At 44.8% G+C, this 121,896-nt stretch overlaps 6 protein-coding genes across 15 annotated transcripts; 2 read left to right on the top strand and 4 right to left on the bottom strand.

The window, feature by feature from the left end:
- The first annotated feature begins 14,540 nt into the window (after positions 1 to 14,540).
- On the top strand, positions 14,541 to 21,815 carry RAMAC (RNA guanine-7 methyltransferase activating subunit). Of its 3 annotated transcripts, none has more exons than XM_036277823.1 (3): positions 14,541 to 14,613; positions 19,097 to 19,275; positions 20,653 to 21,815. In XM_036277823.1, exons 2-3 carry the CDS (start codon positions 19,106 to 19,108, stop codon positions 20,837 to 20,839), a joined length of 357 nt encoding a protein of 118 aa, XP_036133716.1. In that variant the 5' UTR covers positions 14,541 to 14,613; positions 19,097 to 19,105; the 3' UTR covers positions 20,840 to 21,815. The 3 variants fall into 3 exon arrangements, with proteins under 3 accessions (XP_036133716.1, XP_036133714.1, XP_036133715.1); XM_036277821.1 differs by having other exon boundaries at positions 19,075 to 19,275; XM_036277822.1 differs by lacking the exon at positions 14,541 to 14,613 and adding an exon at positions 14,634 to 14,671 and having other exon boundaries at positions 19,075 to 19,275.
- On the bottom strand, positions 18,893 to 34,089 carry CUNH15orf40 (chromosome unknown C15orf40 homolog). Of its 3 annotated transcripts, XR_004961465.1 has the most exons (7): positions 33,958 to 34,089; positions 32,796 to 32,922; positions 30,642 to 30,769; positions 28,742 to 28,839; positions 23,070 to 23,240; positions 19,193 to 19,244; positions 18,893 to 18,964 (listed from the first exon to the last, which is right to left on the bottom strand). XR_004961465.1 is itself a non-coding variant. In XM_036277820.1 (5 exons), the coding sequence occupies exons 1-4, from the start codon at positions 34,069 to 34,071 to the stop codon at positions 28,744 to 28,746; spliced, it is 465 nt and encodes a 154-aa protein (XP_036133713.1). In that variant the 5' UTR covers positions 34,072 to 34,089; the 3' UTR covers positions 27,690 to 27,782; positions 28,742 to 28,743. The 3 variants fall into 3 exon arrangements, 1 of the variants encoding a protein (XP_036133713.1); XR_004961466.1 differs by lacking the exons at positions 18,893 to 18,964; positions 19,193 to 19,244 and adding an exon at positions 22,750 to 22,931; XM_036277820.1 differs by lacking the exons at positions 18,893 to 18,964; positions 19,193 to 19,244; positions 23,070 to 23,240 and adding an exon at positions 27,690 to 27,782.
- Positions 25,917 to 27,776, bottom strand: TIGD1 (tigger transposable element derived 1). Its single transcript, XM_036277817.1, has one exon. It carries the CDS (start codon positions 27,724 to 27,726, stop codon positions 25,948 to 25,950), a length of 1,779 nt encoding a protein of 592 aa, XP_036133710.1. The 5' UTR covers positions 27,727 to 27,776; the 3' UTR covers positions 25,917 to 25,947.
- A 3,417-nt stretch (positions 34,090 to 37,506) lies between the features above and the next one.
- On the bottom strand, positions 37,507 to 60,581 carry BTBD1 (BTB domain containing 1). Its single transcript, XM_036277972.1, has 8 exons — positions 60,078 to 60,581; positions 51,782 to 51,938; positions 48,041 to 48,146; positions 46,784 to 46,981; positions 45,707 to 45,899; positions 40,297 to 40,384; positions 39,476 to 39,622; positions 37,507 to 38,844 (listed from the first exon to the last, which is right to left on the bottom strand). The coding sequence occupies exons 1-8, from the start codon at positions 60,473 to 60,475 to the stop codon at positions 38,689 to 38,691; spliced, it is 1,443 nt and encodes a 480-aa protein (XP_036133865.1). The 5' UTR covers positions 60,476 to 60,581; the 3' UTR covers positions 37,507 to 38,688.
- An 8,581-nt stretch (positions 60,582 to 69,162) lies between these two features.
- Positions 69,163 to 92,578, top strand: TM6SF1 (transmembrane 6 superfamily member 1). 5 transcript variants are annotated; one of them, XM_036277900.1, is made up of 10 exons: positions 69,163 to 69,271; positions 74,186 to 74,289; positions 76,156 to 76,253; positions 78,193 to 78,296; positions 80,219 to 80,301; positions 81,036 to 81,157; positions 83,280 to 83,384; positions 85,157 to 85,249; positions 85,422 to 85,541; positions 92,153 to 92,578. In XM_036277900.1, the coding sequence occupies exons 1-10, from the start codon at positions 69,180 to 69,182 to the stop codon at positions 92,342 to 92,344; spliced, it is 1,113 nt and encodes a 370-aa protein (XP_036133793.1). In that variant the 5' UTR covers positions 69,163 to 69,179; the 3' UTR covers positions 92,345 to 92,578. The 5 variants fall into 5 exon arrangements, with proteins under 5 accessions (XP_036133793.1, XP_036133794.1, XP_036133796.1 ...); XM_036277901.1 differs by lacking the exon at positions 85,422 to 85,541; XM_036277903.1 differs by lacking the exons at positions 69,163 to 69,271; positions 74,186 to 74,289; positions 78,193 to 78,296 and having other exon boundaries at positions 76,155 to 76,253.
- Positions 92,579 to 92,850: 272 nt separating this feature from the next.
- HDGFL3 (HDGF like 3) lies at positions 92,851 to 120,148 on the bottom strand. Of its 2 annotated transcripts, XR_004961472.1 has the most exons (7): positions 119,941 to 120,063; positions 104,678 to 104,754; positions 102,697 to 102,835; positions 102,198 to 102,356; positions 96,955 to 97,101; positions 94,764 to 94,892; positions 92,851 to 93,464 (listed from the first exon to the last, which is right to left on the bottom strand). XR_004961472.1 is itself a non-coding variant. In XM_036277905.1 (6 exons), the coding sequence occupies exons 1-6, from the start codon at positions 120,022 to 120,024 to the stop codon at positions 94,887 to 94,889; spliced, it is 612 nt and encodes a 203-aa protein (XP_036133798.1). In that variant the 5' UTR covers positions 120,025 to 120,148; the 3' UTR covers positions 93,810 to 94,886. The 2 variants fall into 2 exon arrangements, 1 of the variants encoding a protein (XP_036133798.1); XM_036277905.1 differs by lacking the exon at positions 92,851 to 93,464 and having other exon boundaries at positions 93,810 to 94,892; positions 119,941 to 120,148.
- Positions 120,149 to 121,896: the final 1,748 nt, after the last annotated feature.

The raw sequence follows: 121,896 nt of genomic DNA, 5'->3' as shown, positions 1-121,896 counted from the left end.
AGGTATACAGGACCCTGAGGCCAGGTTCAGGATTTGGGATTTATCCAAAGGCACTGACAGGTTGGAGAATACTATGATCTGGCTTACACTTGTTTAAAGATCACTGTTGCTCCTAGAAAGAAAAGGAGATAAGGAGACAAGAGTAAAAGTATTCCGACCAGTTAAAAGGAGTCTAGCTGAAGCCCAGAACAAAGATGTGGGTAGGGATGGAGGGAAGTGGATTACAGATTAGAGATATATACTAGAGGCAGACACAGCAGGTCTTGGTGATGAATTGGATGTGGATTATGATATAAAATTACATCTTGACAGAAAGAAAATGTATTATGGCCCTGGTCAGTGTGGCTCCGTGGTTAGAGTCAGCCTGAGTACCGGAGGGTCATGGGTTCTATTCCCGGTGAAGAGCACATACCTGGGTTGCAGGTTAAACCCCCAGCCCCAGTCCAGGCATGTGTGGGAGGCAACCAATCTATGTGTTTCTATCATATCAATTCATTCTCTCTCTCTCTCTCTCTCTCTCTCTCCCCCTCCCCCCCTCCCTCCGTCCTTTCCACTCTCTCTAAAAATCAGTGGAAAAAACTATCCTAGGTGAAAATCAACAACAACAACAACAAAGACAAAGGATGAGTTGAGAAGGTGGTCAGGTCACGTGCGGCACTGAGGCTTCCATCTGGAGGTGCTGAGCAGATGGCGATGCCTCTTAGGGAGACGTGGAATCCCGAGGAGGAGCAGCAGATCAGAGAGAAGAGATGATAAGTGCAAGTTCTGGACACGCTGAAATGCAGGACTCTGAGGAGCAAACAAGAGGAGAGGTCCAGGAGGCAGCTGCAGATGGCAGGTGCAGAGCTTAGGAAGCAGACGTGAGGCCATCGGCAGGACAGTATCTGAACCCAGGAAGAGCATGTGGAAGGAGCAGAGGTCAGGCTGAGCAAGGTGCAGATGGGCTCCCCAGGGGAGGAAAGGCAGAGCCTGTGAGAATGAAAGTGGTTGCTAGCACCCAGAGGGCCATCCTGTTCTAGACGTGGATCATGCCCCTTTCGCTTATTTAGCTGAATCCTATATCTTCTTTTTAAAGAGGAAATAACTCTTCACCAGAGAACTAAGAGCACAACAAAGACAAACAAAAAGCAAATCACACCAAAGAGAAACAAGTGGGTTTTCAATTCATTTCGCTGTGGCAAATATTTACTGAACGCCTACTACGTGCCAGACTAGCCCCAGATGGCTCGGCTGGCATGGTGAGCTTATCAGACACACAGCCGCACTCCTACTCTCTTCCCAGCCCCATCTGGGAGGCCAGGGTGGCTCTGGTTCTCAGCATCTTTGCCTCCAATAAAGCTCAGCTCATCCACCAGTTGTTCTAAGTGAGGTCTGCCTGCTAAGCGGGGTCCTCATGGCAGGTAACCTGCCTGACATCGGCGGCCCAGCAGGAGTTCGGCTGTCTACTCCAGAGCCCTTGCCTGCTGCTCCAAGGCCCACCTCCAGCTCTCTCCCAGCTCCTGCCCAGGGAGGGCAGAGATGCATGATCTGGCAGTCGGCCCACCTTCTCTCGCCATTTCCAGCCATCTCCAACAGCTCGCTCCTCGGGGGTCTCTAGGACTTTCCTTCCGTAACTTCAGAGTTGTAACATCAGAACAGTAAGTAGAAAATCACTTTGAATCAAGACAATGCCTGTCTCCTCACTCAAAGCAAAAGGCCTCACCATCACCACCCACCCAGGGAGACTTCCCCGTCACCATTTTCTTTGCGATTCCTCCTGCTCACTCCCCCTGCAAACCCTTCCACACCCAGGCTGGCTGGTAGTGTAAGGGCTGTGTCTTCAGCAGACTCTCCTTAGAAACTTGCTTTCTATTACACACGATCTATCGTTCTCTTGGCACATGCCATCTCTTCCATTTGTGTAATTCTCCAAACGACCAATTCTTTACCTCCAGCACAAAACCTGTATGGGTGTTTGGTTTACTTTACTCAAGTATCCCTTTAAATTCATGTGCTTCTTTACATTTGCTGGTGTATCACTTTGTAAGTGTCTTCCTCAGTTAGTTTTTGGGTGCACTGTCTCCTGAACAAGCTGGGTTCTTTCCTAATTGTGGAAACATATACATAACACAGAAATTACCATTTTAATCATTTTTAAGTGTACAGTTCAGTACATTCACACTGTTGTGCAGCCATCACCACCATCCATCTCTAGAACTTTCTTGTTATCCTAAATCTGAATAAGTTACTCAATGCCCAGAAATTAGGGCCATGTTTGATTTACTTTTCATTCCTTATTCTGCACATGGTATGTGCTTGATAAATACCCTTGACTAATTAGAGCAGAAGTTTAACATAAAAGACACTGAACCAGCACTAACAGCCTATCAAACTGTCTCTTCTAAAATAACTTCTTATTACAAGAGGGGAAGGCTGACCTACACAAATAAAACAGGCATACACTTGTCCTAGCTGGGGCCCCACATCTGGCTATGACCTGGCCTTGGCTAGGGGCTAGGAGTCCAGCACCCTGAAGAAGATGGGAATGAGAAGGATGAAGCCCTTGTTGTCCCTTCTGAGCTAACTCGAGACTCTTACAGAGCCCAAGTTGGGCCAAAAAAAACAAACAGACAGGAAACAAAAGCACTTGGAGGAATGGACTGAGCCCATTACTGCTGTGTAACAGCCTGTGAACAACTAGAACATGTTTCCCCAAACATGCCTCATCATACAGATCACACAGGGCATTTATCACACAGACTGATTCAGTCCTTCTGGGGTGAGCGTGGGAATCTGCACGTGCAGTAAGAGCCTAGAGTGATTCTTGCCTACGAAAGGCAAATTTGGGAAAACATGAACTAGAATGTTCCATTAGCAAGGTGGAGCCAACTCAGCTACCTAGGGCTGTGCAGGTAAAGGCTCCCAGCCAGACTTACTTCAGACTCCCAGGAGCTAGTCAGACCATTGAGCTGCTTTCTCAAACACAAGATTCTAGAGGGCCTGCTGCCTCTGCACGCTTGGCCCTTCCTCCTCCAACATCTTCCGCGCAGGGCTATATACAGCCTCTTACTTCTACCTCTATTGCTGAAGGCCTTGGATGATCCCAAGTTCTGGCAGCCCTGCCCCCTGGCTTGGTTCCCCACAGCTGAGGGATGACAATGAGATGTAGTCCTAATTTAGAACCAACGAGCCAGGTATTCACTGGCCAGGTATTAATTAAGGAATGGCTATGGATAGCTGGTGACAGCATATTCTATCTTTAGATCCAGCTGGGCTATTGTATGGAAATAAGTTAGGAAACATATCTACCAAATCTGAGGTCAGTGTTTACAGAGGGAGACACTGGATGCCAACTCTGCCCTGGGAGCTGAAATTTCACCTTGGGGCCCTTCTGATACAAGCCAGCCTCGTGGAGCCTGGGAGGATCTTTCATGTTCAGGTACCTCCAGTGGGCCCTCACCCCTTCATTGAGCACAAGTGTAACACGGCTGCCGCCTCCCCACAACCACCCCAGGGTACAATGGGTCAGAGAGGGCTATGGCTAGACATTCATGTCCTCCTTTTAATAAAGCCACTAAGTTCTTGTTTTAATTAAAATGCCATTTCTGACACAGCTCCAGAAAGTATTTCCATAGGCTGTCAACAGGTGTTACATAGCAGGGAAAGGTTCCATACCCCATAGATTGGGAAATACTGGGCTAAACAAAATTAAATAGGTCTTAATATTTTTTTAAAGAAGCTCTGACATATCAGTGTAGACTTAAGAAACTCCAGTAAGTGAATTCGATTTACTCTATTTTTTTTTTTTTTATCCTCACCTGAGGATATTTTTCCATTTTTTGTACAGATAGAGTGGGAGGGAGAGAGAGAGAGAAACATCGACGTGAAGGGACACATCGCGTGGCTGCCACCCGCACGACCACCAGGGCTGGGGACAAACTGCAACCGAAGTATGTGCTCTTAGCGGGAACCGAACCCGGGTCTCTCTGGACCGCAGGCCGACGCTCTAACCGCTGAGCCAAACTGGCCAGGGCTCTATTTTGTAAATTAAATGAATTTATTAGCAATGAAACCTTAAGTAGTTTTCCAGAGGACACATTTTGGGAAATGCTGAAATAAGGATACTATTACCCAGAGCCAACTTGACATATAAGAAATAAGTAGCTGCTACTTTGCTTGGTCTCAGGTGAATATCACCTTCATACTGTTCTCTGTAACCACAAAAATCACTTCTTAGGGTTAAACAGTAGAACGCAGCAGTGAGCAGGCTGTCTGGATTCTTACCTGGGCTCCCCTACTTATTAACCTTAGGTATGTTATCTAACTTCCCTGTGCCTCAAGTTCCCCGTGGTAAAATGGGCAATACTGGTACCTCTTCTCAAAGGCTACAGTGAGGATTAGATAAAGGTACACATTGAGCCTTTATGTATTGTTAAGCAATACAGCCACTGTCCTCCAGCCCACTTCTGGGCTTGGTTTCCCACCAGATAAACTAGTGGTCACTTTAGAGGGTACAGCACACCACAACGTTCTAAATTATCTCCCCATTCACGTTTGCATTTGAGGAACCAAAGCCACAACAGAGTTCATTTTAGGAGACAAGGAAACATCTAAGTGCACACACTAAATGAGACTGGTACCACAGCTGGAACCAGACACGGATATTTGAAAATTATCTCTATCAAATTGAAACTATATTACTGACTAATCTTAGGGAGGGTGCAGGGATAGAAAGGGAAGAATAGTAGCTGACAGCTAAGACGTCAGCGTCCCAACAATTGCTGGATAATAACAATAAAAATAAAAACCTTGCCAATCAAATAGAGGAACATTCATTTCAATTGAATAGAACCTCTGTGCCCTGGGTAACTACAGAAGACGCCTGCCAAACATGTGCAACAAGTGCTTGTTGAATTGAACTGAACGGAGAACAAGATGAAAAGGGACCTGGGATGTCTATGGGGGATGGAAGAGGATTCCCATCCAGATTATACTGAGGTCTAAACCCAGTCAGGGCCCAATGCCATAACTGAGGGGCAAAGGGTCCAGCACAATGGTGGTAGTGGAAACCAGATACAATTCACGTGAAGAGCACAAAGTATACAAAAAGGTCAAGGGTACAGTGTTGGACACACTGACCTCACTGAGAACAGTGTCATGGCAGCTGAGAGTCTTGATCGAGGTCTCCTGAACCTCAGACCAGAAACACTGTGCCTGGGGTAGGGGAAGGACAGAGCTGTCAACAGGACTTGGGGACCTTTAGAAGTGTCTAGAGAGGACCCAAGAGAAGGGGAGGCTTGTTTAGGGCCTGAAAAGAGGTCCCTATTATCAAGGACCTTATCACCAGGGATCTGACAAATGGACAGAACTTTTCCCTTCCCTAGCAACATAATTTCTCCTGAAAATGGACCTCAAAATGCACCTCACACTACCATCAGGGCTAAATTGGACTCTAGTGACTCATAAGTCTTTTTATGTCTTTAGTTCCGATCCTTGCTTCCCATACAATTCGGTAAATGACAGCACTGTTGTTCTTTCTACTGAAGAATCTATTTCAGGGACGGGCAATGGACAGTCATAGTTGTGTGTGCTATTATTACCTGTGGCACAGTGTTATCCTTCGTAGCATTCATTTCAAATATAAAGGAAGTGAAAACACAAAACAAAGTAGAGTGATATCTTGCTAGGTAAGTTCTCTGAGATAAATTTTCTTTATAAAGAAAGTTAGCTGTGTAGGGGGAAAAAACTCAAACAAATGGCCACTTTATAAATCTTGCCAGGCAGTGTTTACACAGATCCTGTGGGTTAAAAACAGTATTTGACTATGCTAATCTGTGGGGTAAAATATCTCCAGCTCCTGTTTGACCAAAGATCTTATTCCTGGCAAAATTTTAATTTAGCCAATATTTATCAGGCACCAACTGTGCTCAAGGGATGCAGAGGTGGAAAGAATGTCTGCATTCTAATTTCTCACCACAGAGGGCAATCTTGACTAGCCTGTCACATGGCTCCCATTTCTCACAACTCCAGTGCAATTACCTTGTTCTGTAGGTTCTCTGGTGTCCCTTTTACAGGAAGAAGAAAGTTGAGTTCAGATCTCATTTCTCCTGCTTCCTTGGGGAAGTTCCCTGGTCACCTCTAAGCTTTGTTTGTAAAAGAGACATAATATCTACCTAGTTTGGTTATTATGATGATAAGAGATAATATAAATAAATATGAAGCACTGCTCAGTGCCTGGCATGTAGTAAGTGCTCAATAAATAGTAGTGGTAGTAGTGTTCACATTATGACATGCTTTTTTCACAAGACTACTGCAAAATGTTGGCATTAGAATGTGTCCCTATTTGAATCAGCCAAACTAGAGTGTTTTACTTTGGTCTGAAACCTAGTGAGAAAGAAGAGGGTGAACTAACATTTGTTAATCCTTATAATCATAATCTAGGAGGTAGAAAGTAATAATTATAATCTCATTTGAAAAGTGAGAAAAGTCACTCAGGTTAGTCTGCATCTAAAGCCAATGCCCTGCCCTGGCCAGTTTGGCTCAGTGGTTAGAGCGTTGGCCTGCGGTCCGGAGAGACCCGGGTTCGGTTCCCGCTAAGGGCATGTACCTCGGTTGCAGTTTGTCCCCGGCCCTGGTGGTCGTGCGGGTGGCAGCCACTTGATGTGTCCCTTTCACATCGATGTTTCTCTCTCTCTCTCTCTTCCTCTCTCTCCCTCCCACTCTATCTGTACAAAAAATGGAAAAATGTCCTCAGGTGAGGATAAAAATAAATAAATAAATAAAGCCAATGCCCTTCCCTCCTAAAAATGCTGAAGATCTGAGGAGCAAAGCTCTCCACCTGTGGAAGGAAGCAGACTCTTACCTGTCACAGAGGAAAACAGAGTCAACCCTCCCCAGTGTTAAACTGGATATGCTTTAGTCCAAATAGACATGTGTTTCCCAAAGTGAGCTGGTACCACAACTCATTCCAAATGTGACAGAGATAATATTACCCAGGGGTCCCTGAGGCACTTGGGAGAGAAGAGGAGTAAAGAGCCCTGGGAGACGCCCTGGCCAGTATGGCTCAGCGGTTGGAGCGTCGGCCTGTGGACCCGAGAGTCCCCGGTTCGGTTCCCGCTAGAGGCACATACCTAAACGAAACGAAATGAAAAGAGCCTAGGAGTTAGCCTAAGGGAAATGGAGCAGCCCTGGAGTCTTGTTCTGAAGAGTATTCATCAGAAAAATGGCCAGTCTCCACTCTCCACACCCAAAACCCAGATTTCTCACAGGGTCTTACTTCCGGCAATCCGTAGTGTGTGTGTGAGCACCATCGCACGCCTGTTGAAGGTTCACCACCTTCAGTAAATTTCTCCTGGTTAACGTCACTTTGCTCCGGTTTTTCTCCTCACTCTGAAGTCTCTCTATAGTTAGGTTGGAATGACCTATTCCTGTACTCCACTAGGTTACCATGTACCATTTTACATAATGCATATGCTACATCATAACTACCTTCTGCTTGACAGTTCAAGTAGATCTTAAAATCTGTGTTCCATATTTTTTTTTACTTCTCTCCACTCCCCCAACATTAAGCCTAGAAATATACTGGATATTGATGAATGTGAAAAAATAAGTAAGGTCACAAATCCTAATAGTCTTTAAATTAGGGTTTTCTCTAGAATTCTACGTGAACAGAAATAAAATACAAAATAAATGATTAAACTTTGTGTTTAGTTGACAAAAATGAGCAAATTAAAGTGAAATGCTAATGGGGAAAACAGTAATCTTTGTTGCAGAGAGAAACTGTGTTTTCAGCTCATTTCTAGCCAGCCTAGTCAGAGGGAGGTTGTCAAACACCTTTCTGAAGAGCTCTCGGGGCACCTGTTACAGGAGGGAACATATGGAAGCCACCACTGGGTGCAAAGGAGGTGCCTGCCTGATAACTTGGATCCACTCACTGCCAATGTTCCCGATCCTTTCAGAGGATTCCCCTTCATCTGATTCATTTTCTTAAATGTTTACCTTTCTATTTGCCAACTGTTTGAATTGGTGTTTCAACTGTTCTAATCATCTACTGTGAGAAAGAAAACTTCTAGATTATGTCATGTTTTCTGGAACCGCAAATCAAACAGTTTTGAAAATGGAGAACTCAGGAATCAGCAAGTCTAAGTCCTTCGTCCATATGTTCACAAACACTTCTTCAGTGCCTTGGTGTGTCAGCCCTGCACCAGCTGCTAGAGAGGCAGGGACAGCACAAGTGATCCCTGGACTCCCCAGCACTTACTTTCCAGCAAAGATGAACATGAAAACAGATAGATTCAATAAAACGGTGCCATGATAAAGGAATGTCTGGGAAAACACAGATGCTATGCACAGGAGGGGAGCTGAGTATATGTGATTGAGTGTTTACTGAGTGGAAAAAGATTAGTCAAATATAAAACTGGAGAGAAAGGTAGGGCCAGATCAATAAACATTTACTGAACACCAATTACGTATCATGTTGCCAGACACTAAGCTAATTGCCAAAGATGCAAAAGACACAGCCTTACCCTCAAGGATTTTATAATTTAGATGGATATAAACAAATTACAATACATTGTGATGAATATGTAACTATCCATATTAAAGATATACAGGAAGCCCTGGCCAGTTTGGCTCAGCGGTTAAGAGCGTTGTTCCGCGTTCCAGAAAGACCCAGGTTTGGTTCCCGCTAAGGGCACGTACCTCGGTTGCAGTTTGTCCCTGGTCCCAGTTGGGGTTGTGTGGGAGGCAGCTACTCGATGTGTCCCTTTCACGTCGATGTTTTTCTCTCTCTCCTCTCTCTTCCTCTCTCTCCCTCCCACTCTATCTGAACAAAAATGGAAAAATGTCCTCGGGTGAGGATAAAAAAAAAAGATATACAGGAAAATAATCAGTTCTAATTAGAAGTAGGGACAAAGAGGGAGGTGTATTATGGAAGGCCACCTGAAGATGACACAATAGGCTAAGATTTACCAAGTGGACCAGAGGGGGGAAGACCCTGCAAATAGAAGGAACAGCATGTATACAGCACAACATGGACTGTTCCAGGAACTTGAAACACTGTGATATGGCTGTGCATTTAGTTAGGGAGAATGTCAGGAGATGAGGCTGAACAGATAGGACAGAACTAAATCTTCACAGGCCGTAATTCTATACTCAGGAGTTCAGAGTGTATCCTAAAAGCAATTAGGAAGCACAGAAAGGTGGATAAATCAAGGGACAGATGTAATCAAGTTTGTGTTTTAGAAAGAACCTACCCCGAGCTGGCTGATAGATACACAAGAACTGTTTATATTATCAATTCTTTTCTGTATATTTTATAACAATTAAAGAACACTCTACTAGCATGACGGAGAAGGGTCTGGAGGGGAGTAAAGCAGGGTACAGGGACCAAATAAAACCTATCACCAGGGTCTACATGAGAAGAGATAAGAATCAGAACTAAGAGTGGTGGAAGGAAAAGAGAAGAGTGGACTCAGAAGAAATGGTCTACAGGATGTGGGGAGGGACTAGGTGTGTGGGATGAGAGAGAGAAGGAGGAGGCAAGGATTACTGCCAGGTTTCTGGTGTGGGTAATGAGGAAAAAGCATTCTTCAAAAATGTAGATAGAGATGGATGAACAGGTTCAGAAAGGAAGATGAACTCACATCCCATTTACACATGTGCTGGAGATGCCTGCCAGACATCTGGATAGAAATTTCTAATCGGCAGGAGTATTTCTGAGTCTAACACTCAGGTATCATGGATGGCCGGAGTCATCAGCACAGAGCTGGGAGCCATAAGAGACTGAGCCTGCATAGGTAACACAAGGAGAGTGTAGATGGGGCCATGGGGACATTAAAGTTTAGGTACAAGCAGAGGAATGAGGAGTTGGCCAAAGCGATAGAGACAGAGAAGAAATAGTGATCCGGGGCAGAGGGGAATCATGAAAAATGCGGAAACAAAGTGAGAAGGTTTAAGGGAGGAAGGAGATAAGTGTCACATGCTGCAGAGATATTAAATTAACTGAAGATTTTACACAAACAGTCATTGAATTTGATCCTAGTTCAATTCTGTCCTAGTGAATTTTGCCAGAGTGGTTTCAGTGGCGTGTCTAGGGGCAAAAACAAGGCTGCAGTGAACAAGGGGGAGGGGACACTATGATACTGGAGGTATAGAGTGCTCTTTGTAAGAGACTCCCCATGTGTAGAAAGGAGATCTGAGATGCTTAGAGGAGGACACGGGATTGAGGGCAGGGTATCGGTTTTGTTTTGAGACTGGAGAAACTTGAGCAAGCTTACATGGTGGGGGTGGGGGTGGGAGGAGCCAGTAAAGAGGGAGAGTTGAAAACAGAGAAGGAATAACTGCAGGAGCAATGCCCAGAAGAGCCTTAAGTGCACAGACCAACGACACACCAGCAGCAAGACTGAAAGACAAAAGGTGAAAGGGGGCAGGAAGAGGTCAAACTGTAGGTATGGAATTGGGAAACCAAGGAAATTGATGCTGAAGCCTTAATTTTATCTGTGAAACAGGAAACTAAGTGAAAAAATGAAGGCTCAGAGAGGTGATGACTTGCATAACTCTTGGTTTGCAAATTGGCTCCTGTACAGTGAAGGCAAAGAAAGATGAAGAAAGAGGCAGAACACAACATATTGGTGGTGGTTTTAAATAAACAAGGTAACTGACATGCGAGGCTTGTCTTGGGCAACTGCAAGATAAGTAGAGCTCTACACCACCCACCAGATTCTTAAAAGTTTATAAAGAGGCCTTTCTAGGTTTAGGCTAGATGGTCTCAACAACACCTTACTCTCTCACAGCTGGAAAGTTACCTGGAGGAGAGATGATGGCAGTATGGGGTAAGGAGTAGTTGAAAGTAAATTTTAGACAAGTCTCTTGGCCTCTCTGCACATTTCCAAGGTCCCTTCTAAGTGTAACACATGTTTGATGAAGAGATGGGTATGACCAAGTAGATTTATTGATTTTTCAGAGAGAGGGGAGGAAAGAGACACAAACATCGATGTGAGAAACATTGATTGGCTGCCTCCTGCATGCCCCTTACCGGGGATAGAGCCTACAACCTGGGCACCTGCCCTGACCAGAAATTGAACCAGGACCTCTCAGTCCACGGGACAACATTCAATCCACTGAGCCACACGGGCCGGGCATAGTCACTGTTTTTATTGTCAATCTCCCCCACTAGAATGGCAGGGCTTTTATCCACATTCATTGATGTTTTCAGGGCCAAGAACAGTGCCTGGAATCTAATAGGTATTCAAAAAATATTTGTTAAATCAATGAATAATACTTGAAGATTATAGTTCCAGTTCTGCCACTGATCAATTCTGTGACTGTGAAGAAGTAATTTCATCTCTTGGGGTAATAGTCTCTTTTTTTCAAATAGATCATCTTTTTCAATGCTTCAATATTGTAACTTCATGTACATAATGAACAAGGCAAAATATGATAAGTGGTAAACTAGAGTGGAATGAATGACTGTCCCATTTCCTGTTTTCCCAGCATCTTTCAAATACTCTTCTTTTGGATAGAGAATTTACTACCTTATGAGTCCTGCCTTTCCAAGGAGGAAAGCAGCTTACTCAGCTAGCCTTCCTTTTAGCTAGGGATCTGCTATATTACTTGGGTTCTACTATGAGACATACTTTCAAGGGGATTTTTCAAAGGTGAACAATGTGAGGAGACAGGTACCTTGTGGAGTTCACTTCCTGGTGGGCAGGCTGCACGGGCAGAGCTCCTGCCTTCCGGGGATCCAAATCCACCGTGCAGTAGTAAAGCCTGGGCTATGCAGCAGCAGCAAAGTTGCTTAACATGGCGAAAGATTTGTGGAGTAGGAAACGAAAAGGAGAAAACAGTGTTTCACTGAGGAAAAAGCAAGGCTTTTTGAAGTATCACAGACTTGATCAAAATCCTGCTGCCACTTACCAGCTGTGCCCTTGAATAAATTATATGCCCTCTTGAGCCTCAGTTTAACCATCTTTAAAATGGTCATTGTCCAAGGTCACTCTATGCCTCTGAAAGCAGTGCTCTCTCCATGCCAGGATTCCCCAGGGACTTCTGTTGGTATATTTTGCCTCCAGATCACTGGGTCAAAGTGGGGCTTAAAATTATAAGTAAAATTAGGTAAATTTATGAAGTGGCTAGAAGATAAAAACACTGAGATGTAAACACTAATAACAGAGATAAAGTAAAGTCAACTAACAACAGGCAATTTTTTCCATATGTATCAACAGGCCCAAGGACATTACTGTGTAACAGAATATCATAATTGATGATAACAATGACCTATAGTTGCCAAACAAAGATTAAATTATGGCCCATATACTCTGGTTATGACATAAAAGTAAGTACTAATAGATTCTACGTATATTTCCACTGAAAGTGGTTCCAATGAAAATGTGTTTGTTTAGCTCTGGCCGGTTTGGTTCAGCAGTTGGAGCGTCGGCCTGTGGTCCTGAGAGACCCGGGTTCGGTTCCCGCTAAGGGCATGTACCTCGGTTGCAGTTTGTCCCCAGCCCTGGTCGGTCGTGTGGGTGGCAGCCACTCGATGTGTTCCTTTCACATCAATGTTTCTCTCTCTCTCTCTGTTCCTCTCTCTCCCTCCCGCTCTACCTGAACAAAAAATGGAAAAATGTCCTCGGGTGAGGATAAAAAAAAAAGGAAAAGAAAATGTGTTTGTTTAAAGGCTAAATGTCAGTTATTTGGAAAATTCCTTTTCATGGAACAGATTATTTCCTAAATATGTCAGAAAATGAGATATAATAACTGATAAAATATGAAAGAACATTATAGACAAAAATAGTTTCATTTGAAAATTGGCTGGAATACCTAGAATTTTTCACAGAAACTCGCAGAAGCCTACGAGTTCCCAAATGCCATTTATAAATGTAAAGAAAAGATATATACACTTCTCTGTGTAAGTCCTGATTATCTAGAAATAATGCCATCATTAAGTCACAAGGAAACCAGCAAGCTGGCCAGCGATAACTCTCCTTTTTCCAAATATACTGTCTCCTGATACTAGGTGGGGAAGCATTTTCCTGAGTTTTTCAATTGTTACCCACATATTTATCCAATCTTCTCTTCAACTTTATATTTCCCATTCCTGACTCCTAAATTTGGGTATTTCCTGAGGCGTAGGCCTTGGCCTTCTGCTTTTCTCTATAAATACTTCTCCTGTGGAAAGATCCTATACACTGATGATTTCAACCGCTGTTTTTCAGGGATGAATCACGCATTTACATATTTAGGCATCGCCGCTCTTGGGCTCCAGGTCTGTATTTCTAACAACCTCCCAAACATTTTCTTTTGGATAGTTCACTATCCATCTCAGACGCTACAAATCGTTTGGAGCTCTGAACTCATTTTTTGCTTTAAAACCAACTCACCCTACGGCTACCCCTTTTCAGTCCCAATTTCCCAGGTTTAAGGGATTGGAGTCTTCCCTGACTCCTCCCAATCCTTTCCTCCCGGGTCTGCTGTTACTAAGGACGGTACTATTCGGTTATTGTAACTAACCGGGGTCTTTCTGCTCTCTCCTCTACCACTCAACACCAAGACTCTCCTGTCTGCCCATCCACGGTGTCCTGCACACTTTTGTAGGTTAATGTTTGTAACACGTGGCTTGAAACATTTGGAGTTCCAGCCTTCATTCCGGAAACATTTGCCGAGCGCTTCCTTCCCACGAAGCACAATGGGACACAGGGCAGGAGATGCAGAGATGACATCGGATAAAGGTCTTCTTATAGTCGAACAGGGGAAAGCCTGGTGCATAAATCCTGTTATCGCTCTCAGTTAGCGCGTGGTAAGAACCGGATGAACACACGCAGTCTCAGTGTCACGGGTAAGGGGACGATGAAAGCCGAAGGGCGGAAGATAAAACTGGAGTTTTTGAATCCAAGCTAATAAATGTGTCCTTTGCTGTACGGGGAACAGGGAGCCGGTGGGGATCTCGGATGGGAGCCGGGCTCGAGGACGATTGAACCGTCAGATACTGACACCCACGTGCCCCCGCGGAAGCCGGCGTGCGGTCTGGAAAGCGGTCTGGGAGGGAAGTGGCCCCGTTCTGTGCGGGACGCTCGGCGTGCGGACGCCTGCAGAACGTTCGAGAAGAAGTGGCCGAGGCCCCTGGAGGGCGCCGGGGACTGACGAGTGAGGCTGCAGGAGGGACGGGGTGTGCCGGAGACGGGCGAAGAAACTCACTCCCCGGCCCGCCCCGGCAGGCGGTCAGGGGCCCCGCCGCGGGAGGACCCGCTCCGGCCTCGCGTCCCCCCCAGGTCAGGGGCCGCGGCGCGGGCAGCCCTCCCTCCCGTCTCTGCGTCTCCCCAGAGCCTCCGTGCCTGCCCGTCACCGGCTCCCGGCAAGGGGGCCCAGCACGCGGCGACATCTCTTCCCGCTCAGGAGCTGCAGGCGGGGAGCACGCGGAGGCCGTCACCCCAATTAGTCGCGCTCCGACGTCTGCACCGCCGGCGCTTCCGCGGGGAAGACGCCTCACGCCCCAGCTATCGCGAGACTCGACGGACCCGCCTCTGGAAGCCCGCCGGAAGCGGAAGTCGGCGGGTTGTCGGCTTCTGACAGCGGTGGCTCCGTCACCTGGGAGAAGCGAGGCGCCGTGGGGCTGAACCGACGAGCCGTGGGCCAGAGGTGGGTTTCCTGCGTGCTCCGCCGGCTCGGCCCGAGCGGAGTAGCCGGCGCGGGGCGGGTGAGTTGCCCGTTATGGCGCCAGGGAGGAGGGAATCGCCGAGCCGAGCGGGGGCGAGGGGTCCTCGGTCTGCGGCTCCAGGTCCGGGCGCCTTCGCGAGATCGGAAGCCCCGGACCCTTCATGGCCTCCAGTGGCCTTCGCGCCTGGACAGCTAAGGTGCTTCCGGAGGGAGCGAATCTGCCACAGCCTTGGGGGCGGGCCGGGACCGCGCTGGCTGCAGCCCCTACCGTCCTGTTCCCTGGGCTCACCTGCGGGGCAGCGGGACCCGCGCTGGCCAGTTCTCCGGGTTCACCTGCGGGGCAGCGGGACCCCGCGCTGGCCAGTTCTCCGGGTTCACCTGCGGGGCAGCGGGACCCCGCGCTGGCCAGTTCTCCGGGTTCACCTGCGGGGCAGCGGGACCCGCGCTGGCCAGTTCTCCGGGTTCACCTGCGGGGCAGCGGGACCCCGCGCTGGCCAGTTCTCCGGGTTCACCTGCGGGGCAGCGGGACCCCGCGCTGGCCAGTTCTCCGGGTTCACCTGCGGGGCAGCGGAACCCCGCGCTGGCCAGTTCTCCGGGTTCACCTGCTCTCTGGGCTCACCTGCGGGGCAGCGGGACCCCGCGCTGGCCAGTTCTCCGGGTTCACCTGCGGGGCAGCTGCGGCACCCGGACCCCGCGCTGGCCAGTTTCTCCGGGTTCACCTGCGGGGCAGCGGAACCCCGGCGCTGGCCAGTTCTCCGGGTTCACCTGCGGGGCAGCGGGACCCCGCGCTGGCCAGTTCTCCGGGTTCACCTGCGGGGCAGCGGGACCCCGCGCTGGCCAGTTCTCCGGGTTCACCTGCTCTCTGGGTTCACCTGCGGGTCAGCGGAACCCGCGCTGGCCAGTTCTCCGGGTTCACCTGCGGGTCAGTGGAACCCCGCGCTGGCTAGTTCTCTGGGTTCACCTGCGGGGCAGCGGAACCCGCGCTGGCCAGTTCTCCGGGTTCACCTGCGGGGCAGCGGGACCCCGCTCTGGCCAGTTCTCCGGGTTCACACTGCTCTCTGGCTAATCCTGCGGGGCAGCGGGACCCCGCGCTGGCTAGTTCTCTGGGTTCACCTGCGGGGCAGCGGAACCCCGCGCTGGCCAGTTCTCTGGGTTCACCTGCGGGGCAGCGGAACCCCGCGCTGGCCAGTTCTCCGGGTTCACCTGCGGGGCAGCGGGACCCCGCGCTGGCTAGTTCTCTGGGTTCACCTGCGGGGCAGCGGGACCCCGCGCTGGCCAGTTCTCCGGGTTCACCTGCGGGGCAGCGGAACCCGCGCTGGCCAGTTCTCCGGGTTCACCTGCGGGGCAGCGGGACCCCGCGCTGGCCAGTTCTCCGGGTTCACCTGCTCTCTGGGCTCACCTGCGGGTCAGTGGAACCCCGCGCTGGCTAGTTCTCTGGGTTCACCTGCGGGGCAGCGGAACCCCGCGCTGGCCAGTTCTCCGGGTTCACCTGCTCTCTGGGCTCACCTGCGGGGCAGCGGGACCCCGCGCTGGCCAGTTCTCCGGGTTCACCTGCGGGGCAGCGGGACCCTGCGCTGGCCAGTTCTCCGGGTTCACCTGCTCTCTGGGCTCACCTGCGGGTCAGTGGAACCCCGCGCTGGCTAGTTCTCCGGGTTCACCTGCGGGTCAGTGGAACCCCGCGCTGGCTAGTTCTCCGGGTTCACCTGCGGGTCAGTGGAACCCCCCGCTGGCTAGTTCTCCGGGTTCACCTGCGGGTCAGTGGAACCCCGCGCTGGCCAGTTCTCTGGGTTCACCTGCGGGGCAGCGGAACCCCGCGCTGGCCAGTTCTCCGGGTTCACCTGCGGGTCAGTGGAACCCCCCGCTGGCTAGTTCTCCGGGTTCACCTGCGGGTCAGTGGAACCCCGCGCTGGCCAGTTCTCTCCAAGGCAGTCGCGGCAGCCAGAGTTCTGTGAGGCTTTACTCGTGGTAATAATGTCCCGGTACAGATCTGAAAGGCTGTGCCCTTTTATTTCACCGGACAGGCGCACACCCTGTGAAGCTGTTCTTCATGCTGGAACCAGCTCATCGGTTCCGAAGGCAGAGGACCAGTCTTTCCGTCGTCCAGCCCTTCGCTGGCACTTCTGCGCACTCTCGAGCTAACGAGGGGGCTGTGCAGCACTTTTCACCCAACCCCCGCACTAACTTCAGCCCTGACGACCCCTACCCACCACCTGCCCCTTTTGAGGGAATCAAGTTTTGCTTTTGTTTTTTTCGTACCACACATCTAAACCTAAACATTAAACAGCACAGCCTCAAATCCCTGGGATAAGCACAGCTTGGATAAATTAAAATTCTATTTATTTTTTTAATCTTAATTAAATTTACAGGGGTAACATTGGTTAACACCATTCTGTTTAAATTTCATTCTCATGAGTAATGATAAATGTATTTACTTGTGGGAGGGTGTTGTGAGAGAACATAAAAATAGAATAGCACATTTGTCTTGCCTTATGATTTTTATTGCCCATCTGGTTAAGTATGGGCCCTCTTTCTTGATTTCTGTGATCCCTATAGAAACCCAGGCACGAATTTTAATTAGCATAATTAATTTTATTGTTAATCCTCACCCGAGGACACTTTTTCTATTGATTTTTAGATAGAGTGGAAGGGAGGGAGGGAGGGAGGGAGAGAAAGAGAGGACATCGATCGATTGCCCCGAACAACCCCGCCTGACCAGGGACAGGGATGGAACCTGCAACACAGGTACATGAGCTTGACCCTGGAATTGAACTGGCGACCCCATGGTCCCAAGGCCAGCTCTCTAATTGCTAAGCCAAACTGGCCAGGGCAGCAGAATTTATTTTAAATCGTACCTTGGATTTGAGAACTTGACAGCAGTTTGCCAATCCCAGACACATGAAAAGTGTGGTATTTAGTAAAGCACACTGCTGTATCCTGAAAGGTAAAACATGTAGTTTTACCTTTGTTTCTTGCATCCAAACAATCTCAGTTTAATTTTGTTGGGATGAAGGTGGTAGTATAAATATTTGCATATTTTGAACGATTTGGAGTAAAAACAAACTAATGAAGCAGCTATCTTCCAATATCACATCTCTTTATCAAAGACTTTTTACTATAAGTTAAAATACAGGAAGAAAAATAATTTGGGAGATGTCAGATAAGAGGGAGATTTGGTTTTAAAGTTTTTGCATGATGTCACAGGTACCCCAAATCAGAAAATAGGTTTTTCTGACTTGCAAAACTATTTCTCTGCAAAACCAGTCCTAGTCTTCAGTTACCCCTTAACTATGGCCCCTTTTCCCATTCTCAGCCAAGCTCCTGAAAGCTTAAGTCTATAATCAGTGTAGATTTTTACTTCTTTACCTTCCAGTTACTTCTCAGTTGTAATCCTGCTTCAATTCCTACTACTATAGAATAATCACCTCCTAATAGCTAAATCCAGTTAATTTTCTCTTCTTGGTTCTTTCTGTCACTGTACCATTCAACACTGATGACCATTCCCTTTTTAGTTTCTTGCCTTCTATCATAATCTCTTCTGGTTCTTATCTGTGTTGTGTCTTATCAGTGTGTGTTTTCCTATCCGGTCTTTATCTTCTACTGTCTATGTTCTCCAGGATTCTGCTCCTTGGTACTCTCCTTATTCCTCCTCCGAGGAATCTCACTCATTCTCATAGCATTAACCACTAACAAATTTGCTGATGTCTCTCATGTTCATCTTCAACCCAGTTCTCAGTCCCAAATAATTAACTTTGAACTGTCTCTCCCAGTGGATGTATGTGCTTTAGCTAACTTCAAACTCAGTATATATCCTCACCCACCCTTCTTTCTGTAGTTCCTATGGCACCATAGCCTGTCCAATCATTTGGCCAGCAGCCTGGGAGTATTCTATCTCCCCTCTCCTCCCAACATCGTCAGTAATTCCTCCTGAAATCCCTTTAAAACTATTCTCACAGTCACTGCCTCAGATTAAGCCCTCAGCATGTTACCTGCATTACTACAGTAATCTGCCTTTAGTCTAATCTTACTTGTCTATCTCTACCCTGTTAGAAAAGTGATCCTTCTAAATAGTAAATTTGCTCTGGAGATTTCCCTGTTTAAACCACCTGTGATTTCTCATTGCATACCAGAAAAAGTGCAAAACTGTCTGGAATAGTTTTTCCCAATTTGACCCATCTACTTTTCCAATTTCATTTCTCCATATTCACTTCTAAATATAAATCTCCAATTATATTTATACCTTACCTGTTTCTTCTACTAGACTAAGAGCTCTCTGGAGGCAGGGTCCATGATATATTTTTATCTTTGTACGCCATGATTCTAGTTAGCACAATACCTGTATTATAGTAATCAAGAAATACTCTATTGAATGTCTAGAATACCCTAAAATTGTTTACTTCTTTGTTTTTCACTGGTAAAATACTGTTACTTTTTTCATTCTAATAGAAACATATTAAAAACTGTACAGAATTTCAGAATGACTGATACTTCTGAAGCGGTTCCAAATTATGAAGAGATGTTTGCCAATAGATTCACAGAAGATGACAAAGACTACCAGGAATACCTGAAACGCCCTCCTGCGTCCCCTCCAATTGTCGAGGAATGGAATAGCAGAGCTGGTGGGAACCAAAGAAATAGAGGCAATTGGTATGTATTACTTCAGAAGGATGGACTGCAGATGGCTGATCTGGGAGAGAACAGCTTTAATCTGCTAGCCCAGAAGACCACTGAGGTCAGGGACCAATGTTCTTGTTCAGTATGGTATACCTAGTGCCTGGCACGAATTACGTGGCTGGTAAATACTTGCTTTAATATTTTGTCAACCCACGTTATTTTTTCCTTAGTGTTCAATTGTGTGTGTGTGTTTAAATGTTCTTTCTGTGGACTAATTTTGTTTGCAAATATACTTTAAAACCTAGTCTTCTATATAAATTCGTATAAAATTCCATAAGAAAGGTAATGTTTTTGGTTTCACTTTAGAAAGTTTATACAGTGGATGTTACTTCTATTTAATAATTCAAAATAGATAAAAGGAGTAAATTACCATACTGGTTTTTTTCTATCCTCACCCGAGGACATGTTTGCATTTTTATCTTGAAATAGAGAGGGAGAGAGGGAGGAAGAGAGAGAGAGAAACATGGATGTGAGAGAGACACATCAAGTGGTTGCCACCCACACGACCCCAACCGGGGCTGGGGACAAACCACAACTAAGGTACCTGCCCTTAGCGTGAACCAAACCCAGGACTCTGCGGTCCGAGGGCCGACACTCTAACTGCTGAGCCAAACTGGCCAGGACACCATACTGTTTTTTTTTAAATAACTGAATAGTTTTTAGTTTGATTCAGAACTATCCAATTGTTTTGGGTTTGGTGTTGCAGTCTACCTATTTCTCTGCAAAGCATATCCAATGTAACTGGAAGAATGATTTAAATCTTAAGAATGCTTTGAATAACTGGTGCTATAACATTCTATAGAGAAAAATGTTGCCTGGCTGGCGTGGCTCAGTGTTTGAACATTGATCCATGTGCAAGAGGTTGCCGGTTCAATTCCCGGTCAGGGCACATGCCCAGTGTGGGTGTGCAGGAGGCAGCTGACTGATGTTTCTCCTTCATTGATGTTTCTATCTCTCTCTCCCTCTCCCTTCCTCTCTCTAAAAATCAATAAAAACATATTTCAAAATTTTTTTTCTCAAGTATTCAATTAAGAAGTCAAATACAGCCCTGGCTGGTTTTGCTCAGCGGTTAGAGCATCGTCCCACCGACCAAAGAGTCCCGGGTTCGGTTTCCGCTAAGGGCATATACCTTGTGCAGTTTGTCCCCGGCCCCGGTTGTGTGGGTGGCAGCCAGTCAATGTGTCTCTCTCACATCGACGTCTCTCTCTCTTGCTCCCTTCCACTATATCTGAAGATAAATGCAAAAAATGTCCTCGGATGAGGATAAAAAAGAAGTCACATGCAACAGGATAGATTTGTCATGTGTTTTCTTAAAAGAGAAGTATAAAAACATTTTTTGTTTTGTTGTAGGTTGCAAGATAATAGACAGTTTAGAGGTAGAGATGGCAGACGGGGGTGGCCAAGTGACAATCGATCCAATCAATGGCATGGACGACCCTGGGGTAACAATTACCAGCAGCACAGACAAGAAACTTATCACCCTCACCAGTATGGAAACTACAGTTACAACCAACGACCACCCTATGGTTACTACTGATATAAATGTCAGCAGCTTTTAGTAAAACTGTGTATTTTGTTAACAAGACAATAATTTTGTGTATCTTCTGTTGGTCATAATTTTACATCTGATTTTAGAAAAATATATTAACTTTTTGGAACTTGAGACATTTAAAAAAAAAAAAAGATCTTACTAGAGAGATATGATGGTTGCTGGGAATAAATACTTCCCCTAAAAAGGTTGTGGATTATACTGCTTGACTTCTACCTCAGACTCTTCATTTCATGACTTAGTGCTTTGAACTTGGTGCATCTTTTCCTTGTTTGACCTCCAGGAGTTCTTTGTTTTACACAGAAATAAAATTTAAAATGCTTGCTTTTACTTTGTAATATAAGGAAGTATCCATTTACTCAGATGTGCTCATTGGTAAAGTTTTACAGAGGTTGGTAAAATCAATTTGTGAATGCAAAACTATACTTAGTTGTAATGTATTGTACATTAACATCAGCAGTTGTAAGGTAAAGCAATTGTAGTTATCTTTCTTTTTTGGCTCTTGTTGTTATGTGACTATGGTACTTTGTAATTACTCTATAGGTGTGAGTCAGCTCCACAATCATTTTGGTCTCTATTTAGAGAATATCAAGAATAAAACTGTAAAATGAGGAAGGAGTCATTCTGTTTTAGTGTCTTGATCTAATGGTGGATGGGATTAGGGCACACAATCATTTTATACTAACTATAAACAAAGTAGGTAAAAATTCATGTTACACAAGTGTGAAAACTCTGTAAATGTTCCCCTTTCCTTTTCAATCATGTATAAACAAGGCTGCATTATTTGACTCTAGTTACTTTTATGGTACTTAATGTGGATTGATTTTACAATGTTATATTCACTTCCAAATGTGCACCTTTACTGCATTCTCTACTATAAATACTGTGATGCTGTAACTGCCTTTCAGAGTGATCATTGTATTTCAAATAATTTTAATGGCCATTACAATGTTTTTATTTAAGCCCTGCTACTTTGGCTCAGTGGTTAGAGTGTTTGCCTGCAGACCAAAGTGTCGTGGGTTCGATTCCGGTCAAGGGCACATACCTCAGTTGCAGTTTGGTCTCAGGCCCTGGTTGGGTTGTGCAGGAGGCAACCAATTGATGTGTCTCTCTCACATCCATGTTTCTCTCTCTCTCCCTCCCTCCCACTCTATCTGAAGATAAATGGAAGAAAATTGTCCTTGGGTAAGGATGAAAACAAAACAGAAAGATGGTTTTATTTAAATAAAATACAATATTAATTTCCCAAGTTTTGGCAGTTAGCCTATTCATTAATGTGATGAGCTTTTGATTATTCTATTCTTTATATCCATTGAAAAAGGTTTATTGGGCCCTGGACGGTTTGGCTCAGCAGTTAGAGCGTCGGCCTGTGGTCCAGAGAGACCGCGGTTCCCGCTAAGGGCGCGTACCTCGGTTGCAGTTTGTCCCCGGCCCTGGTAGGGTCGTGCGGGTGGCAGCCACTCGATGTGTCCCTTTCACGTTGATGTTTCTCTCTCTCTCTCTCTCTCTCCCTCCCACTCTATCTGAACAAAAAAGAAGAAATGTCCTCGGGTGAGGATAAAAAAAATAATTAAAAAAAATAGTGTCAAGGAATTCATCTCAAATAGTCTGTAGTAAGAGCATACAGCATTAGGCATAAGAAGTCCTAGTTTGTAGTCTTGTCCTTTCAAGGTATGTGACCTTGAGAAAATCACTTCAACTGTGAACTTATCTGCTCACCTATAAAAATGGGGACAATACCTACCCTGCCATTTCACAGGGTTATCACAAAAATATATGACCAAACATACAACAGCCTGAGAATAGAAACTAGAGCTTATGACCATTAAACCCCCAGTGGCACATAACTGATGTTGCATAAACATTTGTTGAGTCAATGAGAGGAAAGTATTTGGTAAAATGTAAAGCATAATGTTCATATAAAGGATGTGGAGTAGCTCATAGAAGATGAGGTAGGCAGGAGGAGACTTAGAGTTGTGATTATTTCCTTACATGAATTAAAATATGAATTAGCATATGACTTACACTATGAATGAGGAGTTAGTTACCAGTGCTGTCAGACTGGAAAAGTGGAGATGAGCTGTGGATGGATAATAACCTTCAGATTTTAAGATTTACAGGATGGTATGGGAGGAGCAGGTGAACAAGTCTTCCATCAGAACTAACGTGATTTGACTGCCCCCTTGCAGGATTAAGTGAAAGCATTTACATAAAGTACCTGTCACTAAACCAGGCTCCTAACAGGTGCCCAGTCAATGTCAGCTTTGTGCCTCCAGAAGTAGAGTGCAGTGTGTCTGGGCTGACTTGGGTGCAAGTGCAGCTCACAATCTTCCACCAACGTCTCCATGGGCGGATGGGCGAATTTCAGTTGGTGTTTTCGTTCCTGTCCCTAAGGGGCACAGAGAGCCCGAATGTATTAATTACCAGTTAGATTTTCTCTGGGTTTCAGTACTTCTTCAGCTTCAGGGTATAACACGATGATGATCTCATGGTTTTTTTCCACTGCCAGTGCCTTTAAGTCCCTAAGGAGCTCCAGCCTGTTTGTCTGAATTAGGTCAATAAAGCTACTCTAATTGCTGAAGGCCAGAGCTTTTTCTTTTTTGTGTTTTTTCTCACTTTAAAAGTTCCTTCACAATATACATTTTATGTGTCCTATAAATATTGTCAAAAGCGAAACAATACAAATGTGAATAATCCATACCCACCCAGTGATTATGGTCCACTGTGTATGTGTCTTTCCCCATGCCCACACAAATGTATATAAATTTGATATACATAAACATTTTCCTTTTTACTAAAGTGAGGTTATATTATATATAAAAATACACACACACACATACATGTATATTATCCTCTGTTTATGCAATAGAATATGAGACATCACTCCAGGTCAGTAGTTACAGATTAAAAACTAAATGATTTAATTTTAATAACATTCTATAGTACGGATTTATCACTGACCATATTAATCTCCTATAGGTAGACACGTTTCCCCTTTCTTTGCCCCTACTAACAATCTGCATTGCTTTGGTCCACATAGCCTTTGGTGCTTTTATGTGTTCTCTAGTCTCAAAAGTAGAACTGTTGGGCTAAAAGGTGTAGTATTTTTAATTTTAGAAAGTGCTGCCTCATTTTATAGAGCACTGTAGCAATTCAGTCCTATCCGAAACACGTAAGTGTGCATATGTCTCTCCTCTCTCCCCAGGACTTCAGCTTTTTGTCTAGGTGACCACAGGCTTTTATTTTTTAAATCAGAGAATTTTATTAGGTTGTGTCTCTTGGTTGATCATTCTTTGTCAGTTTCACTTGGGATACTGCCTTTCATTCTGTAAATGTATGTTATTTCTTCATTTTCTTGATCACACCTTTAAATACTCTTCTGTTCCATTTCTTTGGTTGTCTTCTTCGGGGTTCCAATGATGTATGTGCTGATACTCCTTTGACTTGTTCCTCTCATTTTCCTTTCTTTGCTCACCATCCTCTGTCCAGCCCTCTAAATCACATGCCATGTTCAACATCTTTGTTGTTTTCAACATGGCCTTTATTTTTATGATACTTTTATTTTTCAATCTGATTAGCCACATTTCAAGTGTTCAGCAGCCACATGTGGCCACCAACTACAGTACAGTATCAGCAGCACAGCTCTAGAAGAAGTGGACAAAAGGCGTGGAGTTCTATTGGCTTGACTTGCTTCCTTATTCTCCCCAGTGCTCTAATCCCCAAGGTGTCATTGGGGAAACCTGAGGTTTTGAAAGTGAGAAAGTCACTGCAATAGGAAAACCACATCATGGGTGAGATGAGTTTCATGGAGAAATGACCAGTCTATAACTGGTGCTGCAAAGTGTGGGTATTCCCCCCTGCCCAAACTCTAACAGCAAGGAGACTAGACGGACCTTGTGGCACACAGCTAGAATAGGATTGTAAAATGCTGAAAATCTTATCAACCGAATTATAAGGATTGTCTGAAGAAAGCCTTTGTGGGCAGAAACAGGTGGTCTTCCTGGAGCCTAGAATAAGGGAGTCCTGTGACATAAATCATCAGTATCTAGTGCTGACCCAGGAGAGGGGCTAAGATATAATGGACCTATCCCTGCAGCAGAAATGGGAGCTCCAGATGGTCATAGCTCCCTAACCCAGGCCCATAATTTCCCTGGCTCTGATCCCAAGCTCTTCAAGCAGCCCAAACTAACTGGTCTTTTACAAGATTTCCCAAAGGGGCAGAATGTACTCACTAGAGGATGCCACTATACAGTCTAATTGACAGGTGTGTTCCTCACACGAGTTAATACATTTGGCATCTTGTTTAGAAATTAGTTTCTGTCAATTGTCCAGCCCAATTTCATTTTCAAAAACACCGACTAAAGGGGATTTCTGAAAATTGTAGAGTTTAAGGGAGGCATGTGGGTCCATGCTGAGTCCACTCCAGCAGTGACCCTGAACTTCTGAATACCCAGTCGGCCTGGGTTAATTCTACACTCTGGCTTGAGCTAAACTCAAGACATACGGGGAGTAAGAAGGGGTGTCCCTGAGAAAACGAGACAAAAAGGACCACGGGTATCAGGCACTGCAGAAGTTATTTCCTAATAGTGAACTTCAGTTCCTTCTTCAAATTAGGTGCTTCTCTGCTTTTGCATTATATTGCCACTTCTTGGATCTAAATAGAAAAATCTAGGTTCTTAAATTTTTAATCTCTAGGCACATGTATTTTTAAAAAACTAAGTGGGGGCCATGGTGGGTTCCGAAATTTATGTTCTGCATTACATAACAGGAACTACTTAACCAAATCCCTAGAATTTATAAGAGGGGGGATGCTGGGAGCCCACTGCCCAGAAAAAAATTGCCTCCTAACGTTTGTGTTTTTAGCTGTTTGGAATTTTAAACACTCCAAAGGTGCCACCTACACACCCTGGTTCTCTCTCCATCCCTAGCTGGCAAAGGAGTGAGGAGAGGCCCGCAGGAGTCGGGAGTCCAGGTTTTCTGCTGCTGCCTCCAGGGGCAGGATGAGCCAGGTTTTGCTTTCTCAGGTTCTGTCAATGTATGGTGTGGCAAACAATGTACATACGTTAATTAAAAAGTACTTTATTGCTAAAAAAATGCTAACCATCATCTGAGCCTTCAGGGAGTCGTATTCTTTTTGGTGGTGGAGAGTCTTGTTTCAGTGTTAACAGCTGCTGACTGACTGGGGTGGTGGTTGCTGAAGGCTGGGGTGGCTGTGGAAATTTCTTAAAATAAGACAACAATGAAGTTTGCCTCATCGATTGGCTCTTCCTTTCACGAATGATTTTCCTGTAGCATGCAATGCTATTTGATAGCATTTTACCCACAGTATAACTTCTTTCAAAATTGGAATCAATCCTCTCAAACCCTGATGCTGCCTCATCAACTAAGTTTATGTAATATTCTAAGTCCCTTGTTGTCATTTCAACAATCACATCATCCTCATCAGGAGCACATTCTATCTCAAGAAACCACTTTCTTTGCTCATCCATAAGAAGCAACTCCTCATCTGTTAAAGATTTATCATGAGACTGCAGCAATTCAGTCACATCTTCAGGCTCCACTTCTAACTCTAGTTCTCTTGCTATTTCCACCACATCTGCAGTTACTTCCTCCAATGAAGTCTTGAACTCCTCAAAGTCATCCATGAGGGTTGGAATCAACTTCTTCCAAGCTCCTGTTATTGTTGATATTTTGACCTCGTCCCATGAATCACGAATGTTCTTAATGGCTTCTAGGATAGTGAATCCTTTCCAGAAGGTTTTCAATTTACTTTGCCCAGCTCCATCGGAGGAGTCACTATCTACAGCAGCTATAGCCTTACGAAATGTATTTCTTAAATAGTAAGACTTGAAAGTTGAAATTACTCCCTGACCCATGGGCTGCAGAATGGATGCTGTGTTAACAGGCATGAAAACAACATTAATCTCATTGTACATCTCCTTCAGAGCTCTTGGGTGAACAGGTATATTGTCAATAAGCAGTAATATTTTGAAAGGAATCTTTTTTTCTGAGCAGTAGTTCTCAACAGTGGGCTTAAAATATTCAGTAAACCATGATGTAAACAAATGTGCTGTCATCCAGGCTTTGTTGTTCCATTTATAGAGCACAGGCAGAGTAGATTTAGCGTAATTCTTAAGGGCTGTAGGATTTTCAGAATAATAAATGAGCATTGGCTTCAACTTAAAGTCACCAGCTGCATTAGCCCCTAACAAGAGAGTCAGCCTGTCCTTTGAAGCTTTGAAGCCAGGCACTGACTTCTCCTCTCTAGCTATGAAAGTTCTAGATGGCATCTTCTTCCAATATAAGGCTGTTTCATCTACATTGAAAATCTGTTGTTTAGTGTAGCCACCTTCGTTAATTATTTTAGCTAGATCTTCTGGGTAACTTGCTGCAGCTTCTACATCAGTACTTGCTGCTTCACCTTGCACTTTTATGTTACAGAGACGGCATCTTTCCTTAAACCTCATGAACCAACCTCTACTAGCCTCAAATTTTTCTCCTGCAGCTTCCTCACCTCTCTCAGCCTTCATAGAATTGAAGAGAGTTAGGGCCTTGGCCTGGATCAGGCTTTGGCTTAAGGGAATGTTGTGGATGGTTTGCTCTTTTATCCAGACCACTAAAACTTTCTCCACATCAGCAATCAGGCTGTTTTGCTTTCTTATCACTCGTGTGTTCATTGGAGTAGCACTTTTAATTTCCTTCAAGAACTTTTCCTTTGCATTCACAACTTGGCTAACTGTTTGTCGCAAAAGGCCTAGCTTTCGGCCTATCTCGGCTTTTGACATGCCTTCCTCACTAAGCTTAATCATTTCTAGCTTTTGATTTAAAGTGAGAGATGTGCGACTCTTCCTTTCACTTGAACACGTAAAGGCCATTGTAGGGTTATTAATTGGCCTAATTTCACTATTGTTGTATCTCGGAATAGGGAGGCCTGAGGAAAGGGAGAGAGATGGGGGAACAGCTGGTGGGTAGAGCAGTCAGAACACATGCATTTATCAATCAAGTTCACTATCTTACATGAGTGTGATTCATGGTGCCACAAAACAATCACAATAGTAACATTAAAGATCACTATTCACAGATCACCATAACAAATATAATAATGAAAAAGTTTGAAATATTTCAAGAATTACCAAAATGTGTCACAAAGAAACAAAGTGAACAAATGCTGTTGGAAAAATGGTACTGACAGACTTGTTCAACAAAGGGTGGTCACAAACCTTGAATTTGTAAAAAAAAAACAAACCAAAAAAAATAGCCCTGTATCTGCAAAATGCAATAAAATGAAGTATACCTGTACACATCTTGATTATTCTTTCTTACTTTTTCATAAAAAGCTCAAGGGTTTCAAAAAAATGCAGAAAACATTTTTGCACACACATAAGTATTTTACAATATAAACACTACAGAACAGTGGCAAGTTTTCTTGTCACGTGTAAACTGGATTAGAAGGCAATGCCTAGAATTCCAGAAGTGTTGTAGAAATATTACCATTTTAATTTACAATCAGGATAAACTGCATTTAAGTGGGAGTCAAGGGATCTGGTTTCTGGTTGTCATCTTGCACAGTGTGATTCTGAGTGTATCTCAACTTCTGGATAACAGAAGCACCATCACAAAATGAAAGGGGCTGAATCAGGTAATCTTTGAATAACCGTCCCGCCTCTGTTATTCTGTAATGTCATGAAATCAAAGTAACATGTTCCAAGCCATTTGGGGTCAGGCATTTTAGAACCTATATTCAATGTACTTTTTTGAGACATATTCTTACTTAACTACATATTTTTTTACATGTTCTTCTGTGCAATTAACTATATTTTCCTATTTTAGCAGCTTCTTCATCATTAGCAATAAAAATGTTTCTTAAGGATATATTTTTTCATTTCTTACTTTTATTTTTTTTCAACTTGCTTTTGCAATTTCTCCAAGATCTCTTCTGGAGTTGTGGAGGCCCAAAGCTTCACCACTTTTTCACGAGATTTACCGCCCTGGATTAAAAGGAAAACACAGTGTCAGGTTAACAAACTAAACTCTCTGAAACTATTAGAAACAGAACTCAGTTGTGTGATTGCAGACACGTCCTCTGGTGGCCTGCAACTTTCCTGACAGCTCAGCTACCACTTTCTCCTGGCCAATGTGCTCTCTCTCTCTAAGATTCCACCTTACTAAAATTTCACAACTCTCCAGGGCTTTTACTTTCAGATGTCAATTTCTGTAAAAATAAAAACTGGGCATTACCTTTAATGAATACGGAATCCAGATGTACAATATTCTGGTTTCTAGTAATTCTTTTGTTTGAGTTAAAAGTGAAAATTATTTTTTAATTATCAAAACAAATACTGCAATTTCATATAAACTTTGTATAAAAATAATTCCAGAATACAGAAAAAGTGTTGCTCTCTATGCTGTTACACACTTCTGAAAATTCAAAAAGAAAAATTTCACATTTTCAAGTGCTGTGATTCCATAACCACTGAAGACACCATTAAAAAGATTTGTTTTGAAAACATTCTTTAAAGAAAGTAAAATCCAAGCAGGAATTTATCTAGTTGGGTAGAAGTGGGTTGTGACTTTCAAATATCAGACCATGCACACTGGCAGAAAACCAGAAATGACCTGCCACAGGTAGGGCACAATGAGGGACCTGATGTGCAGATGGATTTTTAGGTACAGCCTATTAATCAGTGACTGAATGCCAACCGGAACCCGGATGGGAGCTACAGAGTATAGCACTGGGATACAAGTAGAGCTTTAAGAGATATAGACAGGGATGGGTCTCACTACTGCAGACTCTATTTCAGTAAGTGGAGGGCAATGCCCAAGAACCTGAGTTTTAGAAATCACTCCCAGGTGGTCTTGATGCCCACCCCTAGCGCAAAGCTGTGGTATGAATGACTTCATATGAGCGTCTCCCGTTGAACGAGGGTAATGTGCAGGAACAGAAATACTTGATGGACTCACTAAGGAAGATGACTGACAATACGAACCATTTTAGATTGTTTAGTGTGGTGATGACTCGAAGGAAGAGAGGAGCAAAATTAATTTGACAGAAAAGGCAGAGTAGTGAATTTAGAAAGGAGAAAATGTAGGATAGGGTAACAACTAAGGAATGTAAGTAGAGCACGTGGACAGTCTGAATCAAGATCGACACAATAGAAATGAAGGAGACAAAACAGATTTTAGTGGTTAATATGACAATTGAAAACAACTCGCTTTTCAATTGCTTGGGGGGAAAAAACAATATTTAAAAAATAACTGAAGGGTAATAATCAAAGATATTTAGCCCTGGCTGGGTGGCTCAGTTGGTTGGAGTGTTGTCCCATATACCAGAAGGTTGTGGGTTCCATCCCTAGTCAGGGCTCATATGGGAGGCAACCAATTGATGTTTCTCTCTCTCTCCCCTACTCCTTCCTCTCTTTAAAAAAATAATTCATAAAACATATACTTGGGTGAGGATTTAAAAAACACACAAAAAGTATTAAAGAGAGAGAGAGAGAGAGAGAATAGCCCTGGCTGGTCTGGCTCAGTGGTTATAGTGTTGACCCTCAGTCCAAAGGGTCTCAGGTTTGATTTTCAATTAAGGTCACATATACCTGGGTTGCAGGTTCCAGCCCTAATCGGGCTCCTGCAGGAGGCATCCAATTAATGTCTTTTTCTCAGATTGATGTTTCTCTCTCTCTCTCTCTCTCTCTCCCTCCTCCCTCCCTCTCCATCAAAAAAGCAATGTAAAAATATCCTTGGGTGAGGAATAACAAAAAAAAAAGAAAGAAAGAGAATAAGAGATACCTACCTTATCTAAAACCACATCACTCTTCCTGAGTTCTAAGACCTTGGAGAGATACCGACAGAGCTCAGCATTAGCCTCTCCTTCCGATGGAGGTGCTGCAATAGCTACACTTACAGCTTCGGCTGTCAGATCTGGAAAGAAAACAGTGTGGACTTCATACTTAAGGAGTTCTTCTTTGGGAAGTGAGGACATTTTGTGAAAGAGTTTGCATTTGCCTGGCACACAGCAGGCTTTCAATTGATAACTGTTAGGTGCAGAAATGAAGGATTAAACTAATAAGACTTAAGAGGAACATAAACATGATAAATATTACAGAAAACAAAATCAGAAAAGAAAATCAATATCTACCCCCCCCCCCCCCCCCCTGACCAAGATGGGCCTAAAGAATTCTGGGCAGTATCCTGGATTTAGGCAACCAGAAACGGTGCTCCTCTGATGGGAACTGCTCCAGGCAGGGAGTCAGCAGCTGGGCACAGCGCCAGCAGCGTCACTGAAGAAGGCTGAACAGCGCAGCTCACTGGATGTACAGGGCTGTTAGGGTTTCCTCATCAGGAAAACAAGAGCACTGGGCTAGATTTGTCTCTTATGTGAAATTCCTCTTTAATGTTTTCAAAATGTAATAACACAAACACTAATTTTAAGGGCACACAAACATGTTTTAAGGACTTTACAAATATTAACTTGTTTAACCCTCATAACAACTTTATGAAAATATCAATACCGATATTATCTCTATTTTACAAACGAGGAAACAGGAATCAAGATGGGCCCAAGGTCACATGGCTAGAAAGTGATGTTGTGAATCAAAAATAAATTTAAACTCGTGTTTTGAAATCAGGGACATTGCTTCTGAATAGTAGTCCTGACTCCCCCATCAACACAGCCGTTATAAAGAGCAGCCTGCCTGTAGTCTTCCACTGTTATTTCTGAGAGAAAGAAGTATTTGTCCAAAGCCGTTTGCAAGTGAGCTTGAGTGGGCTCTACACCTGGGGTTACTCAGGAATTTCCACACACTCACACCTTCCGTGTGAACAACCTGGCCATAGAATCCACAAGAATGAGATAAAACAAATGCCCTCCTACCCTGTCGCTGGCCAATGCCCGGCCAGTGTGGCTCAGTGGTTGAGGGTTGACCCATGGACCAAGAGGTCGCTGGTTGTATTCCTGGTCAGGGGCACATGCCCAGATTGTGGGCCCAGTGGGGGGCATGCAGGAAGCAGCCAATTGGTGTTCTCTCTCATTGATGTTTCTGTCTCTCACTCCCTCTCCTTCTCCTTCTCCTCTCCCTCTAAAATCAATTAAAGAAATTTTTTTTTTTTAAAGAAAAGAAAATGTTGGCCAAGGGAGGGTATGGCCAACCAAGCCTAGCACCTCAATTCTGAGATCTTGTTTTCAAAATATATATTTTTAATTGGAATACAGAGCTTTAAAGATGAAAAGACCTTCAAGATAATTCAGATCAATGGTTTTGGAACGTCTTTCCCCACTCAGAATTCCCTGCCACACACACCCCAATTTACCCTGAAATCCCATTTCAAACAAATGTAAACACAGCAACTCAGAAACCCTGTCTGCTGGCCTCCCCCTTGCCCATCAGAGATTCCTCAGGCACCTTTTGGGCTCCAGGCAACAGCTTGAAAGCTTTTAACTTAGTCCAATTATCCCATCTGACAGATGAAAGAACTGGACCCGGCAATGTTTTGTATTATTTGGATTTAAAACAAGTTCACAAGGGAGTTGACGATCAAGGCTCTCAGATCTCAGGTTTTCTCTCCCTCCTTGCACCAGTGATCATTAAACTCCACCAAAACGTCTTCTTTCTTTGGCCAATGTCTCCAGTTCTGGACTAGGACAAGCTAATACTCTAAGCTATACGTTGTTTCTTCGTGTCCTTTCTAAAACACCATATTTTTAAAAACGAAAATATTCCATGGTTTTTAAAATCTAATCTGGTATGCTTTAAACATCGCATATTCTTTTTTAAACTCTGGTTTTACAACTTTACATTAGAAACTAGAATTTAAAAACAAAAAAGCCTATGCTGCGGTAAAAAATATACTTGCCCGTACGGGATAAACTTTCAACTAACAAAGGCACAGGGAAGGGGGAGGAAACACCTGATTCATACATGCCTCCCACCCCAGTGTCCAGATATACCTGTTATAGCATTTTGTTTAGAGCCAGGTTTGGCATGGATGGCTATGGTGACACAACCTTTAGCATCAACTGCCACAGGACCTAAGGGAGGAAGTGGTCTCTCTGGCTCCTTGCTCTGGCTTTTAGCCTAAAACGACAACAACAACCACACTACAACTTTACAAGGATACAAAGATATTTCCCCACACAGCTGCTCCTTCCACTACTCCCTTTCACCTTTCACCAAGACAAACGAGATTAATTGGAATACAGAGCTTTAAAGATGAAAAAGACCTTCAAGATAATTCAGATCTGTGGTTTTTGAACTAGATTAATTGTCCGTGTCCGAGGAATTCAGGCCACTCGGCATGGTTTCCCAACAGTCTTCATGGCTCAAATCATTCCTCCCTGAAGCCTTCCCATCAATCCCACACACTTTCTGCCTTGAAGACCTGGCTCCGGCTTCCACACCTCGGTGCGGGCTCATTCCCACGGTCTGCTCTGTATTTCCCGTCCCGAAGAGGCAGAGGCCCCTTAGGCATGTTCTATGTCGCATGCAGCGCGAACGAATACGTGTTCGTTAACAACTGAGCCTGGAAGCGCGCATGCATGTGAATCTGGGGGAGGGGAAGGAACCTCGGGGGTATTTCAAGCCTACGACGTGCCACGAGCCGTGCCAAAGCGGTCCGTTCGGCACACACGAACGAGGCACCGGGGCAGCCTGCGGGCAAAGGCGACGTAAAGGTGACGAAGGGCACCTGGCCGAGGCCCTCTGGGAGCTCGGGCTGCAGCGGGGCAGGGAAGGCCGGTCGCTGGGACACACCGAGCGGACCGCGCGCAGGGCGTCCCTCCCGGAGAAGGGAGGCTGTGCGGCCCGGGCTCCCTGGCACTCTGGGCACCTGCCAGCGGGAGCCCCAGGGGCCCGTGGGAGTGCGCCCTGCAGAGCGCGCGGCGCGTTCCCGACCGAAGGGGTGAGGCGGGGCAGCGCACCGGGGCCTCCCGGGAGGCGCAGGCCGAAGGCGCCGCCGGACACACGCCCGCCCGGAACGCGGGGGCGAGGCCCAGGGCGCCCCCCGGTGGAGGGCGGCCCGCAGCGCGAGGCGGGACTGGGCGGTCGCGGCTCCCGGCCCCGCCGTCCCCTCCCCCGGCCCACCCCTCCGCTGCCGCAGAGCCTGCTACCGGCCTTGTTCGTCGCACCAGCTGCCTTCGGCATCTCGACGCCCGCAGGAACTCGGGCGGGGGCGCGAACTCCAGGTCCCGCCCCGAGCAGCCTCAGTCCGGAGCCGAGCGGGAGCATCCTTTCCCGGTAGGCGGAAGAGCGGGCGGCCGGCGCCGGAAGCGCCCTGTGCGCCTGCGCACACCGCGAGCAGGAGCGGCCTCGGGACCCGCGCCTCGGCTCCGGTGCAAAGGGGGCCACCTGCCGGCCGGCGGGAGCAACAGTCCTTGCTTCTCCAGGGCCTGGGCGGGGCCCCTTGACTACCGTGAAGGAGTTTACTGGTATATGGAGGTGCATAAGGTCCTGACTTCAAAAAAAACACACAACTGGATGGGAGTTAATAGAAAGAAGCCAGGAGAAGGGAGGCAGAGGCAGAGGGTGGGGTTCTAAGCACAGCTGGAGAGACTGACCCTTCTACAGGAAGCCTTAGTGGAGCCGGCCTTGCCTTCATAAATGGACGGTCCAAGGGAACAGGTAGGTGGTTTTAGCGCTGGTGGGAGGAGCTGGAGCTTCTTTCATTAGCTGGAGGGAAAGCACTGAAGGTGGGAGGAGCGTGTAACATTTAAATAGGAGAATGGCAAAGGGCTGAAACCCTCACCTGGCTGCACCCATGATCGAGTTGAACTTGGAGACCAGGAAATCATCATGGCCTCAATCTGTACACTATCATTTTAAACACTTTGGACCCAGCAGCCAGAAGTGAAAGATAAGGCCGACAATTGCATTCATCCAGGTGGGTAGGAGGGGGTTCCAGGTTACTGACCAAGTTGTTAAAGTAATCAAAGGTCAGAAGTGGAGAAGGGGAAAGGTCAAAGGTGGAGTCCAGTTGGGTAGAAAATGAAGAGGGCTGACAGGAACAGAGAGAAGGGAATGAATGAATGACACAGTCTTAAGGTTCAATGACATGTAACTGGAGTGCAACGGAGAGCTGAAGCATGAAGGTTGTGGTCAGAGGCGGATGTCTGTGCTATTTCAGAGGCAGTGCAGTTCCACAACAGTAAGGTGCGCAGTGTGGTCATAAGTGGCTGGTGTGGAATGACCAAGGCACTGGAGGTAAGAAGGGAAATGGAAAGCTAGGTTTGGAAAGGTTGTCCACCCCACATGGACATTGAGGCTTTGGTAGAAAAAAGTGAACCAGGTGCTAAACCAGAGACATATTTTCTTTGTTTCAAATCAGTTAAGAAATGAGGCACAAAAGCTGAATCAGTATTAGAGAATTGGTTGAGTCATGACAGCCTCACTTAGAGCTTTGACAGTTATGATGGAAATAAAAGGAGCACTTGGGATGGTGGATTATTAATGGGCTCTCTGGCAGTTGCCTAGATGGGTGGAGAGACAGGGAAGAGGAGCCCGTAAAGAACCATTCAGGCTTTCCTGAAGGTGACTGGAGCAGGGGAGGGGAGCCATCAGCGCCATTTGCCACCCAAACTGTCCCTGACTTATTTCTTCTACCCATAATCTCTGCGGGATAGTGCCCAGTGCTGTGGCAAAGGGCAAGGGCTATGATCCAAATGGCAGAAAACCTTATTATAAATGTCTGTACTGGTTCCTATTTTATCTTCTTTTAGTTCTTAGTAAAGCACCATGTAAAAACTCCATCTTAGCTTTGCCAATGCAGAAAATGGGTTCTTAAAGGATACACACTAGACAAGAATAAATGAGCAGTGCAGCCCCGGGGCTAGCCTCACTATGGCAGCATGCCCTCTTTGGAAGGACACATCTTGCCTAATTCAAGGGACAATTACCGGGGTTTAAATCTGGGAAACTAGAACAGGGGAGCAGAACAAAGCAGTTTGAAGGAGATGGGACTAGAAAGGGAAGTGGGACTGTGTACTTTGGACATACTGCATGCCACACATGGCACTTGAAGACCTGGCTCTCTCTAAAGTCCTCAAGCTTGCCTATTCCCAGGTAAATTTGTTCTTTAAAACTATAGATACTACTTATGTAGACCTAAAACAATGGATCCTTTGATAATGCAAATAAATAATCTCAATTTGTGGTGAAGTAGATAACTAGGATAATCATGCTTTTTAAAAGATAGAAAATACCTCTATTCTACAGTAAATACAGGTTAGCCAGGTCCTATTGTGAAGTTGGAGAAAATGGTGACATGTTACTTTGGAACCCAGAAAAATATTTTCCCTACTCTAACTTGGGAGACAGTCCTGGGTTTAAATTCTGACTCCCACCACTTAATAACCTTTTAAACATGAATTTCTTTGCCTGTGAAGTGAGTATTAAACAGTACTCACCTCATAGTGATGTCGTGAGAAATAAATGAGAATGTGTGTACGTACTGAGTGTAAAGTCTGGTACACAGTAATCACTCCAATAGCTGTTATTCATACTAAACAACAGTGAGGTGGTCATCACACTGCAACAGAGTAAATAACAAACAGTCTTCATTTTCCTACCTCCTGAGATTACAACAGGGGAGAAAGACCTGAGACCACAAAAACCTGATCAAGAAACAGATGACAGCCCTGGCCGGTTTGGCTCAGCGGTTAGAGCGTCGGCCTGCGGTCCTGAGAGACCCGGGTTCGGTTCCCGCTAAGGGCATGTACCTCGGTTGCAGTTTGTCCCCGGCCCTGGTTGGGTCGTGTGGGTGGCAACCACTCGACGTGTCCCTTTCACGTCGATGTTTCTCTCTCTCTCTCTCTCCCTCCCACACTCTATCTGAACAAAAAAAAAAAAGAAAGAAACAGATGACAGCCCTGGCTAGTTTGGCTCAACGGTTGAGCGTCGGCCTGCGGACCAGAGAGTCCCGGGTTTGGTTTGCACTAGGAGCATGTACCACAAAAAAAAAAAAAAAAAAGGAACAGATGACAGATGTTTTGCTACAGTTCCTGTGACCAACTTTACGGAAGCAGCAAGGCATTCTCATCTTGTGTTGCATTACTTCTGCAAATTAAAAAGAAATTAAACCTCAAGTAACTAGAACCCTTGTGCCAAAATGGCATGTTACACTGAACTTTTAGAAGAAAAAGACAAATGACAAAAATAAATGGATAATATTTATTTTTTAAAAAGTCCAGGGATGGCCTATATCAGTAAACAGTTCCGTTTCTTGTGTTTCCTCTAGCTACCTTCAGTTACAATCACTGTTCAGTGCGACATACTGGAAGCATTTGAAATACCTCAAGCATCAGAAAACATTAACTTATCTCTAGCATACCGTCCTTCTTAAGGCAGAAGTATTTTCCCTAATGGTTAGTACAGAGTGTCTGCTGGTTAACCAGAACCACACATCCACAGACATTCCAGTTAACTGAGGTTTAGATCCAGAAGGTCATAGTACCAGGGATAGACAAATTTCCCTTTTCTTCAGCAATTTCAAGGGACCTCTGCCACAAGCTACCTCACTGCCTTCTTAAAAATGTACAATGAAATACTACTTTAAATGAACAAATTTTATATCCTCATTACTATTTAGAAAAAATTATATTTAAGTTGATACTTGTGATTTTTTAATCATCTTCCACAACTGATATACCTTAAACTTAATTAGCGTAAGTTTTATAAGATAATCGCTTTATAAAGAAAAATGAAATTTATATAAAAATTTTGTGTTATAAAAAAGTGTATAAATATCATTCTGCCACATATACATTCTATCCCTTCCTAAATCAGCTGTACCTGTGACATCTGTGTGGTTATGAATATTAAACACGTTTTACTTCTTGGATAGAATCGTGTAGGTGACAAAGTATAGTGTCACTTCAGCAGGAGTGATACTGCTGGATAGCTTTAAAGTTTCAAAGTAGTTGTTAGAAATGTTAGCTTTTATTCCGTCTCTTGCTGTGTAAGTTTATCACCCCAATGTTTGACTTAGGTATGTCTACCCAGTCACCACCATCACCGCCATCCTCGTCTCAGCCTTGGGGACTCTCAGCGGCATCCCCCACACACACAGGTGAAGAAACTCGTCTTAAACTTTACCTTAGGTCCTTTGCTATATTACATTATTGTGAATTTGTACAAACTCCATTTGCAGTTTAAAGCTGTATTATGTAACACGTTAGTATACTATTACAAAATAATCTTTTTCTGTAAAAGCATTAAAAATTTTCTTGGGCATTTATTAGGCCTATTTCTAGCAATTTTCCAAATGCTAACAACCAGATATTTCAAAACTCCAAATACAAGGTCAGTTTTCTTAATTGCCTAAAATTAGTTATTTAATAGGAATTCTATAAGAATGCTGACCCATGTCATCTCATGTAACCTTCAAGTAGTTAAGCCTATATATGCTCACCTCATCTAACCTTCAAAATAATTCAAATAAAACAAACCAGCTATATAAACCAAAAATCTTTCAATTATAAAACTGTTGCAAGATCATGAGTAAGTTGATCTATGAAATTATACAAGATAAAGCTGAAATAATGTTTTTTTAAACAAACCCAGTTTGCTGAAGTAGTGTGTTTTTTTATACAAACCCAGTTTGCTGAAGTAGTGTTTTTTTAAACAAACCCAGTTTTCTTTTCCAGGAAGATTATAAGAAAATGGGAAATCTGCGTTTAAATTATATAGAGATTGAAATAAACATTTATCTATTTCCTCTAAGAAACTAAAATGTTTCTTATCTTAAAATTATAAATATTCATAACAATTTTTTTTTTTGGCCAGTTTTTTTTATGCCTTTGAGACTAGACTGCATGGTATTATTTAGCCAAGATGTATTATAATGCTAAATTATGTATAAAATATTATTTCTGGTATTTGTCCGTCTTCTATTGAAGTGCCATTATTATTGCCAGGAGAACTAAAAAAGAAAAAAACAGTCTTGCTAGCAGGTGTTTCATGCACTATTTTCTTCAATCCTTTTGTGCCATAGTGAGAATCGGGACCCTAAATGAGAACAAAAGGTTCATTAGTCATTTCCCTTTAATAAACATTCAATTTAAGGTGGTGGTTTAATTAAATTAATGATCACTTACTATGTTGCCTTATAGCTCCTGTATAAAATTTTATGCCAAATCATTTTATAAAAATATTTTTGATACAAAGATAATTAATTATTAAAATTACTGAATAGAGAGCACAGCTATTAGAAATAGTGAAATGATTTTAAGAAAATAGTTATGCTTGGCCAGGGAGCTCAGTTGGTTAGAGCGTTGTCCTGTACACCAAGGTTATAGGTTTGATCCCCAGTCAGGGCACATACAAGCAGCAATCAGTGAATGGATAAGTAACTGGAACAACAAACTGATGTTTCTCACTATCAAAAACTTTTAAAATAGTTTATTTATTCTCTGTCAAACACACAATCTCCTACTCAAAAAGCGACTTCTTACGAAGAACCGCTTCTTGCAGAGCAGAGCTGTGCTGACAGGCACTTCTTCCCCAGCCTATCTTTCCCTCTTCCGAAAAGACGTGACTATCACCAACTCTCTCAGCTGCTGCTGAAAACACTCTCTGTGGCATGCGGGGGAAACACGGGCCCCGTGGTTCACCATCTGGAACACCCCAGAGCACTTACTTTGAGAGTTGCGCATGCTGTGTAGCACACATTGGGCAGGATCTCTATGGGTTCTTTGAACATTACCCTGAATGTGCTAGCACTCCCGTCACAACTAAATCCAGTATCGTTTTGTCCCAGGGTTTGTTTTTTTTCATATTCAATGATCTGTAATTAAAAATAAATAAATAAATTACATTTAAGTTAAACCAACTAAAAGTTTCATAGAAAAGAATATAAAACCCTTAGAAATGGCAAATAGACTACTATATATCTCTGTGTTGTACTTTTTCTCTACTTATCTCTAACCACCAAAATGTGAAAATTGCCCTGGCCAGGTGGCTCAGTTGATTGGAGCAACCTAGGTATGTGCCCTAACCAGGAATCAAACCCGCAACCTTTTGGTGTATGGGACGATGCTCCAACCAACTCAGCCACCTGGCCAGGGCTACTTTCACATTTTTAATATCCACATACGTGGAAATCAGGAGGGAATGAGACAGTTTTAGGCTGTGGAGTTCCAAGTCCCATGAGAAAAGCAGGGGGTGTTTTAAGACAGTCAGTCCACAGCAGGAGGGACCAATGGAGGGGCTTCCTGGAGGAAAGAGAGCTCCTTGTATGTTCACGCTGCTGTGAAGGACCCAGGACTCCATTTTCTGAAACTAGATTTTTTTTTGATCAATTGTAACACAGAACTCTCCAGGCTTAAAATACTACTAAGAGGCTTTCTGCGTCCTTTGATAATTATACTGAAATTTAGATTTCGTCAAAATAATATCTTATGGTAAAATTACAGGTTTGTTATATTTCAAGATGATATACAGTAGGGAAAAACAGTTTACCTGTATATTCACTTGATAATCCGTGGGACCATGAATAGATCCATATAAACCAAATCCGACTATAGAAATTCTTCTATTAACTGTGAACCTGAGAGAATGAATCAAATATAAAATAACATATTCTCAAGGCTTATAAACTTTTTTAAAGCGTTACCCAGAACTTCTAATTTTGCTCATAAGAAGGAAAACTATCACAAATTAGACATCCTTGGAAATATCATCTGCTTACCAAAAGAAACAAAACTCTAAATTTTTTTTTAATTCTCACCCAAGGCCATTTTTCTATTTATCTTCAGATAGAGTGGGAGGGAGGGAGAGAGCAGAAAACATTGATGTGAGAGAGACACATCGACTGGTTGCCTCCCACATGACCCTGACCAGGGCCAGGGACAAAGTGTAACCAAGGTACGTGCCCTTAACTGGAAATGAACCCGCAACTCTTTGGTCCTCGGCCGTCACTCTCACCACTGAGCCAAACCGGCCAGGGCAACAAAATTTTAACTTAATGGGAACTGAAGTACAACCTATTTTCTGTACTATACTTTTTTGAGTCAAAGGAATTTATTTAACCTAAATACCCACTCTTATCATAATGATGATTTTTGTCCAAATATGTTTGTACATCTCCTTCATGAACAGATGTGTCAGCCACCAGGCCTGAAGGGCAGCATCCCAAACTATAACAATCCATTAGTTCGGTAAATACTTACTGAGAGCCTGTCAGACTGAGGACCTGGCACTGGGGAAATGATGGGCAACAAGGCAGTCTCTACCCCTACTGCACTGCTAGCCTAATGGAGGACACTGATAATAAACAAAGGAATGGCCATTATAAATTGTGGTAAGAGCTGTGGCGGAAGCAGGCTGCTGTAACATATACTGGTGATGGAGGGCTGGGGCAGGACCTAATTAAGAGATAAAGCAGAATGAGATTTCACACTAGAACAATCAGCAGGTCTAGTTTGGTCATAAAAGTTAAAACCACCACTTTAGAACACTTCCTGTGCCCAGCACTGAGCTTCAGTTCTTCACATGAATTACTTCCTTTAATCACATCATAACAGCTCTATAATCTAAGTAACACAGTTTTATTATTACTTAAAAATTTTTTTTTCTTCACTGATTTTTAGAGAGAGGGGAAGGGAGAGGGAGAGACGGAAACATCAATGAGAATGATGGGCCACCTCCCGCTACCCCCCAACTGGGGATTTGGTCCACAACTTGGGCATGTGCCCTGACAGGGAATTGAACTGGTGACCTCTTGGTACATGGGTCAACGCTCAACCACTGAGTCACAACAGCTGGGCCAGTATTATTATTATTATTATTATTTTTATCTTCACCTGAGGACATTTCTCCATTTTTTATTCAGATAGAGCAGGAGGGAAAGAGAGAGAAACATAGATGTGAAAGGGACACATCGAGCGGCCGCCATTGGCATGATCCAACCAGGGCCGGGGACAAACTGCAACCGAAGTACGTGCCCTTAGCGGGAACCGAACCTGGGTCTCTCTGGACCGCAGGCCGACACTCTAACCGCTGAGCCAAACTGGTCAGGGCCAGTAGTATTTTTATCATCCAGTTTTTATAGTTGAAGAAGCTGAGGTTTAGAGAAATCAACTTGCCTTGATGGAAACCTGTGGCAGAGTGGGGACACAATTCCAGGTCTCCTTGGGTCAAAAGCCCACGTTCTTACTACTTTGTTAAACTCCCAGGACAGCATGAGGACTACTTTGAACAATTCTTAATGTATTATTTGTATATTTTTTCTTATTATAAAATATATATATATATAGTCTCTTAAAAAAAAAGAAAAGAAAATGCAGTTAAACAAACAAGAGGAAAGATTTAAAGGATCTCGGAATCCACCACCCAGAGAGAACCCCCATTTACCCTTCGGTACATTTCCTTTTCATTCTGTTTTTTAATAGGAAAATAGACTTTTTTCTATCAACATATCTGTATTATTTTCAAAATCATGTCAGTATATGTTTTATATCTTCTTTTTCATATAAAAAGGTAAAAGATTAGTACCAATTCATTATATTTAAATAACCCCTGCTTACTAGATAATCTAGGTATCTACAGGTTTTGTTATTATATAACAATACCATGATGAACAATCTTACAACTAAATCATTTTGCAGAGCCTTAATTATTTCCTGAGAATAAATTCCTGGAAGTAGAATTGCTGAGAAAAATGAAAGGCATATTCTTTTTTTTTGCATTTATCTTGAGGGAGAGAGAGAGAGAGAGAGGAAGAGACAGACAGAGAGAGAGAGAGAGAAACATCGACGTGAGAGAGACACAACCAGGGCCGCGGACAAACTGCAAGCGAAGTACGTGCCCTTAGCAGGAACCGAACCTGGGCTTCCGGTCCGCGGGCCAACACTCTAACCGCTGAGCCAAACCGGGCAGGGCTATATTCTTAAGGCTTTGGCTAAACATGATCAGATTGATTATAACACTCTACATACACAAGAAATGAAAATCATTTCCATTTTACTCTCAACAACCACAATTATTTTCATTTCTTTTTGCCACTGAGAAACTGATGTTTAACAAATTCTATTTATACTCCTTTGATTATTAATGAGTTAATACATTTGCTCATATGATTACTGTCTACTGGATTTTCTCTTTAATGAAATACTCATGTTCTTTCCCCAATTTTCTCTGAAAGACTATGTTAGATAGTTATTTATGCTTTGTCAGTAATATCCATTACAAAAAGCTTTCCTGTTTGTCATTTAACTTTATAGTGGTTTTGGACATACAAATTTTGAATTTTTTGTAGTCAAATTATGATCTATGCCCGATTTAAAGAGGCCTATCTCCTCATAATAAACAGTCCCATGTCCGAGTATTTTCATGGCTTTAGCAGGAAAATGTTAATGTTAAATGTTAAATTTAATGTTAAATTTTTAATTTATACAATTATCAGTAGATGGAATCAGTGAGGATCTAACTTCACTTTCCCAGTGGTTAATCTTTCCCTCACATTCTAAATGCTCATTTGTTAGGTTAGTTTTTGAACTCTGTAGTATCTTCCATACAACACAGACATATCACAGCTTTACAATAGGTAGAGCTGGTCCATACCACTCTTTAGAAAAGAACTATTTAGTCTTTGAGATAACCATTAGAATAATTTTTTCAAGCTACTGCTCCCCAACAAAAACATGACTTACAAAAGGAACTGCGTAACATACATTGCTCAGTTTGGAAAGACACTGATTCTAGTCTAAGTTCTCCAGTTCTTCATCAAGGTATTATACTGTACATTTCTTACAGGATTTAATCCTGCTACTTTATGTTCTTGGTTACTATTATAAGTGGAATCTGTTTATATTCAATACTGTAACTGAAAATTTAAACATTTTTTATTGTGGCAAAATATATAACAAAATGTACAATCTTAACCATTTTAAGTGTAGGTTTCGGTGGTATTAAGTACATTCACATTGTTGTGAACCATCACCACCATCCACCTCTGTAACTGGATTTTGATGATATATAGAAACATCATTGGTTTCTGCATATATAATTTGTAAGTGGTCACTATTCTTTTGTTAATCCTAATACATTTTTATTGATGCTGAAGTTGTTCTCAAAAGCCACAAGGACACTTCTGTTTTTACAAAGGGTTGGGGCACTACTGCAGGAGGCAGGGACTCCAGATTGACCGCAATGCTCAGGACAGTCTCCCAAAACAGAGTCCCAATCAACGTGCCAGTGTCGTGTCAGAATTCCTGTGTGAAATACCTGTTTGTAACTACGAGCCTTGAACACTGCTGGAGACAGCAAGTCAGCAGGTATCTTTCTTGAGGTTTCAATAGTCTCTCATCTTAAAGCAGTGTTCTGAGACCCAGTCTATTAATTGCTTACATGGGAACGAAAGTGAAATTTTATCAAGTCTTTTTGACAACTAGTGAAATAATCAAATTGTTTCTCTTCTTTGATTTGCTACTGTCATGAATTAAATATATTTCCTAATATTGAGCCATTCTTTCAATCTACAAATAAACTCTATTTGCTCATACAGTATTATTGTTCCAAGATACTGCTAGAGACAATATACTAATATTTTACATAGAATTTCTTCTTTATAAAAGTGAGAATGTATAAATTTTTTGTCTTGTCAAATTCCTGTGTAAGGATTATAGTTCTTTCAATAATTAACTAATAAGCATTTTCTTCTTTTAATGCTCAAGGAAATTCTGTTCCTTGAAGTTTTGATAAAACTCACCTGTAAAAACCACCTTGTGAAGGGACAGTTCTTTGATAACTTTTAATTCCTTCCATGGTAATGGGTCTATTCAGCCTTTCTTCTTCAGTCAATTTTGATAATTTATATTTGCCTATAAAATGATCCATTCCATCAAGACGTTCAATTTATTAGCACAGAGTAAACCCAGAATTAAAATAAAAATCTTCTCAATATCTGATTAAATTCCCATTATTTCCAAATGTAAGTTTGTTTTCTTCACTACTTTTGCCAGAAGTTTATTTATTTTATCGGTCTTTTTAAGGAACCAGCTTATGGATTTATCAATTCTATTATTTTCAATTCATTAATTTCTATATTTCCCTTTTTGTGGGTTTTGTTTGTTTTTGCTATTCATTTTCTATCTACTTGGGTTGAATGTTTAATTTCTACTCTATTTTGTAAAAGTAGTTAATTATGACTTTCTTTTTGTGACACTTTGTCCACTTTGTCCTTTATATATGTTTTCAGATATAGTATTCTCATTGTGAATGATCACTAAACAATCCACAATGCATTTTTAATTTCCATCTTATTCCAATATTTATGAGGGTCCTCTCCTTCTCAGAGTCCCATTTTAGACAAACTTGTTGTAAGTTTCCAGTTTTATATAAAAGTGCTATTAAATAAGTGAAAATCTAAAAGGCATGTTTTATGAAAACTGGTACTTATTCTATTTTGACATTTAACCTAAAGAAAGACAAAATCCTAACCAGATTATACATGCATCTTTTAAGACTTTTTTCCCCTTTCAAAGCTTTTATAAATGCTGAGACTTTTTCCATGTAGTGTCTGTGTAAAGAAAAAACTCACACTAAACAGAGAAAGATTAAATGTATGAAATAAATTGTGGCTCTAAGCTGTAAAAACGATGTTTGATTGATTCAGGTCTCGACCTCAGCTCAGCCCAGTGGCAATCCAAACAAAATTCCTAACAGAAGGCCCAGCTCAGTCCCTTCTTACTTTACTTGTTTCCTCATAATTCAGGGAGGAGATCAGTATGCCTCACTGACTTTCTGGTTCTTGTATTAAGTGAGAAACGTGTTAAACAAAGTATAAAACGACATGCTGGCGAGCTGTCTCCCACAGCACGAGGGTAAAGCTACCCAGCCCTCCACCAGGCCCACAGCAGGCGACAGACACCTGATCCGGTCGCTGGTGCCGCTGTACCCCCACCGGCTCTCCACCTGCGGGAACCTGTTGACGCAGCACTCCTTTCCGCGCAGGCAGCACCGCGGCCGGTCCACGTAGTCCACTCGGGGCTTAGGGTTGACCGTGAAGTGAAGGAAGAGGTTGACCACCTCGCGATCTGATAAAATTCCAGACTGAGCAGGACCTGCAGAAATAGGAATATAAACCTCAATTCCTAACTCTGTAATACTCCACAGGGGATTTCAGAGCTGGAAGATGTAAAGCAACAATGAGATAGACAAATCTTAGCAAGGATAATTTTAGCATATATTTAATCATGTTTTTCTAAATCCATTTGAGGTTAACCTAATAAAATGTGTTAAAACCATTAATAAATCAAAGCTTAGATGAAAGCCTGGATTATTCCAGTCACTCACGTACTTTGAGTACCACAGACTTTTGTTCACCAGAAAGGAGTCATTCCCTATGGTGGAAAAATGCCAGAGCTGTTGTCTCTTCTCTATTCCCCACCGAATACCTACCTGTCTAAGGTTATAATCTGAACAGTGCAATAGATTTAGAGGTGGAAATAGGATACTGCTTTCGCTCTGGGGTTTAGAAATCAGCAGAGAGCAGGAGCTAAAATCGGAAGAGCCGGAAGCGGTATATCGTAAATCTTACAGTTGCCCCATTCACTGTTTCTGAGGACAGAAAAATTCCAAACAGCTTGAATTTATCCCGGAATAAAAGCTGCTCCTCATAAAAGAGGCCAGTAAATCCCTCCCCAAGGCTGGTTAAAAACAATTTAAATAAGAGATTGCAAAACTAAATTAAAAATGAACAACTGCAATATATGTAAATATATATGTAAAATTTTTAATATATGATATAACCTACAATATTATCTTAAAGGGCTGTTAGGAGAATTACGTAAAATAATACACACAAATGCACTTACATATATCATGTAACTAGAAAAGTGACCAGTCCTCAATTAATAACAGCTTCTTTTCCTCTCTCACACAGGGAGACTGGCTGACTGACCATTTAAATATTTTCAAATGGATTTTGGGCAAGTTGTAGCCTTACCCGCGGCAAACTCCTCAATGGTCATCAGTGGGAACCGGATCAAGGACAGTGCTTTTCCTAGAACTTTCTGCTTGTTTCCAAAAGTCACGGGCAATTGTTGTCTTTGACATTCTGCTTCCGCCCATCGTACAATTGCTCCAAAGAGCCGACTTTCTCTAATACTAAGTGTGTCTCTTTCTAGAACTGCACAGAGTGTGTCTACAGGCAAAAAATACAAAAATAAATTAGGAATATCTTGCTCTTTAACAAAACAATACCAACCAACTTACTTATATTAACTTTTCAAATCTCAATAAAAATAGGTTAGATAATTAAAACTTTAGACTCTATACTTCACTTTTTAAAAAATTCTATTCCGCAACCTTCTATACATTCATAGTAGAACCCAGTCTTTAACATACGCCACCTTGCCTTTACCTTCCTCTCCACACGCTTCTTCAAGTGGTTCCACTTGCCTCTCATGCCCTCCCTTCTTCCTTATCCAGAGTCATTATCAGAACCTCCTCTGGCAAGATTTTCCTAACACTACCCAACCTGAGGTAACCTCTTCATGTTCTGAATTTGCATAATAATTATATTCTATATATCTAATCCAGAAAAGGCAAAAATCACATTTTGTCATATGCCATCTCTTCTATTAATGTCTTAAATCTTAACTTTCACATATTTGTTCCTTGATTCTCCAACAAAATGTTAGCTTCCTTAAGAAAAAGTGTATCTTAGCCCTGGCCGGTTTGGCTCAGTGGTTAGAACGTCGGCCTGCAGTCCAGAGAGACCCGGGTTCAGTTCCTGCTAAGGGCATGTATCTCGGTTGCAGTTTGTCCCCGGCCCTGGTTGGGTTGTGTGGGTGGCAGCCACTCGGTGTGTCCCTTTCACGTCGATATTTCTCTCTCTCTCTCTCCCTCCCTCCCACTCTATCTGAACAAAATATCAAAAAATGTCCTCGGGTGAAGATAAAAAAAAAGTGTATCTTACCGTTCTATTTCTTTTCTTTTTTTTACCGGGCCCTAGTATAATGCTGTGCATATGTGAGCAGTAAATGAATATTTATTTGATTTGACATCTTTTAAAAGGCAATGAGGTAGTTAAGACTTTTAGGAATATCTCACCAAAATAAAAAAAGCAAAACTCTTAAAGGGGTAGACTTAGATCATCTGGAAAAAAAAACACTAAATGAAAGGAGTTCACCCATCAAGGCTGACTAGTAAGGCATTATACTGTACTTAAAGGTAAAATTTTAATTCATAGTGAACTTACCTATATCAATATCAGTAAACCCTTCTGCACTTATTGCATCCATTGTACTTTTGTCTATTGTATCTAGACAAAGACTAGCCAGCTGAGGTTCATCAAATAGTCGAGCCTACACATAAAAAGACAATTACTTTGTTTCCATAGTTATTTTATCTTTAGGCTGTGTATATTCAAAGTTAATACTGTAGTCAGTTATAACTGCTAATTATGTAAAAACACCTACTTAAAATATAGTTGTAACATCTATATATTCTTAAAACTTTTCATTCCACAACCAGAAATGAAAAGCTAAAAGTACAAGCATCCTGCTGAGATAATAAATTCACATCACCACCCTGTCCCGTTATCTGTATTTTCACATGCCTATATATACACTGCCTACATTCTTATGCATTACTTATTTTAATCCTTAATGAACACCCTTTTTTAGGTAAGGAAGACATTACTATCCCATTTTCCAGATGAGGACACAGAGTCTCATAGAGGTGTTCTGATTTGCTTAATATCAAGCTAGTTATGTTGAAAAGCCATTATGTAAAGCCACGTCTTAAGATCTTTTCACTAAACAGTAATATCAACTGTCAAGCATACTGGTACAAACAGATCAGATTTTTTTTTTGATTGGTGGGGGGAGAATAAATACAAGAATTTTAGAGCATGGAAGTTCTGGGAACCTAATAAAAAAAACTAGACCTAACGACAGAAGAGCAAATAAATGCATGTTTCATGATGGAAAATTATACAACAGTGAGAATGAAAAGCTATAACCTCTCACAACAATATGGATGAAATCCACAAACTTACTAATTAGCAAAGAAGACACAATATATACCGAGCAAAACAGTACAGACTGTTATGATTCCAGCAAAGCTAATCTAGGCTTTAAGAAGTCGGAAGTCACCCGGCTGGTGTGGCTCACTGGTTGAGTGTTGACCCATGCATCAAAAGGTCACCGGCTCAATTCCCGGTCAGAGGACAAGCCCAGGTTGTGGGCCCGATCCTCAGTGGGGGGCAGGCAGGAGGCAGCCAATCGATGTTCTCTCTTTTTGATGTTTTTCTATCTCCCTCTCCCTTCTACTCTCTCTAAATTCAATAATGAAAAAAATTATTAAAGAAGTCAGAAGTCAAGCTTATATGTGCTTTATCAGGAAGCATATTATAGTTTTTTTTTTTAAGTTAAAAAGCTGGGGGTATGGGGAGTGGAATCTAAGCTCAAATGAGATTTTAAAAAACTGTAACATGAAAAAGGAGACGTGATAATAAGTGTGCCAGTCTTTCATTCTCGCCTGGTGTCAGCTGTTTAATGTAACAGCATGGACAAACACCACACGCTCGGAGGTGTTCCTGCTGGATGGTGAAGAAACCTGCTGAGAATACTGCCGACTGATTAACCACACCATAAATGACACCATTATTTTGTGTGGCTGATGAGTTTTCATTTAATTTTAAAGTAAAATTCATTTTCAAAGGATTCGCTAACTCAGATGCTACTGAACAAATGATAAACATTCCTAAACTAAAAAGTTATTTGTGTTTTATGGGGGGGGATGAATACATTAAACATGGCTTAAATTTTAAATATATAGCTAATATGATTCAGAATTATATTTATATACATATCAACATGTTTAAATCAGTACATTTCTTAAAATTATAGAATATTCAAATGTTTGTAAATGTTCTTAGATTATATACCAAGTTCATTTATATTAATCTGTGTTGTCAAATTTTTAATAAATTTAAGCCCTGCCCTGGCCGGTTTGACTCAGCGGTTGGAGCGTCGGCCTGCGGTCCTGAGAGACCCGGGTTCGGTTCCCGCTAAGGGCACGTACCTCGGTTGCAGTTTGTCCCCGGCCCTGGTCGGTTGTGTGGATGGCAGCCACTCAATGTGTTCCTTTCACATCGATGTTTCTCTCTCTCTCTGTTCCTCTCTCTCCCTCCCACTCTACCTGAACAAAAAATGGAAAAATGTCCTCGGGTGAGGATAAAAATAAAATAAAATAAAATAAAATAAATAAATAAATTTAAGCCCTAAATATAAATTAAAAAATCTATACAATAAAATAAATGATGTATATATGTATGTAGTAAGTGGAATGATATTGTCTGCCTTATGTAACCCAGAGGATTCATTAATGATCAAAATAAGTAATGCATTAGAAAATAGGCTATGTATATTTTTTATATATATGCATACATATTGGGGGGAGCCTGAACCATTTGAGAATAAATTACATACATCATAACCCTTACCTTTAAATACTTCAGTGTGTATTTCCTAATAATAAGGATAGTCTCTTATTAGTGTTAACTTTGGTAAATAACAATACAATATTTTTATCTACTATCTATGTTCAGTTTTGTCAACTGACCCAACAAGTTTTTAATAATACTTTTCCTTCCAGCATAGGCTCCTGTCTAGGAACACAGTTCACATATTTTTAAAATATGAAAAATAGTACATTTTTAACAATTAAAATTCTAATATGAGCAAATATTCTAAATGGCCAGCTCAACTATATTTAAGTACATTTTTAGCTAATGTTCATGTAAAAATTCATCGTCTACTAAAAAAAAACATTTTTTTGTAAAAATTCCTTTATTCAGAGAAGCAATACTTCTGTGACTCAAATTATACAAGCTATATCAAGTTTCCCATGGACTCTATTGTGCTACTTAGAGTCTGGTATTACCTCTGATAAAATGTCACTATGACTGTATCACTTCATGAGAAGTGTTTTTCCCTGTGCAAACCATGCTGGCACAGTATACTGGCTCTTTGTGTTAGAGTAAAGCTGGGTCTTCCCCAGTAAATGAACGGGCTCAGTTCAAATGACTCACTTGGCAGGAACAAGAAGTTCACAGGACAGTTTGCTGGATAATTTACATGACCCCACCAAAGAAAAACTTGGAGTAATACTGGGCTCTCAGACCAACAAGTCTCTGCAAAGTTCCTTTTTTTGTCCCACAGTGATCTCTGTTAACCCTTGCTACTCAAAGTGTGGTCCAGAACACTAGCACTATCTGGAAGCCTGTTAGAAATGCAGACTCCACCCTGGCCGGTTTGGCTCAGCAGTTAGAGTGTCGGCCTGCAGTTCAGAGAGACCCGGGTTCAGTTCCTGCTAAGGGCATGTACGTCGGTTGCAGTTTGTCCCCGGCCCTGGTTGGGTTGTGCGGGTGGCAGCCACTCAATGCATCCCTTTCACATCGATGTTTCTCTCTCTCTCTCCCTCGCTCTCTGTCTAAACAAAAAATGGAAAAATGTCCTCAGGTAAGAATTAAAAAAAAGAAATACAGACTCCTCCTGGCTGGTTTGGCTCAGCAGCTGGAGCGTCAGCCCATGGACCAAAGGGTCAAGAGCACATATCTGGGTTGCAGGTTCAATCCCTGGCCCCAGTGGGCATCATGCAGGAGGCACTAATCAATGTGTCTCTCTCACAGTGATGTTTCCCTCTCTCCTTCCCTCCAAAAATAAAAATCCCAACTCCAGTACTAAACAGCTACATAACTTTGAGTCATAGCACCCTACTCATTATAAGGCTTCTGTTTCTTTACCTATGTGATAGTGTATTAACTAATTGCTTCCCTATTCTAAAATCATATCCATCTGATATATTTCCCTGAATAGTAGTATGAGAATAATTACACTTACTTAAAAATTACATTTACTTAGAACTAATTCACCAGGAAACATTAAATATTTTTCAAGCTACAATGGTACATACCTTAGGTACATTGACTTACCTGAGTAAGTAACATAAAGGCATTATCTGCCCTAAGATGCTTGGTGAGAAATTCCACACAGTGTGCTTCCAAGGCTGGGACTGCATATTTCTTAGCAGTATAAAGAGTGGTCATAACTGTTTCTGGGCCAATTTGAACTTCATCTGAATACAGAAATCTGGAAAGCAATTGGAAATTGCAGAGATGGTCAGTAATGTTTTACATAAGTAACCTATCATCATTAAACCTCTGAGGAATAATTTTTTTTAATTTAAAAATATTTTTTCTTTATTGATTTTAGAGAGAGAAGAAAGAAACGGGAGAGAGAGATAGAAACACTGATGAGAGAGAACATCGATTGGCCGCCTCCCGCATGCCCCTCACTGGGGATTGGCCCACAACCTGGGCATGTGCCCTGACTGGGAATTGAACTAGTGACCTCTTGGTGCATGGATCGGCGCTCAACCACTAAGCCACACTGGCTGGGCTCTGAGGAATAGTTTTTTGGGTTTTTTTTATCCTCACCCAAGGATATTTTTCCATTTTTGTTCAGACAGAGTGGGAGGGAGGGAGAGGAAGAGAGAGAGAGACACATGGAGTGGCTGCCACCCAAACAACCCCAACCAGGGCCGGGGACAAACCGCAACCGAGGTACGCATCCTTAGCGGGAACTGAACCCGGGTCTCTCTGGACCGTGGGCTGATGCTCTAACCACTGAGCCAAACCAGCCAGGGCAAGAGGAATAGTTTTAAAAGACAATGAGAAAACTGGAAACGTGCATCAGACTTTACAGAGCGAGAGGTCACTTGCACACACATCATCTCACTTTATTTTACCCAATCCTGAGAGGTAGGTGGTCTCCCCAAGGTCCCGAGACAGACCCATATCTCCAAGCCAAATGTTCAGAGGTCTTTTAGCCCCATAGCAGCTTTGAACAACAGTGGTTCACTTATCTCTCCTTCATCAAAGGATGTCCACATCTCTAAATGTCAAAACATTCATGTGTTTCCAGACTGTAGTGTTTTCTTATTCTGGGCATCTTTTAACCTTTCATTCTTATCCCAGAAGTAGCACTATGTATGACCAAGACTAGAGTCCTGAGGCTTTGGAGGAATAAAACAATTTAATAACATCTTAATGAGCCCATGTTGATATGTGCTTTGGGGCATTTAGATCCAAGTCCTCTCAAAACCCTATCCGGTCAATCCTGCTTTCCTCCCCGCTTGCCGGTCTCAGGTAGGTCACCAGGTAAATCAGCTCCATACAACTGTAGATCAAGCAGAAGGTTCTAAGTGAAGGCTGGTGGTTCTTGTGGAAGGATATCTGAGCCCCCTTTGTGGCTCCTCAGGGAGCCCTGTGCGTACCGTCCAGTTCCCAGCTGTGCTCGGAACAGCCGAGGGTGCTGGAGGAGATGGCATCAGGCACAAGTATTTCACTGTAGCGATACTGAAGACTTAGAACACTCATCACACTTATACTCCCAGGACTCAGTCATAAAATAAGTTTGGAAGAACCCACTAACTTCTTTCAGAGCAGTCTATTACAGTGAAGACATGAGGAAAGTTACGTTCTATTTCATGTCCCCACCCCCAGCCCCCACCTTTCAATTTCTTCTTTTATTCCTACAGCCAGAATCACCACCCAAGATGAAACCCTTGCCTGTTACATCCCTTAACTTTCCCCCTAACCAAATGCTGGCATTTGTCTAATAACCCTATCCTTTAACCGCCTCAAGTAGAGGCCGCTCACTCTCATGCTCCCCTACATCTCAAGTTTAAAAGTGAAGTTTGCTGTTTTTCAGGGTTACAGTTTCCAAAACCTCCTGTTAGAGACTCAAGTCAGCCATCCGTGTCACCACCATAACACTCACCTAACGTCATGTGCCACACTCTGTGATAAGGACAGGGAATTAAAAGCCAGCTAAGGTACACTCACAGTCAGGGGTGGGAGGATGAATAAAAGGAAGAGAGAAAACGAACATGTGTTGAGTGTCTATCACCTGACATGCCAATTCATTTGATTCTTGCACAAGGAAGGCAGGTGTTGTTACTTGCATTTTACTGATGGGGAACAAAGGCTGAGGAAACAGAGCTGACGACCTAACATACAATTTCTGTGCGCCTGACCACCAGGCCAACCAGGAGAGGCTGTTTTCACTGTTTGGGTGCAGGAAGAGACGGCTTGGGGTTGAAACTGTCATCACTTGCTATGTGGCTTTAAACAAGTGGTTATCATTGTGTTCCTCTCTGAAGGAGAATAAGAGTATCTACTTCATAATGCTCTGGTAGGGACTAATATAAATTAAAATACAGTGTTCTGGATAGTGCCTGACAAAGACTTGGCCTCAGCAAATGTTGGCTATTTATTTTTATACCGCCTCATTTTTTATCTCCATTCTTTTCCTCTTCTAGCCCTTCTGTTTTTATCCCCAGCAATCACCTTTACATTTCTAAGAATTCTTGATTCTTTCTTGATCGGTCCTTTTTCCCCCCCTTCATCATATATCAGTTTTATGGATGCAAAAATGTTTTCAGGTCTTCAGGATGATATCAACCTTTTTTTTTTTTTTTTTTGGTGGTACGTGCCCCTAGTGGGAACTGAACCCGGGACTCTCTGGTCCACAGGTCAATGCTCAACTGCTGAGCCAAACTGGCCAGGGCTCAACCAAGTTTTAAAAGTTCCTAGAATTGCCTGTTCCCTGAATTACCTATTTTCCTGAGAATCAGCTCTTCTTGGTCTCTGTCATTCATGTTATTATTTTCCTTATATGTCAAATGATTTATCTCCAGTATTCTGGTAGTTGGTATGTTTTCTTGGTTGTTGTATAACTAGGTCATTTTCCAGCCAAAACCATCCCCAAATTGGAAAGGTTAGCTGGGAGCTCTGTGTAGGTGGGAGGATTGTTGACTGGCACCTTGCATTAAGAGGGGAATAAGCCTTTAGGTTTGGGGACTCTTCTTTAATGCCAATACCCTGAAATCTCTAAATACCAGCATCCTAATTCTCCCCTATGAAGTTTTGTTTTAAGAGCAAGGCAGGAAGAAACTTTGAAATCTGCCTTAAATTTTTTTCAAGAAAAAATTACTGAAGTTATAAAATATAGAGTATAAGTATAGTGTCTTTATTACCATCTGCTTTTGTATTTGAGTACACTGAAACTTAAGGCAAGAAGTTCCCCAAAGTTAAGTACAGTGTTCTATAAGCACCTATAACTGGGGGCCCTGAAAGGGAGGCCTGGAAAAGCTAAAGATGAAAGGAGGGTGAAGAACATTCCATGAATAAGAGAGAACTGTGTTTTTATTTATTTTGTTTGTTTGTTTGTTTCCACCTAGAACTGTGTTTTTAAACTATTCTATATGAGACATCCCTCTAACCCATTCAAACTGCTCTTGTCACATTGCCTTTGGCTGGTCCTGTGAGACTCCCTTTAACCAGCAGAATGCGGCAGAAGGGACACTATGCCAGCCTGGGGCCTAAACTCTGAGGATGCGTGGTAGCTCCCCTTTGTGCTCTCAGAAGCCATGAGCTGCTACTCAAGAAGTCAAATCTTTTCTACCCAGCTGAAAAGATCAGTTGCAGAAGCCACGCAGGGAGGAAAAAATGCTCAGCCAGTCAGTCAAATCTCCAGATGACTCCAGCCCCAACTGCTACCAGATTGGACTACATGAAAGACGGAAGGAGATGCCTTCCAGCTGACCTCAGGCAACCCACACAACTGTGACACAATAAAACCACTCTGCTGAGCGTTGGAGTGGTTTGTTCTACAGCAATAGGTACAAACTTGGTATGAGATTAGATGAGGCACTGCATCATTCCGTCTACGGGTGGAATTAAATGGTTTTTATAGAAGAGGCAAAGCCTGAAGTGGATCTGAAGTGTAGCAATTAAGTGTGGAGCTCTTCCAGACAGACTGAGAAGTACAAAGATAAGGAGGCCTTAGAAGGCTGGCGTTAAAATAAGAAAAAGGCTGCTGGTAGTTACAGCTGGGGCAGTGAATAGATGGAAAAGAAGGGGAAGAAACAGAGATCAAATCATAAGGTCTTGTGTACTTGCCAAAGTGTTTAAACTGCATCCCATGGGCAAAACTAAGTTATTAAAAGATTCAGGGGAATCATATGGTAACACTTGGATTTTAGCGAGAGAACTTTGTTAACAGAGTGAAGAATGGAGAGTGCTAAATCTAAAGACAGTGGTTGCAGCAATGAAAAACAAACAAACAAACAAAAAAAAAAACAAGAGGAGGAGGTAGAACCTTCATAATTGGTCCAAAACGGATAAGAAACAGGTGGACCAGACTGGAACCAAACTACAATTTGGGTCCAACCCCACTCGATCAATCCCCAACTGACCCACTGAGCAAGACTATATGATCATTTTTCTAAGTTCCTGCGTTTTAGAGTGCTTTATAGAGTTATTGCGGCACGATATGACTAACATAGGGTATAATAAGAAGTGCAGTTGTCTCAAAGACTGTTCTGAAATTTGAGTGAGTTCACATAAGGTGCTTAGGAAGAGTAAGTGGCACACAGCAAGCAGTCATTAAATGTCAGATCTTTTCATTATTGACATGTTCATCTGCATGAGTACTAGATGTCTGTGAATATCCCGTTGGTTCTGGAGCTGAGCAGAAGTCTGGCACAGAGCAAGGGAGTCTGAGATGCCACTGGGGGAAACGGAAGAAGACCGTGAAGACAAGATCCTGAAGAATAGTTACCCGCGGTCTCCTTCCAGCCACCACCCCACTTTCCTGTTCGTCTACAACAAAACTCCTTGAGAAGATTATTTATCCAGATGTTAATAGTTTCTCATCTCCTATTTCTCCCCAATCCACTCTACTCAGTTTGCTGCCATCACTCTTGCCAGGGTTATCAATAGCCTCCATTTTGTCAAAACCAATAACCAATTCAATGTCTTCATTTTACCCAATTCTCAGCAGCATGTAACGTCATTGCCAGCCCCTTCTCTATTGGAACCCTTTCTTGAACTTCTAGTTCTGCTTCCGGCTGTCCCCCATTCTCCTTTCATGCTCCCTCTCCTCTGCTCCAACTCTACAGGCTGGGGAGCCAGGGCGCGTCCCAGGCCTCTTCTCTCACAGTGCACAGTCCCTCCCTAGGTCAGCTCATTTGTTCTCATGGTTGCAATACCATTCACTCTTACCTTTCAAATTTATGTTCAGGAGGAAGCTCTTCCTAAGCTTCAGGTTCATATTTCTGTCTACTCTAAGATCCCTCCTCAATGTCTTAGAAAGCTTCTTGGTTCTACCTTCAAAATAGATACAGAATTTGATGACTTTTCATCACGTCCCTCTCTACCACTCTGCTGGAGCCCACCATCATCTCTTGCTCGTACTGCAAACGCCTCTTAATTCAACTCCCTGCTGCCCATTTCACACCCTCTACAGTCTAATTTAATCTCCAAACAACTGCAAAAATGAGTTTCTAAAAATGTAAATCGGATCATATCACTTCCTCTCAAGGCTTCTCACCACACACCAGATGAAACTCAAAGTCTCCACAGGCTCTACAGTCCTGCATGATCCTGTCCAGCCTATCTTTTTACCTCATCTTCCACGCTTTCCCTTTTGTTCACTCTGCTCAAGTTACACTGCTTTACTCTTGCAGCTCCTCCAACAGGAGAAAGTTAGGGCCTTAAACATGCTTTTCTTTGCTTGTAAAGCTCCTTCCTTCGTCACTTGGTCATTTTTTCTTCAAAACACTTATTAGTACTTAATATTTGTCTTTCTTTCTCTTTAGTAGATTATAAACTCCACATGGGCAGAACTTTTTCTTGTTCATTGCTGCATCCAACATCTACAACAGTGACTGGCACAGGGAGGCACACAGTCTTTTTCAAATGAACGAGTAAAGAACATCACTGAAAGGTCAGACAGATCAAAATGAGCAGTGTTTTAAAAGTGCTTCAAGCTCAAGTTCAAAAGCCTTTAACATTAACTAATTCAAACTGTAAACATAATAAAAGTATGCCCAATCTAACCTGCTTTTCCACCTCAGCAAGAACGAACCATGAGACATCATTCTGCCCCAGTCATAGGTATGCACAGCGTCTGTTTCACAGCCAGCCAGTACCTGAGTTTAAAAATCAGTCCGCATGTCATCGTCAGAATAGGACAATGACGGAATAAGAACATTTCAAGGACTCTAAAATTAATTCATACTTATTTTCTATGGATGGGAAAGGACTAATTGAAAGCTTCAGTGAAAATATGGAATAAACATTTTCCCCTCTACATTCTTATCTTAGCAATCTCAGTATTTTTTAAATGAAAAAACTACCCGATATATTTAGATCAGTATTTAGGAAGAATATTAAAAATGCTCTCAAGGTCCCACCTCCAAACATATTCTAAGAAGGAAGAAAGATATCTACAAATTTAACAAGCACTCCAGGAGATTACAATGCAGGTGGACCAATTCATCTCTGAAAAATATTTCTAGTCCAGAAAAATCAAAACAAGCTATCACTGATCCTCCTCCCGTCAAGAAGAAAAAAATAAGGTAATATCACTTCTTACCACTCCAACACAACTTTGGTTAACAAACTGATATGTTGCCTTCTCTCCCTATCTCTAGGTATGTTTGCTCCTTTTCTTCTCAGTTAAATCATAGTGGGCACAATTTCAAATGCTATCTATTATACATACTTTCCACATTAATGTTATTACCTAGTCTTCATAAGTATCACACTTAGTAGCTGCACTGGTTCCCACTGACTACTTCCTCACTACTATAAATAATCCCACTGTAAATATTTCTGTACAGAACATTTTTTTCAGCACTTGAATACTTCCTACGTGTGTGTGGGGGGGGATTTATAGTGCCCAACTTTTACCACCACATTTGTCAGAGAGGGCTCTTCCAATATTATATTTTTAAAAGGAGGGGGTTTATTAGGGGGTTAAGTGATAAAGGTTGAAGGGATTAAAAAGTACAAACCGGCAGTTACAAAATAGTCACAGGGATGTAAAGTACAGTATACAGAATATAGTCAATAATATTGTAATAACTGTGTATGATGACAGGTGAGTACTAGGCTTATACTGGGATCACTTCATATGTTATATAATTGTCTAACCACTACACTGTACTCCTGAAACTAATATAAAATAATACTGAATGTCAACTGTAAGTGAAAAATAATTTAAAAAATAATAATAATAAAATTATTGCCCTGGAAGTTGGCTGGGCGGTTAGAGCGTTGGTCTACAGACCAAAGAGTCTGGGTTTCTACTGGAGGCAACCAGTTGAAGTGTCTCTCTCCTGTTGATTTCTCTTTCTCTCTCCCCCTCTTTCTCTCCCTCCCTCTCTCCTTCCCTCCCTCCCACTCTGTCTTAAGATAAATGGAAAAATATCCTCGGGTGAGGATTAGAAAATAATAATAAAATTAAAATTGGGCTTTAAGAGGCAAAGTACTTTACTTCTAATTTGCACTTCTTTGATTACTAATGAGGTTAAACATTCTTTGTTAACTAGTTGTAGTTCTTCTTTCCCTAAGTCACTGACCCTGTCCTTTATCCATTTATTAAGGGGACGTTCGTTTTCCTTCCCCACTTGTGTGCCGTTTGCATTCAGTTTCCCACCGATCTTCCCGATTAAGCTGCGGTCCAGGCCATCCTTCTGTTCCGCTGACCTACCTGCCTTTGCCTGGGTACCACCCCAGACTCGGCGACTTTCCCAACACCACATTCCGCGCAGGTACCTAAAACCAGCCTGTTACAAGGCAATTCACGTGGTCTTGGATGTGCAACCTTGAGCCAGTTTCCTTGCCTCTTCTGGGCTTCAGTCCCTTTTGTAAAATTGTGTTTTAAAATGGGGGGTGGGGATCCCTATACCTCCCTCCCTGGGCTGCTGTCAATTAAAATAATAATAATAATAATGATGATGCAACACTAGGAGCTCCCTTCCATTAAGTAAACTTAATCAGAGGTCAGTCTAGGAACCCCAAACCACCGAAACGCAAAACCGATCTGCTCTCGGGCCAACGCGACCCCGTCTGCAGAAACGCGAGGCCGGCGGAGCCGCCCTGGCGGACGGCGGCGTCCGCTCTGCTGGGTGCTGGCGGCGCACACTCAGCGTTAAGGGGGGAAAGGGTCGGAGTCTCTTTGCAAAGAAAAAAAAAATAGCTACGTGGTCCTGGTCCGAGGAGACGGGCAACGGGCGCCCTCCCTGCAGCCGAAACGCTGCGCTGGGCGAACGGGCCGGGGCCGCCCGCTGTCGGGCCGCGAGCTGCGGCCGCCTTTCCACGCAGGGCCGCGCCGGCCGCCCCGGCCAAGGTCGCCCCAAGGCCGCGGGCCGCTCACCTCAGCAGCGCCAGGAAGGCGGCGGGCTCCACGTCGGGCAGCTCGATCTCGGCGGACGTGGTGGCCATGCCGCCGTTGAACATGGCGTCGAAGACGGCGCTGCCGGCCGCCAGCACGAAGCGGTGCGCGGGGATGCGCTGCGGGCCCCCGGCGGCGGCGGCGGCGGCGCGGCCCTTGCCCAGCACGAAGCGCACGTCGCTCAGCAGCTCCGAGTTGAAGAGGAAGGCGAAGCGCTCCTTCAGCGACGCCTTGGTCGCCTGCCAGTTGTACAGCGGCTCCCGCTGCAGGGGGAGCAGGGGCCCCAGAGGGGACGGCGGCGGTGGCGGCCCCGAGGCGCCCGCCTCCGCCTCGGACCCCGGGCCCTGCTCGCCCGGATCGGCCGGCCCGAGCGAGGCCATCCTCCCGCGGCGCCTGCGGCTGCCGGGGCCACGGAGAGCGCAGCCGCCGCCCGGCCGACAGCGCCCCGCTGCCCCGCTCCGCTGCCCCGCCCCCGCGTCTTCCGGGAGACGCGCTTCCGGGAGACGCGCGCCCCCGCCCGCAGCTGCGCGCGCCCCGCCGGCCGCACAGCGGGCGCGCGCGCGGCCACGCCCAGCCGCAGGCGCCGCAGCACAGCTGGAGCGCTCGCAGCTCCCGCTCTCCTCCCCCCCGCCCCCCGATGTTGTGCCCCGTGTGCCCCTGGGACAGATCCCTGGGCTGTCCCTCCGGGAGTTGTTCACTTAGAAGTGGAAGGGCCGGAGGGCAAGGGCAAGGCCAAGGGAGCTTGTGAGAGGGACGCACGAGTCCTCACCCCTCCCGCTGCACCTGCCCGCCGACCTGTAACAGCGCCTCCCTTCTCCACCTTGCTCTCTTCTGTTCTGTTTTTGAGTATCCGTGGGGACTCATGGACTTTTATTTCTTTATTTTTTGTCTTTATTGATTTTAGACAGAGAAGACAGAACACCGATTAGCTAACGGGTCAGCTATAACAAGGACACTAGCAGGTCTATACGATAAAACGCAGTTTATTTCTTTGACTCCCTTTGAAATGCTGTTAGGTAGCACCTCTCATTTGACTAAATGCAACTTAATCCAGTTCAACACTCATGCATACTATGTGCAAGGCACTAGGGGTGAGAGAGGTACAGAACAGAGATGACTGGAACACATTACTCGCACTAAAGCTAATTAAAAGGAGGAACCTCGTTAATGACCTGTGCAGCTAGAAATAAAACTTTGGATTAAAAAAAAGCAGCAGCCAAGGCAATTTGCAATACCCTAGACTAAATTCAGCTTACTGTGAAGCTCTCCTTTCTTTGCTTGTCATTGCTTTTTGGAATTCAGCCTAGGAAAGTCGTACATGTCACCATGTGTGCTAATTTATAATTAGAACAAATGTGAGGGCATATAAGAAACAGCCCTATTGGCAAAAACAAAACAAAAAAAGAAACATTTAGTACAGCTCTAGAAAAGGCAGGAGGAAGCGCTCTACATTGGAAATTATTTTAATGCCAAAGAAAAAGAAGGCATTTATAATAGATAAAAGGCAATTATGATGTCCTCAGGATTTTTATATTTCAGCAGTGCATGAAAATGGAGCTGCTATTGGGTTACCCTCTGTTTGAAAGGATGAGTATCATCGGTATAAATAGAAGCTAAGGTCAAGAAGCTAAAGGCAGATAAAGACTCATGTGTCCATCAGAGACCAATAAGCATGTGAAATAATACCCACTCCTCATAAGGCTGCATTTATGCCTATGACCAAGTTTGTGTTCCAGGGCAGAAGAGAAGTAAAAGTCAGGAGGAACCAAGATTTCCCTTCTTGCAAATCTTAAACCAGTCCAAGCCTTTACCAAACTTCACTGTGAAAACACTAACACATGGCAGTCTTAGCTCTAAGAACTTTGAGCCCACAGGGTATTTTTTTTTCTCCCTATATTTGACCTGTTTCCAAGTGAGCATTAACACTTTTCAGAAAGATATGATTGACCTAAGCCCTAAAAAAAAAAACTCTTTAGGATCAAGAGTTTCTGAGAAGCCTTTCCTAGAGGTATGGCTCCAAAAATTAAAAACAAAACAGGTAGAGCCCTGGCTGGCATGGTTCAGTGGTTAGAGCCTGGGCCCCTCACACAGATGGGCCGTGGGTTCGATTTCCAGTCCTTACTGGGTTTCAGGTTGGATGCCTGCCCACCCCACCTGGTTGGGGTGGGTGTGGGAGGCAACCAATCAATGTTTCTCTCTCTCCTTCCCCTCCCTCCCTCCCTTCCACTCTTTCTAAAAAAATCAATGGAAAAAATATCCTCCTATAATAACCACAGGTAGGGGTTAACAAACAAACAAAAAAACAGGGAGGGGGCTGTAAGGAGTCTGAAGAAGTTGGGAAACTACTGGTAACAGTGTAAATTAAAAGCAGGACTTTGCAATCTGTCTGGTTTTGAATCACAGCTCGGCCACTTAGTTTCTTCATGACCTTGGGCAATTTTTCTTTAACCCAGCTGTGCCCCAGTTTCCTTATTTGGAAAATTAAGAGGATAATAGTGACTCCATCTACCTTGGAGGGTTAAATGAAGATTGGATGAATATACATTACAACAGTGCTTGATCCGGAGTAAATGCTCAATAAGTGTTCACAGCTATTAAAAGAACTGAACCAATTAAAATATTCCCTGGTCATTCTGTATTACTATTTTCCTAACGTTTGCCCTGCATAGACTTCATAATTTGACTTTGTTCTGGATTATTTAATAGATGGCGCCTCATTTTTTAAAATTTACATTTCTGTAATTACTATGGAGGCTAAATCTTTTTCAAATATCTGTCACAGTTGCAATTTTTTCTTTTTAATCTATTTTAACTATCCAGTTGTACTTTTATCTTTTTACTTTTATTAAATTTATTGGGTGACACTGGTTAATAGGGTCATATAGGTTTCACGTATACATTTCTATGATACACGATCTGTATATTGCATTGTGTGCCCACCACTCACAGTTGTACTTTTATTATTTGCTGTCTCACCTACTATTCTGATACAATCAAGCATAAGATAAATAACTATAATTAATCCAGTTTACCACACATTATCAATGCTGTTGTCGTGTCCATGAAAATCTTACTAAGGTTCCAGGGACATTAAAGAGCTGGAATTATGTGTCCCATGTGTTCTGAATCTTTGAAATAAGCTGTGGAGACTGAGAGTACAGTTGCTGTGATATAAATATGACCTTCCACGAAAAAGCGTGTCATGGCCAGAAATGAAATTCAAAACAGCAGGTTGGGTTTCTGAGTCCACAGCACTAGAATATGCTGCCTCTCTGGTTACAGGGAAGTAAATATAGACCAGGCTAATTATGTGAACACATTTCATTTCATTATGTCCATTGCTGCTCATTTCCCAGGTACAGAAACTAGATCAACCCGGTTATAAGTAGGTCAGCTTGCTCTTCTCCCAGCCACCTCAGAAATTTCCCTTCTTTTCAAGGCTGATTTTTCCAACTTTGCTCTTGAATATTCATCACCTTACTGTCTTAATTCTTTCTCTCTCTCGTCTGGTGACTTCAACCTCTCCTTTTTTACTGGCACCTTTTCCTGGTACCCACAAATATGTAACTATTTCCCCTAATGGAAAAAACATCCTTGACCCTGTGTCTGCCTCTAAGTGTCCCCCTTTCTCCTTCTTTCGTGTCACAGTATCTTCACTCCTCAAGCAACAATAATTTGCCTTTGGCCATCACTCCACTGACTCCGTGAAGGCTGCTGGCTGGCTGATCTCCTAACTGCCTCTTTCTGTCATTTTATTGGACCTCGTTGGATGGATGACTGCTCACACTTTGACACTCTCTTTGCCTGGGTCTTTTTTTTTTTTTCTTTACTGACTTTTAGATAGAGAGAAACATCGATGAGAGAGAACATCGATTGGCCGCCTCCTGCATGTCCCCCATTGAGGATCGGGCCCACAACCCCAGCATGTGCCCTGACCCGGAATCGAACCAGCGATTCTTTCTCCATCACTGCTTTCTATTTTTCTATTATCCCTTGCTGCATAACAAGCCATGTAAGACTTTAAAACATCAAAAGTGTGTCATTTTTCATGATCCTGTGGGTTGAACAGGCAGTTCTTTTGCTTTATGTGGTGATGTTGGGATGACTGGGAGGTCAGCCAACCTTCTTCCATGTAGGTACTGGTTCCTGGCTGGGATCTCAACTCAGGCTGATGATTGGAGGCCTTGGTTCTTCTCCATGTTGGCCTCTCCACGTGGCTGCTTGAGCCTCCTGACAGCATGGCAGCTGGGTTACAAGAAAGAGCAGCATGAGAGGACAAACTGTAAGGTGCAAATTCTTATAACCCTCTGTTTACATTCTGCATTCTAATGTCTCATTGGCCAAAGCCAGCCAAGTCTGGAGTCCGTGTGGTAGGGGCAGTGTGGTTTAGGGTGCCACCAAGGTAAAAGCTACCAGAATCCTCTATGTGTCTGTCAAACTTCTGGTCTACCAGGAGTGCCCTATTCCTGTTTCAATTACTGTGTTATCTTTCTTTTCCTTTAAAAAAATCATACTAACTCTCCTTGTGTTAACTCTTGAATCAGAGATTGAAAAGCATCTAGAGAGAGGAAGTGTCAAGGAAGCCCTTCTGTCTCTCCTCAGATAAGTTCTGTCTAACCCAAACCCTAACATACGAGGTCTTTCTTCTTTCTGTTTAACCTCAGAGGCAGTCTGAACACTGCAGCCACCTTGGCTTTGAATATAGTCCTTGTCCTGGGACTCAGCCTTTTCATGCAACAATGTCAATTTACCCTCCATCTGTTTGCCTGTCACACCACAATGTTCTGTCCTCATCAACATAGAATATTTCTTCTCTCTTGCCAGCCACTATAATTTCAAACTCCCCCTTGCCTCATTTGTATTAAAACATTATTGCCCTGGCCGGTTTGGCTCAGCAGTTAGAGCATTGGCCCTTGGACTGAAAGGTCGCAGGTTTGATTCCTGGTCAAGGGCACATACCTGAGTTGTAGGTTTGATCTCTGGCCCTGGTTGAGGTCGTGTGTGAGGCAACCAATCAATGTGTCTCTCTCACATCGATGTCTCTCAGGTGAGGATTCACACAAAATGAAACAAAAACATTATTATAAGAAATAATATTCATAGAGCATTGGCTGGAGGATATTCATCAGCATGCTTTAATCAGAGCAGACAGCTAGGTTCAAGCAGGCATATGAGAACCCTATCAATGTGTCCTGTGTGTGTGTGTGTGGGGGGGTGTCTCTGAGCTGATGTCTAATCCATGGGAGAGAGTTTAGTGACCACTTGTGATGCCTGTCCTGGGCTTGGACTGGAAGTGATGGTGTGCTCGCCAAGAGGGTATTTCCCACACATTGTAACATTTATGTCTGAACCAAGCTAAAGCACCAGAAAGATGCTCATTTGTGTGAAATTCTTCTGACTTTGTGAGTGTACTGAGGGGCTCTTGGCACTGAGACTGTGCTAAGAGACAACTGCTCAGAATCAGAGTCTATATTTACTGCAGGGAATGTTGCTGAGGACACACTATATGACACAGTGCTCCCCTTTGAGAGGACCCATAGGAGAATTCTTCTGAGCGTCTGATCTGCTTTTGTCTTCTGGGCACTGTGAACGTGATCACTGATTGTGTTTTCCTCTTGCTTTGGTTGCTAGGAAACCCTGGACAATGGCACAGACCTCATCAAGCAACTGCACAAGGCCTTTTGACAAACATTTTGCACACCGACTTTACCTCTCCCTTCATTTTTCTTATCACTTTCTTGCAGACTTCCTCCTTCTCTTTCTACTTTTTTTTTTTAAACCCACCTTGCTTGCTTCCTCTCTTTTTTCTCTTCAGTTAACATCCATTGATCATGTGCTCTATGCCTGGCACTGTGTTTAATGTTGGGCATACAGCCCTCATTACCCAAAAATATCCATGATAATAGTTGCAGCCCTAGTCAGGGCACTCATGGTTACAGAAGAGAAACCTAGCGTTTAATGTAACTTAATGTTTAGAGTCGCTTAGTGTTTCTTTGAGAACACTCTGCAATCCCTTCTCCGGATAGGATCCTAGCGATCTTCCCACTGAGGCACACCATCCTCGCCCTGGTCATTCTCAGGTCAGGTGTTCTGGCCCTAAACTCCCCCACAGATCAGTCAGTCTGAATGCCCCTTGCAACCTTTCATGAGAACATAGACACACAAACACAACTTTTGTCAGAAGGATTAAAGAGTGGGAGATGAGCATGTAAAGAGGGGAAGAGAGAGAGAGAGAGCCATGGATGGGGGGCTCAAGAGTGAAGTGGGGGCTGACTTCCACTTTACTCTCCCAGAAGAGCCTTACTGTGTGCTACTAGCCTATCCAGCAGCATTCTTTCTTAGTTTCTAGTGACAGGTTCCCAGAAGTGCCTCTTTCACTTCCTCTCCAGGGCAGAAACTGGCATGGTGATGGGTCCATCACTGTTGTCCATCACCTTCTGTTTAATTCCTGATAAGTCAATTATTTTTTAATTGACATGACAAAGAACTGGGTCTTTCTCTTCAGGGACTGGGCAGTGTGCAGACGTCCACCTTTCTAGGTTTGCTTCTGGGAAGCTTGGAGTCAAATTTCACAGCCTTTGTGGCTTGCAAGATTGATGCTCTTGGGGGAAAAAAAAAACGAAAATCAAACAACTTTATTGTCTGAATGCCTTCTACTTTAAGTCATATCCAACGCTTTTTCAAGCGAGTGGGAACTTAACAATTAGTGATCTACATGGAGCAGAACTCCAGAGAGACCTCAGCCTCCTGGGCAATGAATGAGGCATCTGGTTGAATCTGTAGTGCTTTGCTCTTTCCTGCTGGCTGGCTGTGGCATCAGGAGTACAGGGACTTATAGTCAGAAAACCTGAGTTTAAATTCACCCTCTCTTCTTAGCTTTTTGACCTTGGGAAGATCGTCTCACCTCCTTGAGCCCCCGTTGCTTCATCCATAAATGACTGTATATTCTTCAGCGAGCTGTTGTGAGGATCCAAGAAGATCATGTCAGCGGAATTACTTTATAGTCTCCGGAGTTCTGTAGTATTGCAGAATGGGGTCATAGTCCCCAGATTTGTGAGCTCCCCAGAAACCTGGGAAGGCTCCTGCCAGTCGTCTCCACCGCGAGGTATTCTGACCACTCACTCATATTTTCAGCATTAAGAGAAACTGTTGTCAACAGAACCATATCATCTCCAATGTGTATACCACAGTACCGCAAGGCTTGCTGTGGCCCTTGGGTCCCTGGCAGACTCTGGGGGAGCAGCTTTCGGGGTTGGGATGTTGGATGCTTCTGCCATTGAGTTTGCACACCTGTGGGCTGCTCAGCTGGTGGCAACACTGACCAGCCCCTCTCAGGTGGTGTCTCTTCATCATTCTCTTGGACTCTACTCCTTCCCAGGACAAATTCATTTTCTTGACTTTAAGCCACATCTTTAGGCTGATGACCCCAAATTCTATAATGTGCAGTCCATGCCTTCCTTGGAGCCTCAGACTAGCACCCCCAATCGCCCATGGAACAGCTCCTACTGGGAGCCCTACAAGAACCAGAAAACCCAACATGTCCAAAACCAAACTCATCTCCAACCCCTTCCTCCCAACTTTCTCCTCTTACAATCCTCTCCAGACCTTTCATATCTGTCCTCTCCTCTTCCCTCTCATTGCCATAGCTTTGGTGCAGGTCCTCATTATCTCAGTTGTTGTAGTCTCCTAATTGGTTTTCCTGCCTCCTGTCTCTCCTTTTTTTAAACCACAGTCCACACCAGCTGCCAGGTGCTTTAAAGATGCTACTCGGATCATATCAGCCTCTAATCCCGCTCATAAGTCTTTCAGCTCATTTTCCTCACAGTCTCTTCAACTGACTGGCAGTTGTAAGGACATGTGTCTCCCTGTTTTGTTGTTGTTGTTTTTATTTTATTTTATTTTGAGAGAGAGGGAGGGAGAGGGAAAGAGAGAAACATCGATGAAAGAAGCATCAACATTGATTAGCTCCCTTCTGCATGCCTCCTACTGGGGATCGAGCCCACACCCCAGGCATGTACCCTGGCCAGGAATCAAACCAGTGACCTCTTCATGCATAGGTCCACGCTCAACCACTGAGCCACTAGCTGGGCTCCCTGGGTTGTCTTGAGCTGTTCTCCATCTGAAACTCATTTCCCTTCTCTTTCCCAACCAGTGAACCAATCCAGGCTCAGTCTCAGGGGGCTTTCTGAGACCTCCTCCCCAACATGGTCAAGCAGCCAGGGGGATACTTGGCACTCATTATTCTCTATAACCAGTAGGCATCTGTTTGACGACATCCTGTGTGCAGAGCCGTGTCTTCGGGTCCTGGTACCCTGCAGGTCTGGCGGGAGGGCCACCTGGGGTAGACATGAATGGAGCTTGAGTCTTTTGAGTCATGGCATTCCTCCGAGTGTCCGTTTCAATCCGAAAAATGGGAATTGCAGGCGACGGCAGAGTTAGTGGTGCAGGGTAAGCACTTGGACAGAGACTCCACCCTCACCTGGACCTGGGTCATCCCCATTTGACAGAGAAAGGAAAAGACACAGAGACCAGAGACATTAAGTAACTTGACAGAGGTCAACCGCTGAATGAGCACTCGGGGTTTAAACCGGGATCCCCACTCCACGCAAGGAGTGTGCTCGCTGCCCGCTGACGGCTGCTCCGTGGAGAGGTTCCGAGGTTGCAGGGTCCTCTGTCCCTTCTTGACTCTGGGTGAGGGTTCCGCACGCGGATGCTCTCAGGGGCCCTGCCAGCGCTGACACCCCCCAGCCCCCAGTTCTGGCTCCACCCTCTGCTGGCCCGCACTTCAACCGCCGGCGCCCGGGCTGTGCCGCTGCCTTCCGGCGGAGCGCGCGGCTGGGCACCTGTCCCCCAGGGGGGCGCTGTCGCAGCCCCGTGCGGCGGCCCTGAGCTGGAGGCCTGCGAGGGCGCCGCCTGGGTGCGCACGGAGCCCTGCGCACCGGCACCGCGGGACGGCGACGGGGGCGCTGTGATCGTGCCGGCGGGCGCGCGGGGCAGCTCGCGGGGCAGCGCGGGGCGCGGCGGCTGGGCACGGGCGCTGCCGGAAGCAGGGGCGGGGCGCGGGCGGGCGGCGTGCAGGCGGCGATGAGTGCCTCTGCGGCCACCGGGGTCTTCGTGCTGTCCCTCTCGGCCATTCCGGTCACCTATGTCTTCAATCACCTGGCGGCCCAGCAACAGTGAGTAGGAGGAGCGCAGGGGTGGGGTGCGGGGCTGGGCGCCGAGGGGCGCAGGAGCCCCGGAACTTTTCGGTTGGGGCTGAGCCGCCACCGCAGGGTCGTGGGTCGCTGGCTCAAGGCTCGCACCGGGCGCGGAGGCGGGTGGGGAGGGGTGGCACCCGAGGGGTCCTTGCCCCGGCTGGCATCCTTGGCATTTGGCGCGGTTCTGGGCCAAGTGCTGAGTACCTGCTCGGGGCTGGCGCTGTGCCAGGCTCCCGGGTTGCAGGGGTCAATAAGGCAATGCCCCTGCCCTTGAGGAGTCCCGAGGAGGCGGTAGGGCACCCACAGCTGTGTGCGGTGCCTGTTCGCTGTGCCCCTGCCTTGTTCCGTTCGCATTTCACGGGAATGTTACCATGTATGGACACACACATACTGATCCTCTCTTATTAATTTTAGAAACTGTTCAGAATGACAAGCAGAAAGAGCCTTGAACCAGGGGCAAAGCCATGGGGTCTAGGCCTGCCTTTGGCACTGACCCCGGTGGCCTGGCCTCAGTTGCTGGTCTGCCCAGTGGCCTGTACTTGCATCCTATTGTCAGGATCCAGGGAGACGGGGTGGGATGGGGAGCAGGGAGGCAGGGAGGGCTGTGCCTGTGCTGCTAAGGGAATGGGTGGGGCTGAAGGTGGCTGCACATGGGCATGGTTCAGAGCCCTGCCCCTCGGTCCTCAGGGAGCGATCCCTGGCTAAGGAACCCAGCACCCGCAGCTACAGGCCTGTCTGGAAGTGGGAGCGATGCCAGGCTTCGTGCCTGCTGATGTTTCCAGCTGCGGGAGGAGGAAGTAACCTGTTATGTTACCCACAGCAGTTGGTGCTAAGGAAATTACATCAGACTACAGGCTGCAAACCCCTCCAGACTTTCAGACTGTGGAGAAGTCGGCCCACAGGGCCATGACTTCCTCCTCTGTTGCTGTTGGGGCCACTTGCTGCCTCCCGTATCCAGATGGCATCCATCCATCCCGAACTCTCCCTAGGCACAGGCAGTGACTGCCCTTGGCCTGACCCGGTCTTGGAGCACATCTCCTGGAGCAAGCAACTCTGCGCAGTGAATGTCACGTGTCTGAATATAGTGCACGGGGGACCCTACAATCCTAAAATGACCTCTAAAGCAATTCAACAAATACTTATTGAGTATCTACTGTATACTTGGCACTGTTCTAAGTGTTGGGGATATAACAAACCAGAAAAGACTGGGGAAGCATGTGCTGAGACAGATATCCACAAATAAAATGGGGCAACACGACAGAGTGACCGGGAAGGGAACTGGTAGTCAGGGAAGGCTTCTTGGAGGAGGTGAACCTTCAACTGCAGGAGGTGGCCATGGGAACATCCAGGTAGGGGGACAGGGAGCAGTGCAGAGGGACGTGGATAGTGGTGAGGATGTTTTGCCGGGAGAGTAGCTCAGCTTACTGGAGGATTGTGTGGTGAGGAGAGCATTTCAGGATGACCCTGAGGTTTTGGCCTCAGCCACGGGAGGACGGTAATGGCATTTACTGAGTACATATATCATTTGGCACACTGCTGAGTCCTGCAGTTACGAATAATCGGTTCCATCCATTCTTCCTACCCTCCTACAGTGGCCTTGGACCTCTTCTTTCTCTCCTCTCTCCTTCCCACTGTCCCCTTCCCCATAAGTCCTGGGGCTGGGCTAGCAATCTGTTCCCTCCCTCCAGTTCACCCTGGCCCTGGCCCTCTCGGAACCTGACCATGGCAGAGTGTCCCTTCGAGCCGCCCCAGTGAGCTGCCCCACCAGCCCAGCCCGTCATGCTAGCGCTTCAGCCACACTGGACGTTTCTGTGACCCTTGGACACTCCTTAACTGTCCTGCTTCTTTTCCGCTGCTCATGATGGTCTCCCTTCCTCCCTGTCTCTGACTGTGGGAGACACATCTGGACTTTATGACCTGGAGCAAAATACCACTTCTTACTTTTCCAGACACTCCCTCCAAGCAGATGTGATCTCTCCTCCTCCAAGCCCCCCTGCCCCCACCCGACTGTGCCTCAGAATTTTCCTTCCTGGCCAGAGCTCACCTTCGTGTTGTCCTGGCTTGCACAGGGCCTTGTGCATAGGAGGCATTCAGTTAAGTTGAAATTAGTTGAAGCTAATTCCTTCTCACCAGACCTTTTACGAAAGCCTGACAAACAGAAAAAGCAGATTAGGTTAAGGAGTTAGGAAAGGGACGGGATCTCTCTCTCGGTCTCTCTCTCATACACACACGCGCACACACACTGCTCATATTCACCCATATACGTTTCCTCTAAGCAGGTGCCTGTTCTTGGAAGGGCATCAGTGACCTCTGCCCCGTCCCCATCCCCCATTCCAAGACCAACAACGTTTTCCCCTTGGGTCAGTCAAAGCCCTTCCCCTTGCCCCTCCCCCTCTAGTCCTTGCTGGACCCATTTCTCCCTGTTCTGAGCAGGGCCTGCGTGTGGCTGTCACCGGGAGACACAGATCGGCTGCTGCCCCAGTTTCTCTTCATCTTTGCTCCTCCTCTAGAGGTGAGAGCGGAGAGGATGCTGTGAACCAGTTTGCACTGCCCTCCATGCCTCAGAAGAGCCCAGCTGCGAGATGGTGCCGCTCTCAGCTGAGGTCTTCTGTAGGAGCAGGGATAGGGGTTGTCTCCTGGCCACCTCCTGCCTCAGGTTGTCATTAATATGCCTGTCGGCTTACATAGCACACCTAACCATTGCCCTCTTCGGGGATGCTTCAGCTCAGCATCACATTCCTGACCTGCATCAGCTTCCTGTTCCATCCTCTCCTCCGTCGACTCATTCCTACAGGAGGAGCCTGGAGCACCCACTTATGTGCACCACTAGAAACTGGCTATTTCAGTCTCTTACCTGGACACCACGGTCATACTCATTCTTATCATAAAAATGTGTCATCCTTCTATTCATCCATCCATCATCCATCAATTATCCATCCTTTCATCCACCATCCATCCATCCACCTCTGCCATCCATCCATTCATCCACATCTACCATCCATTCACCCACCATTCATTCATCCACATCCACCATCCATCCATCCATCATCTGTCATCCACCATCCACCTATTCATCCCCCACCCATTTTCCATCATCCATCCAATACCCATCCACAAAGCCATCCATCCATTCACCCACCATCCATCCATCCATTCATCCATCGTTTACCATCCATCATTCACCCATCCATGTGTCCATCTACCATCCATCCATTCATTCCTCCACCCATTCTCCATCATCCATCCACTATCCACCATCTGTCATCTATCCATCCATCCACCATCCATCCATCCATCCATCCATCCATCCATCCATCCATCATTCATCTCTCTTTCTCTCCTCCTGTCCCTCTCCTTCTCTCCCTCATCCATCTATAAATTCTTTACACCTTAACAGAGGTCCTCTGGCAGACTTTCAGCATCATACTCATCCAGGTAATTTAAAAAATTTGAATATTCCTATACCCGACCCCTGAAGTACTCTGATTCTGCAAGTCTAGTTAGTATAGCTGACATCCAGAGCCCACGCCTCTCTTCTCTGTGTGCTGGGGAGGTGGCTTTCCTGCACCTGTGGCCAATCTCCTTGGGGCCCATCTCCCTGCAGGTTGGATGGATCACTTTCCAACTGTGACATAGGGGGGCAGACTTCTGAGTGGTGCCTGGCTCGCATCCCAGCTACAGGTGCATGGAGTGAACGTCAGCATGAGTATGTCCCCCAGTTTCTAGTAGGTGCTGGTGGGCTGTGGAACGTGTGAGTGAGAAGAGTACTTTTCTGAAGTCCCAGGGCTATATGGTGAATGCTATCCAAAGTCCACATGTCGAGCTGGGGTGGTGTGGCGGGGTCTCAGCTGACAAGTGGTGCTTTCGGCTGCTCTCAAGGGCTGTTCAGGAGGCTCTGGTGTGGCAGGCCATCGGAGTGGGTCAGGTTGTGCTTCATGTAGAACGGGGAGCCTGCTGGTCCTAGAGATGTCAGAGGGAGAGGCCCTCTGTGGGACTAGAGGTGACCTCCAGGGTGGGAGAGCTCAGAGTCCATTGAGATAGGTCCCTCGATGTATACAGGGACCTTTCCTGTTCATCCACAGTGCCTGTCACATAGGGGTGCAGAATATATTTTCTTCCTCAATATGGTTTTAAACTAATAAACAGACTATAAAATAGGTGCCACGGCATTCCTAAGGTCACACAGTTAGGCAGTGGCAGACTAGTTACTGGAACTCAGGTCTCTTGACTGCTAAGCCCACCAAGCCTCATGGCCTCCTGCTACCTACTGAGGAAGGGCCTTGGCCCCTGTTCTGCTTGGTGCCATACCCCTTCCCAGGAGAAGGTGCAGGGGCTGTGCCCAGCCTTCCCTCGCCTTGGCTTTCTGGGCGTGGGGTGGATGCTGGCCAGCTGGCCCTGGGTGGGGGTGGCTGGCTTCATTCTGGCCTCAGGTCTGGCCACGACTCTTCCCCTGCTTGGACCAGCCTTGTCCTCTGGTACCTTGGAGTATTCACATGGCCTTTGGCTCTTCTTCCTCACCCCCCTGGAAGGTGTGCGTAACGGTGACTCCAGCGTGTTTGCTGGAGCGCAGTCTGAGGGTTTCTAGCTGGCACTGAGGGAGATGGCCTGGCAGCCCCTGGGCAATGGGTTGGAGAAGCAGAGGCAGCAGCCACTCAGACACATCACCTGTGCAGGGTGTGGGCTGACAAGAGAATGAGGACCTGGCGGCTCTGGTCCCCAAAAGTCACAGGGGGAGGCCCAGAAGGGCCGCAGTGCGTGAATGTCATTCACTCTATGGGGCTGGAGCTGCAGGCAGAGGCAGAGCTGGAAGCCACTGACACAATAGCTAGGAAGTTCCAGGCACCAACGTGTTTATTTTGATAAGTGACCTCCTCCTTGTTCTGGTCCTTGCAGCTTCTGGACAATTGTAGGGGTTGCTGCCCTCATCCTGCTCCTGGTGGCCCTGTTGGCTCGAATCCTCGTCAAAAGAAAACCACCCCGGGACCCACTGTTCTATGGTACGTCTGTCCCCACAGCAGGGAAACTGCCGTGTCCACTGACTAGCTCAGCAGGGCGGCCTCCATCACTTTTCCTCCCTGGCTGCGAATTTGCTGAACCCAGGGGTAAAGTGGCAGGAAGAGGAGGCGTGTTTCAGGATGACATGGCCCTTCCTCCAAGCTAGCGCCTCCCCAGGGCTGAGGACCCCACCCTTTTCCAGCTGGAAGCCCGGAATGAGCTGGTACCGAGTCCAGGTTGGAGGCCAGAGTATGATGGGGACTGGGGTTGAGGAGTGGAGGGTGTCCTTCTGCCAGGATCCCAGCCTTGTGGTCACGAACGGCAGGGTTTCCTTCATATTTTACGGCCAAAGAATATCCGTTTTACATAGTATATGATATAAACACACACACACACACACACACACACACACACACGGTCCGTTCCTCTGTTGATGGAGATTTAGACTGTTTCCTTGTCTTGGCCATAAATGTTTATTGTCTTTGCTCGTGAGTCTGCAGGTCGGTTGGGGTTGCCCTGCTCCAGGCCGTAGGACTCAGGGTGTCCCGTGCGTCCCCCGCTCCTGGACCAGCAGCTCCCCAGGGTTTGCCTTTACATGGCAGCGGCAGCGGCCCCGGAGGGAGCCCGGGGAAAAAAGCGGTGTCTCTTAAGGCCTCGGCTTGGCGCTGGCCATTGTCACTTTCACACACATTCCACTCACCAGAGCAAATTATGTGACTGAGCTCACCCTCAACCATACGGGAACACTCTCTGCCTCAAGATGGGGGGGACAGGAATTGTAACGCCTTTCGCCCGGTTTGCATGTATGAAACTCTTAGCTGCGCTCATCTCTCTCCTGACTCCTGAGAGTTGAGCACCCTTGTCCCTACATTCTTAGCTCTCTGTCCTTGTCCTCTCTGACCCGGCATCTGACACTTCTGTCAGTAGAAGAGTCGACTGATCACGTGTTGACGCTTCCTTTCCCGGAGACACACACTGGCTGATCACCGCGGATAGCGAATCTGCCAGTGGGGTTGAGGCAGGGGAGGCGGGGTCCGCAGGCAGGGCACCTCCTCCTCTCTCCTCTGCTTGTCCTTTCGCATTTCTATCTTCACCGTCAGATTTCTCCACTGTCCGTGCCCATCACATAGGTTAGGATGCCAGTTTATTTTGACTTGGAAAATGTGGCTTTATCGATCAACTGCATTCGATCACTTGCTGTTTAGAAAGTGTTTTTCCTTGGCGCTTTATTGCTGACAGTTTTAAGCCCGGTCAGGAGATTCTCACCACCCTAGGAAGAAGCTGTGAGATGCTGTGGCTTTTCCCTCTTGAACATCCAATTGTACCACTCGTATCTTTCTCTTAAAATCACTGGCCCTTCTCCTTAAGGCCACTGTCCCTTGCACATAGCTCCTGTCCGTCTCTAGGAGCTCCGGTGTGGTGCAGGGCAAACATGCCAGACACACGGTGAGTTGGCCTGTTTGGTAATCGTTGAGATGAATGATTTCTTCCGAGTCATTGTTCTAAACCTGGTGGTGACCTCTTTGCTTTGGCCACTGACTACAGGTTTTGTCCAGGTGGGGTGCAGGGGTGGCCCTGGGCAGCCGCTTGTAGGGGGTGGAGGCTGGGACAGAGTTGGTGGGTGAGTCTGTCATTCTTACCTCCAGCGGTTGTCCCCTCTGTGAACGTATGTGGGCAGTGATGTCGGATCCACGACACAGGCGGGGGTCCCGCCCAGTGTGCAGGAGGAATATTCTGTGGATCCGTGCTGACAGTGTCCACGGGTCCTCCTGGAAAACATTAAGAACAGTCCGTTATTACTGGACAATGCCAGCTCGCAGCCATGGTCTCCCGAGCCGCTCCGGGTAAACCACTGCTCTCTGCCCTAGTGTACGCAGTGTTTGGATTTACCGGCGTGGTGAACCTCATCATCGGACTGGAGCAGGACGGAGTCATCGACGGGTTCATGACGCATTACCTGAGAGAGGTATGGCACCGTTTCGCGAGCATGAGCCTTACGCCCGAGGGCCAGCCACCTGAGCCACTTCGCTCAGACGAAACCCTTTCACTTGGTGTGAGCAGGTACGACACACAGCGTGTCCTTTACTGCCGTGGCCAGAGGCCGTTCATTCCCATGGAGAGTGAGGATTAGGTCACAGGACACAGTTCCCTCCAAAGTGTACACTTCATAACACCCTCCTCACACCTGACCCTCACAACCTTCCCTCCTTAACATGTGTTTAATATAGATGAGGTACTTTAAGTGAATCGAGGATTTGTGCAATATTATTAAAACACTACTACATCCGAAAGCCCAAGCCAGTCTTCATGTGTAAAGGACCCAACACTGGGGCGTTTAATGAAGCTGTCTGGTTGCGATGACCGCCGCTCCCATCACAGCACCTGGCACCTGACAGAGTTATTCTAGTTTCTTATTTTACGGTGTGATGAATCCAGCCCCAGAAAGGTTAAGTCACTTACTCAAGGTCACACAGGAAATGAGGAGCCAAGCTGGAAGTAGAGTCTTCACCTGTGTTTCGAATAAAGGGGGGATTTATATGTAAGCTAAGGGAGTTTGGATTTTATCTTATGTGCGAGGGAAGGTGTTAAGAATTTATCCTCTGGGAAGGAAGGCACTCAAGGGAAGGGTCAGTACCATGCGCGGGGACCCCAGTCAGGAGGCTCTGAGTGGCTGGAAGGAGGACTTGGGGATGAGCTGGGGACGATGGGGAGAGTAAGGTCCAAGACGACATCCTGCTCTGGGAAGAAAGCTGGTTATTCAACCTGGGAGGAGCCAGAGGAAGAATCAGTTCCGCAGACACTGGCTGAAATGGACTTGGGGTCCTACGCCCTGCTTCCTCCCTCCATGGCTGCTGTGGCAGAGAGATGGCCTTGTCCCAGTGCAGGGACAGAGATTCACACTCAGCACCAAGTCCACAAAGGCAGGGGCAGTCAGGGGAGTCCTCATCGTGTGAGTGACACTGCTCTAGTATTTTTTTAAAATGGTGCTCTGGCCGGTGTGGCTCAGTTGGTTGCAGCATTGCCCCATGCACCAAAAGGTTGCGGGTTCAATTCCCAGTCGGGGCACATATCCAGGTTATAGGTTAGGTCCCTGGTCAGGGTGTGTGCGGGAGGCAACTGATCGATGTTTTTCTCTCCCTTTCTCAAAAAAAAAAAAAAAAAAAAAAAATCAATAAAAATAAACTTTAAAAATGACAACGGCAGTGGACAGTAAGCATTTTTTTAAATCCTTACCCAAGAATATGTTTTTTATTGGTCTTTAGAGAGAGAAACAGTGATGTGCGGAACGTTGATCGGTTGCCTTCTGTGTGTGCCCGGAATGGGGATAGAGCCCGAAAACCTTTCGGTGTACGAGATGACGCTCCAACCCAGCCACCCGGCCAGGGCAACAGTTAGAACTTTCTAGGGAGGTGGAAGGCCTTTCACGGAGAAGGAACAGTTTGGGCAAAAGCTTGGAGATGGGAAATAGCCTTTGTCTCGCCACCGCCAACCTGGAACAGAGGTTTGCAGGGATGATGCTGAGTTCATCTGGGGGCCTGGGTTTCAGGTGGTGGAGGGACATCCCAGCAGATGTCCCAGCTAGCAGGGCTTTGCAACTGAGAGGAATGTCCCCAAGGAAGACACTGAGGTCCATCTGAGTCCAGTTGGTACCTCCAAGTCTGGGAGGAGACGAGCTTGCTCAGGAGAAGGTAGGGAGAGAAGGCCGAGGGTTTGGGCAGCTCCAGGGTCAAGTTATCATTTCACCTTCCCACCAATTTTGTAATTGTATACGATGAAGAGTAGTTTCCTTTTAGCAGACTAACACCAATCAATTCTGTTTTGTCTTCCTTGCAGTACAGGTCTGGTGTTCTGGGTCGGTGTTTGGGTCCTATGTAAAGTGGACTTCCTCTTAATGCTTCCCTTAGGGTGAACCGTATCTGAACACTGCACATGGGCACATGGTCTGCTACTGGGATGGCTCTGCTCATTATCTGATGTATCTGGTGATGGTGGCAGCCATAGCATGGGAGTAAGTCACTTCGCCTGGTGTGTGTGCCTCTGCCACCTTAGCAACCGATAAGCGGGTATGTAAGGAAAACACAGAGGCAAGTACACAAACAGGTGCCCACGGACAGGAAGATGGCTCCATGGTCCTGGCCGGTGTGGCTCAGTGATTGGAGTGTTGGCCCACGCACTAAAGGGTCGAGGGTTCGATTACCGGTCAAGGGTACATACCTGGGTTGCAGGTTCAATCCCTGGCCCTGGTTGGGGCATGTATGGGAGGCAAACATGCACTGTGTCTCTTTCACATCAATGTTTCTCTCTCTCTCCCTTTTCCCTTTCTCCCCTTCCACTCTCTGTAAAAAAAAAAATCAATGGAAAGAATACCCTTGAGCCCTGGCCAGTTTGGCTCAGCGGTTGAGCGTCGGCCTGCGGACCAGAGAGTCCCAGGTTCGGTTCCTGCTAGGAGCACGTACCACCAAAAAAACCCCCAAAAACCCTCGAGTGAGGATTAACAACAACGAGAAAGAGTGTTGATGGAGACGAGCTAGACTTAGCCCTACTTCCTGTGCAAGGCCCTTGGCACATGTCCCTCTGGGTCAGCTTTGATGACTGCTCGGGCAGACCCCTTAACTTCCTGATTATGTTCTCGTATGAGAACAGCCTTTTTCAGGAATGCAAGACCAGCACATTCTAATTCAAAGCTTCAATCTCACGTCAGTTCAAAACTCCCTTTCCCCCATTCAGGTGTAGTCCTGAGGCTTAGGAGCCTTTTGCCCTGTGATTCCCTCTCAAACCAGTCTGTGCTGGCTTCTCTGGGTATGTCCATGGGGTTAAAAGGAAGAGGGGCAGGGTCTTCAGTGACATGTGTTGTCTCCTGGGTATTGGTACCCTGCATTGTGAAATGCCAGGTCTGTGTTGTGGGGCACACAGGTGGGTTCTCTGGAGACCCCTACCACAGAAAGCTTTGCATTGCTGCAGTCACTGCCCTGCCTGCTTCTGTCTGCTGGGGTCTCTGTGGCCCAGGACAGCTCAAGTCCAGAGGCCTCTGCAGACCTCCCCATGGCTCCAGGTTAGAGAAAGCCATGCATTCTTGGCTTGCCTCATCCAAGGCTGAAATGCAACTGGACCAAATACATGCCCTGCGCTTCCTATCCCTCCGGTCGTGAACTCAGGACAGCTCCAGCTAAACTGTTGGACTTTTCCAGGCACCAGCCTCCCTGTTCATGAATGTTCCCAAACTCTAGGGAACATGTCAGGTATTCCCGAGAAGGCCTGGGCTCCGCCTGGATGCTGTCAGGAGTGGGCTGGGGTTTCTGCAGCTCTGTTAGCACCCACTGGGAAAGAAGGTTCTTGCCTGTCCTGTTGCTGACAGTCCCAGTCACTGTGAACGGGCCTCTAGGGACCTAAGGGTTTGGCTTGGGGGGCGAGGGGAACAGGGCAGAGAGCATACTGTTTAGAAAGGAACCACTCTGTTCCCTTCTGAGACTCGTTTTGAATGTCTGGGCCCCTTATGGAGGCGGGTTATGGGGATACCAGGTGAAAGATCTTTGTTGTCAACATCACCTTTTAAGAGTAGGGGTATATGTCACTTACAAACTTCACCTTTGGGGCTATGGGCAAAATTCTGTGAGGCCAGGGAAAGTCCACTTAACCTCCCGTTACTCATACTTACAATGATTTAAGAAATGGACCCGGTTTCCATTCTCTTTTTGAGCCTCCCTTCAGTGCTGACCATGCCGTAGGGTACAGGTCAGCGCAGCAAGTTCCTGTTCAGGACCCAGAGAGGGTCCCAGAGCATGTCAACCGTGGCAAAGAAGTGCGACCACCAGGGTTTCTTGTGTTTGTTACTCTCCAGTAGGTTTCGATTCATGTACTTTACGGGTTAAAGACAACATTGTGGGCCAGCTTTTGCAAATAGTATCCTAAGCCAAGATTTTTTCCTTACAGGGAAAGTTACAGAAACATTGGCCTATACTGGGTCGGATCTATTATGATGAGCATGGTTGTTTTTGTGCCAGGAAACATTGTAGGTAAGAAACTGTATCTTAAAATTCCTTCTCTGAAACAATGGGGATTGTTTTTAAATACAGAAACTATTTTGGATGTCATAGAACCAAGAAATTCCGAGCTCACCAAAAAGCTGTTTTGCAGAATTATTCCTTTTTTCCTCCTTTATCTTACCTTAAGGAATGCTTTTGAGCAATTTTCAGAAGTGAACATTGAACAACTAGGCGATTTAGTATCAGTGATTCCTGATTTTTAGAGGGCTCTAGAGGGGGTAAGCATTGTGTCTGTGGCTGCATTCAGTGTGCAAACACTTCGTACAACTTTTGTAATAGACAGGATGGGGCAAAAGTAGGTTTGCAGTTGTATGTGAAACAGAGTTTATTCTCGTATTATTATTTATTAATTACTGTATTATTTTCCATATGAATAACTGTAAACCAACTTTTCTCCCCACCCTGTATATAACTCTGACACACTATGGGAACTCCATAAATAGCCTTGAAAATTAAGACTCTTTAAAGCTAATGTAAATGAGGTTACTTATGCATGTGAGAAGTAGGGATATTCTAATAAACATACCTTAGAAATACCGTAGATAGGACATGCCTATTAAATACTGAGCAGTTTTCAGTTGATCTGGGTTTTTTGTTAAAAATACTGTCTGATGACTTGAGATGGGAGCGGTATCCTAGATGTTACTTGTGTTTATATTTGCTTTTGGTAAACTTCTGACTTTCTCCTTCTCTCTTTTGAATAGGGAAGTACGGAACACGCATTTGCCCTGCTTTTTTCTTAAGCATACCATACACTTGTCTTCCTGTCTGGGCTGGTTTCAGAATCTATAATCAGCCACCAGAAATTTATCATTATCCCTCCAAGGTGATTTTTATTAAGTTAAATGTAACCTATCTTCGCACTCACAGGGCTGACTCCCATCCACTGGCTACTGAACCATGCCCCCCTGTGGACTGCAGCCCTGGGGACATCATTAAGTGTGACTGTCGATTCTGCGGTGTGGGTTCATGTCTAGCTTCTGGTGGCCAAGACTGTCTGTCTAAACACGTCTGCTTCCGGTGCCAGTGGCCACCTGGGCTTGTCCCCTTAGATTCTGCATGTGTGTGGAGTGTATGTTTTGTCTGAGGCTGTCAATGGCCTGGAGTCGGGGCCCCTGGACACCCCTTTCAGAGATACCTGTGCACTTACTGCCCCCTTGGGAGGCTGGAGAGGTACTGCATCCAAGGTGGCACACACAGCCATAGGGTCTGATTACCAGGAGATCCAGGCACACGGACCGGGCTACAGGATGCCTTCTGAGACAGCTAGGTGGTCAAGGTGAAACAGTGCTGGCCGGGCAGGTACTCTGTTAGGGTTTTCGTTTCTAAGCTGGTGACTGAGTTTCTCTTCCTTTGATAGATCCTGAATCAAGATCCTTTAAGCAAAGCTGATATGTGAAAATACACATTACTCCAGATAATCAGAACATGATTATTTGTTTTACAAAAAGATTTACGATAGAATTCATTAGAATGCATTTCAACTGACAAACATTTCATCTGTTCACGTTTATTTTATTTATTTATTTTTTTTATCCTCACCCGAGGACATTTTTCCATTTTTTGTACAGACAGAGTGGGAGGGAGAGAGAGGAAGAGAGAGAGAGGGAAACATCGATGTGAAAGGGACACATCGAGTGGCTGCCACCCGCATGACCAACCAGGGCCGGGGACAAACTGCAACCGAGGTACGTGCCCTTAGCGGGAACCGAACCCGGGTCTCTCCGGACCACAGGCGGACGCTCTAACCGCTGAGCCAAACCGGCCAGGGCTCATCTGTTCACGTTTAGACACCCTGCCAGGTAAACTGACGTTGGCACACTGACAGCTGGTACCCCTCATGTCCTTTTGAGGAATGGGGTGGTTGTTAAAAAGAAGCAAACAGTAACTACAGCCTTGGCCCTCACGCAGCTGCTCCTGAAGGCTCCATGCCAGTGTTTCACGGCATAAGACACAGAACTATTGTTATTTTTAAAAAATGTTGAAACACAGAGATGGCCGATGGGGATAAGTGGACACTGTCTTGCAGTGCTGACAGGAACATAAATTCAGAATTGCTCTGCAAAGCAATTTGGCTGCGTTCTCAACCTTAACAAATTGAACCCTTTGACCCAGTCATTCCCCTTCTGGGTCCCGATGCTAAGAAAATCAGCAAGATGTTGTCAAAGATTTATGTGCAAAGTTGCTCATCACCACCTTGGGTGTAACAGTGAAAATGCCTAAATGCCCAGCAATGGGAGAATAGCTCAAATATGGTGCTTCCACATGATATTAAGTTTTAGAAGAATCTGTACTCATGTGGGAAAGTGCTTATAATATGGGTAGATACTGAGTGTTGAACAAATACTTGCTCGGCCGGTGTGGCTCAATGGTTGAGCGTTGACCCATGCACCGAGAGGTCGCTGGTTCGATACCTGGTCAGGGCGCATGCCCAGGTTGTAGGTCCAGTCTCTGGCGGGGGGCATGCAGGAGGCAGCCAATCGATGTTCTCTCTCATTGATGTTTCTATCTCTCTCTTTCCCTTCCTCTCTCTATAAAAATCAATAAAGAAAAAAATAAAAAATTGTTTATATATTAAGTCCTAATTTTGTGAAAAATAAAGCAACTATTAGTAGTAGGGTGGCAGGTTTATAATTTAGTTTTAAAATGAGTATGCCTTATATGTATAATCGCACACACACAAAAAAGCCATTTTAAGAAAAAATATGGACGCAGAGCCAGAAGGGCCCTCCAAGATCACGGGGCCCAATCTGCTGGTTTCACAGATGAGGAAACCGAGACTTGGAGAGGAAAATGATTTTCCTAAAGTTACACGGCTGGCTTACGATATGAACTGTGAATCTTCAGAACTCTCTCCCCACCCATCACCACGGCACTTCTGATTCCGTCGAGCTCAGATTCTTCTTCGGCCCTCTGGGCCTGCTCATTAGTTACAAACTCTGTTTTAGGTTGTTCAAGAAGTCCAAGCAAAGGACCTGCTGAGAAGGCCATTTGACCTCATGCTGGTCGTGTGTCTCCTCCTGGCAACTGGATTTAGCCTGTTTAGAGGCTTGGTAAGCATAACAGATCAAAGTAACACACACAGCAGACTTCCTAGCACACTAACAAAATATTCCTCCCATTAGATCCTGCAGGGCTGAACTTGCCCGACTGCTCTCCTCCCAGGATCAACCCCAAACCTCCCCTCCTAAAGGGGTGGGTCCACTGTGGGCTGCTTCATGGCACCTCCTTCAGGTCCTTAGATCAAACTCTCCCCAGAAGTATCTTCCCTCCCTTATTTTAGGGCACCTGAAAAATTAACCATCAGTCTCATTCTTTTGGTTCCTTTGATGTTTCTGATTTAAATGTCTTGGGAGAAAGGGTGATGATTTAAAGATTGCAATGAAACTGTGTCCTGGGACATTCACGTATTCTCAGGAGTAGGGCAGAGGGGTTGAGGAAGGAGCTAGAATTCTCGCCACTTAAGTAGCTGGGTGGCCATGTGACCTTGGGAAAATTACTTAACCTCTTTGACCCTTGGTTCCTTCCTGCATAAAATAACAGAAGCTAACTTACAGTATGGTTTTGAAGATTAAATAACAAACATCAGATGTATAGAGGGTCTTACACATAGTAGGTGCTCGGTAAATGGCTGGTGTTATTTTTATTGATCAGTGATCCTTTACAGGATCAACCAGTTTCATGGTTTATTCTTCGCAACCAGAATTGTGTGGTAAATTAGATTCAGTGTCCATGGCAGTAATGAACCGTTCTGAGCCTTGTGGCCTTTGCACAGCCGTTGGGGCGCAGAGTGGCAAGTGTGAGCTGATGTGGCCGACTCACTGTTTAGGGGTCGGCTGGCTGGGTTCAGGGTCAGAAGCTGTGTTAAGATGTGGATGGTCGCCGACTTCCTGGAGAAGAGCTGACTAATAGGAGGCTGCAGGACGGGGAGTAAAGGAGAAATCTGGGTCCCCGTCTTCGCTCAGACCACAGAGCAGGGAAACCGTCCTTTCGCTAGTTTGCTGTGGTACCCGAAGTGCAAAGGACAGCCATAAAAATCAGCTCCACCTGTCATCTTACACAGCTGCACCCACTTCCCAGTGCACATGAGAATGTGTGCATGTGGGTTGTATGCGGGCTGGGTAGGTGGGGCTTTTAGGCTGGGACCCCTTTGACCAACTCTGCCACTGGCCTGTGTTTACGTGTGTTATCTAGGTGGGACATCTATGTCCAAGGACATGAAGTATGATGCCTGGGGGAGGTGACTGAAGGGGGACCCAGGAATGTGTCAAACAGACACTTGGCCTCTTCTGTGACTTTGAGTCTACTCTGTGACTAAACCTGCTCCGCTCTCAAAGTGGATGCGGGAGGTGGCTTCAGACGAGAGGACCCTGCTCTCAAATCCTTGTCCCTGCCCCCAAGGCCATGCACTCTCCGAGGCACTGGACAGAGGAGGAACCCGGCTAAGCAGAGATGAGCGTGGTGCGGAGAGGCACTGTTCTCCCTGCAGGGAACAGCCAGCTGGCTCTTCCGGGAGAGGTGAAGCTGGTGATCTAAATCAGGCTGCGCTCTGCCGAGCAGAACTCAGACCCCTAGCCTGACCGCTCGAACGGTACCCCAGGGCAGAGCCTTAGCTCCAGTTCCTGCTCCAGTTCACCTGCTCCATCTCCTCACCGTGCATCTGCACCGTGTTTCTCCTCCCCTTCTACCGAGGGGATTCTGCAACACACAGCGTTTGTTACACAGCCAAGCAGCTTGTGACCAAACCTGGCCCGTTGAGCCTCGTCAGCAAACAGGAGAGCCAGCTGTGACTGCATCTTGATAATGAATTCATTTTTATTCTCAGATCGCCTTGGATTGCCCAGCTGAGCTCTGCCGATTTTACATGCAATTTCAAGAGCCGTACCTAAAGGATCCTGCCGCTTATCCTAAAATCCAGGTCAGGTAGTTACGAAGCCCAAGGTTTTCCTAACAGTCATCTCCTCTAAGAATGGGAAAATGTGGCTCCACAGAGGACACGGGAATTAACATGTTCACCTCTGACGTGAATGTCTCGTGCTCTCCTTCGGGCCAGCTTGGCTGCTGATTTGCTGTCTCTCTGCTCAATACAGATGCTGGTGTATCTGTTCTATTCTGTCCCTTATTTTGTGGTGGCGCTATATGGATTGGTGGTGCCTGGATGCTCCTGGATGGCTGACGTAACTCTGATCCACGCAGGAGGTCTAGCTCAGGTACGAAGAATAAGCTCCACTATGAAGGTTTGCCGGGGTTTTGCCTGTCATGTTTGAGTACCTGCAAAACATCTCTGCTTGGCGTTTCAGGGCAGGACATCATGGGACCTGTCCCCTTTTGTTTTCTAGTTCTTTAAAAGACATTTCTGCATACCTACTTTATTTAAATCTCATAGGTTATACCGATGAGGCCCCGGCCAGGTTACATGATTTGTCCAATGGCACGTCCCGTAGCCAGCAGGTGGCACCGCTGTTAACAGTACCATTTCCCAGTCTCTCAACACCACCATGGCTACTAAAGAGAATTGAGAGCCGTTAACTGTCTAAGTTTAAGATTTCAGAATTCCACAACACTGTGCTAGACAGAACCAGGGGAACCCGTTTTAAAATGTTCTGCTCCTGAAAAGCAGAACCTGCCATTCCATTCCTCCCCCTGCTACTTAGCCCTGCTCCTGGGCTCGAGCAGGTATTCAGTGGGTGCTTCCGCACTGAACTGAAAATTAAATGAGCTGTGGCATGACTTTATCCCACAACATGCCTTTTTGCACACGAACCACCAGCAGAACAAATAGCTCTTATTAACAAGGAAGAAAACGTAGTAATTTGTACCTGTTGTTTTTTCACTGTAAATCAAAGAACTAAATGAACTTACCTTTTAAAATTATTATCTTCATCTTGCTCTTTTCAAGCAGGCTGAAGAATGAGGTTCCTCCAGAAACTCTTGGGCATATCCAGTTAATTATAATCATGGCAGAGTAACTATGATGGCAAAAAGATACTAGAATTTACAGGGCTGAAAAGTGACTATACTATGGGTTCATACACTGGGCTGTATCCTTCTAGTCTAAGGTCTTTTGCAGGAGCTACACTCTTGGGATAATTCTTTACACTTCCTATTCCCTCCCCTGTTCCATCTGGCCCACCACTAGGTCTGGTTAGGTCTCAGAGTAATTCTTGAATCCACCACCTTCTTACAGCTCCGTTGCCACTACGCTGGTCTGAGCTCCCATGACCTCACTTCCTGTTTCCCTTACCCATCTGTGCTCTGCTGGAGTAGCGAGCACTCAGTAGCTTAACACAATCAAGTGTTACTTCTTTCTTGCACAAAGATCATGTGGCATCTTTCAAGAACCGGGCCTGGCACCGACCCGACTGCAAGGGAGGCAGATACATGTGGCCTTCCAGGGTGATGAACATAGAGCATTATACCTGCAAGTTTTTAAGAAGCCTTAGACATGAGAAAGCTGAGGCTGGGGACAGCTTGTTACTTGCCTCAGGTTACTAAGTAACAGACTCCGGATAGGAAATCCTGTCTGACCCCAAAGCCCACATTCTTCCCCAACTGCCTCTCTTCTTGCAAACAGCCAGCATTGGGAGCATGCAGTGCTAGACTCTGCACGTGGCACGGAGTGGCGTTGAACTCCGGGGCTTGGGAGGCAGTGACCTGAGCTGGGCTGTGGGCTGCCTTGGACTGAGCACTCAGGGCGGGCTGTGCAGCAGGTGGAGGACACAGGGCCTCCCACTCTTACGGGGCCTTTAGAGGATTGGATTGCTCAGAGGTCCACAGCTCTGTGTTACCCATGTGCTCTGCCGCTGGGCTTCCTCTTCAAGCCACATGCTGGGTTGGCCCTACACCGGGCCGATGCAGGAGCACTGAGTGTCATCAGCTAAAAGCCTGGTAAGAGTGAAGCCAGGTATTGGACCTGGTGAAGTCTCAGAAGACAACTGCCAAGGCCTAGTCACGTGGACCAGGTCAGCACTCAGGAGGCCTGGGAAGGCCATAGCTTGGGGCAAACAGGTGCTTGATCCTATCCCAGTAAAACGAAGCCAACTGCACCTGCTGGTGAGGCTGGGCTTGCAGATGGGCACCTGACTCCAGCCCGGTGGTTCTGGGAGGGGCTGTGTGGGCAGCAGAACGAATGGCAGGAGCAGTGGCCGCTTCACCAGACCCCAGGCCTCGCAGGAATCCTCGGGCTTGTCCATCACCCAAGCTGAGAAGGTAGCCTGAGCCTGCGGACTAGACCCTGTAGTCAGAAGGCTGTTTCTCCCGCCCCAGTAAAATCGTGTCACCTGAGAATTTTGTCCCTGACATTCCCACAGCTCTTGGCTGGGCTTTAGTATCTGTCTCCTGGGAGTGTTTAGCCTAAAACTAAGGAAAAGTTACAAATTATACTGCAGCAGAACCGCTACGATGAGAATGCTGAATCCCAGTCCCACGACTTGTCTTCTACCCAGCGAATGCTTCTCATGAAACGAATTCTCACCTTGGGAGGGTGTCTGACACATTCCTCAGGGAAAGTACACTCCATCACCTCGACTAGCACCCCTAGCTTGCTAAAACTGCCATTCCTGTTAGAAGCTTTATGCATTCATGACCCCACAAACTTTATCAAAAGCTGCATTTACTGAAAGACTCAGTGCATTCCCAAGAGTCAATGTGACTTAATTAAAAAAAAAAAAAAAAGGTGAAAACCTCTAGATCACTACATGTCAATAGAAAACGTTACTGGGTCCCCGACTTCAGTCCATGTAGGAGTCTAACAAATCTACTGCCTTCAGAAACCAAAAAATCAATCAGAAAGCAAATCCAATACAATGCAATTTAACCAGAACACATTTTACACTGAAATTCTACTGGAGACTATTCATAACCCACGTCTTCTCATATAAAATCCCTACCACAGGATTCATGTTGCAAGTCTAATTTGAAAAGTATTGCAGGCTCTCTAGAGCCACTCATTAGCATTTTCTGTCAACTGAAGGCTTTTTCTGCTAAAATATCACTGGAAATCAAACGATAAAACCAGAACCAATATAGTCAAAATGGCTAAGAGCATGAGCTCGTGAGGCAGACTGGTTCACTCAGTGACTATTACTCCAGCGCTTGGGTCAGGTCCCTCTTCTGTAGGTAGGGTAGGAACAGTACCTTCCCCTACAGCTGCTGGGAGGGTTATGAGCCAGTGCCGGCAGCCATGGGCCTCTCTGCTATTGTTTCTGTTGCCAGAGTCCCAGGAAGTCCGGAGGGGAAATGCCTTGTTACTCAGGTTCATTTATTAACCTGTAGCTATGTATATTGTATACACATATACAGTAAATGGAAGCAGGGGCAGATCCATCCTATCCCCTGGCTGTGCAGGTCCCAGGCACTTCCTGACAAGGTCTGCAGGCTGCTCTGGATAATCTGATGGTAAAGAGCTGGCTCTCCTGGGTGTAAAATACCTGAGAGTAAGGGTTTGGGAAGAACATGGATAATTGGGATACTAATGCAAATCCCATTTAAATCATGTGCTTCGTCACCAAACATCCTCATTGTAAGTCGATTTTGGGTTTAATGTCTCTACGTGTTTATTATCCTTTAATGGAGAAGGACAGTCTTGAAATTGTCAAAAGGTCACCGAGGGGAACTAAAAACAAAGAGCCTCGATTTTCAGCAGAGTATGGATCCTGAACAGGGACGTCCGCTGGGTTTTGTATCTGTATCTGTGTGAGACCTCATGTGTTTGGCTTGGCCCTAAGCTCTTCACAAAGATCAACTCACTGAGCCCACATGACAACCCTAGGAGGCTGGGTCTGCCATTATGACTTTTCCAGAGGAGGAAGCCAAAGGGGTTACATACCTAGCGCAAGGTCCGCCGGGACTGGACGCTCTGTCTGCTTCCAGATCCAGTGTTCTCAACCACTAGCCTATGCTGCTCAGAAAACCCTCTAAGATGGTAACATGGTTCTGGGTTAGCTACTTACTGTATCGCCCAAAGAGCCCGGCTATCGTCCCAGTGTCCACGTTGGTTTCTGCCTGTATTTCCGTGGACACACGAAACTTCCAGTTCTCCTTTCTGGAACCAAGAATGTGGTTTCGTCACCCCTTCCAGGTTGTCTTCATAAATAAGAGAAAACAGCTATAGAAACATTTAACTTTTCTTTGCCTTTATTGCCTCTATCCCAATCATCCATTATAAAACAATAAAATAAAAAATATATCTCAATTAAATGTAAAGTGAAAAAATGACTTAGAAGGAAGCAGAAGGCATTTGTTAGGCGCTCAACCTCACTTCACTGAATTTTGGAGCAATGTCTAGAATCCATCGCTTGTGCCGATGACCCTGGGCCACCTGTCAGTTGCAAGCAGAGTTCACTGGTCTGTGACCCCAGCCTTGTGCTCGGGCTGAGCTCTCAGGCTCCATGGTGAGGAGGAAGGCACCACCCAGGAGACACTGCAGCCCCTTCTCGGATACGTGCTGGGGAAGCAAACCCTCCTCAGGCAAGACTGAGGTTTTCTGAAACTTCAGAACCCTGTGCACTGGACTCTGTGTGCTGGGAAGAAGGTATGGCTGGGGTGCTCACTCAGCCGAGGTACGGCCACCATGAACACACCAATACTATGCCCTGGCTGGTTTGGCTCAGCGGTTAGAGCGGCGGCCCACGGACCAAAGAGTCGCAGGTTGGATTTTGGTCAAGGGCCCGTACCTCGGCTGTGGTTAGGTCCCAGCCCCAGTTGGGGTCGTGCGGGAGGCAACCAATTGATGTGTCTCTCTCCCTCTCTATCTGAAGATAAATGGAAAAATATCCTCAGGTGAGGATAAACAACCAAACTATACAGTGCTGGAAACTGCACAACACTGGCCTTCCACATCCTCTCAGGTACAGGCATCTCTTGACTAGAGAGATCCCAGTACGTGCCCCCCCCCCCATTATTCTGAAGAAAAGGGCCCACTAAAACAGGTATGAAAGCAAGAGAAATGCTGTGTGGAGGCTTCATGTATTTTGACAGCCACGAGACCACAACTAGAATGTTTATTGAGCTCCAACAATACGACAGGTGCCACACAACACGAGACACAGTACCTGCCCGGTGGGCTTACAATCTAATCTAAAGCGACTGTTTTCACTGCTGTGAGGGTGCTGCTGGTGACAATGAGGTATTAGCTGCACCGTGTGTGCAGGAGAAGAGCCTACGGCTGTACAGGCATGATGGCTCCTCTTATCCATTCTCTCCAAGTATGGTTTGCATGTCCCCAAACTGGGTGATTTCTGTGATGTGTACAGTACAAGTGTCTATGAAGATGAGACACCAAACCCACATTTCTGAAAATCAGGGTTTGAATCTGGCCTCTAGTACAGAAGACAAAATTTGGTTATACATTCAGTTATTTAAAATAGGCCCTGGGAAAAATGGCGCTGGGGAGCCAAGCTCCTGTTGGGTGTCCTGGACCGTCCACAGGAGCAGCCTCTCAAATGCCCTTTGCTCTCAGGGTCTTTTTTCTTCGTAGCCCAGCGGAGAAATGCTGAGCATCTGCTGGGTTTTGTCTGGGCGTCTGCCCCTGGGCAGGTGTGTTTGAGGGCAGAGCCCTTTCAGGGCCTGGGTCACACAACACAGGTGTCCCCGGCAACACCTATCTCCAGAGAGCAGCAAAACGGCACCAGATCCCCAGAATGTATCAGTAATTTGTGAAAACGTAGCCTGTTGTAGCATCTGTCACTGACACGAATCCATACACATACTGCTTAAGGAAGCTTGTCCTTTTCTTGTAAATAAAGTCAAGTGCTCAGCAACACCTTTATCTGTTACCACTTAGCAGATGAATGGATTTCATACGGAAGGAAATGTAAGATAAACATGTGTTTAAAGCAAATTAGTTTCTTGTTACGTCTGTACCTTCTTTAGATGATAACATCTTTTGTCTCTTCGCTTTGATCCTGATGAATAATTCACCACTTATTACACTTAGATTCCCAATTCTTTATTCATATACATCTTGAATTTCAGTAAGATATGAAAATGCAGACTCCAGGATTGCATTTTGTAAAGTCTTCTCACAGAAGCCTTTCTAATACAGTGTTTCCCTGTTCTTATGAAAATATCAAAAGACGAGCAACGGGCACACTCCGACGTGTGTTCTGAACAGGCAGAGGTACAAACAGGAAGCGCGTGCCTTTCCACTCTGTACGACCGGATCGGGAAAGGCTGCCTGCGTACACAGGTGCCATTTTACAGAGAGCGGCTGTAGCCCTACCCCACCCGTGCTGGTGACCACCTCATCTGACAAAACAACACTTGGCATTTTTTAAGTTGCACAAGAAACAGATACATGAACAAGCAAGCAAAAATACATAATTAAGGGCTTTGAGCTTTTGCTCCTGGTGGTAGATGAGACTGATAAATGAAACTGAGGTCCCCAGAGCTTCTTTTTAAACAGAGTTATGCTAAAGATAGTTTAGCTTTCTCAATTCCATACTTTCTTCGTTTTTGTGAGAATGCATTTTGAGAGCCACATCTGAGTCTCTTTATAGGATCTTCAGAATGCAAATCAGAAAAAACAAAACTGAGATTGTATTCAGACTTTTCTGTTACAATGAACGACTCATGCTTGCTACGGGGCACTGGGTGGGTCATAAAACAGCGGGTATGATGAGGCCACTCTAAGGAAGGCATACTTTATTTGAACAGTTATGTAAAGACTGGCCCTAAATTCAATGAAACATTCGAGACGATGGATGGTTTGAAAGCACTAGTCTTTTAGGGCAAAGAAACATGGTCTAAATCAGTGAGAACTCATCACTCATCCACCTGAATACAAAATTCATGCTTATCCCCCTTTTTTTTAATGCAACAGGCTCAGTTTTCTCACATCGGTGCTTCTCTTCACGCCAGAACTGCTTACATCTACAGAGTCCCCGAAGAGGCGAAGACCCTCTTTCTAGTGTTCAACATAGCGTATGGGGCTCTCCCGCAGCTCCTGGCCTACCGCTGCATCTACCAACCCGAGTTCTTCATGAAAACAAAGGCAGACGAGAAAGTGGAATGAAAACATGACTTCACACTGCTCTTCCCCAGGTCGCGGACTTCGGATGCTCATCCCATTCCACTCCCTTCCCGCACATGAACACTCCGCACTGTACCTGCGAGCTGTAGCTCTGTATATGGGACTGTATAGGTAACTTTTATTTTTTTGAAGGAAAGATGAAGTTGTTAAGAGAAACAGTTTGTTTAAAGAAATATACGCAGTTTTTTCGTGAATAAACTTGACCGTCTATCTCAATATTCTGTTTGCAAATATTAAATACGTATAAGCGTGAACAATTACAATTTGGCTCCTACAATGGTGAGCACGGAAACAAAACTATTCAAAAGTGAATATGGTGTATGCATATTAAAAATTCAAAACAGCAAATAGAGATTGGAGAAATATTTTTGCATATAAGATATCTATGCTTCATTATCAACATCAATATAAAAGGCAAATTATCAGAGTATTTTAAAATGTCATTTGAAAAATATTTTCCCAAGGAAAGTATATTATTTCCTGCTGTTTTAAAAACTGCTTTTACTAAAAATTTTTTGTGAGTTTAGACAGCTAAGGAGGGATTGATAACTTTATCATTATCCTCAATGGAATACTTGCTTTACTGGTGACTGGGGAGATTTCTATTGTATTTCTGTGTATATTTTTAATAAAATTATTTTTGGCCTTTTACAACAACAAATCTTATTAAATTTGAAACGTTTTTTAATACAGTTTTGTAGTTCATTTAAAAAAATCTGTCATTTATATGTTCCAATTCAAAATGTCACCTACATTCTCATTATGTTTTAGTGTCAGCAATGAAGAGGCCTTTGGATAAATCAAATGTCATTAATTTTAAATTAAATTAAAAATACTCAAAATTAAAAAGCCCTTTACAGGAAAGGCAGCAGCCTGTCGTTCCTGCCATCTTCCGATGAACCTTCCCCATTTGGAACCGAGTGAGCGCAGCGCAGCAAGGAGGGCAGCATCTGCTACAGGGAACGCGCAGCGGCCTCCTCGGTGCCGAGCGGCACACCGGGGCTCTCACCCTCGCTGCCATCGTCACCGTCACCATCGTCCTCACCAGTGACCCTGGGCCTTTAGGGCTGCTCACATTTTGTCTTCATGTTATTCATTAGCTCTTCACCAAAATAAGAAAACACAAAGAAAATGAGGTCCAGATCATACACGAGTAACGAGAAGTGTCTGAATCTGGGGTCCGGCGAGCTGGCAAGTATCTCAGCCGTATAAGCCGCCTCGCAGCCATTCCTTTCCCCACCCCGTGTCTACCAAACAAAACAGAACCACACCCTGAAATCCCAGAAGGGTATAAAAAGAAAACCCTCACCTGTACTTGATTCTATTGTCAACTTGCTGTTAACAAATTTTGCTTTAATATATGAATTACATTAATACCTCACATTACATATATGAAGCCAAGTTACACTAACTTAGTTGTTTACAACCTCAAACCTTACTCCCAGTACACATTCCAATAAATTTATTCTGTAAAAACAATACATTTTTTGTTTTTGATTTTTTTTTACAGTAAACTTTTCAACTACAAACTTCGAGTACGCGAAATGTGTTCCAAGGACAAGCATAACAGGATTGAGGAAACTCAAACTGACTAAATGTGTTCTCACAATAGAAGCTGGCATAAAAATAAATAAAATTCTCTATTATCACAATAGCAACAAGAATGTACACATAATAATGGTTTGTGGATGGATATGAACTATTCTAATTCTAGTTCCGAAAGAAAACAAGTTCCTCTTAAAAGCCTGGATTTAAGTCAATGCTGTCTGGTTTCCCATAGGGCTGATGTCCAGCTTTAAAATGTCGAGCACCCACCTTGAGTGATTCGCTCAAACTGTACTGGCAGTGGGAAAAATAAACTGCTGCCTTTATTTTGGAGTAACACAAAAAGACTCACTGACCTCACATACAGAAACTGGGTTTGTATACATAGCAACATGAGTTTTGAGAAGTATAAGCTGTCAACTGGCTAGTTCTAATACGGAATAGATATTTTACAATAGGATTAAACTTTACACATGGTCTCAAAAATGAAGAACAACTTTAATTTCATCTTCAATATGCCAACATCACGTATCTAGGGATTGGTTCCTGGGTCCTGTCACAGAGAGGAAATACACATCATCTTGAGTGGTTATTTTTTTTAAAATGCGAATTTATATTTAACTGAGTGTTTGGTGGAGGCGGAGTAAAGGCAGGAGAATTAAGGACACAACTGCCTTGATAACAGGATCCTAGACATGTATAAGTTTGTGCAAAAATCTTGATAATCCTTAGTGGTTAAGGGCAACTCCATGCAACCAAATAACAAGAAATTAAATCAATGACCTTAAAAAAGGCTAAAATGTCTCTTTTTTCTTTCTCTGAACACAACGGAGAGGAATGTGAATCAAGTACATACAAACTGGGGTTCTGTCAGTGACAACAAGGACTGTGTTGGTTCACGTCAAATCCGAGAATCTGAGACAACCAAACGCACAACCTTTCTGTGGTTTCTCTGCAGAGGCAGCACTCATCACGGTGGTTAGGTCTGGAAGAGAAGAAAGAAAAACCTTTAGGTGACCGAGGATATTAACAAAAGCTGTCCACACCCACAGTGTACACCTGCGTTGCAGCACTGACCACACTTAGCAAGAACAGTCTGGGGCTCTGCTCTATACCTGTCAGTGCAGAAGCCAAAGGAACTACTAGGGTATTTTTAGTGTTTCACTATAAAAAAAAGGGAAACAAACAAAAAGAACCAGTAAACAGCCTACTGCCTGGCAGGGCCCTAGCGGCAGCAGTGTGCACTCTGTACAACTCGAGGACAGTGTGGCTGGGACAAAAGTCGGCGGAGAAACTGAGACAGTCTGTCTTTATGAGGACCGTGGTGCCAGAAAGAAAGGTCCGCCGCTGAACGTTCACAAAGCATCGGGAGTGCACGCAGAGGCTTCTGTGTAATATTTACACTTCATCATTGTGAACGGCTTGTAGAAAGTACTGGAGTTGACAAAATCAAGAAGGACAAAGAGAAAGGAAGCCTAGCGTTCAGAATTTAGACAGCAACCATGTACAAAGACAAAATGCTTCCATTTCCTAAAAAAATGCTGTTTCCATGTGGGTCCCACTCGAAACGGTGTCAGGCTGCACTTCCCCATAGAGATCCTATTTTTGTTTTCTTCATCATTAACCCAAATACAGCAAAGCCCCTAGATGCTCTCAGGGGATAAATGAAAGGGAACTCGGGCCTCAAGTGCTTTCTCTAAAACAGCCTGCTTCAGCTCTGCTCTTCACGAAGGAGATGCTGTGTGTGAGAGCACACGTGGCTCACATGTGGGTGTGTTGCCCCGTACAGACCCAACATCGACACTGGACTGTACATGCTTCTATACATAATGATTCCAGGACCTTCAAAGGGGAAAAGTTGCTGAACCTACCATCCCTTCAAGCGGCAGAGATACATTTCTCTACCTCTGTTCCTACCCAAATGAGAAAGCCCATCTTAAAAACAAACAAACAACGTCATTTAAAATCTGTGAACTTGCAAACTGCACTGCCGGGTGACTATTAACAAATCAAAGCACTAGATACATGATTATACTCACAGACCTTGAAGGCTTTTCCTCTTTTGTGAAGGAGGAAGACACCCATTTAAACAATAAAACGTGGTTAATCAACCAAAGAAAGTTCTTAAACAGTATCTTTTTATTAAAATTAACATGAAAGGCAATAAATTCTATGTCCACGTTGGTAGAAAATTCATAGTAACAATTAATCAATATTGAAGAATATTTTTGGAACAGATGGTCCCACAGCAGCCACAGAAAATTATTACTGCACCAAAGTGAAGGTAGCACCAGAATGTGACAATGACTTTAAGACATGCTTCTTTCAGGGGGAGATGAGGGTAAGCCGGGGGTCCTTTTTATATGTTTTATTTATTTTTTCTTTATTGATTTTCAGAGAGAGAGAGGGAGGGAGAGGAAGAGATAGACACATTGATGAGAGAGAACATCGACTGGCCGCCTCCTGCATGCCCCTCACTGGGGATCGGGCCCACAACCTGGGCCTGTGCCCTGAATGGGAATCGAACTGGTGGCCTCCTGGTGCCTGGGTTGACGCTAAACCACTGAGCCACACCGGCCGGGCCTTGTGGGTCCTTTAAATGTCAATATTCACAGACTGTTGGAATATTTAAATATTTCCAGTCCCAACAGGATGTTAAGTGACAACCGCTTCTAGGAAAGCAGCGGCATGAAACACCCTATTTTGGACACGCCATTTATTGTATAACCAAAGAAAGGCAGCTGTCAAATTTTGAGGTGGCGTTTCATAATTTCAGTATTTCACACCTTCACTGAACAAGCTGTTGAAGTTAGTTTCAAAGAGAATAAACTGTTCATAGAGTCCCAAACCGATAGGCAGGTGCACCTCCCCCCGGCTCTCCTGTCCGCAGACTCGGCATCTGAGCCTGTTCGGGGCTGTCGGTGGGCGGACCGTCGGGCGAGAAAGGCTCCGTTCCCTAAAGCCATGCCGCTACCCAGATACGGACCCTGATTCTGAAGCCAAGTGCCTCTAAGTGGACACAAGGCAGAGACGGCTGGTCCCCTTACCCCTTCGCTGGCTTTCTGAGAGTCTGAAGCTGTGTTTCTCGTGTCATTGCCGGCGTCACCGCCCTCCGAGCCGCTTTTGTTCTCCTCTTCTTTGCAGTCCTTGTCGTCTTCATCTCCTGGGGATTTCCGGGACTGTTTAGAGGGTTTCTAAATGTTTAGATAAGTCAACAATTATAGTCAAGTAGAAACCCAAACGCACAAGTGTAAGAAACACAGAAGGAGCCGACCTGCACCTGGTCTTTCTGGCTTGCCCAGGCTATACGGCCACAACGTGCAGGGTCAGGGCTGGGGTAGGTGACCCTGACCCAGTATTTCACCTCAGTTTAGCCAGCTGGAAAGGAAGCAGAGGTGGACCAGATGCCCTTTTTTTTTTTTTTTAAAGTTCTGTTCAGCTGTGAGTTAAAAGCAGAATACAGAGATTCATCCACCCAGATACTGTCAGTGAATAAATATAGCTGGACGGACACCGCCTTAGGAAGGCTACAGAGCTGGAAGGCACCCTAAAGGTCATCTTGTCCTTCCCCATCTTTTTATAGCAAAAATCGAAGTCCAGAGAAGTGAGGTGACTATCCAAAATAACATATGGATATTCACCTTGCGACATCTGTTGAAGCTGTTTGGGTAATGGTATGCATGGAATGATCTTGACAAAACTTTTATGTCCCCATGTGATGTAAAATAATTAATCTTTTAAACTATAGATAGTTATTTAAGAAACCAAGGCCATACTGATGAACTAGCCCTTTTTGTTCCTCATCATCTTGCATATGAAAACAAGATGAACTCTGGAGATAGAAGAAAATACCATTACACCCAGACTTGCTCTGCAGAACAGCATTAAAATGACTAAAGGCTAGTCCCACTGGACACCTTTAAGAAAATAAAATGCAGCATTTTAGAATCTTTAAGCGCATGGCAAATAGGGCTAAGGCTAAAGGGATTCAGCCAATTCACTTCTGGTCTTCCAGAAATGAATTAGCAATGGGGGCTTCCTCAGACAATCAATATTTTATCTTCACCCGAGAATATTTTTCCACTGATTTTTTAATTGTATTTTTTAAAAGACAGAGTGTGAGGGAGGGCCGGATAGAGAGAAACATTGATGTGAGAGAGACACATAGATTGGTTGCCTCCTGCATGACCTTGACCAGGCGTGGGGATCAAACCCTCGACTCTTTGGTCCATGGACTGATGCTCTAACCACTGAGAAAACTGGCCAGGGCACTGCCAATATTTAAAAGTACAACTTCGCCCTAGCCGGTTTGGCTCAGCGGTTAGAGCGTCGGCCTGCGGTCCAGAGAGACCCGGGTTCGGTTCCCGCTAAGGGCACGTACCTTGGTTGCAGTTTGTCCTCGGCCCTGGTTGGGTCGTGCGGGTGGCAGCCACTCGATGTGTCCCTTTCACGTCGATGTTTCTCTCTCTCTCTCTCTTCCTCTCTCCCTCCCACTCTATCTAAACAAAAAGTAGAAAAATGTCCTCGAGTGAGGATAAAAAAAATTAATAAATAAAAGTACAACTTCCACAGACAGAGTATCTTCTGGCTGTGTGATAGAACACATAATTACATTGCTTCTACTTTACTTAACTGAAACTACCAACCCAGTCCAAAACGTCAGTTTAAAATGAGGTCGTTTTTACTTTTTACATGAAGCTTGGAAAGCAAGGAGTGTCCAGAGTAAGGGTTAAGATCAAATATGATGATACAAAAGTAGAATACTTTTTGTTACCCTAGGAAATAGGGTATGATTATTGAAATGTAGCATATGCTTTATTTTATACAGTAATTCTCAAATAACAGCCCTTGACCTACAACTCCCTAAAATTTATAATGCTTACAAAGGCTACTTATGAGTAACCCTACGAGTGATTGACAGGTCTTATAGTTGGTATACACAGATCAGAATCAGCACAATACTAAAGCTGTGCTGACAAGTCACAGTGAGTATTCTACTAAGAAATCTGGCCGCCAAGCTATATTTGGAAATCTTGCAAAACTCTTAATGGCATATTCATCAAAATCCCTGAATTTTGGGGAAGGATCCTTCATCTGTTCATCATTGTGGTCTTGAACTGGTTGTGTGTCTAGTTGTTGTCACCTTTGTTTTTTAACTAAGATTTAACTAGTGGTTCAGTGTCGTCATCTGTTTAGTTTGTTGTGAAGCTCTCTAATTAGCCCTACTGTGTACCGTAGATAATCTGCATGCAAATTATTTTTGACTACAGCTTCCCATCTCTGTTATGGCTCAAATATGAATCATCCATACACTTACTGCTAAAAGATATATACACAACCTCCCTCAAATCTGCTTGTGCTATGGCTTTACATTAGTACTGACTGAACTTAGTATTTTTTATTTTACAGAAAAATGGAACTAGGTAGAGGGATTGTGGGACCTTTACCACCATCTAATAGAGATGCAAATCATTAATTTTTAGGGGCAAAGGAAAATTACTTGAATTGAAGAAATAGCTGTATAAGCCCCGTTACTTCTGGTCTTCATAACGAGCAATGACATAATGACATTTAAAAGTCACACAACCACACCACCAAATGCCTAGGCTTCCTTAGGTAATTTAGGGTGGTATAACACATGACACAGAAGCTCAGCAGGTAATCATAAATTAAATAAAATCAATTCAACTGGGTATTTAAGTGAAGTCCAAAAAGCTGAAAGAAATTCAGCTTAAAAAATAACTGCAGCCCTGGCCGGTTTGGCTCAGTGGTTGGAGCGTCGGCCTGCGGTACAGAGAGACCCGGGTGTGGTTCCCGCTAAGGGCACGTACCTCGGTTACAGTTTGTCCCCGGCCGTGGTTGGTCGTGCGGGTGGCAGCCACTCGATGTGTCCCTTTCACGTTGATGTTTCTCTCTCTCTCTCCCTCTCTATCTGAGCAAAAAATGGAAAAAATGTCCTCGGGTGAGAATAAAGAAAAAAATAAATAAATAACTGCAATAGGAAATACAGTCTACCGGGGACAACTCTATACCGGGGACAACTCTAATTATTTTATTATTTGCAAACTCTATCCCCATCCAGAGCAAATATCATGGTTTTCATTATGTACATAGGAAGTAATATGTATTTATACAATTTTATCTGTATGCAAGTTGGGTGGATTTTATAGACCATAAAATAAAGTGTTTATAGACCATAAAACAAAGTCTGATAAATTCTTGGCACTTGACTTTAAGGAGTTTCCTAAGTATTTCCAGTCACTAAACACCAGACTCTAATGCAGTGGTTCTCAACCTTCCTAATGCCGCGGCCCTTTAATACAGCTCCTTATGTTGTGGTGACCCCCAACCATAAAATTATTTTAGTTGCTACTTCCTAACTATGATTTTGCTACTGTTATGTCTTAGCAAAATGTGAAAGGGTCGTATGACCCCCAAAGGGGTCGCGACCCACAGGTTGAGAACTGCTGCTCTGATGGAAGTAATTTATCCAAGGACTCAGTTGTGTGGCAGACCAACTGGAGTAAAAGCAGGACCAATCTCTGGTCTTCACAGGTCTGTTTATCTTTTTTTCAGTTTCTAATTTTCTTTTTTAAATCCTCTCCTGAGGACATTTTTCCAGTTTCTGTTCAGATAGTGGGAGGGAGAGAGAAAGAGAGAGCGAGTGAGCGAGAGAGAATCATCGACGTGAAAGGGACACATCAAATGGCTGCCACCCGCACGACCAACCAGGGCCAGGGACAAACTGCAACTGAAGTACGTGCCCTTAGTGGGAACTGAACCCGGGTCTCTCTGGACCGCAGGCCAACACTCTAACCGCTGGACCAAACCGGCCAGGGCTTTTTCAGTTTCTAAAAGATGAAGTTTCACAATCTTATGGTTTTCTCAATTATATTTCTGAATTACTATATGAAAAGTCTAGACTTTGAATTTGTAAATCTAAGGTCATGTCGCTCCTCAGTTAAAAACCTTCAATAGCCCTGGCCGGTTTGGCCCAGCGGTTGGAGCGTCGGCCTGCGGTCCGGAGAGACCCGGGTTCAGTTCCCGCTGAGGGCATGTACCTTGGTTGCAGTTTGTCCCCGGCCCTGGTCGGTCGTGCGGGTGGCGGCCACTCGATGTGTCCCTTTCGCGTCGATGTTTCTCTCTCTCTCTCTCTTCCTCTCTCTCCCTCCTACTCTATCTGTGCAAAAAATGGAAAAATGTCCTCGGGTGAGAATAAAAAAAAAAAAAAAAAACCTTCAATAAATTACTGTTCCATTTGTCACTGCAGACCCAGCAGAGTAGCCAAATTTCCTTAATGCTTACCCTAAACCCAACTGTTGATTTTGAGTTTTACTTGCAAAATAAACAGCAAGCCAAAAGTAAAACACTGAAAAAAGAAATTACTGTTACATTTGGAATAAAATCCAAAGTCACTGACGTGACATTAACTTTCCATTACTTAGCCTCTGCCTGTCTCTCCCCGGATCATGGTTCTCCAACTATGCCGCCTTCTTTCAGATTCGGGACCTGTCAACTCTTCCCCGCCCCAGAGCTCTGCCGCTCGGGGCTCTGCCGCTCGGGGCTCTGCCGCTCGGGGCTCCTCCTCTCACACGCTCTCTCTGCTCTTAGCATCAACCTTCCCTTTTCAGAAAGGCCTGGCCACTCCATGTAGAGCAGGTGCCCTTCTCTGTCATTCCTGCTCCCATTCCTCCCATTCACGGTTTGTATTTATTTATCATTTGCTTGTTTACCCTGTTCCTCTTCCAATCCACTGAACTGTAAGTTACACGAGGGTAGGGAAGGAACTGGATTTGCTCACCACTGCACACCTAGTACAAATGTCTGACATAAAATCGGTGACCAGGAAGTATGAAAACTGAACAAAGAAGAGCCAAAGCACATTCATTAAAGCAGGCAGACAAGTAAGAATACATCTTTATGTCCACATGTATAGCACACTGAAATGGTCCTGCACCGTACCGAGTCCCCTCTGTTCCTAAATCCTCAGCACTCACCAGGAGCTTCCTGTATGTAGGACGCACACGTAACCTATATCCTTGATGACAGAACAGTCCTCCTCTAGCTGAGAAGGTGGTATTTTCGGGGCCGAATCAGCCTGTAGTCAACAGCCAGTCGCCCTCACGCAAGGTTACCTGCTATCTGATTCCCCTCGGCTATATCGTCCCTGAGGCAGAGGCTCCACAGAGCGAGAATATCTCTGTGTGCCCAGTGAATGGAGTAAAAACGATCTACAACTGTCTGTGAATGTGCATGTCGTCAGTGACGACGGAAGCAGCCTCTCAGTCACCTTTGCCGTGTAGGACTTCCTCCGCTTCGAGCCCGCTTTCTCATTCTTCCTTTTGCCCTTTCCATCTTCTTCGACTCTGTCGCCCTCCTCCTCGCTGCTCGCATCGGCGGTGTTCCCACCTTCGCCCTCGGTCTCCGAAGAGCTCTGCTGCTGGATTGCCTAAGGAACAATGAAACGGTAGCTAGTTACATTTCTAAAAACTAGCAAAGAACACAGACTGTGCAAAGAAATGTTCTATTTTAATTTGAAAGGATTCAGCTTACTTGTAAGATTTTCAAAATAAAGGGCTGTCAACTTCAATTTTCCAGTGACCACTTTATTTGAACCCTCTCGGGTAACAGAATTACATTTAATCTAAAATGCTACCAAAGCCAAAAAGAATTCTGGCTTCAAATGGAGGGAAGGTAACTTTTAGTACAAAGGACACATAAGAAAGATCCAAAAGGGAGTTAAAACCAAAAATATGAGCTACAGCAAGTGACAATGAAGTAAACATTACCTGGTATCCAGTGAACTTGACTCCTGGGTTATTTTCTATTTCCCACAATCCTTCATTAAATCCTTTCCGTTTGTTTGACTTCCCAAACTTGTCTTTATATTCCTTATATGGGAAAAGGTCTTTGGGACCTAGAAATGCACTGCAGAGATACATCAGAAATAGATTTGATACTCTGACCTTCAAATGTAAGGCATTTTAATATCGATATCTACTAAGGTGCCAGAGCATATTTTAGTAAACAAAAATAAGTAGAACAAATTGATGTTTCTCTCTTTTCTCTCCAAAGCAATAAATAAAAACATTTAAAAGTATATACATATATAAAAATCCTCTAGCCCTGGCCAGTTTGGCTCAGCGGTTAGAGCATTGGCCCGCAGACCGGAGAGACTCAGGTTCGGTTCCCACTAAGGTCACATACCTCAGTTGCAGTTTGTCCCCAGGCCCGGTTGGGGTCGTGTGGGTGGCAGCTAGTCGATGTGTCTCTCTCACATTGATGTTTCTCTCTCTTCCTCCCTCTCTCCTTCCTGCTCTATCTGAAGATGAATGCAAAAATGTCCTCAGGTGAGGAATGAAAAAAAAATCCTCTAAGTTAGGCACACATCACAAAATGTTTTACACATATGCTTCAAGGCAGAAAAAATAAATAGCTGGGTATACAAGCCAGTAGCCCTGTTGGGTTGGTGCTACTTTCTAGCAATCCCTCTATGAAAAAAAATCATAAGGTGCATAGTCCACAGAGTCTATTAGATCAAAGCAAAACATAAGAAAATGTGACTAACTTCCTGAAAGAAACAAACTATTTCTCGCAGGAAGACAAGAAAGACATGGTGTTCAGGACCCTGTCCGCCGCTCTCCCAGACAAGAAAGAGGAAGACGGCCGAGCGGCGGACGGCCAGGTAAGGCAGAGCTCTTGCCTGGTCCAACACTCACGTGAGCACAGGAGATGACCCTGAATTAGAGATGTGCAAGATTTCATGATACTTTTTAGCTTTCCCCCATATTTGCAATTCCTATTCCATTTGTGTGCATGTAATTAACCATATACACGCTTAGTGTGTCAAGACTGCCAACTGTCCCTTAGTATCTATTATCTTCTTTGTTTTATTAATGGATTGATTACTCCTCCCAATTTTTTCCCTCACTAGAGCCTATGTTTTCCAGCTTCTCTTACAGCTGGGTGTGATCACGTGACCAAGTTCTTGCCACTGGATTGAATGCAAGCTGAAGTGATACATGCAATTTCCTGTCATTTCCTTACGAGAAGTTCCTTGTTCGCCTACCCCCTTCCCTCTACCTGGAAGATGCAGAGGTGCTGTTCAGCCAGTTGGTTTGTTTTTTAATTAAAAAAAAGAAAGAAAGAAAGAAGCAGACAAGAACAACAACCCAGAGAATGGCAGGACAACACGACAGAGGAACCTGGGTCTCTAGAACGGAGCTTTCTACTCACCTTGTTCTATCTGCCTATCTCTGGGTTGTTTCAAAAGAAAAGAAATACACTTCTATATCATCTGAAATACCTGTCTTTGCAGGTTCCTTTATTCAATAGTGTAGCCTGTACTCTAACCAATACAATCAGAAAACCGTAAAAAAATTTGTGGTATGTTTGCTTCTGGGTCTAACAAATTGAGAGAGCCCGAGAGAACACAATTTTTTTCTGTGAAGTATGAATGGAAAAAATTTCTCTGGAAGGGAAATATGTAAAAGCTACAAAAGAAATTACTGGGTGGCAAGAGGATCACTGTAGGACTTAAAAGTGTCCTAAAGGGGAGTTCTGGGTGGTACCCAACATTTAGCAGAAACAAAGATGACATTCAAAAGCAAAATAATAAAAAGTCTTTACCTTAAGAGAAATACATGATTAAGGTGGGTCACTTTATATAATTGATTATAATAGTTTCCACAACATATAAAATGTTTTAGACCATCTATAAGCAATGTCGAATTAGAACTTTTAAAACTTTAAGTGGCTTTGTTGACTTACGTTTCATGGGTGCCAAAAAAGAAGATAGGGTACTTGTTTGCTGGAGGCTTCACCGCTCCCTCGGGGAGTTCATCAATCTATTACAGATAAATTATAATATTAGACAGGCAGTTAGATAACATAAAATACCATAAACACGATACAAACATTGTTCTGAGAGTTTATTGCTAATTTCAAAATAAAATTACTGTAATCCAAATCCCAACAGATTTTCTTTTCCTGAACCTTACAAAATGATTCTAAAGGCCACATATGGCCAACACTTTGAGAATAACATTGTAAATTGATTATAAACATCATGGTGATACATCAGGAGCCACAACTACTCATTTCCTTCCATTCAAGAGAATTACTCCTGGGAATCTATCCCAATGAAGTAACTGAAACAAACAACAACAACCCACACCCCCCAAGTGCATCTTTCGGGGGGAGATAATAGTGAATTCACACACACACACACCCCTGGAAATGCAAGCGTTGCAAAATAGAATCATAATAGAAAAATTAACTTTGATTACGCCACTTCCTTGTTTCAAACCCTTCCACATCTTCTCAATGAGTACAGCATTCCTAGTTATGCATCTAAAACCTGTGTGTGGAGCTTTTATTTATTTATTCATTCATTGATTATTTTTAATTTATCCTCACCTGGGGACATTTTTCCATTTTTTGTTCAAAGAGAGTGGGAGTGAGAGAGAGTGAGTGAGAGTGAGAGAGAGAGAGAGAGAGAGAGAGAGAGAGAGAGAAACATCGACGTGAAAGGGTCGCATCGAGTGGCTGCCTCCTTCACGACCCAACCAGGGCCGGTGAAAAACTGCAACCGAGGTACGTGCCCTTAGGGGAAACAAACCTGGGTCTCTCTGGTCCACAGGCCGACGCTCTAACCGCTGAGCCAAACCGACCAGTGTCACATTATTCTTTAGAATGTTTTAGTGTGGAGGAGTCTGCAGGCCTCGTTAACTAACATATGGCACCAGCCTGAGGACCCCTCATTCCAAGCGTATCTCTGAGCTGGATGGACCATGTGTCACAGAGCAGATGCTCTGGTATATTGAGAAAACATAGACTTGGAGTCCAGAAATCTGTAGTTAAGTCCTGCTTCTGATTGGAATTGCGCTATCGAAGGTATCTCTCACTTTCCTGGGGCCTTGACTATCACATCTGTAAAATGACATGGCTGTACTAGGTAACCTTCAAGGCCTGGAATTCCATGGCTTGTCTAAAACTGAACTAATTTCCTTTGACTCTGTTTTTGTTTCCTATCTTAATTATGGGGAGAAATATTTCACTGCTTTACTCAGACCTTTCAAACTCTGCCTGCCCCCCCAAAATTTAAAGAAAGGTAATCAAATAAAACTAAATTCAGATATTTGTGAAACTAATTCACAAGGCTGACAATTTGGGCATCTCTCATAATTTTTGGTGTCAATTTCATTGGGTTTTATGTGGTCAACACAACATGATAAGCAACATCTATTTATTTCCCCTTAAATTCTACTTTGATATAAAGTACTGCCATCTCTGTTCTACTCAAGGGTAATAAAAAGATATTTCCAATTCAGGGGTAATTTTTGCTTTCTATTTTCTGTTAGGTTGGTCTCTTATAAACATTATATTGTTGGATTTTATTTATAGGTCCAAATGGAGACCATTTATGCTTGAATATCATGTCTGGCTTTTTATGCCTGCTTTTTCTCTCTTCATGTTTACCTTTATTCAATGAATGATAACTCAAATACCTCATTTTGAATTCTACAAGTACTTCAAATATTTCAAGAATATTATTTAAACAGTGGCACTGACATCATATTAAGACAATATTTATCTATTCTAATCTGAAGCAAAAGGTACCTTGTGCTTTCCCCTCTTCTTCCCTTTCCTACTCATTATTAACCTTTCCTCCATCATCTATTTTGCATTGCTGTTTGGTTTAATACATTAGTAATCGCTTTTCTTGTTACAGGGGTTGTGGGCACACCCAGGGCAGATGCCTTCAAAGGAGCAGGAAGTCAACATGCAAGTTCTCGACTGTCGCGTTTCAGCTGCAGGTCCCAGACAGCAGATAATACATTTCCAAATGAGGTGAGTAACCGTCATGTCAGACTGCAAGGAATGTGGTAAAAAGCCACTGTAGTCCCACCGGTGTGGCTCAGTGGACTGCATGTCATCCCACGGACTGAGAAGTCCCAGTTCGATCTCTGGTAGGGAGGTAGCCAATGGATGTTTCTCTCTCTCTCCCTTTCCCTCTCTCTAAAAAATTCAATAAAAACATATTTGAAAAACACCCTTGTAAACTTAACTCTACATAACAAAAAATAAAATAAAATAGGATCAGAGATAGCAAGAGAAGGTTGGAGAGTAGGAGAGGATTTGGGGGAAAAGCTCCCTTTCCCCAAGACCACGTGGAGAGCTTAAGATAAGTCTTCTGGAGCTTGGGAGCCACAGAAGGCTGGAGAGTATGATTCAAGTCTGAGGAATCCATAGAGTCCAAGCCTTGCTGGTTAGCAGCTCTGGGGCAGAGTGAAGGGAGGGGCGCGTGCCTGGGACTAGCAGTTTCTGTGGTGAAGATGAGTCTTCCACGAACCATTAGCTAGAGATAGTATGGGGTCGTCTTAAAACCCGTCCAATGTCGGCTGGTGTGGCTCAGGGCTTGAGCGTTGAACCATGTACCAAGAGGTGGCCAGTTCGATTCCCGGTCAGGACACATGCCCAGGTTGTGGGCCCGATCCCAGTGGGGGGCGTGCAGGAGGCGGCCCATCGATGTTCTCTCTCATCAATGTTTCTATTTCTCTCTCCCTCTCCCTTCCTCTCTCTCTAAAACCAATAAAGAAAAAAAAACTAAAACAAAACAAAACAAACCTGCCCAGAAGGCCACCTGGAGGTCAGGGGGCCACAGCAGAAAGGCGGAAATGAACTATGAGATGTTCAGGGAGGGGGAGTTTTAAGTGACTTTTCAAAAGAGAGGTTCATTAGTGTATATAAAGAAAAGTGAAAATGAGATAAACCCAGGAGCACTGGTGGTAGGCTGCTTCTAAAATGACACCCAGTGACCCCCGTTTTCGGGTATTCGCAGCCTTGTGTTCTCCCCTCTGCTTGAGTGCGAGCTTGTTCTGCTTACTTCTACTGAATGGAAGATGGCAACAGCGGCGGGATGTCAGACTCATCTTGCTGACTCTTGCTCTTTGCTTGCTTGCTGAGGAAGCCGACCGCCATGCATGAGTTGCTCAATGGGAAAGACCACGTGGCTAGGAACCCAGGAAGGGCTGTGATCAACAGCCCACGAACAAACAAGGTCCTTACGCCAATAACTCATGAGGAACCAAATCCTGCCAACAACTGGAGGGAGCTTGGAAGCAAATCCATGCCCTTAAGATGATCTTGTGAGAGACACAGAGGCAGAAGGTCCAGGTAAGCCATACCTGGGTTCCCAACCCACAGAAATTGTGAGATAATAAATGGGTGACATGAATACTTCAACTGAGCATTTAAGAAGTTAATTACACTTTTACATTATCATTTTGGTAAGTACCTTTTCATGTCATATGTATTATATATATGCACATGTTCTACATATATGGATATGTCACAGACACTTTTATCATGGAGATCCTTTTTCTTTTAAACAGAGGAGTGTGTGTTTATCAAGGGAGTGGGTGAGTGGAGGCTTACCTCTACAGCCTCCGAGACTCATCTCCAGTTAATCATTATTAACAACAAAGTATGCTTTTCTCCATGTTCATATACATAATCATACACATACAAATGTTTTTATACACAGGGAGAAGTGTTTTGAAGGAAGGACTACTGTGTTTTACACACACACACACACTTTATCAAATTCTCTGCATTATGAAGAGACCTTAAAGTCAACTGGCATAGATCTAACACATTTATTTTGAATGGGTGCACAATAATCCAGTGATTGGGTAACATATATTTAACTTTCCCCCAAGAGATGGGTGTTTACTTTATTTTTAGTGTTTTTGCCCTTAAGGCTACAGTAAACATATTTAGATTTTTATGTACTGGAGCCTCTATTTCCATGAGATGGATTTACAGGAGTGAGACTGCTGGATCACAGATTAGAGGCATTTTTCATTTTAATAGATATTGCCAGACTGCTCTAAAAAAAAAAAAAAGCTGTAATAATTTACATTTCCACCAAAGTATGAAAACGACCTCCCTTCCAATCTCTGACAGCATTAGGTGTTAATGCTCTTTTGGATTTGCATTTCCCTGATTAATGGTGAGATTAAACACCTTTTCATAGGTTTATTGGCCATTAGGATTTGCCCTCCAGGGAACTGACTATTCATATCATTTTTGCATTTCTCTACAGGGTTGTTTTTATACCATTCATTTGTAACATATTAACCTGATGTCTATAATTTCCATTGCAAATATATTTCTCCATGATATAAGATGTCTATTGAAACATTTTCTTCTTCTTTTTTAACTTAAACCCTCACCTGAGGATATTTTTCCATTTATCTTCAGATAGAGTGGGAGGAAGAGAGAGAGAGAGAGAGAGAGAGAGAGAGAGAGAGAGAGAGAGAGATCGATTGGTTGCCTCCCAAACGACTCCAACCAGGGCCAAGGACCAAAGGGCAACCAAGGTACATGCCATTGACTGGAATCAAACCCACAACTATTTGGTCCAAGGGTTGATGCTCTAACCACTGAGATAACCGCCCAGGGCGAAACATTTTCTTCTTTTGAGTTCCAGGACACTGTACACTCCGGATGCTACTTCCCCTTCCTCACCATCCACTTCCCAGTCTCCTCTCATAGCTCCACTCCTCCCTTGGTGATCTCATCCAACTTCAAGGTTTTGAATACCATTTATGTGTCTCATATTTCTATCCCCTAATTCCAGACCTCCCTTCTGAGTTTCAGTCTCACGTAGTTGGGTGTCTATAGGCATTTCAAATTTAAGAAATCTAAAAAACCCCTTAGTCTTATGGCTCAACCTGCCCATCACTTCGTATTTCTGATGTGAGTAAATGGCATCACTGTCCAACCAGATGCTATTAAAATCTGGAAGTTCTTACTGATTTCTCTCCCATAAAGACATATCTCATCTATCACTAAGTCTTTTTAATTACAATACCAAACACCAAACTAACCAGTTCTTTCTACACCCAGTGACTTTCCCCCCTGGTCCACTCCACTATCACCTAATGCCTCTACTTCTACAAAAGCCTTCCAACTTGGCCCTTTGCATCCATCCACCTCCCTGCCCCTGCCGTACCCCCAACAAAAAATTATTCAGATCCTAAACACAAGTCAGATCATATCACTCTGCTCAAAACTCTCCAATGACTTCCCATAGTTTTAAAAATCTTAATCTCATTCCTGTAACTGTAAGACCCTACGTGATGTGAATTTTGGCTACCTCCTTGAATTCATCATCTGCCCCGATACCCCAGTCCTAGTTGGTCTGCCATTAACATGTGGGAGAGGGAAAAAAACGCGGAAAGGCAGGAAATAGTCTGTGTACATTCAAATTTGGGATAGCAGCAATGACCCAGACTGCCTCTGAGAACACCTGTGCCCTAGATGACTGGTAACAGACAAAAGGCAAAAATCACTGAATCAAGTACAATTATGAAAATGCACCAAATGCCTCAAAATCTAACTTATAGCAGCATTAATAACATTCTAAGGATTTAGAACCATCTGCTAAATGTATCCTATTGTACTTTATTTCTTTTTAAGAATAAAGATGTGAAGATAGTTTTGTCTTCCTGCCAAAAACAACAATCTGAAAATAAAAAAGCAAAGCAAAGAACAAAACCAAAAACTTTGATGAATACATGTTCTGGACAAGACTGCTAAACAAATATTTAAAAATAGAAAGTAGACAGTAGGAAGAAAACACCAATATGTGCCACAGTTAACAGAGTAGACAATGGCGATTATTCTGATTAGGGAACTAATGTTAACTTTTGCTGTTTCAATGTAATTGTCAATAAAATAAGAAAAGAAAAAAAAAACACAAAGCACAACAAGCTGGTTGCAAGCAGAAGACAAGCCTTGGTTCCTGGCATAATAAATAGCATCCAGAAAATATAGCAGTTTTTGGATAATTTTCTCAGAGATTGCATCCTTCAGTTTATGTCTTCCTTCAGCTGGTCCCAGAAGACTGTTTCCTGGGGCAGAGAAGACAGAAGACAAAAATGACCCAGGAAGGGGTTTGTGGGGAGAATGTATTAAAGTGAAAGGAGCCCTGGCCAGTTTGGCTCAGCGGTTAGAGCGTAGGCCTGCGGTCCGGAGAGACCCGGGTTCGGTTCCCGCTAAGGGCACGTACTTCGGTTGCAGTTTGTCCCCGGCCCTGGTTGGTCGTGTGGGTGGCAGCCACTCGATGTGTCCCTTCACGTCGATGTTTCTCTCTCTCTCTCCCTTCCTCTCTCCCTCCCACTCTATCTGTACAAAAAATGGAAAAATATCCTCGGGTGAGGATAAAAAAAATAAATAAATAAATAAAGTGAAAGGAGACTAGGGTGATCGCATGGGTCTCATTTGGTGAGGAAGGAGTGAAGCCAGGAGAAGATGAGGAGGTCAAGGGCCTACTTGGTGTTTACAATGATAGCAAATGAGCAGCTTGGTGGAGCAGAGGAGGGGTCTCCAATCACCATCACCTCCATTTCACTTCAACAAACTTCTCCAACTGTCTGCTCTTGTTGATCTGCTTTATTTCTGTAATTTGCTTTTACAGAAATATCAAAACAAAGGACACATTTGTTCTTGGTTACCTGATCCCTTGTAGTTAAATACATATTTGCCCCAAACAAGGAGCCTATTAAAAACGAGCAATGGAGACCATCATATTTCATAACTCTTATCAAAGGCTCTGGCCACCCCCTGCTCCCTGCAGAACACAAGACAGGGCTGGTGAAAGGCTGAGCGGAACAGCCAGAGGTCTTGAATACCTGGCCTTACACTGAGATTAATCTAGCATTATTATCCCTTTTGTTCCCAGAAATTTCAGTTTAGTATAATGAAGTTATTTTCTAATACAGGTGTGAGTCAATCAGCCAGATGTGATATAAAACTGTGCTTATAACTTTTCAGAAATGCATCTTTTTTAAAAATTGAAGAATTCCTTACTATCATCAATATTAGGTTCTCCCTACTTCAGTGACAAAGGAAAAAAGATCTAAAGTCAAGTTTCTGATGTCCTCTCTACAAAAACATTTTGAATCTTCTGTGAATCTCCTCTTTATATTTGCTAACCTCTACTGAACTTATGACTTATAATAACTACTCTCATCTTAAATATACAGGGTGGGGGCAAAAGTAGGTTTATGTTGTTCTTATGGAAAACAATACAGTATTAAATAATAATACAAGAATAAACTATTTCATGTACTCACAACTGTAAACCCACTTTTGCCACCCGCGTATTCTGCAATAGAAACTGAGAAGTTTCTATCATGTTATCAAGAATGTTCCAGTCTCCATGGAGGCCACCTTGCTGTCAGCACTGATGTGATCAGACTCTGATCAGAGAAGAGAATTCACTCAGAGCTTGGTCTCAGTGCTCAAGAGGCAGAGTAGTTTATTCACAGACCCTTTTGTATGGCCACAGTCCAGTTTAGTTTGCCCCCAAATCCTGAAGCTATGAGGAAACTCTAGAAATGACCCGTCATACTTAGGAATCTGAGGGAGGGGTCACAATGGGAAGTCCCCACAACTCCCAGAGTCTAAAACCAACTCACAATTATAAAGCCACAAGGAAGCAGCTGAAAGACATACCAGCCAAACCACAAATGCACTTACTGAGACTTTACAAGGTTCTTAGCAGTTTATAATAAGGAGTATGGCGTTCCTGGGAGGTAATTATTAAGTACTCAATTAGCAAACACTTCTTTTGTGCACATCTTAGGAAAAACAGAAAGAAAAGAATCATCACCTTCCCTATTTTACAGAAGTTTTTTAAACTTAACAAATCAAAACAGCAGAGAAACGAGGTGCTTGTCTTTAACTCCTGGTCAAGCTGACAGTGACGGAATCTTGCTTGGAAATCTGGAGAATGTCCTTCTGAAGGGTTGAGCTCATTAGCCAACAGATTCCTTCATTCTTTTACCTCTTTGTGACTCTCTGTGATCATATATGGTTACTTACCCGACTAACTGCAACAAATCCTTATCTAAATAAGAATAAGATATAACAAAAATTCAATCACTACCTCTATTTTAATCAGCTAAAAGGAGATTATGTGTATGAATGGCAGCAAAATAACACAGGAAAATGTGTTATAGGAACTGAGAATGCAGTGAACTGGCAAAAAGCTACGCAGGCTAGTAGGAGTTCCTATGATCTAGCTTCTAGGCTCCACTGAACCAGTAAATCTCATACCTGCCTACCTGACACTCACCATAACGTTTTAGAACCTACACCTAAATCAACACCATGCTATTCATTCAGAATGATCACTGCTTTCTCTATGTGCATAAGTTATTTATTTATTTTTTATCCTCACTCGAGGACATCTTTTTCATTTTTTGTTCAGATAGAGCGGGAGGGAGAGAGAGGAAGAGAGAGAGAGAAACACTGACGTGAAAGGTACACATCGAGTGGTTGCCACCCACACGACCAACCGGGGCCAGGGACAAACTGCAACCAAGGTACATGCCTTCAGCGGGAACCGAACCCGGGTCTCTCTGGACCGCAGGCTGACTGGCCAAACCGCTGAGCCAAACCGGCCAGGGCAGTTATTTATTTTTAAAGTGTCCTATGTCAAAGGGCTTTCAAAGAGATAGAGACCGTGTGTGTGTGTGTGTGTGTGTGTGTGTGTGTGTATGGAGAGAGGGAGAGAGAGAGAGAGAGAGAGAGGGAGAGAGACACACATGCTACTTAAAGACCACTGACAAATGGTTTTTCAGCCCTTTCAGATAATCCAATATCACATTTCTTATGTTCTTATGGCCTTCTTAATAGTCTGGGATTAAAGCACTTATTAAGTGTGACCTTAGGTGAATTTTTTAAGCTAAATCTTAGTTCTCTTATGGGAATAGACATACCTCTCAGTAGTGTTATATATTTGTCCTAACTTGTAATCAAGACATACAGCAACCTGATTTGCTATATATCCTATATGATACACGTGTGTGTGTATGTGTATCTATCTATCTATATATAGATAGATACACAAAAATTTTAATCTACTTTTTAAAAAAAACATGTTTTTCTTGACTTTTTTAGAGAAGAAGGGAGAGACAGAAACATCGATGTGAGACAGAAACATCGATGGTCTGCCTCCTGCATGCCCATTACTTGGGATTGAGCCCTAAACCCAGGCATGTGCCTTGACCAGGAATTAAACTGGGACCTCTCAGTCCATGGGGCAATGCTCAGTCCACTGAGCCACACCAGCTGGGCTGAATCATCTACTTTTTTTTTATCCTCACCTGAGGACATTTTTGCATTTTTATCTTGAGATAGAGAGGGAGGAAGAGAGAGGGAAACATCAACATGCGACAGACACATCGAGTGTTTGCCACCCACACAACCCCAACCAGGGCCGGGGACAAACAGCAACTGAGGTACATGCCCTTAGCAGGAACTGAACCCAGGTCTCTCTGGTCCGCGGGCCAATGCTCTAACCGCTGGGCCAAACCGGCCAGGGCTGAATCATCTACTTTTAATGAACATATGAGAAAACGGATATTCTCTTATTCTTCTAGTAGTGGGTAAAGATAGCCAAGACTTTTCTGGAGGGAATAGTAACAATATAAATCCAAAGCTTCAAAATGTACATGCCTCCTGACTCAGAAATAGAATTTCCAGAGACTTATCCTAAGGAAATAATTAATTAATGATTTAGCTAAAAGAAAAATTTCAGGATATTATTTTATGGTAAAACAAAAACAAAAACCTGGAAGTAACCTAAATGTCCTGAAACAGGAAGTGGTTACTATTTATAATAGGTCCAAATCTTAAATTACCAGAAGGCTATTACAAACAATGTTACAAAAATATATTCATTGCCACTGAAAATCGTCTAAGATGTCGTGTTTAATTGGGGGTGCGGGGGTGATGCAAAATTGTATATATTAGAAAAATTATGTATTTACATATATAGGTGCATATTCATGATGCTAATAACTAGGTACAGGGATATTAATCTTTCAACAATAAACATTATTATTTGTGTAATAGAACTGTTTACAAAGGTGAAATGAACATACAACATGAAGGTCATTCCATTGTCCAATGGGCAAATTGTTTTAGATACAAGGACCACTACTGACCTTTAAGAATGCTTTATAGTCAGCACTTCTGTATCTGTGGTAAGGGAGGAGTTTTTATTTTGTTAAATTTCTAATTTGTTACAGGCTGACATTTTAATAAAACATACTAAAGATGAATTACTAGAAAAATAAAATTAAAAGACATACAAAATACAAGCCTTGTTTTTAAAATTATTAGATTCACAAACATAAAGTTACTCTACTACACTGCTAAAAAGAAAAGTTTTACTTTCCATCTCTGTAGCTGTCTTGTCATAGACAGGTAACAGGCCACAAACCACACTTTCAGTGGCACTACTTAAAATGACAAGGAAGCCTTTTTTTTTTTTTTTATCCTCACCCGAGGACATTTTTCCACTTTTTGTTCAGATAGAGCGGGAGGGAGGGAGGGAGGGAGGGAGAAACAGCGACGTGAAAGGGACACACTGAGTGGCTGCCACCCACAGGACCAGCCAGGGCCGGGGGAAAAACTGCAACCGAGGTACGCGCCCTTAGCAGGAACCGAATGTGGGTCTCTCAGGACCGCAGGCTGACACTCTAACCGCTGAGCCCAACTGGCCAGGGCTAGGAAGCCTTTTTGCAGTGAACTCACAATCACTGTATCGAATGGACCAGATTCTGATCTAACATCTGGAGGCTCTTCCACAATAGAAGACAATTTTCTCCAACAAATCGTAATATTTGGGTTCTTCCCCTATCATATTTACTAGACTTACTAGTTTATAATGTTTTTCTAATGCTTATGGACATTTTCAATAAAGTCATACGTAATTTTAAACCATCAGCCATTTTCTCAAAAGAATCAAACACAATCTCATATAGGAGAAACCTGACTTCAGAGAATCAGTATTTTCCAAATCACGGGGAAACAGTAGTCATTAAGCATTCCAAGGGGGATGTGCCAGAAATAGATTCATCTGGTTGAAATGGGAGCAATGGAAAATGTACACATTGGTAGTGTTTAAGGTGCCTGTTTGTTCCCAGGATTAAGCAGAAGACAATGAGACACTTTGCCAGTTCCTGACAGCACGAATCTAGTCCCTGGGGCAAAGGCTGAGTGAGCCTGTCACTCTGCCTGAGGAATGAACCAATGATGGATTTCTCTGGACTCAGGCCAACATAATGAAGATAAAACATCTTACTTTATATTAAGATTAAAAAGAATTTAAGCCCCAAGTGATTCACTGAAAAAACTGCCATGTATGAACATATGAGCATTCTATGCAAGTCTTGGAGTGAACATAAACACTCATTTCTAGTGGGTATCTGCCTAGAACAGGCTGCTAAGTCACAAGGTAGACATGGGTTTTGACTGTATCATTTGAGAGTTCTCATATAAAGTTTTTAAATTTAAAAAAGTTCTTCAGCTGAAACAAGAGTTTTGAGACTTTCTTTTTTCATCTTTTAAAGCAGAGGTAACATAAGCAGATATAGTTTTGGGGTTGTTAGAATAAAATAGTACAGTTTCTATTATAGTTTCTTATTCTTTTACCTGAAAAGTAAATTTTACTAATATTTAATACATAAACTGACACTAGTGTCCTTATTTAGATGATTATATGTATTCACTTTGGCATACGGTGATCAACTGCCCTTTGTGTGTGGCTGGTTGAGCAGAGTTATGAAATATCTACTACTGAACTCTCACAAATGAACAAGTATCTAAAAGAAGTCCTACAAATATAATACTAATAGTGTAATAAGCACAAGCAAACTAAGAAAGGCCAAGATGACAGTTCTATTGTAGAAAATCTCTTTAGAAAAGAAAAATTGTGACCATGTAGTCAGATTGCCCAAGAAGCAGGCAAAAAATATTCCAGAAATTAATACTTTAAAAAATGTGGACTTGATATATTATATTAATGACATTTTGCTAATAAAAATTTTAAAAGATAAAATATTGTTTGTATCATGTCATCCCTTTTAGTTTTTTTTTTTATAACGTATATAATAGTACCACATACAAGTACACATAATTTTAAAGTAAATTTACACATATTTGGGATGTAAAAAATTTTTTTTTTACCAACACGGTACACAATCAAGAGGGTTCAGACTCTTGTTTTAAGGAAAGTATTTAGCTAGGTAGTTCTTATGCATAAATAAACTTCTAATTTTAAAGTCATAAGACATACTCTATTCAAAACAGCTAGCTGCTACTTAATGTTAAAATGAGAATATGTGAATGGAGAGGAGTACAGAACCAACTGGGAAGAGGCATGAGGGAACTTCCATGGGTATTGGTACTGTTCTGTACCTTGGTAGGGATTTGTTATTATACCAGTGTACACATTTGCCAAGTTCACTGAATGGTACATTAAAGTGTGTTTCAGTCTATGTAAATCTTACCTCAAAAGGTAAAAAAGGGGGGTCTATAAAAAATATTGACCTCCAGTTAACGATATGCATCCTGACGTGTCTAGGAGTAAATTATAGTGATGTCTGCAACTTCCTTTGAAATGCATTAAAATAAGATGGACTACTGTATGTACAGAGGAACAAATATGTGATAGACAAGTACAGTAAAATGTTAATTATAGAATCTAGGTGGTAGATAGATGGGTGTTCACTGTACATTTCTTTTAACTTTTCTATGTCTGAAATTTTTCATGATAAAATGTTAGAAAAAATAAATCTATTCAAGAGTTGAAAAATTTAAAACGTGTAGTGATACAGGAGAGAAGTTAGAAACTCAAAAGGAGTAAAGGTAGGAGCATTCAAGTACCACTGCTTGGTGCTTTCATAGTCACGAATAAGTCTGCGAGGAAGGATGATCTCTACCTTAGATTTAGTAAACTGAAACTCAGGAAGATTACAGACCATGCCTGAGGTCACAGAGCCCGAAGCCCAGCTACAAGCTGAACTCAACCTCAGTTTATTAAGACATCTGAATCCTCTTGGCACACATTCCTCACAAGGCGCTGCCTGGGACCAAACGTCTACCCTACAGCAGGTCGCTCCTCCATTCCAGCTGTTAGGAAGCGGAAATCTGTCTCCTCCATGGTTTTCCTCCTCGGTTTGATTTCTTGGGGCCACACAGAATCCCCAGTACAAATGACATTCATAACAAGTGACAGTATTTGAAAGCTGAATGGACAGGAATGTTTTCCCAGTTAGTATTTTATATCATCTACAAAGCTATAGCTAGGTATAAAATAGGGAAATGTCTCATAGGATTGGGATGAAAAGAAAATGAAAACATGTTTGAAGCACAAAGCGTAGGGACTGCCATATCCTTTTCTTTTCCTAACCTTTACCTTTCCTTGGAAATGGCAACATGCCACTCACTATAAAATAATACATTAAACACACACACACACACACACACACACACAGATAAACACACAAAAACTTGGGTCCTTTCCTGGAGGAGCTCATGTTCAATGTGAACAGACACAGATTTTTCTTTCTTGTATTCACTGTATCTTACCGAACAACCTAATTGATTTTATTTCCTCATTTTCTTTTCCAGTTTGCCTTGGTTTGTAATGATCACTTCCAGGAATTTTATGTACAATTAGGAATACAACCAGGGCCACTTCTGTGGCACTTTCGTGTTTTAAAACTACTACAGGTGGCCAAGCTCCGCAAGCAATCAGTTAATGAAATTTTAAAACTGTTTTCTTTATGACTCTGAGAATATTCCTCTAAGATTCAAGAGAGCCACTGTGTTACAAGGAAATGACCAGCTGCTGCTGGTAACCTTTAGTTCACTGTGGATGCTACATAAAAACACGCTCCCCATAGCTGTTCATTTCCTACTTGGCAAATCCATCCAGGGACTCCCTACAGAACTCCCGAAGTCACAAATCTTGCCCCTTTCAGCAGTAGGGCCCTACGGTATGAACATCGCCAGTGTTCCACCATGAAGATGGCTTTATTCAAGGACGACCTGCAGTTCAGATGTGGAGAAAGAACAGTGATTTGCACGGCCTGAACAAGCCTGTTTTTCCCACTTGCAATGGGGGGCTGTCCGTGGTGGAAGGACTCCTGGGGATGCTCCTTTTCCACCTGCAGAAATGGATGTGCAGACCGCTGAAAAGCTGAGCCCAGGTCGGGGCCCGGGGCCCCGATTCCTGGCCTTGCCATTTCGCGATCGCGCCTCACTAAGTCCAAGCGTAAAAGACGAACCACGACGCGATCATGTCCACCCTGGGCTCCAACTTCACTCAGCTGCAGTCTGGTCACCCATGATGTCACTTCCTTTTCTGAAGGGGTGTATTTTGGGGGGGGTGGGGGGGTTGTTTTGCCTGCATCATTCGACCCCAGGACAACACTTCACACTCACGTTCATGCCAACACTGCCCATGTCTGGTTCGCTAACCCAAGGACACCCACGCCGCCTCCGAGGTGCCCTGACCCCTCCTTTCCATTGTTTCTCCTTCTAAGCCATGAACGGGCAACTGCGAGCAAAGGGAACGAAAGGGAGGTGGTGTCGAGCACAAAGCGCGCAGGGGCGTGTGGCATCTCCCCCTCGCTCGAGGGGCCTCCCGCAAAAAGAAACGTCCCCGCCGCGGTAGGCGCGACAGGCAGCGGCGGTCCCGAGAGGCGGCGGCGACAGCCCGGCTCCCAGGCCCGGCGCGCGGCGGGGGCGGCGGCGCGAGGCCAAGGATCAGGTCCGCCAGCGACCTGAACCAACATGGAGGTGAAGCGGCGCGAGGGGCGTCCGGGTCCCGCCAGCCCGCTCCCGGGCGTCGGGTCGCGGGGGCGAGGCGAACGGGGAGGCACGCACCCGGGGCACGGATGGGCAGGCGGGGGCGCCGCCATCGCGCTCCGGGGACGCTCAACAAGTCCGGATGGCGGAGGATGCTCCGAGCGATGGCCGAGCGAGCGAGCGAGCGCCCGCGGACGGCCATTTGCCGCGCGCGCCCCGACGCCCGGCCCGGCCGCCGCCGCCGCCCCAGGCCGCGGGTTCCGCCGGCGCCGGGTTCCGCCAGCGCCGGCTCCGGGGGCGGGCGCGCCCTCGCGAAGGGAAGATGGGGGCGGGCGGGCCCGCGCCGTACTCACCCGGGCCGGCCAGTGCGGGTAGCCCTTCATCTTGGCGAACACCAGGTCGCCCGCCTTGTACTCGCGGGGCCGCGGACGCGCCATCCCGGCCGCTCCCCTTCCCGGTCGCCCTTGGTCGCCGCGAAGACGCCGCAGGCCGCCCCCCCGCGGGCCGACGGACTGCGCCGCGCTCCCCGCGGCCGCTCCGACGAGGGGAAGCGGCGAACGGCAGCGGGGGCGCCGGGTGGGCGGGGGGCGCCGCGGGCCCGCAAATCACGGCCCGGAGGCGGGGAGGGGCGCCCGGCCTCGGCTCGGCCCGCCGCGCGCTCACGGACGCCGCGCCGCCTGCCTCATGCCGCCGCGGGCCTCCCTCCCGGCTCCGGGCGCGGCGGGCCGGGCCTCGCGCCTCCTGCGAACCCTCCGCGGGCGGCAACCGCAGCCGCGACCCGCGCTTGTGCCCGCGCGCTCAGCCCGCCCCTCCCACGCCGGCCGCTGGTGCCGAGGTCCTCGGCCGGCTTCCGCCCAGAGCCGGAGCGCGCCGGCCGCTGCGCGGGGAGCGGCGGGCGGTGGGCGCGTCCTCCCAGCACCGAGCCCGCGCCGGGCGGGCGGGAGCGCCGACTCCGGGGCCGCCCGCCGCCGCGCTCTTTTGTTCTCGGCCCCGAGCTGCCCGCGCGGCCCAGCCAATCACCACCCGGCCGCCCCTCCCCGCGTCCGCGCCACGCGGGGCGCCCCCGGCCCCACGCCCCCCGCCCGGCTCCCCGCGGACGGGCCCGGGCGCCATCGGGACGCGGCCCGGCCCCGCTCTGCGCGCGGCGACCTTGGTGCTGGGCTCTGGCCCCAGGTCTGCCCCTGGCGAGGCAGCGCCACCCGCCCAGGGGGGCGCCGGCGGGATTCGAACTCGGGGCTCCAGACTCCAGAGCCCAGCGGTCGTGCTGTGTCCTCACACCCAGGCCTCAGGGGCCCGTGGTTGTGCGAACGGGACTCGCGCTGGCAGGCCCCTCGTTTCTGATCCCGGCCACCTTTCGGACGAGGCGTTTTCGAACCTGCCCCATGGGTGAACGGGGCCTCGCATCACCCTGAAACCCGCTCCAAGAGGCGGCGCGGCTCCTCAGGGCAGCTGAGTTTGTGGCCTTCCTCTGGTCACGAGGACAGGGCTCCCTGTTTGTCTGTACCCCTTGGTCTAGGCTTGCCTGCCCTCTCTCCCTTGCATAGAAGTTTCTCCTGGCATCTGCCTTCCCGACTTGCCCTGGAGGATTGCGTGTGTGTGTGCATGTGTGTGCATGTGCGTGTGTGCGTGTGCGTGTGTGTGTGCATGCATGTGTGCGTGTGTGTGTGCGTGCGTGCGTGCATGTGCGTGTGTGCATGTGTGTGTGCATGCGCGTGTGCATGCGTGCATGTGTGTGTGTGCATGCGCGTGTGCATGCGTGCATGTGTGTGTGTGCATGCGTGCGAGCCCTTGCTCATGTGCCTTGATGCTGGACTCCCCATAATGGGGCTTTCAAGTTCCCAGACTTCCTATGGGTTGTTGGCCTTGTTCATAGTACTTGACACCACCTACTAATGCATTTCCTTACTAGTTGATCTGGGGAGTGTCCTTGTAGCTGTTTACCCTTGCTCACCAGTCCTACAGGTTCACCTTTTCCTCTTCTCTCACCGTAGAAGGCTAGTCTAGGTCCTCTGGCCTCCGTTGTAATAGCCCTTAGTCCGGTTAGAACACAGAATTCAACTGAGTACGTTTTAAAGATCTTATGGGCTCTTCTTCATCGATTGGTGAATGGGCAGCATCTCACCTAGCAGAAAGAAGCTCTTGAGAGCTGTCCTCAATGGAAGACTTATAGGTGGAAGGGGGTGGGGCAAGGAGGTTATTAGTGAAGAGTAGATTGTTTCAGACAAGGTCATGTTTCTTTGGGGAGCTTCAGGGGTCTGTCAGGTCAGGTAGTGCTGACCAGGTAATTCCTGATTGAATGGTCTCAGATT

This window comes from Molossus molossus, unplaced genomic scaffold (genome assembly GCF_014108415.1).
Source record: "Molossus molossus isolate mMolMol1 unplaced genomic scaffold, mMolMol1.p scaffold_m16_p_24, whole genome shotgun sequence".
NCBI lineage: Eukaryota > Metazoa > Chordata > Mammalia > Chiroptera > Molossidae > Molossus > Molossus molossus.
Note: the sequence above shows the minus strand (reverse complement) of the source record. Positions and strands in the feature narration are given on the sequence as shown.

Excerpts from the sequence above, each read along its gene's own strand:
- CUNH15orf40 (XM_036277820.1), bottom strand. The coding sequence starts at position 34,071 with ATGCTCCCGCTCGGCTCCGGACTGAGGCTGCTCGGGGCGGGACCTGGA. Across the intron at positions 32,923-33,957 it reads CAGCTGGTGCGACGAACAAG|GCTAAAAGCCAGAGCAAGGA; the intron begins GCCGGTAGCAGG and ends TTGTCGTTTTAG. Across the intron at positions 28,840-30,641 it reads GTGATGTGGTTTTAGATAAG|GGCGGTAAATCTCGTGAAAA; the intron begins GTAGGTATCTCT and ends CTTTTAATCCAG.
- BTBD1 (XM_036277972.1), bottom strand. The coding sequence starts at position 60,475 with ATGGCCTCGCTCGGGCCGGCCGATCCGGGCGAGCAGGGCCCGGGGTCC. Across the intron at positions 46,982-48,040 it reads GTTTACTGATATTGATATAG|ACACACTCTGTGCAGTTCTA; the intron begins GTAAGTTCACTA and ends TTTTGCCTGTAG. Across the intron at positions 38,845-39,475 it reads CAGCATGCGCAACTCTCAAA|GGTCCCGATTCTCACTATGG; the intron begins GTAAGTGCTCTG and ends GTTCTCATTTAG.
- HDGFL3 (XM_036277905.1), bottom strand. The coding sequence starts at position 120,024 with ATGGCGCGTCCGCGGCCCCGCGAGTACAAGGCGGGCGACCTGGTGTTC. Across the intron at positions 102,836-104,677 it reads TTTTTTGGCACCCATGAAAC|TGCATTTCTAGGTCCCAAAG; the intron begins GTAAGTCAACAA and ends GTATCTCTGCAG. Across the intron at positions 102,357-102,696 it reads TCAAGTTCACTGGATACCAG|GCAATCCAGCAGCAGAGCTC; the intron begins GTAATGTTTACT and ends ATTGTTCCTTAG.
- RAMAC (XM_036277823.1), top strand. The coding sequence starts at position 19,106 with ATGACTGATACTTCTGAAGCGGTTCCAAATTATGAAGAGATGTTTGCC. Across the intron at positions 19,276-20,652 it reads CAAAGAAATAGAGGCAATTG|GTTGCAAGATAATAGACAGT; the intron begins GTATGTATTACT and ends GTTTTGTTGTAG.
- TIGD1 (XM_036277817.1), bottom strand. The coding sequence starts at position 27,726 with ATGGCCTTTACGTGTTCAAGTGAAAGGAAGAGTCGCACATCTCTCACT.
- TM6SF1 (XM_036277900.1), top strand. The coding sequence starts at position 69,180 with ATGAGTGCCTCTGCGGCCACCGGGGTCTTCGTGCTGTCCCTCTCGGCC. Across the intron at positions 69,272-74,185 it reads CACCTGGCGGCCCAGCAACA|CTTCTGGACAATTGTAGGGG; the intron begins GTGAGTAGGAGG and ends TGGTCCTTGCAG. Across the intron at positions 80,302-81,035 it reads TGTGCCAGGAAACATTGTAG|GGAAGTACGGAACACGCATT; the intron begins GTAAGAAACTGT and ends TCTTTTGAATAG.